We start from the raw sequence: 141,049 nt of genomic DNA, 5'->3' as shown, positions 1-141,049 counted from the left end.
AACTCTGAGGCGCCGTAAAGACAGGGAACAAACTATATGAGAACAAAGTATATGAGAACAAAGTATACGAGCAGCATGTGGAGGCTCTGCTCTGTCTGATCTGTGTGTTGCTGCTGGCAGGAGGAGACGCCGCTGGCAGGAGGAGACGCCGCTGGCTGTCAGCTCCGCAGTGCTGGAAGTTGACTCCTGCTGCTGGATGGCAGCGTGCATATATTATTCCAGTTTTACCTCACAGGAGGGGGAGCAGAGGGACCATGATGTCACTGCAGACATGGAGGTCTGACGTACAGATCTACATGAAGCTGGGGGGGACGCTCCATCCTCTTTAGGTTGAGCAACTTCATGTTTGTGGTGGGGAAGCGGTGAAATGACGCCTCAACATCTAAAGTCACTGACCTTTCTCCAGCCTCACCGTAAGGTCAGATATCGTCTTAAATCAAATAAGAAATCACACGGGAAGAATCCTCTGTAGAGTTTGAAAAAAAAACCCAACAAACTGTACACTTTAACCCAAACTAAAGACAGGATCAGACAAACACCGGTCAGAACTGAGCTTAATCCCTTCATCTATAGGTCTGTCACGTCTACATCATTCAAAGGATTCAGAGCATCCTCAATGGAGTCCCATTAGTCAGACAATCAGAAGGCCTGTTAGCCAGGAAATCAGATGACCCGTTAGCCAGGAGTTCACAGGGCCAATTAGCCAGAAAATCAGAATGCCTGATAGTCAGAAAACCTGTTAGTCAAAAAAAGGTCCATTATTGGGGAAATCAGAATGCCCATCAGTCAGAAAGTTCATTAGTTAGGAAATCATTAGTAAGAAGGTCCATCAGTCAGAAAATAAGAAGGTTAGCCAACCAGATAATCAGAAGGCCCATTGGTCAGACGGCCTACTGCTCAGAAAATCACAGAGCCCAACAGTCAAAAAATCAGGCCTGTTAGTCAGAAAATCAGAAGGCCTGTTAGTCAGGAGGCCTGTCAGTTAAACAGTCGGTGGGCTGTTTTTTTTTTTTAGAAAATCAGAAGGCCCACTAACGGTTAGAAGGCTCATTTGTCAGAAAATCAAAAGGCCTGTTGAACAGAAGGTCCATCAGTCAGAAAATCAGAGGGCCTGATCTTTGGAAATCAGACAGCCTGTTAGTCAGAAAGTCTGTTTGTCAAAAAAATATGAAGGCCCAATATTCAGAATATCAGATGGCCCATTGGTCAAAAGGCTCATTAGTCAGGAAATTAAAAGACCTGTTTGTCAGAAGGCCCATTAGTCAGAAGTAAGAGGGCCCATTAGTCAGAAGTCAGAAGGCCCATCAGTCAAGGCCCATTAGTCAGAAGTCAGAAGGCCCAATAGTCAGAAGGCCCATTAGTCAGAAATCAGAAGGCCCATTAGTCAGAAGGCCCATTAGTCAGAAGGCCCATTAGTCAGAAATCAGAAGGCCCATTAGTCAGAAGTCAGAAGGCCCATTAGTCAGAAGTCAGAAGGCCCATCAGTCAGAAGGCCCATTAGTCAGAAATCAGAAGGCCCATTAGTCAGAAGGCCCATTAGTCAGAAGGCCCATTAGTCAGAAGGCCCATTAGTCAGAAATCAGAAGGCCCATTAGTCAGAAGGCCCATTAATCAGAAGGCCCATTAGTCAGAAGGCCCATTAGTCAGAAGGCCCATCAGTCAGAAGGCTCATTAGTCAGAAGTCAGAAGGCCCATTAGTCAGAATTCAGAAGGCCCATTAGTCAGAAGGCCCATTAGTCAGAAGCCCACTTAGTCAGAAGGCCCATTAGTCAGAAATCAGAAGGCCCATTGGTCAGAAGGCCCATTAGTCAGAAGGCCCATTAGCCAGAAATCAGAAGGCCCATTAGTCAGAAGGCCCATTAGCCAGAAATCAGAAGGCCCATTGGTCAGAAGGCCCATTAGTCAGAAGGCCCATTAGTCAGAAATCAGAAGGCCCATTAGTCAGAAGGCCCATTAGTCAGAAATCAGAAGGCCCATTAGTCAGAAGGCCCATTAGTCAGAAGGCCCATTAGCCAGAAATCAGAAGGCCCATTAGTCAGAAGGCCCATTAGTCAGAAATCAGAGGGCCCATTAGTCAGAAGGCCCATTAATCAGAAGGCCCATTAGTCAGAAATCAGAGGGCCCATTAGTCAGAAGGCCCATTAATCAGAAGGCCCATTAGTCAGAAGGCCCATTAGTCAGAAGGCCCATTAGTCAGAAGGCCCATTAATCAGAAGGCCCATTAGTCAGAAGGCCCATTAGTCAGAAGGCCCATCAGTCAGAAGGCCCATTAGTCAGAAGGCCCATTAGTCAGAAGGCCCATTAGTCAGAAGTCAGAAGGCCCATTAGTCAGAAGGCCCATTAGTCAGAAGGCCCATTGGTCAGAAGGCCCATTAGTCAGAAATCAGAAGGCCCATTAGTCAGAAGGCCCATTAGTCAGAAATCAGAAGGCCCATTAGTCAGAAGGCCCATTAGTCAGAAATCAGAAGGCCAATTAGTCAGAAGGTCCATTAGTCAGAAGGCCCATTAGTCAGAAGGCCCATTAGTCAGAAGGCCCATTAGTCAGAAGGCCCATTAGTCAGAAGGCCCATTAGTCAGAAGGCCCATTAGTCAGAAATCAGAAGGCCCATTAGTCAGAAGGCCCATTAGTCAGAAATCAGAAGGCCCATTAGTCAGAAGGCCCATTAGTCAGAAGGCCCATTAGTCAGAAATCAGAAGGCCCATTAGTCAGAAGTCAGAAGGCCCATTAGTCAGAAGTCAGAAGGCCCATCAGTCAGAAGGCCCATTAGTCAGAAATCAGAAGGCCCATTAGTCAGAAGGCCCATTAGTCAGAAGGCCCATTAGTCAGAAGGCCCATTAGTCAGAAATCAGAAGGCCCATTAGTCAGAAGGCCCATTAATCAGAAGGCCCATTAGTCAGAAGGCCCATTAGTCAGAAGGCCCATCAGTCAGAAGGCTCATTAGTCAGAAGTCAGAAGGCCCATTAGTCAGAAGTCAGAAGGCCCATTAGTCAGAAGGCCCATTAGTCAGAAGCCCACTTAGTCAGAAGGCCCATTAGTCAGAAATCAGAAGGCCCATTGGTCAGAAGGCCCATTAGTCAGAAGGCCCATTAGCCAGAAATCAGAAGGCCCATTAGTCAGAAGGCCCATTAGCCAGAAATCAGAAGGCCCATTGGTCAGAAGGCCCATTAGTCAGAAGGCCCATTAGTCAGAAATCAGAAGGCCCATTAGTCAGAAGGCCCATTAGTCAGAAATCAGAAGGCCCATTAGTCAGAAGGCCCATTAGTCAGAAGGCCCATTAGTCAGAAGTCAGAATGCCCATTAGTCAGAAGGCCCATTAGTCAGAAATCAGAGGGCCCATTAGTCAGAAGGCCCATTAATCAGAAGGCCCATTAGTCAGAAATCAGAGGGCCCATTAGTCAGAAGGCCCATTAATCAGAAGGCCCATTAGTCAGAAGGCCCATTAGTCAGAAGGCCCATTAGTCAGAAGGCCCATTAATCAGAAGGCCCATTAGTCAGAAGGCCCATTAGTCAGAAGGCCCATCAGTCAGAAGGCCCATTAGTCAGAAGGCCCATTAGTCAGAAGGCCCATTAGTCAGAAGTCAGAAGGCCCATTAGTCAGAAGGCCCATTAGTCAGAAGGCCCATTGGTCAGAAGGCCCATTAGTCAGAAATCAGAAGGCCCATTAGTCAGAAGGCCCATTAGTCAGAAATCAGAAGGCCCATTAGTCAGAAGGCCCATTAGTCAGAAATCAGAAGGCCAATTAGTCAGAAGGTCCATTAGTCAGAAGGCCCATTAGTCAGAAGGCCCATTAGTCAGAAGGCCCATTAGTCAGAAGGCCCATTAGTCAGAAGGCCCATTAGTCAGAAGGCCCATTAGTCAGAAGGCCCATTAGTCAGAAATCAGAAGGCCCATTAGTCAGAAGGCCCATTAGTCAGAAATCAGAAGGCCCATTAGTCAGAAGGCCCATTAGTCAGAAGGCCCATTAGTCAGAAATCAGAAGGCCCATTAGTCAGAAGGCCCATTAGTCAGAAGGCCCATTGGTCAGAAATCAGAAGGCCCATTAGTCAGAAGTCAGAAGGCCCATTAGTCAGAAGGCCCATTAGTCAGAAGGCCCATTAGTCAGAAGGCCCATTAGTCAGAAGGCCCATTAGTCAGAAGGCCCATTAGTCAGAAGTCAGAAGGCCCATTAGTCAGAAGTCAGAAGGCCCATTAGTCAGAAGGCCCATTAGTCAGAAGGCCCATTAGTCAGAAGGCCCATTGGTCAGAAATCAGAAGGCCCATTAGTCAGAAGTCAGAAGGCCCATTAGTCAGAAGGCCCATTAGTCAGAAGGCCCATTAGTCAGAAGGCCCATTGGTCAGAAATCAGAAGGCCCATTAGTCAGAAGTCAGAAGGCCCATTAGTCAGAAGGCCCATTAGTCAGAAGTCAGAAGGCCCATTAGTCAGAAGTCAGAAGGCCCATTGGTCAGAAGGCCCATTGGTCAGAAGGCCCATTGGTCAGAAGGCCCATTAGTCAGAAGGCCCATTAGTCAGAAGGCCCATTAGTCAGAAATCAGAAGGCCCATTAGTCAGAAGTCAGCAGGCCCATTAGTCAGAAGGCCCATTAGTCAGAAGTCAGAAGGCCCATTAGTCAGAAGTCAGAAGGCCCATTAGTCAGAAGGCCCATTAGTCAGAAATCAGAAGGCCCATTAGTCAGAAGTCAGAAGGCCCATTAGTCAGAAGGCCCATTAGTCAGAAGTCAGAAGGCCCATTAGTCAGAAGGCCCATTAGTCAGAAATCAGAAGGCCCATTAGTCAGAAGTCAGAAGGCCCATTAGTCAGAAGGCCCATTAGTCAGAAGGCCCATTAGTCAGAAGGCCCATTAGTCAGAAATCAGAAGGCCCATTAGTCAGAAGGCCCATTAGTCAGAAGTCAGAATGCCCATTAGTCAGAAGGCCCATTAGTCAGAAGGCCCATTAGTCAGAAGGCCCATTAGTCAGAAATCAGAGCTCCCATCAGTCAAAAGTCCCATTAGTCAGAAGGTCTACTGCTCAGGAAATCACACAGCCTAATAGTCAAAAAATCATAAGGCCTGATCTTTGAAAACCAGAAGGATTAGGCAGAAGGCTTTTTAGTTGGTAAATTAGAAGGCCTGTTTGTCAGGAGGCCCATCAGTGAAACAGTTGGTGGGCTGTTTTTTTAGAAAATCAGCAGCACGTTAAAAGTTAGAAGGCTTGTTAGTCAGAAAATCACAGAGCCAGTTCTTCAGAGGCTAATTAGACAGAATAATTTTTGATTTCTGAATATCGACTTAATCCAAACGTATTCCTCTGGCTAATGAGCTGTCTGATAACAGGGCAGATCCTCGTCCATGCAGTGGACTTCTAGTGGTCTCAGTTTCACTGTAAATACCATAAATGGGTTTTGACCATGACTGTGGGAACTTTTAGTTCCCTTTAAATCGTTCCTCAGATCTGATGTTTCCTGTGGCCTAACTGAACCCTGAAGTCGTCCAGTTCAGTCTGATATGACTTCACAAGCGCAGCAGCCTCCTGTTCCCCCTCTTTGAATCTCCACCTCCTCTGCTCTTGTGCGCCCTCTGCTGGCTGCCTCTCTCTGAGCTGCTCTGAGGTCTCGTCACCTCGGAGCTGACTCCCGTGTTCTCGGTGTGGTAGCAGAGACGCCGCGGCGTTCGGGGTCTGACGAAGGTAAACACAGAGAGCGAGGGAGAACCTCCCAGCTGGGAACCATTAACCTTACAGCTGTGTTTTCAGGGGGCGTGCGCTGCGGTCATGTGTCCCCTATAAAAGTGTTCCCCCTCAGCCAGATGTTCAGGTTCACGCTGATGGTTTTCACAGCTGGTGGTGAAATATGCATCTCTAATGGAAGACAGGAACCTGAACTCTGCAGTCCTCAGTGGTCTCTGTAAAGACATTTAGTCACACACACACACACACACACACACACACACACACACACACACACACACACACACACACACACACACACACTATTAGATCTTATTTAAATAATCCTTGGTGGTGTGAGTGTATTCTGTGAGTCACGGGTCGTCTCCGCAACTTGAAATAATTTTTAGGAATTTTGTGGTTTCTGATCTCCAGCAACAACAACAAAAAAAATGATTTATTTTTTAATTAATTAATTATTTTTTTTGATGGAAATATGAAGGATTATTTGTTAGATAGACGTCATATCTCTCGCGTTTGAAAAGTTACAGTGAAAAGGAGAGGAAGTTAAAGGGTTGTGTTTCCAGCAATTTTCACAAGATTCACCGAATAAATTTAAGTTTTTAAGGATTTTTTGTAAACTTTAAACCTGTCAAACACAGAACTTTGTAACCCCTTATGACATCATCAGCCGTGTTGTTTCCATGGTGATGGGAAGCATGAAACCCTAACCCAAGGGTCTGCAACTTTTACTACTTTTACTTTCATAGGAGCCATTTTTCCTCAGATCACCTGGATTAAAGTCATTCAGGAGCCACAAAATCTTAAATTAAATAAATTAATTAAATTCGATACAAAGTTAAAATTATCTGAACAAGAAGTTTTTTTTTTATTCATAAAATTGTACATGTGTTGTCTAAGTAAAGAAAAAACTAGAACTTCACAAAAAAATTAAAACTTTTTAAATTGGAAAAATTTTCAAAAATTTCAGTTTTTAAATTTTTCACATTGGCAGAAATCTTTAAAAATTAAATAAATTTGCCAAAAATTCCCAAATACATCAGTTGCAAAAACTTAACATTTAAAAAAGGAAAAAAATTCTAAAAATGTACACATTTAAGATTTTAAATACTTTTAGAGTTTCAAATGTGATCAAAAATCTCAAAAATAAGATTTTTTATTAATTTGGAAAAATCAAACAATTCTGAAATTCAGCACATTTCCCAAAAATGTAAAAAAAAAAAAAAAAAAAGAAGAAATACAAATGATGAAAATTAGCAAAACTTAAGTTTTAGGTCAAACAATTGCAAAAATATACAAAAAGAAGAAATTTCCAAAACTTACAAACATTTTCAAGAAATTTTTAATTTTAAGTTTGCAAAAAAATAAAAAATAATTATTAAATTGAAAAAAAAAGTCAAAATTTCTAAAAGAATACACAAATTTGATAACATTTATTGGCGATATCTGTAACTCTTTTTTTTGTCGTTTGCTAATATCTTGCCACATATCAAGCATGTATAATAAGCTGGCATCATCGTGTCATCATCAGCTGTGTGGCCTTGTGTGGTTTACAATGTGACGGATCATCTCCATTCATTTTAATGGGCCATTCTTTTTTTTTTAATGCTGAATATTTTTAAAAGTACAAGGGTTAGAAATGTGAAAAATGACGACACACTTCTCCTGAAGATGCTCAAAATTTTAGAATTCAAACGGTGAAAATCTTTGATAATTTGTTGGAGAAGTAGCGAGCCAAAAAAATGTACAGACGAGTAAGAGGTTTATGTAAGTCACAGGATTTTTATATGTTGAAATACACATAAAAAACACCCTAGGCCAAATATAAAACAGATATCACATTCTGTCAGAGTGTTTGAAGTCCCACAGGCCCTTCCTATAAAACAGAAGAAAATATGACGGTAAAGTTTGTGGATGCGGCGCTCTTTGATGTAGCTCATTGTTAAAAACTCAGATTTATGGATTCAGATTGATTTTGTAAATGTTTGTGAGAGATATATGTTTCCAGAAGCTTCTCGTTGACCTGTATTTGTCCACCTCGTCTCCATGTGTGTTATCTGTGTAAGTCTCCTGTTTTTCCTCTGACAGACTCGTCTCTGTGCCTTGCTCAAAGGCTGCCCGGCAGGCCCGGCTGATGGCTGATGGAAAGCGCTCTGGATGTTTTCCCTGAGCTCTGTTTTCACACCTTCACAGACTGTTTGACTGGCAGAGCTGGAGGAATTCATCACTTCATAAATCCATGTTTCTGAGATCCTCCAGGCCGGACCCCGAGCCAGTTGGCGCCGCGTGGTGATGTTTGAAAACAGGAAGCAGATTTAAGGCGGAGACACAGCTGGAGTCAAACGCATCGGCTGAGTCACAGCGAGCTGACAGGGAAGTCAACACACCTCATCTACACACACACACACACACACACACACACACACTGTTTCCAGATCAGAAATCAAAGTTTTCACTCCGTTCAGGACTTTCCCAGAATCTGCTCCTAAACTCCTCCTGAGGGTTTGTTCCAGAGCGAGGTCCAACCTCAGGGTCAGGGTCATTAGCTCCATCACAAACATGTTCAGAGGAAAACCTGTTGGACTCTTGTTTCCAGATTAAATCCAGCACAAGAACTGGATCTCTCTTTCAGGTTGTCAGTTTGTGTTTTTTAACAAGCTTCCAGCAGGAAAAGAGTCAATATTTGACTTAGGGTGATTTCCCTTTCCCCTCTTTAGCTTTATATTCACACACAGACGCTCGCTGTGTCGGCTCACTACGGATGTTAGGATCACATCAGATGTTTTAAAGTCAAACCAACCTCCAGCATGTCTTAGGAAATGACCAAAGTGTGTAAAAAAACCAGTAACACAAAGATCCAAAACCAGCTTTTGGTATGCCATTGATCACTGAGTGCCACCTGCCAAGTTCCTATCACTGTGCGACTGGCAGGTGTCACTGTGCATTTGACATGTGTAACAGAGTATTTAGAAGTTGAACAGACTTCGTATCCCTCACACTTGAAAAGTTACGGTGAAAAGGAAAGGAAGTTAAAGGGTTGTGTTTCCAGCAATTTTCACAAGACTCAACAAATAAATTTAAGTTTTTAAGGATTTTTTTGAACCTGTCAAACACAGAACTTTGTAACCCCTTATGACATCATCACCTGTGTGGTTTCCATGGTGATAGGGAGCAGAACTAAACTCTAGTGATGTGCAGTGAAGTTCCATTCACTGTGCAACTGACATGTCGAACCGAATATTTGGCAGGTGCTACTGAGTGGTCTCACTAAGCCACTGGAGGATGTTATTTGTCAAGTACTTAGTGACACCTGCCATATTGCTTTCACTGGGTGATTGGCAGGTGTCACAGAGTACTTGATATGTGTTACTGACAGATTGCCAAGTTAAAGTGAGCAGTTGACGGGTTTTATTAAGTGATTGGCAGGTCTCATTAAGCAATTGGAAGACGTCACTGTGCCAATGGCAGTTGTCGCTAAGCTGTTGGCAGGTGTCACTGCGTAACTGTCAAGCATTTCTGACTGATTGGCAGGTTTTACTGGGCAATGTTGGTCATTGAGTGGTTGGCAGGTGTCACTGAGTGATTGGCAGGTGTCACTGAGTGGTTGGCAGGTGTCACTGAGTGATTGGCAGGTGTCACTGAGTGGTTGGCAGGTGTCACTGAGTGGTTGGTAGTTGTCACTGAGTGATTGGCAGGTCTCATTAAGTGATTGGCAGGTGTCACTGAGTGATTGGCAGGTGTCACTGAGTGGTTGGCAGGTGTCACTGAGTGGTTGGTAGTTGTCACTGAGTGATTGGCAGGTCTCATTAAGTGATTGGCAGGTCTCATTAAGTGATTGGCAGGTGTCACTGAGTGATTGGCAGGTGTCACTGAGTGATTGGCAGGTGTCACTGAGTGATTGGGGGATGTCACTGAGTGGCTGGCAGGACTCATTAAGTGACTGGAAGGTGTCACTTGCCAAGTACCCAGCGACACCTGCCAATAACCCAATGACACCTGCCAATAACCCAATGACACCTGCCATGTCATTTTACTGGGGGACTGGCAGGTGTCACAGTGCAAATGACATGACTTACGGAGCAATTGGCAGGTGTTACTGACAGGTTGCCAAGTTTGATTGAGCAGTTGACAGGTTTATACTTATAAAGCAATTGGAAGATGTCACTTTGAGAATGGCAGTTGTCACTGAGGGATTGGCAGGTGTCACTGCGTAACTGACAGGTGTTGCTGAAAGATTGGCAGGTGTTACTGAGTGACTGGCAGGTCTCATTTAGTGACTGGAAGGTGTCACTTGCCAAGTACCCAGCGACACCTGCCGATCAACTTGTGACACCTGCCATGTTGCTTTCACTGGGGGACTGGCAGGTGTCACAGTGCAAATGACATGACATGAGAGAGTGATTGGCAGGTGTTACTGACAGATTGCCAAGTTGTCAAGAGCAGTTGACAGGTTTTATATACTTATTAAGCGAATGGCAGTTGTCACTAATTGACAAGTGTTTCTAACAGATTGGCAGGTTTTACTGAATGATTGGCAGGAGTCACTCTGTGATTGGCAGGTGTCACTGTGTCAGTGGCCTACCATAAGCTGCTTTCTGACTCCTAAAGACTGGAGTCAAACACGCCATGGATTCAAATGCTGCTGAGTCTCATTGTCCTGGTCGATCGCTGTGTCTCTCCATCGTTTCCCTCTGCTGCTGGGGTTGTGAGCGCTCACCTCCGATGTGTTTTTAAGCCTCAGATCAAAGCCAGACTGAGAAATCCCAGCAGATACAGTTAAAGAGAAAATGTTTTCCTCCTGCGTTTTTGTTGAACTGCTCCTTTAAGCAGACATCCCTGACGTCTCACTGTGTGAAACCAAACCGTGCGTGAAAGTGTTCACGGTGCGAGCGTTGGCGTCAGAACAGTGAAACCCTGAAGTCATCATCTGTTCGGCTGATTTATCACACGCCATATTTCGTGTGAGTGCGACCACTGAATGCGTCCCTGATGTCTGACCTTTGACCTCAGCGTGTGCGGGAGAAGCTGGAGAGAGTTTTCCTGCACACAGGAGGAAGATCCCAGCTCCTGCCTCTGAGCACAAACTGTGCTGACGAGCAGGGATGATGAAGATGCTGCTGCCGATGATGATGAAGATGCTGCTCTTGGAGTGACATCACTGTTTCTGTTTCTCTCCGTGGCGTCCTTACCTTCCAACATTTGTTTTCCTGATCCCTGGCGACTGAACAAACTGCAGTGACAGATGGAGGAGCTGTGGATCTGGAGGAGCTCCCGTTGGCTCGTCCCCGCAGACGCTCCGCTGTGTTTGAAAGGAGCCTCAGATGACGGACCGTGTTTCAGGTCTGGACCTGGGACTGGAACCGCTCAGGAAGCTCAGACTCCCTCTAAGAGGAAACTTTTTATACTTTCTGGAGCCATCTCTCAGGAGTGAGTGTCAGGGGGTTTCTACAACATTTCTTTCCATCTTAAAAATGAATTTAAGAGTTTATTTTGTCAACACGATCACAAGAAGTTTGAAAAAGTAGCTGGTTTCTGTTTTCTGAGTTTGTCCTCTCTGTGGTGAAAGTTTGGTATCACCAAGCAGTAAAAGTTCCCTTCAGCAAGACTTTAAAAAATCTTGAAGACTGCTGTTGGAAAGAAATGATGCTAAAGTCGGATGTTTTTGAGGCTGTTTAAACTAAACCCTTGGTGACACCTGCCTGTCCGTCAGTGACTGATAGGCAAGGTCCCAAATATCCGTCATCACAATCCACCTGTTTCTAAAGCGCTGTTTCCACCAGGTGGTCCGGTTTGGATCAGTCCAGTTTGGTACGGGTTGGATCAGTAAATCCTGATCCTGTTTCTGTTTCCACAGCCAACCGAGCCCTCTTTGGCCGGCGGTGTATAAGCTGGATGCTGATAGCTTCGTCAGCTACATGATAGCATGACGCCATAGCAGCGCAACACATCGTACCCCGCTAATAAATCCAACGAAGAAGAAAAATATGACACAGTAAACAAAGAGCAACGATGGAGACATCTAGAAATTTGTCTTCTGTGTGATTGGCATGTGGCTCTTTGTTACAATCAAGCTTTTGTTCTTTATCACCGCTGTCACACAGGAAGTGACGATTCTTTCCACAAATCAACAGACTGTGTTTCTAGCTCCACCTTCTGGGGTTGGATTGATTTAGTTCAGGGGTGTTCAAGCTGCTGCTCTTTGACTCCTCTGCAGTGGCTCCTTGTAGCTTTAAAAATATTATTAAAATAAAGGGCTTTTAATATTTTAATGATAACAACACAGACACGAAGTAAAATCATTATATAATATTTGGACTAAAAATGCATCACCTAGTGAAACAAAGCTTTAACTTTTTTGTGATTTTTTTTTTTTGTATTTTTTTGGGGGGGGATTTTTTTTATTTCAGTTTTTTTTTACATTTTTGCAAATAAAAAAAAAGAATTCCACATTTTTAAAAAAGATTTTGCAAATTTTTTTTTTAATATAAATCCCTCTTTTTTTGCAATTTTAGAAAGTTTTTACAATTTTTGGAAATCAAGCAAAATTTTGAAATTGCATTATTTATTTTTTTTATTTTTATTTTTTTGCAAATTTGTGGCATTTCATCAATTTCTTTGAAATTTTGCACATTTTTTAAATCAATTTTTTATTTTAGAAAATTTTTGATTTTTTTTTCAGTTTCCAAATTTTGCGAAATTTATAAAATCTATGACACTACAAATTTCTTTTTTTTCTCTTAAATTTGCAAATTTTTTAGTTTTTTTAATATAAATCCCTCTTATTTTGCAATTTTAGAAAGTTTTTACAATTTTTGGAAATCAAGCAAAATTTTAAAATTGCATTATTTTTTTATTTATCAATTTATTTATTTTTTGCAAATTTGTGGCATTTCATTAATTTCTTTGAAATTTTGCACATTTTTTAAATCAATTTTTTATTTTGCAAATTTTTGATTTTTTTTTCAGTTTCCAAATTTTGCAAAATGTATAAAATCTGACACTACAAATTTCTTTTTTTTCTTCTTAAATTTGCAAATTTATTAAAAAATAAATGTTATAAATTAATTAATAAATATGAAAAACTAAGAAATCATATGTACAAATGTATAAACACTACAACTTCTCGTTTAGAAAATTATTCACCTGATTATCCACCCCTTTTTGTCTTTATTGTGAAGATAAAGTAGATTCTGCGGCTCCCGAATGGCTTGGTAATTTGGGGGCTGAACTGAACTGCTTGGTGGAAACGGGGCTAAAGTGATCCACACTAAGTCCTATTTTGATCATGAGCAGGAAAAGGGACCCGACCACTTTGGTGACCACAGGATCTTTGAAACACTGAGAGCCTTAGCTAACAGGAAGGACGTCTTTGACCTGTGGGGCTCCATGATTTACCCACGTCTGCTGGGTGGAGGACGCTAAGAGAGGGGGCAAAGTTCTGAAAGACAAAATCAGGAACACCAGGCATGTGCAAATTGGATTTGTTGGATAGGAGTTTTCCAGAAAATTCCTTAGAAATATGATGTTCTGCATCACTTTCACTGTGCAGTTAATTAATTGGCCAGTTTTTGGCAGTTAAGCATGTGGCTAATGCTATGGCCAAATGTGCCAGGGCACCGTTAGTGTCTGTTTTACTGAATCCAGCCCACAGCTCTTTGGAAAGCCTCATTTTCTTCTTCTCAGGTTTGAGAATAACTGCTAACATAGTTTAGGAAACATTCACAGAAAGCGTGGTGCAGAATGATCTGGGACAGTCTTCCTCAGCTCTAATATTTCACACCTCCTCCTCCTCCTCCTCCTCCTCCTCTTCCTCCTCGCTCTGTGACTGCGTTATTCAGATTCTCCCGCTCCATCCGTCACTGAATACTTTGAATTTCAGACAGAAATCCTTCTCCTCCTCTCTGCTCCCACAAAGACTCATTCTCCTAGAGGAGACCTGCTCCGTGGCGTGACGCGGCGCCTGTTTCAGGCCTGCTGAGCTCTGTTTCTGCTGTAGCGAGAGCTGCTGGACGCCGTTTCAGCTCCAACAACAATCTGCGTTCGCTGACATATGAGTAAGTTCACAGGAATCCCCTGCTCGGCCCACGGGACGTGTTTCCCACAGCCAAAACAAAGGCAGCCCCGCCGCTCAGTGAGAAACACTTAACCTCTGACAGAGCGGGCCAAACCTCTCCCTGACGGACAAACGGCGAGCGGACAGTTAGCTGCTCTGAGCTTTCTGATGGAAACAGAGCTGAACCACAGATTAATAAACGCTCACAGCGTGTTAATGACCTTTAACCTCTCCAAACATGAATTAACCTCTGATCAAACTCTCTCCTGATGTTTCCTGAGCCTCTCAGAGGTCACGCCTTCCACCTCGCCGCGCTCCAGGTTTCTGTCCTTCAGCCTTTTTACGAGACGTGGGGTAGAGAGCCCCATATGGTGGAGGAATGATGGAGAGGTGGAGGAAAAGTAAAAAGGTAGGCTGAAATTTTCAGCCTGTCTCATAAACTGTGGCCTGAGATCCCGTCTCTGTTTTACCTCCACCTCCCTCTGAGGCCGAGCGCGCTGACGGTTCTTGATGTTCTTCCAGTCGCTCCGAGTCTCTGAGATCGATAAACCAGAGTCTGAGGAACGATGAGGAACCAGGCTACAACCAAAACACAGTGACACAGCAACAGACGCACAGTGTGTCATCAGCAAGGGTGTTCAACCTGTGGCTCTGGACCCTCATGCGGCCCTTTGACTCCTCTGCAGTGGCTCCGCTTTAAAAATATTCATGAAATAAAGAATAGTTATTTTTCTTCCAGAGGGTATTGATGATTAAAGACACTGACACTAAATAAAATCCTGTGTTAACATTTAGTTGAACTAAATCTTCATCCCATCTGTCAATAAAGCCTGCCACCGCTCTACTTCACCTCCTACAACATCAACAGCCCACCAACTTTCCATGCACCTGTGGCTAACCTCAAGTTTTACAGCCCTGGGAAGATAACTACATCTACAAAAAGACTCATCTGGAAGAAAATACAGATTTTCATTCTGTGTGGATGGATTCATTTCACTGATAACGTGCTGGATTAATATACATGACTGATATGTGGAGAGAGATTAACAAACAACAAATTATGATGTGTTGAACTTTTTTATTATTTTATTATTATTATGATTTGTAGATTATTATAATTATTATTATTATTATTGTTGTTGTTGTTATCAAATCTAAGTAAACTTAAAAAAAAAATCCGGAATATATTCAGAATTTTGCAAATTTTTTAAATTTCACAATTTATAAAATTTTTGGACCTATCAGCAAAATTTTGAAATGTATTTAATTGCACTTAAAAAATGCACATTTTTGAAATATCAAATGTTTCAAATGTAAAAAAAAAATCTAAATTTTTAAATTCATAATTTTGTGCCATTTTTTTATGAATTAAAAAAATGAAATGTTTGCAAATTTTGGAAATGTCTATTTTTTTGCCTCTTTAAGTTTTGCAAACTGATAAAAACTTTAAAAAAAATTGCAAAACTTTTCCTCTTTAAATTTTTGAAGTTTTTGCAAATTTATGAAATTACAGATGTTTTATTTTTTTCTTTATTTGGGGAAATTCAATTTTTTTTTTTTTTTTACAAAGTTTTTTGAATTTTTTTTTTTTTGATTTTTCAAAAGCTTTCGAATTTCTTACATTTTTTTTTATTTTGAAATTTCAGTTTTTTGAATATTTTTACAAAATTAATGAAAATATAAAAAAAATCAAAACAAAGGGGTAAAATGTACAATTTTATAAATTAAAAGAAAGCCTCTCAATTAGATTTTTTTTTTTTTTTTTTTTTTACCACTCTTTAACTATATATAGAAATTGATACACTGTATTGTCTTTATTGTGAAGGTAAAGTAGATTTTTCCTGATGAGCTGAGGTAAATGGTCCCTCTGAAAGTGACGGTCACAGACCCCTGGTCAGAAATCTGCATGAACATGTTGAGTAGACGAGCCTCATGTCTCCACGCCAGCTCAGCCGGCTGCTGATTGGTGCAGAAAAACCACCTCTCTGTTGGTTTTTATACGGCTCCATCTGTCCTCTGTTTCTGCCTCCATACATCTGGCTGTGGTTGGGCCAAAGCAAAGACGCTGTTTTCACCGGTCACTCATCGCTGGATCTGGATCTGGATCTGGAACCTGTGGTCAGACCGTCTCTCTGTGTGGTCGACATGTGCCGTCACACACCGAGCACGCGTTGGCGTGGGCTGAAGTCACGCACAGGAGAGCGTGTCTTTGTGGAATGAGCGTCCGGTTCGGATTTTACTGCATTTAACCACAATTTAAATCATGATAAATCCCATTTTTATCACAGTCCGTCACATTTTTATTATCCCCCTTTTTATCAGCTTAATCACATTTTAATTACATTTAATTTCAACTTTCACCTTTCGATCGCATTCTACTCACGATTGTTTCAATTACAACATTTTTACTGTCAATCAGTTTGTTACAGAGATTTAGATCAACCTGCCAAACCTTCTCCGCTGTAAGACGCCATCTGTCATCTGTGCCTGTTTACATCCTGGTGGTAGAGCATTACAGCACTGAGTGTGTGTGTGTGTGTGTGTGTGTTTGGACAGATGGTGGAAGTGTTACAGTGCGTGTCCCATAAAGACGACCCAGGATCCTCTCTGTTGTTCTCACGCTGACACCTTAACGATCAGCTGACTCTGACCCGTGTCCCCGAGCGGATTCTTTCCAGGTCCACAGTTCGTCCCCGTTAACACCTGAGAGGGTGAAGACCGGGTCGCCTGTGCTCACGGTGAGACCTCCAGATGTGAGGAGCTTTAAGTTTAGAGGTTTAGACTCTGTGGTGGTTCAGTGTGATTTAAAAGACGCTGAGAGCTCGTGGTGAGAGCTGGATTTGTGTCTTCATGTTTCCAAACTCTGAGGGGGATTTGTGAAAAGCGTCTTGTGTCCTTTAAAGTCTCCGAGCCGGACCCTGATCCTCGGTCTGTGGGGTAGCAGAGCATGAGGTCAGAGACCTGGCAGGTCGAGACCGTGACGCGCTGATCGTCCCTCAGAGCGTCTTTCTGCCGCTCTGGCCTGGACTCAGACCTGGACCTGGGAGCGAGCTGGATCCCCTCGACTCTAATAGATTCTCAGTCTGGACGCTGGCTCGTATTTCACAGCAGACACACACACACACACACACACACACACACACACACACACACACACACTCGTGTAGCTGCGTCAGCTCAGAGTCCCTGCACAGATTCAGAAATCACATGACCCAGGTAAATACTGGATTCTGATTGGTTACAGACCCCAGACTCTAAAGGGATAAATTAAGGTTGTATCATCATCATTAATCAGTCTGAAGCTGGAGTGTCACTTTATGTTAATCTGTGTTTATTTTACATATTAATCATTTTAATCACCAAGTTTTATTCTTGGTTCTCCTCAGGAAAAAAAGTTCTGTGTTTGTCGAGTTTAAATTTTACAGAAAGTCTTTAAAACTTGAAACTATGGGTTGAGTCTTTTGAACATTGACAGAGACAAGACGGCTCTTTGTATCTAAACAGAAAATAGGTTTAAAATAATCATGATTCCGTTGTTTAAGCTTGTGAATCTGTCCATTTACTGACTCAGTTACCTACCAAAGTCAAAAATATTGATTCCTGTGTCTGCGATTAAAATGTGATTAATTGGGAATAATTAATTATAATTAATTGTAATTAATAATCAGGTGATATTATTTGATGAAGTCCCACCCCTATAAACATTAACACAATTTGTCCCAGGCCCCAAAATAATTTCTTGCCCCCCCCCAACCCCCCCCCCCACCATAAATAAATAAATAAATAAAAAAAATAAAATTTAAATGAAAAAATAAATCAATAAATAGACAAGTTTGTTTTCGGGTTTTTTTTTTTTTTTTTTACAATTTTAAAGTTAAGAAAAACTCTTAAAACCATGATTTCATCAGCTGAGCCTTGTGATCATTGGTGGTAATGCTCCTTAAACTAAACTTAAACACTTAAAAAGAGCATAAAACTTAAAATTAATTTGGTTTAATCTACATTTTGAATACCTGATTCAGTCTTCTACCAAAACCCATTTGAAGGGAAAATTTTAATTCTTTTGTTTACGGTTAACTGCAATTAATTAATCACAAAGCCTCTAATTAATCAGTTTTTTACAAAAAAATAATTAAATTTAATTAATTTCATTTCATTTCATTTCATTTAAAATTGTAGTTTAACAATTAAATTTACATCATTTAATTTAATTTAATTTAGTTTAATTTAATTTAATTTAATTTAATTTAATTTAATTTAATTTAATTTAATTTAATTTAATTTAATTTAATTGTTAACATGCGTCACCAATGAAAAAAAAAAAAAAATTATAGCAGTGGATATGATCTCAGTTTATTTTCCAGTTTGACTTTACATAGTTTGCACATTTGCAGTTTTTTTTGTTAAATCTTGATTTTGTCGTTTAATTATGTTTGTTTTTGATTATTCAGATTCTCTACAAACACCCGCTGGTGGTTTTAATTTAAATACAAGGAGAAAATACATTTTTAAATGAGGTTGAGTTTTTATTTGAAATGATTATTTGAATATTTGAAATAGTGCCTCCTCCCTGATCCAGTGTCTGAGCTGTTTTATATTAATAATCAGTCTGATGTTTCCTCTGAGAGCTGGGACAGTTTCAGAGTCAGATTTTAAGGCAGGTGATGAAATCTCTGAACCACTTGGTCTCAGGTTACAGGAAGTTTCTGTGCAGCGTCTGCTCGCCGCTCAGCTGAGGTTTTGTGGTTAAACTCTGTGAATCATCGAACCACAGCTGCTGCTGCTGCTGATGATGATGATGATGATGATGATGATGATGGTGGTGGTGGTGGTTAGTTTCAGGAAGTGAGAAACCAAACTTTACTCTCACTCTGTAAACCACAGATCGACTTTTACTCCAACGCTGGTCAGGAAGGCTGAGAGTGAGGGTTAGACCACCTGCTGATAGTCCTCAGTCTGACCCAGGTAGCTCTGAAACCGTCCGGCCGTGAAACCGTGAAAGGCTAAAACTCAGGCTAAAGGCTAAATCACAGGCTTGAGGCTGAAACAAAGGCTAAAATACAGGCTCAAACACAGGCTTAAACAAAGGCTAAAGGCTAAAAAGACTTAAGACTAAAACACAGGCTAAAGGCTAAAACACAGGCTAAAGGCTAAAACACAGGCTAAAGGCTAAAACACAGGCTAAAGGCTAAAACTCAAGCTACAGGCTAAATCACAGGCTACAGACTAAAACACAGGCTAAAGGCTAAAACTCAGACTAAGGGCTAAATCACAGGCTACAGGCTAAAACACAGGCTAAAACAAAGGCTAAAGGCTAAAAAGACTTAAGACTAAAACACAGGCTAAAGGCTAAAACAAAGGCTAAAGGCTTAGTCACAGACTAAAGCCTAAAACTCGGGCTAAAGGGTAAAATACAGTCTGTAGGCTTTAACTCAGGCTAATGGCTAAAACTAAGTCTAAACTTAGGCTAAAGGCTAAAACACAGGCTAAGGGTGGAGGGGGAGGGGCAAAAAAATCATCTCTCAGAAACCAGCCGCCACTTGACCCTTGTTATGTCATCTTCCTGGACGCTCCAGGCTGCCGTAGTCATAGCGACTGTTCCTCCTCTCCCAAAGCGAACAGATTTTCACCGACTGATGATAAACTGCGTCAGATCAGAGCGACACATTCAGCAAACAGACACCACCACGGTTTACTGCGTCCCATGAGCTGAAGAGAGCTCGTTTCTAATACTCAGTGGTTTGATTTATTAAACTCTGTGTTTACACCGAGCCGTCAGTCAGAGGTCTACAGGAGCCCTCGGTCTGAGTGGAAACAGAGACCTGAGGGTCAGAGAGAGTCTGAAACCTCAGTGGAAAGAAATCACAGATTATCCACTCTGAAGCTGGTTTTCCTGCTCCAACACTAACTCCATCAGAGTTTCTGACAGGACCAAGGAGGAGGACGTGTCCGCTTCAATTATCCTTCTCCGGTTTGACACGATCCACGCTCTCAGGGCTCCGCGGCTCTGTTTCCTCACTCACAGATTCAGATCGGCTTAGATCGGCTTAGATCGGCTCGGCTCGGCTCAGATCAGCCGGCCTCTCATGGAGCAATCAGGCCCGGCTTCATCCTGCATGTGTTCCTGGTTTCTGAGGCCTTCAGGGCTCCATGGAGGCAGTGAAAGTGCTGTTGATGGGTCCAGGGGGGCACACTAAAAACCTCTGAGCCAGGTCGTTAAAGAGGGTAGTTAAGGTGATTACCTGGGACGCTCCGCGCCAGAGGTGAACACAACAAGTCTTTCAGCTGAGAGGACGAAGCTTCAGTTACACTTTAAACAGGGCGTGGATTTACAATCATTTATCTTTTTTTGATTTATGTTTTTTCCAAACATACGGTCGATGGAGTTTAGTCGAGAGAAGAAAGATCTGTGTTTTTCTCCTCCAAAAAAAGATTTCTGTGATTAATTCAGACAGAAAATGGACAGGAGAGCAGGAGAAAGATCATCAGGAGAGAAAAGGAGCTCAGGATAAAGGTTAAAACACAAGTTAAAGACTAAAAACATGAGCTAAAGGCTAATGGCTAACCACTAAAAACATGAGCTAGAAAGCTAAAATACAGAATAAAGGCTAATCGACAAGCTCAGGGCTGAAACACAAGCAAAATGCTAAAAACTAAAATCATGAACTAAAAGCTAAAACATATCCTAAAGTCTAAAACTCAAGCTAAAAGCTAAAACACTTGCCAAATGCTTAAAACATGAGCTAAAGGCTAAAACATAGATTAATGAGTAAAACACAAGCTAAGTGCTTAAAAAAGGGCTTAATAGTAAAAACATGAGCTAAAGGCTAAAACACATTAAAAAACCCTAAAACAAAGGCTAAATGCTAAAAAAATACTCAAATGTTTAAAACATGAGCTAAAACATAGGCTAAATGCTTAAACATTAGCTAAAGCTAAATACATTAGCTAAATGCTAAGTCACAGACCAGAGGCTAACACACAGGCTAAATGCTAAAATAAAGCTGAATGCAAAAAATATGAGCTTAAAGCTAAAACACAGACTGAAGGCTGGAACACAAGCTAAAAGCTAAAATACAAGCCAAATGCTATAAACACGAGCTAAAGGCTAAAACATTGACTAATGGCTTAAAACCAGGCTAAATAGAGCTAAAAGCAAAAAAAAAAAAAAAATTAGCTAAAGGCTTAAACATGGGCTTAATGCTTTAAAATAACTAAATGTTAAAAAAACTGAGCTAAAGGCTAAAATACAAGCTAAATGCTTGTATAAAGCAAGAAGTAGAAACATTAGCAAAAGGCTAAAACACAGGCTAGATGCTTGAAAATAACTTGATGCTAAACTTTAGTTTAAGGCTACATTATGAGCTAAAGGCTAAATCACAGGCTGAATGCTTAAGCATGAGCTAAAGCTTAAAACACAAGCTCAACACTTAAAAATATATGCTAAAGGCTAAAACACAGACTTAAGGCTGGAGCAAATGCTAAAAGCTAAAATACAAGCCAAATGCTAAAAATATGAGCTAAAGGCTAAAACATAAATTAATGGCTAAAACACCGGCTAAATAGAGCTTAAAGCAAAAACATGAGCTAAAGGCTAAAACACAGGCTAGGGGCTAAAACATAGGCTTAATGCTTAAAAATAACTTGATGCTAAAACATGAGCTAAAGGCTAAAACACAGACTTAAGGCTGGAACACAGAGGCTAAAGGCTTAAACAGACTAAATACTTAAAGGTGAGCTAAAGGCTAAACACTTAAATCATGAGCTAAAAGCTAAAACACAAGCTGAACGCTAATACCATGATTAAAAGGCTAAAACACAGATGCAAAGTTAAAACACAGGCTAAATGCTCAAAAAGAGCTGGATATTTGAAACATGAGCTAAAGGCAAAAACAAGCAGAGGGCTGCAACATTAGCCCGAAGCTAAAACACACTTTAAACAAACAAACAAACGAAAAATATGTTGTTTTTTTTGTGTCTAATGCCACACACAGGATGAAAACAGTCAGTTTTACACGCAGTAACTTTCCACCAGAGTTTGTCCCAGTTTAACTTTTTACTAACACATAAAGAGATTATTAAAGATTTTAATCAGGGAGTTAAACTCAGGTATAATCTCTCTTAGTGAGGCTATAAATCCCCTCTGACTGAAGTTTGAAGCGTGGCGTGCCAGCTCTGAGTCACTCGGGGGAGCAGTGAGAGTTTTTCACCCTGAGGGAGGTCTGACAGGCTGTAGGGCCGTCTGTAAACCTGATGGTAAACTGGATCAGTCTACAGCTCCTCACACTGCACAAAACAACAACAACAACAGAAAACCTGGACCTTAGTTTTGGATTCTTAGAGTTGAAGTCAGGTTATTTTTAGCCAGTGAGTGACCGTTAACAGTGAAACTGAGACTCGTGTTAATGTTAATGGTCGTTCTGCTGCTGGTTTGTAGATTTACTGCCTGTATTTCTGCAGATAATAAATCCACCACACACTAAATGAAATATTCAGACGGCTTTATTTATCTCTCTGTTGATCGGTTGCTTGGTGAAAAACATCAAACATGTGTCGGGCTGGACGGGAGCGTGCGTTCAGCGAGGAACCAGTAGCAGAAATTTCTACCGTCTGTCCGTCCTGAGGAGTAAATCTGAGTTTATAGTCGTCTGTCGTTCAAAGGCCGAGTTCAGGAGTCAAGCAGAGACGCTTTGAAGCAGAGTCACGGCCAGACGGAGGATCCAGGCGGTTCACGTGGGGTCATCCAGAGGACCGTGAGGAGCCGGGATGAATTACGGACTCTGGGCGTGAGAGATGAGTTCCTGCTGCAGGTCTGTTTGAGCCCTGTATGGTTCGGCTCAGTGTGAATGGTTTAATCAGGCAGAGGAGGCTGAAAATCCCTCAAACCTTCAAGAAAACACTCAGAGGCTGAGCTTTAGGAGCATCAAACTGTGAGAAAAAGTTTTAACATTTCAGGTTTTATGCAGAAAACAGATCCAGCTGAAGTTAGGGCGCCGTGTCAAACGCTGACGAGGACAGAAACAGTTCAAAGAAAATAAACACTAAACAGATCTGCTCATTTTGATTCCCCCTTAGAAATATTCGAACAGAGGCAACAAATAAAAAATAAGCATAAATACATGCAGTTCCTCAACTGGCCACTTGGGGCTGGCTCCAAACGTTATACAACCCCCATACAGACCCATACAGACCACAAAAGATTCATTTTACATAAAAAAATCAACTTGTTTTGGCCTATTGCTAAAAGTAAGGGTGCCAGGAGTCCAGTTCAAGTCAATTACATAAACTTTATTCGACTCCGGGGCCGATAAAAAAAACACAGAGCAGCAAATTAACAACACGGCAAAAAACAAATGTTTTTTAAGCTAAATATAAAATGTCAATTAATGTACAACTTATAGTTTAAACTTAACTTTAAACTTCCATAAAACAGGAGCTACAGGCTAGTACACAAGCTAAAGGCTAAAACGTGTGGTGTAGGCTAAACCACAAGCTAAAGGCTAGAACACTAGCTAAAGTCTAAAAACATGAGGTAAAGGCTAAAACACAGGCTGAAGGCTAAACCCCAAGCTAAAGGCTAAAGCACAGGCTTGAGGTTAAAACACAAGCTTAACGCTGAAACACTAGCTCAAGGCTAATACACGAGCAAAAGGCTTAAATACATGCTAAAGGCTAAGAAATAAGCTAACGGCTAAAACACAGGCTTAAGGCTTAACCCCAAGCTAAGAGCTTAAACCCCAAGCTAAAGACTAAAACACAAGCCAAAGACTACATCACAAGCTTAAGTCTAAATCACAAGCTAATGGCTAATGCTCATAAGCTAAAGGCTAGAACACAAGCTAAAGTCTAAAACAGGAGCTAGAGGCTAAAACACGAGCTAAAGGCTAAAACGTGTGCTGTAGGCAAAACTGCAAGCTAAAGGCTAGAACACTAGATAAAGTCTAAAAACATGAAGTAAAGGCTAAAACACAGGCTGAAGGCTAAACCCCAAGCTAAATGCTAAGGCACAGGCTTGAGGTTAAAACACAAGCTAAAGGCTAGAGCACAAACTTAAGTCTAAAACATTAGGTAAAAAGGCTAAAACACCAGCTAAAGGCTAAAGCACAAGCTTAAGGCCAACACAATAGCCAAAGGCTAAACCCCAGGTTAATGTGTCTGTGCTAATGTTGTCTCCAACCCACAGTCAGCAGTTATTCTGCAGTGGTCTGTTCAAACTTGAGAGTCTATCAATGAAATGAAGAGCCAGGTTACGTTAGCTCTGCTTGGTGAGGTTGGAGTTGGTAGATGAGCTCTGGTAGGACAGAACCAGGATTCACTAACGTTACACGTTACAGACACGTCTCAGAGCACCGGGCTGTGAGGAGAGAGAAATATAGCAGCTGCTAAACTACGCTACAAACTGACAAAGTTAGCTTGTTGTCACGTTTCAAAATGTAGCTCTAGCTAACTGTTGATTAATACCTTACCTCGTGGAGCTGGATCTGGGAAACAGTTGAAAATTTGTTCCTAAACAAACACACGCCTGGTGAAACGTCATGTCTTTATGACAGTGTGTGTGAAACTCTGGACCAGAAAACTCTGATTGCAATTCTCCACCAGACCAGGACTTCCTCTGTGTGTGAACAGCTGCTGTAACTGACACGTTCAGCTGAAGGTCTCCACTTTACAGGGTCACTCTTTAGACCATAACACCGGGAGCTCAGACTCGCCTTGTTGTGTTTCCTCCCTGTTCCTCCTCTGAGGGAGCAGCGCCTCCTGTTTGTCTGAGCTGGTCTAATAAATAACAGACCCTGTCAGCTACCGTCTCTCATAAAACCCCAACGAGAGGGAACTCTGTCAATGAATCCACCGACAGGCTGCTCGGCAACCGTTTCTTGGCCTCTGCAGCTCCACCCTCACATCTGGACCCGTGAGTGACAAACACAACCATCAGACGAGGAGGAAGAGGAGCGTCATGAAGAGTCCTGCAGAGGACAGAGACCGTCCAAAGACGTTAAAGATCCAGTAAAAAACATCTAAAAATTCAGATGTTTTCCATCGTGGATCCTCCGCCCAGGAGGGACCTGTAAAGCTCACAGAATTACATCAGAGAAGAGGAGGAGGAGGAGGAGGAGGAGGAGGAGGAGGAGGAGGAGGAGGAGGAGAGAAAGAGAGGAGAGGGAGGAAAAATTCTTCAAGTATGAGAAAATTTTACAGCTCTCCTCCCCTCTCCCCTCTCCCCTCTCCTCCTCCTCTCTGTCCATTCAGGCTGCTGGTTAGTCACCGAGACGTTCACGGACTCAGAAGGAGCTGAGGAGCTGCAGAGACAGAGACAGGGAGCGTCCTCCTGCAGCTGCGAGCAGGTAAGATGCTCCTCAGCCTCACCTGGAGGAGTTAGTCTGCAGCTGGGGTTGATATCGCGCATGAATTTAATCTTAATTTGGCTAAAAAATGTGCACAATTTGTTAAATTTTTCTTCCTTATTTTTATTTTTTAAGACAGAAGCAACCTTTGACGTCATTTTTAGACCTCAAGAAGGATGAAAAAACATTTAATTATCTAATCTAAAGGATAAAAAATACTTTTTAGTAGAAAAACAAGATGTTGTTAACAGTAAATATTTGCTTCCTCCTCGTTTCATCCTGTGCGCAGTATTTGAAAACACTCTCAGGACCAAATCGATGAAACATGAACCTGTGCAGGATATTCTGCATCTTGTTTTCGTGACGTTTGATTCTCCAGATGTTTTTGGAGTAACTGACATGACGAGCGGTTCGTTTCAGGATGATTTGAGTTTTTTATGATGGAGAAATGGAAAGAAGCAGATTTCAGGCTGAGCTCTTCTGACTCGGAGGCGTCAGGTGGTCGCTGCATGTGGGAGACCAGAAGTTTTTTTTGTTTTAAAGTGGCGGCTCATGAGACGGAAATGATTTCAGATTTATGTGAAAACCACAAAGTTTGTGAGTTTTTCCTCCTCAGGATGATTCCTGGACGTCCGTGTGGCTCTGCCTGTTAAAAGTCCTGGACTCTGATCTGGACTCTGATGGGTTTCACAGAGGACGGCAGAGACCAGACGGTCCTGACGCTTGATAATGAAACGAGCCGTGCATAAAAAAAATGATTTTCTTTTCTTTAACGTGAGTTATTTATCAGGAGGACGCTGAGAGTGGGAAAAGGAGCAGAGAGATTTATTAACACCAGGTTGAAAAGTTTACCTGAGCAGAAGGAAGAAAAGTGTTGATGGTGTCCCACAGGGGTCCGTACTGGGTCCTGTTCTTTTTGTTTTATCAGTGATTCATGTAAAAGCATCAAAGATGCAAAGTTTCGTCGATATGCAGACGACACTGTTCTTTATCATCTTCCCTTTGTGTGACGTTAATGATCAGCTCGCTGCTTTTAACGCTGTCCAAAGAAATCTTTGTGAACTACGGCGCGTAGAGACTGAGGAGATTGAATGTGTCCTAACTTTTAAATATCTGGGTTTTCCTCTGGATGATTGTTTAAGTCGTCACATTCAAAGTCCATCAAAGAAAACAAAAAAACTGAGGATAAAGTTGGTTTTCTTTCACAGAAACAAAGGAAAAAACTCGCCTCAGAACTATAAATTAACAAATATTGTTAAAGGTAATTGATAAACTTTAAATACCATCTCATGTCAGGGTTTTTTTTAACCTCAGTGAAACGTTTTGATGCTATTAATACAAGTGTTTCTCTTTTTACAGTTTCATTTTTTTTTAAATGTTATTCTCAATAATGAATCATGGGTTATGGTTTTAGGTTTTGCTCCATACAGATACAGATACACCTGTATGAGGATAGAATTAATTAAAACTGAATTTGATATTTCAAAATTTAATTATTTGCTTTGAAACTTTGTTTTGACTCACTTAAAAGTTTAACATTCAAACATTTATAAACATCAAAACTTCAATATTTTAATATTCAGTCTCAGTTCACTGAATTCAGACACTTCTGGTTCTTAAGGACAAATAATCAAATGCAGAACTCACAAACAGGTAAAGAGGAGTACTCGTGGACCGGAAGTGTACGGAAAACTGAATCTGAATTGTGCAAACTAAAATTGATAATTGATTTTTTAACACTATGTTTTTTAAATATTTTTTTATTTTTGGACAAACACATTAACAATAAATAAAATAATAAAAATAATGATAAAATAATAATTAAAAAAACATAATAAATAATAATAATAAAATAAAATGTTACAATGAAAAACAATTAAACATCTTATTAAAAAAAATTCTGAAATGTTGGTAACAAAGTGTTAAATATATATCCTAAATATGTATATATACTGATTGTACTCAGTTCAGTACATCAGTAGCTGCCAGCAGGGAGATTGTGATAGAAGGACATAAAGACTAAACTTACTTAAAAACTGAACCGAACAAAAAATAAATGAATTTTTGAACTGAAGGAATTCACCTAGAAAAACCTTCAAGTAAATGAAAACACAGTTTATAAATAAATATATATTTTTTTAATTATTACACTCTACACGTCTCTATCAATTACATGATCGTACGAGATATTTGTAAAATATTGACCCAAGGAGAGTTTCTGAGCCCTGTGATTTTCTGCTCGGACTGAAAAGACCTGAAATGATGATTTTTGTGGGTTAACTGCAGAGACGGACTCTTTCTTCATACTCCTGATCTCGGCCCAGCAGCAGACCGAGTCGTTACAGGTGTAGGGAGTCGTTAAGCTGTAGGGAGTCGTTAAGGTGTAAGGAGTCGTTCAGCTGTAGGGAGTTGTTACGGTGTAAGGAGTTGTTATGGTGCGCTCCTGTTGTCCTTTGGGACGTCTTACCTGTTCAGCTGGAGCAGCTCTGAGCGACAGGTATTTACAAGCTAATTGTTCCCATTGAGGTCAGAGCGGGGGGGGGGGGGGGGGGGGGGGGGTCGCCATCAGGCCCCGGTCTAGACAAAGACCCATTAAAGTCCAGATGCTGAACTCTGTTTGTGTCGGGTCAACTCAAACCAGCAACACGTGACGGTTAGAGGTCGGTTAGGGGGGGTCAGGTCCAGGTGTGGGTTTGGAGTCTTTCACAGTTTGGACTGTAGACCGTTAGTCCTCTTAGAGGAACTTTCAGAAACTCAACAGGAAGTCAAACAGCTCCCGTTGATCCAGAGTGAATCTTGATTCGTTTCATTTTTCCTGAAATGCATAAAACGCTCCACATGTGTGGCTCCATGTGCGCCGTACCTCTTGTGGACTCCAGGAGCTCTGAGCAGCTGGTTTCTGCATCCAGACCTGGTCCTGGAGGCAGGTTCACAGCAGATCTCGTCAGTTTGAGGCGGCTCTGGTGATAAATCTCTCAGAAGAAACACGGGGGAACGGGGGGTTAGACACTCAGGGTTTGAGTCGTATCTGTAGTTCCTGTAGCTCCTGTGTTTCTCCAGGACAACAGTGTTGAACCTGTGGCTCTGGAGCCTCATGCGGCCCTTTGACTCCTTTGCAGTGTCTCCTTGAAGCTTTAAAAAAATCTGATTGAAATAAAGAATAGTTATTTTTCTTCCAAAGGGTATTGATGATTAAAGACACTGGCACTAAATAAAATCCTGTGTTAACATTTAGTTGAACTAAATCTTCATCCCATCTGTCAATAAAGCCTGCCACCGCTCTACTTCACCTCCTACAACATCAACAGCCCACCAACTTTCCATGCACCTGTAGCTAACCTCAAGTTTTACAGCCCTGGGAAGATAACTACATCTACAAAAAGACTCATCTGGAAGAAAATACTGATTTTAATTCTGTGTGGATGGATTCATTTCACTGACAACGTGCTGGATTAATTTACATGACTGATATGTGGCTAGATATTAGCAAACATCCCAAAAATGGTGATTTGTGCAAAATTGTAAATAGGCCTGCATAGTGTCAGTTAAACTATACATTCAAAAATTTTTGGTAACATCATATTTTTTTTGCGATTTTTGAAATTTCTTAATATTTGGAAAAATTTTGAATTTTCAGATATTTTTGTGGTTTGAACAATTTTGGAAATTTCAAAATCTGTTTTGATTTTTTTTTTATTTAAACAAGGCTTGCACATTTTTTGGAAACTTTCAATGTTTTTTTGTGTTTTTGTCAAATGTTTTTACATTTAAATTTTTTTTAACCTGGGCAAATTTATCTAATTATATTTCTTTTTCACTTTTTTTCAGAATTTTAGACATTTCAAAACTCTTCCAATTTTTTTTAACAAATTCTGATGATTTTCATTTTTTCTTGAAAAAAAAAAATCAAATTTCTTTTAATTTTTTTTTTATTTTTTTAATTTGAGCTTTTTTTGAGATTTCAAAAATTGTTTGAAACTTACAAATTTTACAAATATTCAAAATTGTTGCATTTTTCATTCAAAAGAAATGTTGCAAAACTTTGGAAATTTAAATTTATTTGGAATATATTTAATTTTGTAACTTCTACAATTTTGAATTTTTTGCAGATTTATTTTATATCAAATGCTGGAAAAATCCCTGCAAATTTTGGATGTTTTGAAACTGAAATTTTTGCAATTTTTGAATTTTTGAAAAACTCTTAATCTTTTTTTTTTTTTTTTTAGATAATAATAAATCAATAAAATTTGTTGCATTTTTTTGCATTTTTCTTTGGAAGTTTCCTATTTTTTTTTGAGTATTTTTCGCAAAATTTATGAAAAATAAAAAAGGTATGACATTACATTTACAATTTTATCAATCTACAAAAACCTTCTATTTTCGATAATTATTCACTGGATTTTAACTATGTATTGATTTTTATTCACTCTATTGTTTTTATTGTGAAGATACAGTAGATTTTGTGGCTCCTGGATGACTTTAATCCAGGTGAGCTGAGGTTAAGGTAAAGGTTGCAGACCTGTGCTCTGGTAGGAGACGTTTATGGATCCAGGTGTGATCTTTGTTTCTGTCAGATGTTAAACTGGAAACCATGACGAGAAACCAGTCCTGGCTCCAAACTGCTCAGACGTTTTCCTCAGACTGACTCTGTGACGTGTGTAAATCCAGTCGTTGCCTCCTTTTCTTGTGTTTTCTTTCCTCTGATCAAACTTTATCTTTCGCTCTCACAGAGTCTGAGGCGTTATCGTTCCTGATGTTTTCTCAAACTGATTTCTGAAGCTCTCTCTGTTTCACTGGTCAGAAACTCGAACACATCCTGACGTTACACCAATAAACCAAACGCTCAGGAACCTGCTCACTCTGGGAGTCATGGTTTGGCTTTTCTTTTTACACGTTTGGAGCTCGGTGTGATGAATCAGAGTCCAGTTTTCAGCCAGCAGCAGTGAAGCTGTGATGGTGTCGGGTTTTCAGGACGGACCAAACGGTTTTATTCTTTATTCATTCCCCTGACGGACTGAAGCTGCTTTCCCACCCTCTGAACCAGGCTCTGAATGTAGCTCTAAGGGATAAACTGACCCATGGGAACTGCCCTACCTGGGGAGGCGGGGCTTCCAAGTTGGACGTCTCTGATTGGTTGTTTTAAGCTGGAACACTAAAAAATAAAGCTCCATCAAAACCAGCACAGGCTGAAGATCTGCTATGCTAACAGGCTAACAGGCTGAAAAAAGGCCTTTACTGTTGTCGCACTGCCCTCTACTGGTCTGGAGCTGTTTTGTGAGCAAATGACATTATTCTAGTTTGAGCATATTTCTTTTTTTCCATTGGCAGATTTTTTTAACGTATCATGAACAATTCTACGTCTGTAAACCTTTTTTTTTTAGCAATATAAACTTAAAAAATGTCAAATTAGCAGCCCTTGTTTTTATCTCCTGTTGTTGTTGAGCTTTGAGACGTCACTGGAAACTCTTTGTTTTGCAGATTTGATAAGAAACACACAGAAACCGTCTGATTAGGATTAATATCCATAAAGAAGAACGACTGGAAACCAGGAACACACTCACAGATGTCGACTGCTCTCGAAAACAAACAAACGTCTGTTGGACTCGGTGTTTATCCTCCAGGATAATCTGAACCAATCCGCAGCAGAGCGGCCTGACGGATGTAAATCCTGCGTGCACGCTCTGATGATGAACCCCGCTCAGTCTGACACGTGAGGCGTCCGCGTCAGAAACTGGCGGCGGGGTAAATAATTACTCGCTCTGACCGAGTTGGTTTTTCCGTTGTGTTTTACGGGCTGACACGCTCCACTGACAGGCCCGTAAACAGCTAATGGCCTCGTTTCTGCTAATTGTGACTGAAGTGGAGTCCGCTGAGCTCAGGAGACACGTTAACGTGGCTTTAAACGTGTGTTTCTGACCTTTTTCCAGAGGGAAGTGACTGCAGATCCACAGAGGGAGGAGAGGAGAGGAGAGTCTGAGACGCTGATCGTCAGGTTCAACGAGGAACATCTGCTCCACCAGCTCCGCTGAACGCTGAGCGTCCTTTTCTCCTCCTGATCCACCAGAGGAGCGTTTCTCTCCAGTCCCACCCCGACCATGTCTCCCTCCCTCCTCCTCGTCCTCCTCCTGGCTGCTCCCGCCCTCCTGACCCCGTCCCCCTCCAGAGAGTTAGAGGTCAGAGGTCAGAGGACGCCCAGGGAGGCCGGCCAGGACTCCATGAAGGTGAGACTGGGTCTGGGTCTCTGTGGCTCCGTTTGCAGGAGAAGTGTTCAGTGTTAAACCAGATCCTCCTGTTCCCCTGATCCAGGTGATGATCTCTGGAGGCTGCATCACTCAGGGGGACTCAGCCGACGCCGCCCAGGGAGGTAAAGACCTGCAGGTCATGAGACGACCACACGACGCCTGAGGTGTCTGAGTCTCTGTCTCTGTGTCCTCAGGGAAAGAAATCGACCTGACCGCCGGAGCTCCTCTGGTCCTCACCCATAAGATCAAACTGGTCCCGTCTGGTCAGGGCTCAGGGTCTGGGTCCGGGTCTTGCGGCTGTGAAGCGGACTTTGCTGCCCTCCGGGAGCGTCTGGAGAGGCTGGAGAGGGAGGTGTCCAGCCTGAGGGAGAAATGTGGAGCTGAAGGAGGCTGCTGCTCCTCCAAGGAGAGCAAAGGTACAACATCAGAAATAGGATTCAAAACAGGTTTAAAAAACTCACAATCATTAAGTTTTTTCATCATTCAAAAAAGGTTAAATCCCTTTTTTTTTTTTTTTTTAATAGATTCGTCCCAAAAACGTTACAATTTTTATTGACTTCAGAGCTCTTACAGCGTCATTTACAGGACAAAAGAAGCAGAGCTATAGCAGCTTTACACTACTTTTTATAAGCTAACGTTAGCTTGATACTGTTATCAACTGTAACTTGAGAACATAGAGGAGCATGGAGGTGGTGGAGCCCAAACACAGAGCTAAAAGAGAGTTAACATTGGGCAAAATTCATGTGTTTTGAGGTTATTTTTCATGACAAACAGCAAAGGGTTAAAGTTGGGAGTCAAACTACCAACCACAGTGAAAAGAGCTCAAATTCAAACAGGGTAATTTTAACCCTCTGGCTCAGAGTGGTGACTGCAGTGTTCAACAGTTCAAAGTCATTTTCCCCTAAAGTCGGTGGTTTCTATAAACCTGTAGACCAGTAGATAGCCTGTGTCCAGATTTTCGTCTTTTCATCTTTTATTCATTTATTAATCAATTTATTTATTTCTATGGCATTAAAATATTTTAATATTTGTCATGTTTTAATTGCATAAAAAATATATTTTTTTATTTGTTTTCTTCTTAGGGCATATTAACATTTTTCTTTCTTTTTTTTTTAAATAAAAAAAATATGTTTTGGTCTTTCTCATGGCCTGATTTTTTGTGTCTTCCTAAGGCATGAAAACAATTTTTTTTCTTTTTTTTTTTTTGTATTCTTAGGCCATGAGATTTTTTTTTAAAACTTTTTTTTAATATATATTGGATTTCGTTTAAAAAGTTGTAGACATGCATCAGAGGGTTAAAAAAGCATATCAAAAAATACACATAGTTAAAAAGTGTTAAAATATTTTCAAATCATGAAAATAAATAAATATTCATGGGATGACCCCCCCCAAAAAAAATAATAAATAAATAAATAAAAATAAATAAATAAAAATAAATAAAAAATAATAAATAAATAAATAAATAAATAAATAAATAAATAAATAAATAAAATAAAAATATAAAAAAAGCTTAATTCATGTTGACAAGAAAATCATACTATTTGTAGCTGAATGCTCAGTAGCTTGGAGTCCACTGGAGAGACCATGTCTGTAACTTTGTCCATGTTTCATACAGTTAATGTTTGGTCCTCACTCTGCTGCTTGAAACAGCTTCATCACACTGTCCCAACCATAGACAGTAAAATAATGGATTTCGCTGATGTCTCCTGTCTGTTTCTAAAAAGATGTTTGAAGCAAATCAGCTGGCGCGACCATCCTGGAAAACAGGGAGGGATCTGAGTCTCCTCACAAACACTTGTAGTGAGCTGACTGGACAAACTCACAATCTTAGTATCCTCCAAACAGCAGATTCTAGAATGCTGCCCAGTCTCATCATGTGATGACATCATCATTACATCATTCAAAGCCATTCTGATGAACATTCCGGAATTTCTTTTAGATTTAGAGACTGTAAGGGCAACATTCCGGAACTCCTTTGCTCTATTTAACTCTAAAGCATGGGAGTTAGCATGAGTCAGCGTTTCTGGTACAGTGACTGCTGACCAGAGTTTATAGAGTTTGAACTCAGGTTCAGACTGGTTGATGTTCAGGTCCATGTAGTCTACTGAAAAAGAGACAAAAACAAAGATTTGAATTTGAAAAAAAACCCACCCCAAAAACAAAAACAAAAAATAATTTTTGATGCAACTTGTCAACTGTCCTTATCGCCATGGTTACTGCTTGGACTCTGAACCTTGAGCCTGCTGTATGAGTCCCCTACTCACTGACAGTATTTACTCTCTTTAATCTCTGTTTTTGGTCTCCACCATCTCCTGCTCCCGTATGTTCTGAAGCTGGTTTACACTTTAATTTCTACGGACATCAAAACATTATTTTTGTCCATTTATTCAAACTAAACTCATCCAGATTTCATTTTTCTACACAGACTCAGTCATCGTCAGTGCCAGGCTTCCTATTAGCGTCTTAACGAGCCAAATCTCTGGGAAAAGCACACACAGACGCTCCTTCCTAACATTTGTTAACAGCATTACACCGTCACTGTGGCCTGTGTGTGACAAACCAGAACAAAGTGAAACTCAACAAATATTAAACTTTTTCTCTGATCCAAAAACTCAGATTCAGCCCAAAAGTTGCCCAAACAGGAAATGTGGTTTAAGCTGCGGCCTGCTCCCCTCCTCCTGCTCCATGGCAGCAAACACACACACACTCACACACACTCACACACACACACACACACGCCCAGCTGCTCATATGAATATGATTTATCTGTTATTAAAAACAAACAAAGCAGAGGAACACGCTCTACCTTGTTCTGCTTGAAAAGATTTTCTCTATTTACATTCAGGACGACACACACACTGGGTGTGTGTTTGTCCCAACATGTGGCGTGTAAACACACACTGAGCTGTCCCTAATGAGGACCTCCTCTCTGCCTAAAAGTTTGTCGTCAGCAGAGTGAGTCTGAGGTAAACGGACAACAAAACCCCAGACAAAAAACAAACACTCACATGTCAGGCGGCCATCAGCGATCAGACAGTTATCAGCGATCAGAGGGTTATTAGGAATCAGACGGCCATCAGCGATCTGAGTTATCAGCAATCAGGCAGTTATCAGCAATCAGGCAGTTATCAGCAATCAGGCAGTTATCAGCAATCAGACGGCCATCAGCGATCAGACGTTATCAGTAATCAGGCAGTTATCAGCAATCAGACGGCCATCAGCGATTAGATGGTTATCGGGAATCAGACAGCCATCAGCCATCAGGCGGTTATCAGCGATCAGATAGTTATCAGGGATCAGACGTTATCAGGAATCAGACGGTTATCAGCAATCAGACGGTTATCAGCAATCAGCCAACAGCGATTAGACAGTTATCAGCGGTCAGGCGACCATCAGTGATCAGGCAGTTATCAGGAATCAGACAGTTATCAGGAATCAGATGGCCATCAGCATTCAGACGTTATCAGCAATCAGGCGGTTATCAGGAATCAGACAGTGATCAGTGATCAGGCAATTATCAGCGATCAGGCGGCCAACAGCGATCAGGATGTTATCAGTGATCAGGCGGCCATCAGCGATCAGATGGCCATCAGCGATCAAATGGTTATCATCGATCAGATGGTTATCAGCAATCAGGCAGTTATCAGTGATCAGATGGCCATCAGCTATCAGACTGTTATTAGTAATCAGACGTTTTTTAGTGATCAGACGGTTATCAGCGAGCAGACGGTAATCAGTGTTTAGACGGTTTTCAGCGATCAGATGGCATTTTTCTCACATACACATAGACAGAAAGACCCCGGCCAGGATTCAGACCTGACAACAATCTGGTATTAAAATCAAACGGCAGAAACAATCATCCCATCCTGCTCCTCCTCCAGCCTGGTTTTCCCTCCGGCTCTGACCCTGCAGTCACACCAGGATCAGGAAGTGACTCAGAAAAGTTCGCTCATATTAATAACAACAGTAAGAACAATAAACTGCTCCTCAGTGGCTCCTTTTCTCCATCCAAGCTTGAAACTCACTCACGTATTGATGATCTGCCTGATCACGTGTGTGTGTGTGTGTTTGTTTTAGCCAAGTTTATATTACTTCACTGATCGGCCTGTAGCTCACTGACTCATCCCTCACACACACACACACACACACACACACACACACACACACACACACACACACACACAGAGCTAAGCCCACCAATGACAAAGCCATCAAATATGTTGATTTTTATACAATTATATTTTTATGAAGAGCAGAGTTTCACTCCTCTGCCAGCTCCTTCTCTCCGTCCTCCGTCCTCCCTTTGTTTTCCTGTGGACATAGACAAACACAAACCAGAGCGCTGACAAACAAGAAACAACAACACCAGAGACAAACACACAGAGGACCGGACAGGCCTGGAAAAAATGACCAATCTGCTTTTTTAGATTCATTATTTTGATTCTTGTTGGTCATGAAATATGTAAAGGTGGAGTTTCCTGTTGAAACTGGCCGACGTTAGAGAAAGACCTGGATCCAGAGGGTGTTTTCATAACGAGCAAAACTCAAACCTTCAAACACTCTGAGAGGTTAAAAAGCTTTATTTACACATGTTGGTCATGTTGACCCTAAATAACACAACAGATGTGAGACAGTAGGGGACCATAGACTGTATATAGAGTGGACAGCGTGGCTCCGCCTTTTACGGTTTCCCCGTCACAGGCGCAGCCAATAGCAGCCAGAGTCTGTGCGGTAGAGACGATGAGGGATTCTGGGAGAATCTGAGTGGAGCTGGGAGACAAAAATAATATATTTTTTCTTCTCTCGAGAGTCTAATCACTTCCTGACTCTACCTCTGACATATTTTGCAATCCCTGAAAAAAATACACGAGAACGTCAGCTGTCAATCATCGTTAAACGTTACATACAACCTCGTTTTTAACCTCGTATAACTAATGAAAACAAAACTTTTCAGAAAAAAGAGGACTTGGATACAAGACAACCAAATAATATCTTCAAATCACCACAACAATCAGACGTGAGAAACATTTCTACCAGGTGGATTAATTTTTTAAAGTTTGACCACAGCCCATCTGGAATGACTGGGGAGATGGATTTTTTTAACCTATACTGCAGCCAGCCACCAGGGGGAGCAGTTTTTGTGGAGACCTCACTTCAAGCTGAGCAAGATGACGTCCATTTTTAAAAAATTTTATTTTACAGTTTATGGTTGTTAGGAGCTCCAAGTCTCCAAAAACCAACCAGATATCCCAGCAATGTCCTGTATTTTTATTACTATTATTTATTTATTTATTTATTTTTTATAAATTAATTAATTAATTTATTTATTTCTAATTTATTTATTTATTTAATTTTTTAATTTTTTTTTTATCTTTTTGTCATAATGTTCAGGAGGTGTGAAAATTTGAGAAAATACAGTAGTCAGATTTTCATAAATCAATTTTTTTTTTTGTATACATTTAATTGTTTATGGAGAATCTTAAATATGGTAGCACTTTAAACTTGGACGCTAAATATTGTTATTATTCATTTTTCTGAACACATTAAATGTCACTATCACAGAGTGATGCACACATTATATATGTATAAAAATGGCTGACATCTTTACAGTGGTCTCTTAAAAAGGGCAATGAAAGTTGTGATATGATGAAAATAAAAAGTATAAAAAAAAAAAAAGAAATCGTAGCGTTTCTACGATCCATGAAACGGAAATCACTGCGATAACCGTGATGAACGATTTCTGGCATGAAATTGCGTCCACAAAAAAAATAAAAAATAAAATGCAAACAGTGTGAACGGCTTCTTCTCCTCCACTTAAAAACTGTGGTAGACGTGCGTTTGCGATACACCGCCCCCTGCTGTTGGGGAGCTGATGCACCGTTAGCTCCCATCACTCCTCTCTCTGGTCCTGTTTCCTGCTCCATCCTCTGTCCTGTCCTCTCTGAATAAAAACAGAAAAGCCCCAAAAACATCAACACACTGTCAACACACTTAATATCACTGATAACAGTGTAACTGTCAAACATCCGGTTAGAAAAACACAATAAATCTTCATTAAAGTCAGGGTGATTAAGTAGGCTTCAGTTTGTAAACCTGAGACTTCCTAAAAGTATAAAAACATCAACATGACGGCTGATTCAGGCTCCCAAAAACCGTCTTTGTACTCCTCACGTGAAGCCGTCTCTGCAGGGATTCGTGCCGTGATTTTGTGAAGGGTTTGGAAACCGCTCGAAACCTGTCAGGGATAAAAACATGAAGTCTGTGTGGACACGGTTTGGTCCGGAGTCATCGTCCCCAAAGATAACTCTGCAGCTGCTCCAGCGTTTTTCACCATGTCAGGTCTGAGGCACTCCCCTGGACCAGGACCAGGACTTTGTAAACAGTTTGAGATTTATCATCCTGGAGTTCACCCCCCAATCATAAAATTAGACTTAATCTGAGCTCAGAGCGAGATCTGATTTATGTCTGAACAGGTCACGTTTTTCACTGGCAGAGCTCAACGTGTGAGCTAACCCCGCGCTCTGTCCGTGTGTGTGTGTGTGTGTGTGTGTGTGTGTGTGAGTCCCAAGCTCTCTGCCCAGTGTGATCTCAGACCAGACCTCCTCCCAGTCCTTTGTAGCCCCCCTCCTCCACCCTCAGGATAATTAGCAGACTCATTAGAGAGGATCAGACCTCCGCCCCCAACATCACAACCACACAAACACAAAAACAGGACGCTGGAAGGGAACCAGCAACCTGAAGCTCCTACCTCTGCGTGATGAGGCGGATAACGTAGCAACCTTGAACATTTCTGGGTGAGGAACGTGTACGTCTTCAGGCGCTCTGTCAAACGTCGTGGTCATGGTACCCACATGCTCTCTCTGTTTGTTTCTTTCTAACCTAAAGGAGCGGCGCCACATGCCGCAGAGAAACGTCTAAATCTGTTGGAAATTACCTTTGATCACTAACATGATCTCTTTTATTCCAGTGAGTTAATCTGCGTCTTTTCTCTGCATCTGGTGCCGAACAGATGTGACAGGAAGGAAAACACGAGACGGACACTTTTAGCCAGGGAGGAGTCTGTAAAAACCGACAGACGATGCAAAAAAAAGCTCTCCAGGGGCCAGAGATGTTCAAAACAGCAGGATGCATGAACCCAGATTTGTTTCATCAAAAAGACCACCAGGGGGCGCCTGTTTGGCTCAGTCATTGCATGGTTTGGTCTATGTACCCCCTCCTTCTGGTCCGTTAACCCGGTCTGTGTCCTCCCCTCCAGGTCCAGGATGCTCCATCAAACCAGGGGCCGGCGAGTGTCCCAACGAGTGCAGCGACCAGGGGCGGTGCGTCGACGGCAAGTGTGTCTGCTTCTCCGGTTTCAGCGGGCCAGACTGCAGCGAGTCCGAGTGTCCCGGGAACTGCAACAACAGGGGGCGCTGTGTGAACGGACAGTGTCAGTGTGATCCTGGTTTCACGGGTCCTGAATGCTCAGACAGAGGCTGCCCGGACAACTGCAACAACAGGGGGCGCTGTGTGAACGGGCAGTGTGTCTGTGACGCCGGGTTCACCGGGAAAGACTGCTCTGATGAAGCGTGTCCTGGAAACTGCAACAACAGGGGGCGCTGTGTCAACGGGCGGTGTGTGTGCAACCCTGGATCTGCTGGACCAGATTGCTCTAAGAGGGGCTGTCCAGGCAACTGCAACAACCACGGGAGGTGTGTGAACGGGAGATGTGTGTGTGACAGCGGTTTCTCCGGCCCTGACTGCTCTCAGACCAGCTGTCCTGGGAACTGCAACAACAGGGGGCGCTGTGTGGACGGGGAGTGTGTCTGCGATGAGGGATACGGAGGACCGGATTGCTCAGAAATAGTCTGCCCGAATGACTGCTACGACAGGGGGCGCTGTGTGAACGGAGTGTGTCAGTGTGACGTCGGGTTCACAGGTGAAGACTGCTCTAAGACTGCATGTCCAGGAAACTGCAACAACAGGGGGCGCTGCATCAACGGCAGGTGTGTTTGTTACAGTGAATCCACAGGTGACGACTGCTCTGAGGATGCCTGCCCTGGGAACTGCAACAACAGGGGGCGCTGTGTCAACGGACAATGTGTCTGTGACGCTGGATTCACGGGTGAAGACTGCTCTGAGGACGCCTGCCCTGGAAACTGCAACAACAGGGGGCGCTGCATCAACGGCAGGTGTGTCTGTGACGTTGGATACACAGGAGAGGACTGCTCTGAAGATGCCTGCCCTGGGAACTGCAACAACAGGGGGCGCTGTGTGAACGGGCAGTGCGTCTGTGATGAGGGATTTGCGGGTGAGGACTGCTCTGAGGATGCCTGCCCTGGGAACTGCAACAACAGGGGGCGCTGCGTGAACGGCAGGTGCGTCTGTGATGATGGATTCACCGGTGACGACTGCTCTGAGAAAGCCTGTCCCAATAACTGCAGCAACCGCGGCAAATGTGTGAACGGGAAATGCGTCTGCGACGTGGGCTTCGCTAGTCCGGACTGCGCCGCCAAAGGCTGTCCGAATAACTGCAACAACAAGGGACGGTGTGTGAAAGGACGGTGTGTCTGCCGACGTGGGTTAACTGGACCGGACTGCAGCCAGTGCGAAGAGGGAATGACCGGACCCAACTGTGACACAGGTGAGTCAGACCCAACAAATCCAGCAAATACACCACAGCGGTCACAGTTCATGTCCTGATTAGGGTTTCTGGATCGGTTTAACACCTGGAAATGTTGATGTTGACGTCCCAATTCGGTCTGTTTGGTACCAAGAACACATCGATTTAAAGATTTATCATTCAAAACGGTACCTGAAGTGTTGGTAGTGCAATGACTAATTTTGGTGTTCCACAAGGCTGTAGCCTGGGTCCCCTTGTCTATTCCTGAAATCTGCACCAACAATTGTAAAAAAAAAAAAGGTGGTACGCCATATCGTCGCCATTGAAGCTCTAAAACTTCTCGAGGCTTGCCCCGCAGTCATGCCAGGATTCTGGTTCTGTTTATCGGTTCCTGATTTCAATGTCATCATTTTTTGAGAGGCACTGAAAGCCAAACTTTGCTTCTTGTTTTGCTCATTGCCGTCATTATGGCCAGGCCATTCAGACTTTTCATGTGAACTTTGAGATGTGAAAAACATTTTTCCTTTATTTTTTATTAAGATAGATGAAGGGAAATCACACCAACTGTGTGTTCAGTCCGGCTCGTATCAGGGTCTCCAGACAGCCGGAGTCACAGACCAAGGAGTTCCCAGATCCTCTCCTGGTTCATGTTGGATTGTTAAACCTCAAACCTGTTGATCCTGGTCTGGCTCTGCTCATTATATCTGTTTGTTGTTGAAGTCAAGATAAAACCATCTGGTTTGGACACATTTTGTTGTGAATTGACACGACACACTCTGGCATCCGGTGGTTGAGTATCTGCTGCGACCTGCCGGAGCAGGGATGCAGCCAAACAGCAATAGAGCAGACAATGGACGTGCTTCCTGTCATGTAGTGCTGATATCATTTCAAACAGAGCTTAGCCAGATCCAGAATGCTTGTTAATAATAACAATTATACATTTTATTTCAGGGCGCCTTTCATAGCACTCAAGGTCACCTTACATGAGTCACAACAAAGAGCACATGAAGTATCTATAAAAGTAAATTAAAAGCAGGCGTAAAAAGCAAGAAAAGAGACAAACAATACAAAGACAGTGCAAATTATCAGAAGGAGTATGCAAGTTTGAACAGTTGAGGAGGTCAGGGAGGAGTGATTTCCATGATCGGGGAGCTGAGCAGCCCCCATGGTGCTGAGGCGCACAGAGGGGACAGAGAGGTGGATAGAAGAAGAGGAACGAAGGGTACGGGCAGGTACAGAGATGCCAATAAGGGCTGAAAGGTACAGGGGGGCGAGGTTGTGGATGGCTTTGAATGTGTGAAGCAAGAATTTGTTCTGAACAAGATGTCCTTTACCCGTGAGCAAGCGGATGTTAAGCAAACGCTGGCGTTGCCATGGTTACCTGGAGTGTTAGCCGGGTTAGCAAGCTTGACTAAGACGCTGGAGTCAACAGTCCGGCCGGTGTTCCGAAAAGGCCGTCTAGATGTGGACCAGATGGACTTGATCTGTCCCGTCTTGTCCGAGTGGGACAACGGAAGGAACCCACGTTGGGTGTATCTCCAGGTTGTTGTAGTCTGCCATGATTATTTTCTTTTGACTATCTTTGCTGACATTCGTTAACAACGATATTAAAAAAAAGTTATTTGTGTTTCTACTTTTAAGCTGATGCTAGAGATTGTTAATTTGTCTGTAGCACAAAACACAACATATAACATATAATAAAACATAAAATAATAATACAAGATAATTACATAAAATTTGCAGCCCCAGCTATTCAATTTGCTACCCACGATGCACGCTTCCATAAACCACTTCTTGATCGCCCTCCGACCAGTCCTAAGAGAAACCAGAGCTTGAGAAAGGTTCCCAGTTAGTGTTAACTATGCAAAAACCAGCAGTCGGGGAATGCATACACTTTTTCGTCAGCAGTCTGGATCAAAGCACTATCAGACAAATTAGCGACAGCAGGCTTTGAGGGGTTAACACAACACCTCAGGTCTTGTCAGATCAGAAAAACTTTATGTTTGCCACAGGATCCTCTCTGAAGTTTAATCCCTGAAAAATGTACGTCACTGTCAGGAACCAAGAAGAGGAACCGAGTCTTGTGAATTTGTTCACGCTTCCGAAACAGGACCAGTTCTCGATATCCAACCCTCGTCACTGTGCTCTGTTAACTGTCAGTGTTCAAGAGGGGTGTTGATTTTTAACTTGGGGCCAAACTAGCAAAACATTTTAACTTCATTTAAATATAAAAGACACATGCTGCAGTATTTATATGGAAATCCACGCAAAAACTTTTCAGTAGTCAGGGCAAAAACTCCACCTCTGGATGACCTGGGAAGTATTTATCCGTAAACACAGTCTGTCAATACGTGTCCTTTAATTAAAATCAGCTTCATAATTAGAGTCTGCATGAGAATTATCTTTTGGCACGAAGCTGTAAAAGCGTTTAAATCATCTTCCCATTACCCACAAGCACTCCCCTCTCCTCTGTCACTGCAGCTTTCTTTCCCAGGTCTGGAGAAGCCGCTCTGAGAGGATGTGTTCATCCCAGATGTCTGACTTTAATACATTTTCACGTAATTACCAAATGATCCGACACTCCAGAGCAGACAGTTAGTCACTGGGAGGACGCAGGTGTTAAATGTTTGCAGACTTTGAGAAAGTGAAGCGAGCGTTTCCATCTTCATCATCTCGCTCCTGACAGACGTTTTTATTCACTTCCATGATTTAATGCATCATTACTTCCACAGCGGGCCCCTCTGCGTGCTTCTTCACACTCTGAGCTGTTTGTATGGTTGCCAGGCTACGTTAGCGTGTTAGCTCATGTGTTAAAGCTGTGAAGGAACTGTTTCATTAAAGATCTGCTTCCTGTAAAAAACGCTCAGACTGCTGCGTGCGGCCTGGGGGTGAAGCAGCTCAGACACATGTGGGAGTGTTAAGTGTTTTCCTAATCTGGTCGACCTCTGGTCAAAGGAAGGAGGGACGGATCACTATCTGAGGCTCCGTGTGAGAGGAAGGGAAAGAAAACAGGGGAGAAAGCTCAGAGTCTGGTTTATCTGCGAGTCTCTTTGCTCATTCAGACCTTTTAACGTCTCCTCTTTCTTTCTTTTGTTGAACGTTTTTCTCTTAAACAGTCTGCATTCACAGACATCTCCATCTGTTTTGGACCTGAAACTTTTTTAATTTCCTGAAAGTGGTAGCTACCACTTGCAGAGCTAGCACTGACAGGGTTGGTGCAGGTTTACATCCTTGAAAGAAACTCAAAAGGAGTTAACCTTTTTAGATTTAGATGGTTAAGCTTCAGTGACTCTGTGTTTACCAAGTCCTGACTCCTTTAATCCAGATTTAATCCTGTCTGTGGTGTTCCTCAAGGATCCATCCTCGGCCCTTTGCTTTTTGGTCTGTTAAGAAATGACTTGAATACAACTTTCCAAGTCTAGATTCAGCTTCAAGGCTGAGTCATGTTTTCCACACACACACGAGACAAACAACTACGAGAGGTGAGGAGTCTCTTATTCCCAAACAGCAGAGGGCGGTGTACCGCAAACGATATCTGAGATATAGAATAGAATAGAACTTTATTGTCATTGTAACAAGTAAACGAAATTTGAAGTCACAGCAGCAATCAAGAAAACCAAAGTCAGAAAGTGTATAGAAAGTGTAAAAAGCTTCATAAGAAAACAGATGGTGTTCCGTCTGTTGCTGGGTTAGCACAGCTAGCTCGTCCATCTTATTGGAGATAGATCTTACGTTCCCAATAACGATGGATGGAAGGACAGGTCCATGTCATCACTTCTTAGCTCACACCTGAGAACCAGCACGTCGTCCTCACCTCCTTCTCCTCACCTTGTGGGGAAACATCAGGCCTAGCACCAGTTAGCATTGACATGCTACAGGCTGCTAACAGCTGATTTCACATGTAAACAATGCAGCCATGGTTACATGTAGGATCTCCAGACAAACACAGGGGAAAAAGTAGTAAAAATATCACTGAAGACACAAAAAGTTTGGTGTCCATGACCAACAAATGAGCCATACAAAGTTATGATCTACTCCAAATACAAAGATGACGAAAAAGAGACGAAAAAATTACAAGAAACGGACAAAGAAGAGAGAGCTGCTGCAAAAGGCAGCCATAGCCAACAGGGCGGCGCCAGTATTTATTGTACTTTGGACACTAGGGGCTCCAGTTCATTCACTCATCTCTGCGCAGACGTAAGAAATTTTGGGAATTGTGCTTTTTCTGCTTAAAGGGCGCCAATGTGATGTCATTTGTCCGCACAGAGCCGCGCAGATGTGTCAAGCATAAACCAAGCTTTATGCAGACGATGCCGTCAAATTTGCTCGAGGTGGATCAATTAGATGAGGTCTAACAGAGGCTGTAACACGGTTTTCTGGTTTTGAACCTGCAGATATTAAGTTTGTGACAAGACCCAGTTTAAGATGTTTAATCTTTGAGACTAATTTTCAGCTTCACATGACACGAAACGTGAACAAAGGATAAGTCAGGGGTGGCCAACCTGTGGCTCTTCGCCTTTTGTTGTGCGGCTCTTTGATCCATTCCTAAAAAAATATACACATAGATCTATATATTGTTTTGAGTAGTGGTGTGCCGGACAATCGAAAATATTGATATATTGATGCCTACGTTGGGATCAGTGTTGATCAATACTTGGGTGATGAGATTGATACTTAAGTTTCGGTTTCTCTTCTCTACATGTGTTCCTCTCAGTCTCTCATGTGTTCATATCTCTATCTATCTATCTATCTATCTATCTATCTATCTATCTATCTATCTATCTATCTATCTATCTATCTATCTATCTATCTATCTATCTATCTATCTATCTATCTATCTATCTATCACAATCTCTGACTGGTTGGCCACCCCTGGGTTAAGTTTATTGAAATGAGTAACTTCAGCTCACTGACTGCTCCTTCAAAACTTTCCGATACGTCTTGTGACTACGTCCTGGACGCTTCACCTGGGAAGTCTTCTCGACAGATGTGCACATCCAACCAGGATGTAGCGAGGGATGCGTCGGCGTTTGACATCACTCTCAATCAAGCGGTCGGTTGCTGGTCACACACGGTTCCTCCTGATCCGCTGCTTGAAACTGATCCGGCTCTGACAGACGGCGTGTTTTTGTCATTAAGGGTCCGTCCAGTTTCATGATTGAAGACGAGAAAACTGGAGAAAAATGAGGAATATTTCTTCCATCAGTCAGGTCGAAAAACTGCAGGAGCAGAAAATTAGAAAGTTAATTCCAGCTCTTTCTGATTTCTTCTCGAGGCGTCTTTCCATTTCCTAAAAAGTAGCCTCAGGAAACTGAACTCCAACTTTAAGCTCTCTGCGTCGTCAAACTGGTGAGTAAAGTGTGAAATAATTGCTTGTCCACTTCACGTTTTTGTGTAATCGTTCAGATTTTCCATCTCGCTCCATCTTTACTCCCCGTAATTCACTCCTCTGCACAAAGTGCTGCTAATAAAGGACAAACTGAAACATGTGTCTCTGGCCGCCGCTGCCAGCTCAGCCCCGGCCTGGCGCTCACGCTCAGCTGATGTGCAGCGTCACGGAGGAGCTCATAATGACTCCCTGTTTGGTTTTAGTTCACGAGCTCCTCGTAAACTTTGAAGGATCCACGGCTCAGTGGGTCAGCGAGAGCCTGACGTCGAGTTTTCCCTAAGTTTCACGCATCGACACCGTGAATGTGAGGAGGAAGTCAGAGCGGCTCACACGTGTGGGTGAGAACAACACGTTAACTTTATCCCAGAGAAGGAGCGAGGAAACGACAGGTTTTATAGAAAGATTCTCATGACGCTGCAGCGAGGATAAAACTGGAGCTAAACAAAAACAGTTTGTTGATCTGGTTTCTCTGGTTTCTGTTGAGCTGTGATGAAGAAGACTTTGTTTTGTTGGTTTTATTTGAAAGAAATGAGAGAAACCTGAGAGTGTCAGCTGTTCTCCAGTTATAAATAATTAACAGCACTCATTTAGTCAACTGAACAATGAAGACCACTCCAGAAAAATGTTTTATTTCAAGTTATCTTAAGACAAAAGTGAGGTCTGAATTGCTATAACAAGTAAATTTTTTTTTTCCATTGGCAGATTTTTTAAATTCAGGTGAATGTGGCTCATGTTGAGTCTAAAAAGATGTTTTCTACTGAAAATAAGACAAAAACACTTGATAAGATTTAAGTTTTTGCTGTTGAAGTTTCAAAATCCGTCCCCTTTCCAACATGGCCGCTGTCGACAGTTTGCTTTAAAACTCTGTTCTAGAACCAGATGAGTGACATCACAGAGACTATGTCCAGTTACTACATGGTCTGTGTGTTGAAATCATAGTCTGTATATAGAGTGGGCAGTGTGGCTCCGCCATTTATCATTGTACGGTTTTGAAGCCAAAATTCCTCCATCACAGGAGCAGACATTGTAGCTGTTTGGAGACTGTGAGGGATTGTGGGAGAATCTGAGTGGAGCTGGGTGACAAAAATAATAATAATTTCTTTCTTTTGAGAGTCTGATCACTTCCTGACTCTACCTGCTGACATATTTTACAATCCCCGAAAAAAATACACGAGAACGTCAGCTGTCAATCATCGTTAAACGTGCTGTAAAACCTCGTTTTTAACCTCTTATAACTAATGAAAACAAACTTTTCAGAACAAAGAGGACTTGGATACAAGACAGCCAAATGATATCTTCAAATCACCACAACAATCAGACGTGAGAAACATTTCTACCAGGTGTATTAATTTTTTAAAGTTTGACCACAGCCCATCTGGAATGACTGGGGAGATGGAGTTTTAAACCTATACTGCAGCCAGCCACCAGGGGGAGCAGTTTTTGTGGCGACCTCACTTCAAGCCGAGCAAGCGGATGTCAATTTTTTTTCAACAGTCTATGGTTAAAATTGGCAATTTATTATGAAGGTCAATGAAGGATTTCTTTACAATCGGAGCCAGCCCCAAGTGGACACTTGAGGAACTGCAGCTACTAGTACAGAAACTGCACGAAGCATGGATTTTTATTTATTTTTTATTTTTTAAACAAATTTTACAGGCTGAGATTTGTGCCTCTAGAATCTGAACATGATTATCTTGAGTTTGAAAACACTGATCTGAAATTAAATTCATGCTTTGAAACTCCTTAAATTCAAAATTTATGAAATTCAATTTCAGTTCACAAAATTTAGATTTTTGTCAATTTCAGTTTAGCAGTTTATTACATCATCTATGTCTGTGTGGAGGAGTAAGCAAACCTGATTTTTCAGTCCCGGGTTTTAAGACATCATGGATTGAAACTGAAACTTTTTACATGTGAGTTAAGGAATAAAGAGTCGATTTTCATTTTGGTTAAGTAAAAGTTCAAATTCAACATGATAATGATCTAAATTTAGTTTCTAGATAGACCCTAAAGACATCCAAGGTGACGGCTTTGTTTGAGCTTTAACCCTACAGAGCCCAGCACGGCGCCGGCTCAACAATTTACGTATCAAATTTCGATTGGCAGTAGATTTGAAACCAGATAAGACAGAAAAACCCTTATTTTTGGATGTAAAATTTGAAGATTTATACTTTCATTCTGCGTTTTCAACATTTCCTTGAGCGCTGTTTCCTTCCACCAAAGTGCCTCAGAAATCCAGACCATGGATGTTCACATCCCCTCCCTGGTTGAATACACACGATAATGTTTTTAGCTTTTACATTTTTAAGGGAAACAGCCGTTACATTTCTACATTTAGAAAAATAAGGGTAAAATTAACTTTTCATGGTTTATTGCACTTTTTTAGCAAGTGATTCAGTTAGCCTGGGCATAAGTCGTATAGTGGTTAGTGATCTGTGTTAGTGATCTACACACTTTATTAAAGTTTGGAATCTAAGGTTGTATAAAGCAAAAGTTTTATGCAAGAACAAATAAATAAGTAAAACTAACCCTGGAGTGTGTAAAAATGTGAAAAAATGATCTGACAGACTTGATGCGGTGGGTCTTTAAGGGTTAATTAAGATGATTGGGATGAATGTAAACAGAGTCTCTGTCTCTTCTCCAGTCATGTCAGGAGTTCCTCAGCTCAGGACCCGGGACGTCACGGAAACCTCCGTCACTCTGATCTGGGATCCTCCTCCAGTCCGGTATGAGACCTACTACATCACCTTCACCAGTAAGGTAAGAAAGTGTTCACCTTTTTGTTTTAGAGCCTCATGAACAAACCACCAGAGACAGAAAAACAACAGACTCTCTTTGACTCTTTAGATTCTCAGATCAAAGATCTGAACGTGTGTTTTTATCCCGGTGTGGTGAGAGTTTAATGTAGTTTAATAATTCTGATTTATGCTCCTGTTCACACACCCTGCAGCAAACACACACCGATGAATAATCCAGGTAGCAGATGTTTCTGTTGACAGACTCTGCTCCGTATCACCATGACCTTCAGTTTCCATCAGAGTCCTCCCTACCTGTCCCAGCGTTCAGGAGAGCGGTCACGATCTTCATCCGCCAAGTCGTGTTGAGCCGCTCTGACAGCTGGACTCTGAGACTGAAACCTGTCCCTGAAATTTACTGGAGATCCACAGGGATCCTCTGAAAACAAGTCGATGAGCTCTGCAGATTCAGCGTCACCTCAGACGACCTCAACAATCTGAGGAGAGAACAGAACAACCTGTAGATCCTCGTCTGACGAAGGTTAAAACCTAAACTGACGAGGTTTAACCCTTCATCACCCAAATACCCTCCAGACCACCTGGACATTTTTCGTTCTCTTGCTCTTAAAGGGTCAGAAATCATGGCAGTCACGCTCATCCTCTCTTCTTTCAGGGGCTGATTTTTTTTTCTCTTGCCCAAATAGTTGAAGAGTTACGGTAATGAGAACAGCTTGCATCAATCATTGCCTGTGATTGGAGCGTTGTTGTATGTGTATTTTTACGCAGTACCGTAATACCCCTGAGACCACCAGAAAGCTTGTCTCAGTTTGAATCTTCCTCTCTTACCCAAATATTAGAGAAATTACGGTAATTTAAAAAGGGCTCTTAGAACCAGATCCCCAGCGCCCTGACATGTTTTGCCAATGAAAACAGGACATTTGGATATTTTTCATGAAACCTTTTGAAGGTTTATTATGGCAAAGGATAAAATAAATTCAGACGTTTGATGTCGTCACTTTCATGAAAAACTTTGGATAACGTTTCGTCGGCAGAGATTGTGTAGCTTCAAAAAAAAAAAACCCAGAAAATTTTACAAAGTGCTTAAAAATGTAAAAACATTTATTTCACAGTAAGTGAAGAGACACTGCAGAAGCCTGAGAGCTTCCCTAACAGACAAAATGATTTTAAGTCTTTAAAAGTTATCGAAGCACCAGCGTTCTCGTTTTCCAAGTGCTGGTTAAATTACCGTAACTCTTCAACTATTTGGACAAGCAAGAAAAATCAAACTGTGATATCTGAATTGTTACGGTACTGCATAGAGATCCACCTGCAACGACGCTCCAATCACAGGAAATACTTGATCCAAGCTGTTCTCATTACCGTAACTCTTCAACTATATGTGCAAGAGAAAAAATTCAAAAGGGTCCTGAAAGAAGAGAAGATGAGCTTTCTGGCCATGATCTCTGACTCTTTTTAGTGTCTGTTTTCATTGGGAAGTTGGATTCGGGGTGAATGGGGATAGTTACAGGAAACCAGAGCCAACTCTGGAGTCTCCTCGAGCTGTTGTGTGCCTAACTTTAGCGTTAAAGGAAGTTGTTAGCTTGATAATCTCGCTGATGTACTTGCCCGTAGATGGACATCAGGTCCATCGACGGGTTTTACAGCACATCCATGGAGAATTAATGTTTGATGGATTGGGTAAATGGATGGAAGCACCTGGTGTTTATTTCAAATCATAGAAGCCATTCTACCTCAACTCTTTTAAATTTATAAAATTGAACATGTGATGTCTTAGTTTCTTAATTGTATATAAACCTGCAACAATTTCAAACAATTTAATAATTTCAAAGATTTTCAAAAATGATGGTAATTCAAAAATTAACAAACATTTTGGGTAAAAAAAGACATTTCAGAAATCTGCAAATATTTTTTATAAAGGAAATTTAATTCATGTCCACTAAAAATATTTTTTTTAATAAATTTAGCAGATTTTTTAAATTTCAGATTGTCTTTAAAAATAGAAAAAAAAACAACGAAATTCTTAATATTTCCAAGATTGAAAAAAACGGATTCAAAAATTTGTTGAAGTTTGAAAAAAAATAGAAATTTCGAAAAATTTGAAAAAAAAAATCAAAATTTGCCAAATTTGCAAAAGTTTTTTTTAAAAAGGATATCAAAGCTTTGTAAAAAAAAAAAAAGTGTCAAAAAATGAAATTAAATTATTTGCAAAAATTCAAAAAAATTCTGATGTCTCAAATAATTGCAAAAAAAAAAAAAAAATCTAAAAGAATACTTGAATTTGATAACATATTTTGAAAATATCAATCAGCTACTTTTAGTTTGTTTGTTTTTTGCTAATAACTGTCCACATACCGAGCATATATATTAAGCACGTTTAATGGATCCATCCACACAGAAATTAAAATCTGTATTTTCTTCAGATTAGTCTTTTTGTAGATCTAGTTATCCTCCCAGGGCTGTAAAACTTGAGGTTAGTCAGTCTGGGACTTGTCCTGTAAAATGAGCCTGTTAAACGTCCGTCAATCTGAAAATGACAGTTTTATTCAGGCATGCTAAAGGCCGACTGTTCCCCTGTGTGTTAGTCTTTAAGGACGACACTAACACTTCATCCTCTCTGTCTGAAGATGTGTTGCATTTCCGAGATCTGCTCCTCACACTGGTTTTAATCCCTCTCAGGAGCGGCTGAGCGGTCAGAGAGGGTGTGTCGCTGGAGACAGGGTTAGCAACACAAACAGCTTCAGCTGGTGACTCACAAACATGAAGTGAACATAGCAACAGGCAGAGATTAGCCGCTCACACCGAGTGACTAACAGGCTCACTCCTGTTTGCTGTTATGATGGAAATATTACAGCCCCGAGCGTCTGATGATGATCTGCCACTCTTCATCACTGATGAAGGTCAGCACAGCAGGAGTCTGAGTGTTTCTGTTTCTCAAAACACGCTAACACAACCCCACCTTCTACAAATATCCTTTAAAGAGGGGGTACTGTGCTTTTTTATTTTTATTTTTTTAACTTTATTCTGTCCCTCTGGGGCCCCCATAGTGTCGTTAAATGATTTCCAGCTCAGTAAGATCTTTTTTTTCTCTTCCTGGTGTTTAGTAAAAGCCTTATTTCAGCCATCAAACTCTGCTCTGGCTCCCTGTCTCTTTAAGAACAGGCTGTATACATACATCACCACCACAGTGGCGTAATGATGTTTGGGTATTTGAAGCTAATTTGCTAACACTAGCCAGCCTGAGTACCGTGTTTTGGTGTTTAAAGTTGTGACTCCATCTTTTTTCAGGTTAATCATACTTTAAAGTTTAGTCCCGTCAAAAAACTTCTGACTTCATGTTTTTGTCCTTTTATAAAAGTTTCAGGTAAAAACAGAGCGGCACATGACTCTCTCACTGGACCAAACACATATCAAACAGAGCTAGCTAGTGCTGCAGTTCCATCAATGAGGTTCTAGAATGTTCCACATCAAGCACAGAGAGCTTTCTGTCTTTGTGATGTCACTACATTCTGCCCTGATGATGTCACTACATTCCGGAACTCTCTGAGTGTTTGTAGAGAAAACTAAAAACCCTTAGCTTTTTAATCTGGAGTAAAACTTGGTTTATTTTTCAGAAACATCATTTCTTTAAATCTTATTTATACTCACATTTATGTCAGTAAGTTTTTGTTTGTGTTGTTTTTTTCAATATTTATTCTGTCGTTCTGGTGCCACCTCCTCTACACGATTTACATAAACCGTAAATCCAGCCTCCATCTGACACACTTTGTTTTAGCTGCTGTCCTGTAAAAGAGACAGAGACCGCCCTCTGGAGGCCTGTCAGGGGAGGAGCAATGGGGGTGGAGCAATGGGCAGACTTTGGTACTTAAAGCTCCACCCCTCCAACTCCAACCAGTCAGGAGATCCTCATGTGATGATGTCATCATTTCAGCAAGTCTCGTGCTGATCTCCTGAAGATCTCGTGCTGTTTTTTTTAACAGTGTATTGATCAGTTTACAGATTCAGGAAAATCTGCACCCACGTCTTTTTGTTTCAGTCGCCTGATTCAGTATGGACTGTGGATCTGTTGATGTGTGTGACTCAAACCAGTGAGGGAATGAACAGAGCTCTGGATGTCCAGGCAGGGACATGACGATCATTGGTCCTTCTTCTTGATGACCTGGCTCCGAACATCTCTAACCTCTGCTTCACTTTTCACCATGACGGTCCGTTCTCTAACATGTGATATCAATCTGCAGCGGGAGCCTCAGAAACCTACAAAATGACTAATTGTGTTGGTATTTATGAGAGTCGTTTAAAGAAAGAGAAAGTGGGAATCTGAACAAAGGAAACACTTTCTAGATCAGTCACAATCCACTCTGAACCGTTGCATCACCTCACCGCACATGCCCTGGCGTCCTCTCAGACGTGTTTTCCCACAGACTCACTTATCGTGAACTGTAGTTTCACCGAAACAGACCTGAAGAGGTTCCCACGGTGACATCATCAAGGGATTAGGCCTCTGTAACAACCCTGAATGGTTTGGACCAGGGTAACGGCACCAGGAAGTGTTCGCAAGAGTGGAACTGACCAGAGGATGTCATAAAAACAACAACAAACTTACCGTCACTGCTCTCAAACGTCCTTTACGTTGGCGTTGCTGTTACCCAACACATCCACCAGGGGGGGCAGCCAAGAGTCAAAGTTTATGACAACAACAAACTCAGAAACAAACATGGCGACTGTGGGGAGGTGTTGCTAATGTAGCTCTAACATAAAAGACAAAAACAGAGGCGGTGGTTGGTGAGGCCGTTAAATACGTTGCGAAAGTTCCTCCTTTGTTATTTCTTCTTTGTGTCTCAGTAAAGCTACGTTTGGGGTTGTAACAGCAACACTGCCCCTATGGTTTCCAGTGGTACTGCTTCGTTTGGTCCGTATCTGTAATCTTTATGAAAACGCGCAAAAATATAGATGAAATGAATACAGATCCAGATTCGTATGTAACATTCGGCGTGAATGGGCCTTCAGTAATCCGGTATGGATGCTGATAGCCACATCAGCTACATAATAGCGTGACGGCATAGGGGTGTGATACAGTGTACGCCGCTAATAAATCCAACGAAGAAGAAAAACATGACACAGTAAACAAAGAGCAACGACGGAAGACATCCAGCAATTCGTCTTCTTTGTGATTGGCATGTGTCTCTCTGTAACGAAGAACAACCAAGCTTTGTCACCGCTGTCAAACAGGAAGTGATGATTCTTTCCACCAATCAACAGGCTGCAGTGTTTCTAGCGCCGCCTTCTGGGGTTGGACCGGTTTAGTCTGGCACCCCAAACAGAAGGGGACCAAAAAGTGGGACGGTACAGGTCGGTGATTTGGGGACCTGTCCTGAGGCTTAAGTTGGAGGGGCGGCACCTCAAGAGGGCTGGCCAATCAGAGGGAAGGGGGTTTCCCTTAAAGAGACAGCAACTCAAATTGAGAGTTTCACACAGAGGCTGAAAAAAGGGTTTTCTAAATAAAAGATACTGTAAATGGAGATTCTATATGAAGCTACGGGGGGACCAGAAGGACAAAATAAGACAAACAAAAAACACAACACCCCCTCTTTAACTAGTCCTTGAACCGTCTCTCCGTATGATCAGCCGTCTTCATGTGTTGCTCTATTTATTTCTCCGTCATTCTCCTCTAAAACTTTGGATTAAAGCTAACACAACTCGCCGTGAGGGTCCGTTTAGAAAACATGTTTGAAACCAACGCCTACCTTTGTTTCCTTCTGTTTAGTTTGTCTAACTCGCTGCAGCAGGAGAATTGTGAAATTTCAGCCCCAAATCTCAGAGTCTGTGTCGTCTCCAGGGACTCGGAGCGGTCACAGGTGGACAGGTCTCACACTGTGGTCCAAGTGTCTTTCTGCTGATGACTCCCTCATGTTCCCCTCACATCTGTCAGTCATTCATTGGCCCGCTCTAACTTCACACATCATCTCGGTCAGAGGAGACAAAGAGGACAACAAAGAGTCCTCTGAGCGGGGGAAGAGGGGGATACATGAAAGTTAAAACAGTCAGAGAGCCGAGGATGAAACCAGAGCAGAACAGAGCGCGCTCAGAGCTGCAGAGGAAAAGATGCAGATGTGGGATGCTTGTTGCCACAGAAACGTGTAAACATTGTCAAAAACATGGCCGCTGCCAGATGGATGACATCAGCGGCGGTGCACAGCTGTGACACAGAAAGAGAGAGACAGAGACACACATAGAGACAGAGAGAGATGTTTGTAGACAGACAAACAACAAGACGGTGACAACAACAAGCGGAGCAAGAACAGATCGTCACGGGGGACCGGAGAAAGTCTGAGAGCACATCTGGCTTCAAGAAACAACGCCGGATAATGAGGCACGTTTCTATCAGCCTGATATTTATTATTTCCAGCTGACGTCAGTAATCGGCCCTCCAAGAATAGATTTTACATTTCCCTTTGCAGCACCGAGCGCAGGAAGCTTACACCAGCCCCAGGTGATTAGCATTTCACCGCTCGTTACGTCAAGAATCAATAAAGCTTTCCTTCAAATGTTCACAAACTTTTTCTCACAGCATCTTGTTTGTTTTGTAAAAAGTCTTAAAACACCAAAATATTCAGTTTACGACCAAATAAAGAGGAAGAAACAGCAGAGCCAAAGTGTTCTCACTTCTACACTGAAACTGATGAAGATGAAGGTTCCCACGGAGCGCCGTCTCTGCAGGATCATCTTCATCATCTGTGTTAACGTGTGAGCAGAGTCCAGGGATCTGGTTTAAAGAGGGTCTGGACTTAAAGACTTCCTCTCCAGTGGAGCTGAGGAACAGGTGGAGGAATCTGAAGAGCTTACTCCATCCATGTTCAGACGATCGGTCAGACACCTCCAAACAACAACAACAACAACAACAACAACAACAGCAGCAGCAGTCAACAACAGAACAAGCTGGGATGGTGCAGGAAGTGGAACAGAGCACTCACTCTGATTATTTATCACAAACCAGCGTCAAGAGAAAAACAACAAAGTTTTTAGGATCCACACTTAACACCAACCAATCAACCGATCAACAATCTATCAGGCCGCTTCTATTCCAAATAACAATGAACGCTAGATATGCTTTACAAAAAACACAGAGAGAAAGAGGCTCAGGGAAAAAGGAAAGAGAAAAAGAGAGGGATAGAGTCATAGAGCAAGAAGAGGAGAGAGATGGAGGGAGATGGAGAGATGCTGATGGAGGCTAAATGACAGAAAAAAAGAATAGAGGGAAATCATGATGGATAATGATGATAAAAGTGATGACAATGGTGATGGTAATGATGATGACGACTGTAATGGTGATGAGAGTGATGATAAAGATGATGATGATGATGATGATGATGATGATGATGATGATGATGATAAGACTATATATGGTTGTAACAGCCAGAGTCTGGCAGGTCCTCAGCAGTGGGCTGTCTACAGTACATAACAGTAATGATGATGATGATGATGATGATGATGACGACGATGAGCTAATGATAATGATGGTGACAGTGATCGTGATGGTACGTGATGATGATGATAATGTTGATTTAAATGATGATGATGTTAAAGTTCATGATAATGATAATGATGATGATGATGATGATGATGATGATGATGATGATGATAAGACTGCATATTGTGGTAGCGGCCAAGGTCTTGTAGGTTCACAGCAGCCGTCTGTCCACAGTATATGACAATGATGATGGTGGTGATGATGATAATGATGATAATGTAGATGATGATGATGATGATGATGATGATGATAATGATGGTGATAGTGATAGTGATGGTTAGTGATGATAATTATGATGATGTTGTTGGAAATGATGATGATGGTAAAGTTCGTAATAGTAGTAACAGTAATAATAGTAACAGTGATGCTGATTCTGATGAGGATAAAAATGATGATGAGGATAAAAATGATGATGATGACGATGAGGAAAGTGATGATGATGATAACAATGGTGATAGTGACGATAAGTGATGTTAATAATGATAAGTTTATGATAATGATGATGGTGATCGTGATTATGAAGATGAAAATTATGATGATAATATTGATGATGATGATGATGATGATGAGGATGATGATGATGATACAGCATAACGTTGTAGCAGCTGGAGTCTGGAGGTCAACAGCAGTGGGCTCTCTACAGCACATAACAGTGATGATTGTGTTTATGATGATGATGATGTAAAAGTTTGTGATAGTGATAATGGTGATGATTATGGTGATGATGTGATAATGATGACAATGATGATGATGATAACGAAGGTGATAGTGATGATTAGTGATGACAATGATGGGGATGAGGACATTGGAAATGATGATAATGTCAAAGTTTATAGTGATGATGATGGTGATGATTGTGATGAGGATGAAAATGATGATGATAATGATGATAATAATGTAGATTATCATAGGTATGATAATGATGATGATGACCATAAGACTGTATATGGTTGTAACAGCTGGAGTCTGGCAGGGGCACAGCAGTGGGCTGTCCACAGCACATAACAGTGATGATGATGTTGATGATAATGATGATGAAGGCAATAATGATAATGATAATGATTGTTATGATGATATTGATGACGATGATGGTAATTATAATGATGATTATAATGATGTTAAAGGAAATGATGATGAGGTCTAAGTTCATGATAATGGTGATGGTGGTTATGATGATAGTGATTGTGATGATGATAGTGATGATGATGATGTTGTAGCAGCTGAAGTCTGGCTGGTCCACATTAGCTGACTGTCTACGCAGCATTTATCCAGAGGATCTCACACTGTGCTGCAGATTTTAACATAAAAAAAAACCAAACAGAGAAAATGACGCTGATGAAAACCCTCTTCTTTTGTTTCCCATCATAAACACTCAGACTCGCTCAGACCTCCCTGTGTGCTGAAAGAATCAAACCCCACGGTCCCTGAACGCCTCACGGGCAGGCTCCACAGCCTCCACTTGTTTCAGAGCGAATTGTGAATTTATGAGAGCCTCAGTTTTCATGATGTCACCCTCGTTCATACGGGGATGGATGAAAGCCTGGTGACACACGGACGATAATCCAGGACGACCTCTGGAACGGCCAACATGGCAACCAGCGCGGTACCCAGCTGCGGTCCATTTGCTTTACAACACGGTATCCATTCATTACAGCCGAAAACAAAGTCCCTTCCAGCTGAGTAATCCTCAGAGGCTGAGGCATGAGAACTTTTCCAGCAGATCATCTGAATAATAAGATCTCTGTGCCTGATTTAAACGATCCTGACTGAACAAAGAGAGGAACAGTGAACACAGCAGAGTCTATTTATCATCAGATCTGAACTTTGATAAAGACCAGCGATGACCAAAACGACTTTGTTGTTATTTAGAGACTCCGCTCTGCGTGGGAAGCCTTCTGGTTTCTGTAGTCCGAGCAGTTTTGGCCGATCACGCACCGGTGTCAGCAGAAAACACGGTCCGTATGGAAAGCAAAAGCAGGGGGAGTGCAGTTCTTGTCACGACAGTCCAGCTCCCACTGGAGGGAACCTGATGACAATTTACTTCTCTGTATAAACACAAACCTGCAGCTAACAATCTGCTCAGCATCAAACATTTACACCCAGAACAAACCTGCCTGATGCCGTGTTGTGAAAATCTATCAATGTTGAGATTTCTGACTTCCTGGAACGCATCAGAGATCGTCAATCAGACCTCCGTTTGGCAAACAGTTCATCCCTTCTGCGCCATCATCACACTAAATCACACGAAAGTTGGTTTCTTTTGGAGATTCATATGTCCAAAGTAAGCTAGAGTGAAGCCTCTGAGTAGATGACTATTTACAGTGAAACTAAGACACACCAAATCAAAATAATTGGCTGCTCTTTTCAGGGTCAGGTAAATTGCAAGGAAACTTTTTCTGAGACCATATTGATGAAGTAATCCAAATTTTTTTTATTACTTACAATTTACAGTGAAACTGAGACCTACCAGAAAATAAAATATATAAAAGTTCTACAATAGGAATATTAGAGCCTGTTAAATTCAAGGAAATAACAAGACGGTTTATTTCTAGGGATCATACAGCTAATACTCGCTAGAGTGGAGCCTTGAAATAACTTATAGTTAACAGTGAAACTGAGACTCATAAAATCAGTATGATTGGGTGCTCCTTGAGGGATAAATAAGACCTGTTAAATGGAAGTTAATCAGAGATAACTGTTATTTTTACTTGGGGTCACATTAATGAAGTAACCTGAAATTGAAATTTTATGACTTGTTAAATGGTAAATTGAAATTTTATGACTATTCACAGTGAATCTGAGACCTTCTTGGAACAAAAAGGTTGTTGGTCAACAAAAATTTATGGCATGTAAAATGCAGGTAGATTATGTAAAAACTGGTTTATTTTTTAGTACTGATACAAATAGAATAAGCACGACTGAGACCTATGAGCAACTTGCTATTAACAGTCAAACTGAGACCCACCAGAATGTAAAAAATGGATTACTGCTTCCTCTGTAATTTATAAGGCAAGTTAAATACAGATAATTACAGGAAACATATGTTTATTTCTGGGAGTCTCACAGCTTAAAGGTTAGCCAGAGTGGAGTCTTTGAGTCACAAGTAATTGACGGTGAAACTGAGACCTACTATATACAAAAACGGGTGCTTTAGGATAAGGCATTAAAACAAAGTTTAGCTTTTTAGAAAACTGAAAATTTGGGAGTTATTTACTGAGAAAGTTCGAGTGAAGCCTTTGAGAGTCTTACTATATACTGTGAAACTGGGACCCATCAGAAACAAAGGCATGGATGCTAATTTAGGGAATGTAAGAGGCCTATTTAAAGCAAGTTACTATTTAGATAATTATTTTTAAGGGAAGGTTTCACTTCTGAATGAATGTGGAGGGAAATCTTTTGTCTTTCTCAATTTACTGTGAAACTGAGACCTAGTAGAAACATATATATATATATATATATATATATATATATATATATATATATATATATATATATATATATATATATATCCCGGGGAAAAAAATAAATTTTGGGGGAAATCTTACAACTTAAGTATTCTAGAGGGAAGCTCATGAGTAAGTTATTTTTTTTTTTACTGTGAATCTGAGACCCAGCTGTTGGATGAGTTTTTTCCCCCAAGGCTGTACCACGAAAGCAACCTGGTGTGAAACTTTTTGTTTCCAACAATTAACAGTGAAACTAAAACACACTCCAAATCAAAAGAGTAAATTAGCAGAATTAAAGAATATATGAAGTCTGTGAAATTCATGAAAATCATGGGAAATAAGTCACAGTGAAACCTATGAGCAACTTACACTGTACAGTGAAACTGAGACCCACCAGAAGTGTTTCTTTGGAGATTATAAGAGGCGTGTTTAATGTACGTTAACCACCTGAACAGCAGTTTATCTTCATTAGTTAGTTGATTGATAGGGTGGTGAAAGATGTTTGAACTTTTTTAACTTAGAGCCCAAATATTGTGTAATTGTCCTTTAATGTTGCACAATGTCCCATGAATCATCTTTAATGAAAGTTCATATTTCTGATTGAGAACATATTGGTCCAGACTTTTTAAAAACATGAAATGAGACGGAGCATCTGTTTCTGCCCACACACACACACACAGACACACACACACACACACACACACACACACACACACACACACACACACACACACACACGGGATGATGCCCTGCAGACAGCTTAATGTTTCCACTGCTTCTCTTCACGATGACTACATTTCATTATTATTGTTATTATTTCTGAGAGCGTCTTTGTTCAGTCAGCGTGCAGCTCACTTCACAAACAGTTTGGAGGAAAGTTAATGGAGGTAATCACTCTGTAGTATCAGGATTTTCAAGATTAAATCTGGATCCTTTTCAAGAGCTGATCACATGAGTCAGCGTGTTTGGGTCCAGAAGACAAACTAAATATTGGGCTAAAAATCAGGGACATGTTTAAGTCATATATGTATTTTTGCTTCCTCTCATGCAGAAGGAGATTGACCAGAAGATCAGCGATCAGGTGGACGGCAGCCTGACCACCTTCACCCAGACGGGGCTGGCGGCGGGTCAGGAGTACACGGTCAGCATCATCGGAGAGACCGACGGCAGGAAGGGAGCTGAGAGCACCACCGATTTCATGACCCGTGAGCAGCTTTATCTCCTTTACTTCACACCACAGACACTCACAGGACTCAATTCAAACTCTATCAAAAGTTCAGGTTCAAGTTTACTGGTTAGAAAACAGAGTTTTTGCCCGACATGAGCCAAAAACATCCAAACTGGCAGAGACAGTTTACACGTTTCCCTCCAGCTGCCCTTCCTGCGACAGCTGCAGGAGTGAGAGTGTGAGCAAAGTGGAGAAGAGGAAACGTTAACAGCCAAAGTAAATTTAGGGCTGACTGGATGTTTGTGAATCAACTTCCCTGTGTGGAAGAAGTCCCACAGATACCTGCTACCTGCTTAAAAAGAGACCGGCAGGGAACGCTGACTGATCCCTCTGAATCCTTCTGGTGTTAACGAAGAACTTAATCCTGATCAGTGGATCAATATCAAAGATATGAATCATAAAGATTAAGTGCTTTCACAGGCCAACCTGTCCTTTAGTTAATGGTTTTTATCATTTCTTATCTTTGATCATTGATTTATACAATCTTTCTCATAACCTTGTATCGTACTGAACTGTTACATTAAGTAAGATAATTAGACATGACATAACCTGATGAAACGGAAAATGACATGACGTAATGTGATGTAACTTGACATAACATGACATAAAGTGACTTCACGTGATGTAACGTGTCATGACGAAGCAATGTGTTTGATGTAAAGTGACCTAACATGATGTAAACTCATAACATGCAATTTCTTGTCATGATATTATCATGACATTAAGTATGTCTCAGTGTAACGTGAGCTGGGATGACATGAAGTGGTATGGTGTAAAGTGGTGTGGCGTAAAGTGGCTTGATGTAAAGTGGCTTGATGTAAAGTGGCTTGATGTAAAGTGGCTTGATGTAAAGTGGCCTGGTGTAAAGTGGCTTGGTGTAAAGTGGCTTGATGTAAAGTGGCTTGATGTAAAGTGGCTTGATGTAAAGTGGCTTGGTGTAAAGTGGCTTGATGTAAAGTGGCTTGATGTAAAGTGGCTTGGTGTAAAGTGGCTTGATGTAAAGTGGCTTGGTGTAAAGTGGCTTGATGTAAAGTGGCTTGGTGTAAAGTGGCTTGATGTAAAGTGGCTTGGTGTAAAGTGGCTTGATGTAAAGTGGCTTGATGTAAAGTGGCCTGGTGTAAAGTGGCTTGATGTAAAGTTGCTTGACGTAAAGTGGCTTGATGTAGAGTGGCACGATGTGAAATTGTGTGACTTGATTGAGCAAAAGAAGACATGAAACGGCACAACATAATACAACGTCACACTAAATAACATATTGACATGACAAAATAAACTAACTTTGGGTGACATTTCACAACAATTCATGAGATTTGTGACATATTGTGACATGAAATGGCATTTTGTAAAAAGTGACATTTTGTGACAAATTGTTACATAATGTGACATTTTGTGATGTCACAATGTGAAGTAGACTTATCTGGATGTGATGTGTTGTGAGATGATGAGATTTATCATATCATATCATGACTCTTCCTCTCCATTGTCCCTTCGTCTTCCTCCTCAGTCATTTCCGGTCCGTCCAACCTCAAAGTCGTCAAAACATCCACGACGTCAGCTGTGGTCCAATGGGAGGAGTCTCAGGGTGAGATCGACAGGTACCGTCTGACCGTCACCCCCAGCGACGGTTCAGGAAGGAGCAAAGAAATGACCATCCCAGCTGGCCAAGACTCCGCCCACATCCAGGAGCTGGAGGCGGGGCGTTTGTATGACATCATACTTGTTGCAGAGAAAGGAGAGAGTCAGAGTGGACCGGCGACCACCCAGGTCACTCCAGGTGAGTAGAATCCTCCAGAACCACCAGTGTGTGTTAGCTGGTTTGAAGAGAGGGCTCATGGGAAAGTTTCCGTTAAAGAAGCAGAAATTCCAGCTTCTTGACGCCTCTTCTCTAGTGAATCTGGAAACCTTCTATTAAAGCTCTGAGAACAGATGCAGTCCTTAAAGAGCAGTTTTTCATGAACCGGTCAGATGTCATGGAAAATTACAAACAAATCAACAACAAACGAACGGTGATTATAACGACCTGAGGGCGATGACTCAGAGTTTAAATCAGGTCCATCTCTCTATAAACCCTCGTCTGTCTCACCTGTTTCTACCTCGTCTCTCCAAACAGAGGAGTATAAATGGACTCTGATTCTGAAACTCTGAATCTGGCTCTTCCTTCAGGCTGTAGATCTAACCTGTCTCATATTAGAGAAATAATTATTAAACACAGAGAGAAACAGAGACTAAATACTGTTCTGCTACATTAAACGAAGCTTTCCGAGACCGATTCCCTGTCCTGAAACCATGAAGTCCGTCTGATTAGATTACCCCTCAGTGATTGTGGAGCCAGACTGAACTTTCTGGGGATATCACCCAGAAGAGAAGACGAAACATCAGCCAGGATATCATCACTACGTTTCAGTAGTTGTTGTGTCTAAGTTTGTTTTCAGGTGCTGGAAGTTTGTCCTCGATCAGTAACTCACATTTTCCATCAGGCTCTTGGAGGTGATCTGAAATTTGATGCAAGTCAGGGAAAACTTGTTAGGATCATTTTTATATTCTGAAAACTTAGTCACCACCTGCTAAAGAAGTGTTTTCCAAAATAATAGGGTGGTAGTTTATCACTGAAAGAGTTAGTTCACTGATTTATAAGGAGGTACTGAGGTAGCTCGGCAAAGTTCCACAGAAAGTCATGGACGTTGGATCACCGGTTGTGCTGGTGAGGGGACAGGACTTAAAATTAAAGTCAGGGGCAAGCGCTAAGAGTTTCATACCCAGCCATCAAAGTGTCTCTAGGCGTCCTAAGATTTGTCTCTAAGACACATTTGTTGGGATGTCTAGAGACGTCTTGGTAAGTCTAGACGTTTCTGTGAGACGTGTCTATAGACATGGGTCTTAAGACGCCGTTAGATGGAAGTTCCTGCAACCTCCACCTCACAGGAACACATTGGGAGGTTAAAGTCTTTCTGAAAATTTTGAGCATTCGTTGTGGTTGTCATAAATGGACGTTCAGTAGATGTCCCAAAAAGACGTTGTCCGGAGGAACAGTTCGCACTTTCAGGAGACCACAGTAAGACGTCCAAAAATGACAGTGAAAGGACGTCCTTTGAACATCTCTCTGCGCAGTGGGGATGGTTTCAACGAAACAGTCTACCTTAATTTTGGCTCACTGCTACCGATTGTCCTTCATAGGCACACCTACTCCTGCTTCCTTCAAAATAAAAGCCTCGGGATGACACTTCCACACGGAAGATTTAAATTATAACATCCCTCTCAAGAGACGTAAAACAGCTTACGTACCTTCCCACTTCCATAAAGAAACATCCCAGTAAAATCAACAACCTCAACCAAAATAAGATCAAGAGTCACTCCAACAAACCGTCATACCTGAATGTAGTGACAAATTACACCATGAACCCCCCAATGTGAACAAATTCACATGTTATGTCTTCCACCATCCCAATTTACCAACTCAGAAAAACAGCTGAGTCAACAATAGGACACAAAGTCACTCGAGAGAACTGTCAGACTAAAAGTCCAACCAGAACAGAATACAGTCTGTTGATAGCGCTTCAGAGTGGCTCAAGCTAATTTAGCCCCCTGGGTAAGATTATTATTTGGTGCCCCAGAATTTATTAGGGGTGGGGGATTCATTTATGGGGATTTCTCAAGAGGAAGTAAAACTCTCCATCGTTAGAAAAGGAAGTTTTTCCGTCACTGAGGGTCAAAACCCCATCCCAACATTTCCCCATTGCTTGAACCAAACACTCACACGTCGTACTTTGTTTCAAATCAGTCCAACATACAACGTACTGCTGGACAAGTCCTCAGCAGACCTACACATGGGCTGAAGTGTGTGTTGGTGTGTGTGTGTGTGCTCATTTAAGGTGAGAATGGACCTGCTCCAGCTTAATAAAGGAGAGGGAACATTTATTTGCTCTGACACCTCATCATCCCACAGCACGCTTTATATAAAACACATCACGGTGAAAGTTAATAAAGCCAGCTCCAACCTCCAGGAGCAAAATAATGAAGGAGAAAATAGTTCTTTAACTGCAACGTTTCCCTCTCTGCAGTGAACCAAACACCAACATTAACTGTATTTCAGTTTCCCCTTACAGGTTCCTCCTGGAGACCACGGCTCGGAGTTTGTTTTGCACTGGAAGAATAAAAATAAACTGACTTTTCTCTCCCAACTTCTTTCCTAGGGCTGGCGTCCATTGGGATGAATGAACGACAGTTTAATATGACTGTAACCCTGAATTCAAATGCTCACTTCCTTCATATCTTTAGGACAAACATCACCAAGAGGATCAACAGCAGCTTTGACCCTGCAGGTCCCAACAGAACCCAGACCGGATGCTGCTGGCAGAGCTCCACAGGTTCAGCCGTCCGCTGAGAAGCCAGACAGAGATATCCATGGACCTAAAAGAGACCCCAAAGGGTCTGTGATTGCAAAAACAAAACCTCCCCTCAAAAAAAAGGTGCCAACAGACGGCACCAAGCCCAAACCCATTCAAAAGCCCGCATTGCCTAGGAAGCCGAACGTCCCAGGGCCGTCTCGTTTAAACACAACCAGAGTCGTGCCCGGAGGTAAAAAGGTCAGACAAGGTCCTCCGAGGAAGATCCCAGTTGGAGAGAAAAGGAAGGTACCGGTATTAGCCCCAAAACGCCAACTAGGCGTTCCGACCTCTGGTGACAGGACACCGAGTAAAGTGGCTCCAAGCACAGACGGGACAGACGCCAAAGACCCAGCAATGATATCTGGGATTGATTCAGATACAAGGAGAGAAAGTAGCTCAGAGGGACCGGCTCCTACTGACGACTCCAAAGCGCAAACAGATGTTGGCAGAGAGGGCCGCGGTAACGACACTGCCCCAGTGTCTTCAGAGCCAACTCGGACGACTCCAAGCCAAGAAAAGAAATGTTTCAACAAAGTCAAAGTGACGCACCTCAGATTACCCATTAAAGACCGGGGCAGCGGGTGCAGAGCAGGAGCAGAAGGGCTGGCAGGGAAGACGCCAGACGATGCCCCTGATGTTGATTACTCATCAGATCCTTTATACAAGCTCCTTACAGAGACTTATGAAAGTTTAAACAACACAAAGTTTTCTGTTCACCTGTCCAAAGCATCAGACCTCATTCACGACGCTGAATCTGTCAAGGAACAGATCTTAGATGGACTGAGGCCGCTGTCTTCATTCAGGTCCTCTTCATCCCCCGAGGTAAACCCACAACAATCCCCACAGGCTTTGCTTCCATCACCTTCAGAAGCCTCCTCCTCATCGATAGCTGAGGTATCATCACCCTTATCTTCGCCAGCACCCTTACCTTCATCACCTTCATCACCTTCATCACCTTCATCACCTTCATCTCCTTCATTGCCTTCATCGCCTTCATCGCCTTCATCGCCCTCCAGCTCAGAAAGCTCCGATTCAAGTGAAAGTCACGAAGCAGAAACTGAAAAGAGCAGAGAGTCCGTTAGCATAACATCACCTGATGATCAGAAACCACCAACCCCAGGAAAAACAGGGTCCACTTTTTTCCGCCGCACCTCGACAAAACCAGGATACGGCCGTCGCCCAAACACTGGACAATTTCAGAACAGAACCAATCCGAATCTGAGATTTCCACAGCGCCCTCCTTCCCGTTTGCACCCTGACACAAGAAGAGAGACGGAGATCACACAAACATCCTCAGGTGAGATACGCCCTACAGCAACTCCATCAGTTTCAGAGGAACCAGCTTCAGGTGACGTAAACCCACCTGTGAAACCATCGAGTGCAGATAGAGACGCTGCACCTGCATCCTCTGGAGACGAAGAGAAGAAGGTGTTAACAGAAAGAGGAAAAGTCCCCCTCCGCCGTCTTCCTCCAAAAGGAGGATATCCACGTCAGCAGTTTGCAAACTTTGGGTCCCTTCAGAACCGTACTCGTCCAAATCGTAGACCACTGCCTGCCCCCTCAAGACCTTCAAGTTCAGTTTCAGAAACAAGGGAGGAGCAGTTGTCCTCCTCAGAGACTCCAGCCCCTCCATCCTCTCCTGTCTCCAGAGAGCTCTACCCAGCAGAAACTCCAGTTCCAGTACAAGAGGTCAACAATGATGGAGTCGGGAAAACTAATGAGTTCAATCAAACCCTCAGAGGAAGTGCTGGGCCTGCAAAAGCTGGTCCCTACCGTCGCCCAATGTTTGGTGGACGTTTCCAAAACAGAACCAATCCAAATTTGAGACCATTCAGAGGTCCCATACGCAGACCTCTTCCAAACAGAAATGGTGGCATCAGAATCCCACCTGGAAGTCCAACAAACCAGTTAGAGAGGCATGGTACTGATGAGATCCCAGGAAGGGAATCAGGAGGGCAGGATGCCCCTAAGTCTCCTCAAGGAGTCCCAGACGCTGCAGAGGTGGTTCCAGGTACCCAAGTTCATCGGCAAGACTCAACCGAACCAGAATCCAACGTGCTACAAGCTGAAGATGATGCTCGAATCCAGACTACTGAACAGGAGGTAAAAGAAACCAGCATGCCAGGAAGTGAGTCAGGAGGGCAAGATGCCCCTAAGTCTCCTAAAGGAGTCCGGGAACAAGACGCTGCAGAAGTAGCTCCAGGCACCCAAGTTCATCCGCAAGACTCTACCCAACCAGAATCCAATGTGCTACAAGGAAAAGATGATGCTCAATTCCAGACTTCTGAACAAGAGGTAAAAGAAACTAGTATTCCAGAAAGCAAATCAGGAGGGCAGGATGCCCCCAAGTCTCCTCAAGGAGTCCGAGAACAAGACTCTGCAGAAGTAGCCCCAGGTACCCAAGTTCATCGGCACGACTCAACTGAACCAGAACCCAATGTGCTACAAGGAGAAGGGGATGCTCCAATCCAGACTACTGGACAGGGGGTAAAAGAAACCAGTATCCGGGACTCTGACCCAAACCGGGACGAACAGAATCTCAATGGAGGTCAGAATACTGGATATATAAGTCAGGGTAGACCAACACCCGGAGATCCTGATCCATCAAGACCAGGACGTAGACAACCCCCTGCAAGAAGTCCAACTCAACAACGTCCGAGTCGGATCAGACACTACTTCAGTGAGGGTCAAAGAAAGGAGAATAAAACTGCTGGTTCCAAACCTCCAGTAGGATCAAAGGTCCCCCCTACTGGAGTCACAAGGCAACCCCTGGACAATGTGGGAGTCACAAACCGGACGTCGAATAGGTTTGCGGTTGTATGGGACTCACCTGAAGGGAGGTATAAAAACTTTGTTGTGACAAGAAGCAAAGTTGAAAAGGATAAAGACCCAGAGGAGACAGATCAAGGGGAAAAACAGGGAGATCCTGAGAAGGAGGGTGTGAGGGGTCGGCCAACCAAAGGAGAAGGACCAGAAGATGAAAACAGAGTCCCAGAAACGGTCTCAACTCACCTTCCAGGAGCCCAGACCAGCACCACAGGAAGCGACCAAATCTTTAAAAAGGTCCTTCCTGCCTCAGCTCGCTCCTTCCAGTTTGACAACCTGCCTCCTCAGACCGAATACACCGTGACCTTGCTCGGAAAGGGTCCTGGCATCCTGTCGCGGATGCACAAGCTTGTCATCAGTACAGGTACAAGCAACTGTGAGAGTAGAACATGAGTTCCTGCTTCACATTGCTTCAACATTTCTGTCAATGTTGTGACGTCCTCTCCGGAGAACTTGTCGTACTCTTTGTAGAAACTTCAGCCCACATCGTGTGTCCTGTTTCATCCTGTCTGTCCTCATCAAACAGTCAGTCCTGAACTAATCGTCACTGTCTTAAGAATGACTGTAAGTGTTTGCTCACAGACTAAATGCTTCCTTCATGTTGTTGTTGAAGGTGCCATAATGCTTGCATTTACCGTTTCACTCCATCTACTCGTCCCTTTATGACGTACGTGTTTGTTTCCAGTGACTCTCGATGATTATTGTTCCATTGTTGTCTCATGTTTTGTGTTGATGCTGTATCTGTGCACTTGTCAATAATTCATGACACACAAATCCATGCACTAGCAGTCAACCATGATCATTCACTCTGTCATTTGATGTCAAACCTCAGACTGAAGGAATCAGAGAGTGAGTCAGTGAATGAGCGGGGCACCCACGTTTTTTGGGAGACGCAGGAATTAACGTTGTTCTTTTAAAAGTTAAGAAGGTCAGCAACACGTTTCTAAAAGGCGGCACATGGTCATGTTGTTCAGCTCTAATGGAGCCTTGATGGAGGCCTAAGTTCCCCATGCCATGGACTCTTCTGATCCCCAGACCACTAGAGGCAGCAACCAACTGGGGTTTTGGAGGTGATTTGGAGCCCATGTGGTGACTTCCCCTACAGAGTTGTGTATGTTTTTAACCCCCAGTGCTGCTTGAGGGCCTCAAGATGTGGTCCATTCAGTCTTGGTTTTGGTCCTTGACCCTTTTGATCAGAGTCTCTGAACCCTTTGATTTATATTCTGTTGATGGTAGGGATGCCTTAAAAACGGCCTGGACCAGCTTTAGACGACTTTGTCTCTAGAGCTTTTCTCCTTTCTAGAGTCAACAAATCCATCAAAACCAGCAAAGGCTCAAGACCCTCCATGCTAACAGGCTAACTGCAGTGCTATATGGTGTGTCTGTCTCTGTTATTTGGCTGAAAGGCCTTTGTTGTTGTCTTACTGCCCTCTACTGGTCTGGAGGTGCTTTGCAGTATTTTTTTTTCTTTTTTGTCCAATGGGCCACAGGAACTATCCCAAGGGAATATTTCAACAGGAACTAAAAGTTCCTCGAGCTGTTTCACATTTTTAGACTTTCTTTGTCCCATCTTTTTAAAACGTGTTGCTGACCTTGTTGTAAAAAAGTAAGTCTCACATTGAACTTGTTGTCTTTGCATTATTCTCCAGTAAACAGGTCATTAAGTGATTTTTGAACCGCCTAACGCATCTGTAGCCGTAAGCCTCTGTTGTGTCTCTCTGAGTTGACATCAAATGAGAGTTTAAACCTCGACGTAACAACAAGTTCACTCACTGCTGCTCTGGTCTTCTCTCATTCAGGGTAAGCTAACAGCCAGCTTCACTGACACTCCTTCATCTCTCACCCAAAGCAGGGTAAGACCGCGGCTGGTCTGCGTTGTTGGTCTGTCTTCAGAGAAAGAACTCTGTAAATGTTAAAACCGACCTGTCTTAGACCGGTATTACAGAGAGTCTCCTGTAATACTCGACTGTGAGTAAAGACACATGCATTTCCTGATGCATGTACAGATGTATTGTTGGTTTGTTCGGCCTCTTTGTGTCCATATTTAACAATACGTGGTTCATGTTGGTAAATTGTCCACTTCTTATTTTTGCTCTTCAGACTTTCCACACCTTACATTTCAGGTTTGAGGGACCAGTTAACAATTCGTTCACCTTTCTTTCCTCTGCTGCTGCCCAGGACCCATCACCTGCATTTACCTGTTGTTATTGATCACTGTGTGTCTGTATATGATTGGTATACTGTATATATGTTTGCACTGTACATATATACACAGAAACTCATCACTGCACTAATAGTAAATGTGTGGATGACTCAGATTTAACGTGAACACAATTTTTCGCTCTTTTTCACGTCACTTTGTGTAAAACCTGCTCCTCCTCCTTCATGAATGTTCTGTCATCACCTCCATCGATCCTCCGTCCGGTCTTCAATCCTCTCTCTGGTGGTTTTCCTCAGGCCCGGAGCCTCCCACGGACATAGTCTTCAGTGATCTGACGGATAAGTCTCTGACTGTGTCGTGGACCAAACCAAAGACCGCAGTCAGTGGCTTCAAGGTCACCTACACACACACCGACGAAGGTGAGAAATGAGAGCACCATGAAACAGACAACTACCCACAGTGAGCTCTGACAGGCGACATAATGAATGGATAAAGACAAAGACCCACTCGTAAAACCAGCACAAAGGACTGAAGATCTTACAAAGTGGAACTTTTTTAAAATATATCAACTTGGTTTTTAATTTTTATAAAATATTTAAATATTTGTGTTCTATATTTAACCTCAGAAAAGTGTTTTCTAGCTGTAATGCTGTTGCTATTGTTTCAGCCAAGCAGAATCAACAGCTGCCAAAACCAGAAACTAATACAAAAAAAACTGCAGTTCCTCCAGTGTCCACTTGAGGCTGGTTGAAAGAGCCAACAACTCAAATAACTCTTGATTGTTTTTACATACTTACTGTACAGAAGGTAAATTTTTATTATAACTTAATCATTTTTTCAGGAATGTGGAGGGTTCGTCCTTTAAACCCCTGACGCATATTTATTTATTTATTTATTTATTATCTATCTATTCCACATATAGAAAGATAAACATACAAAAAAAGTAACTTCAAGAAAGACAAATGTGCAGGAGAGGCCAAAATAACCCATAAGGGCTTGTCGAGTGGCCCTCCAAAAAACAAGCACAAGACTGTAATTGAAATATATACATATACACACATATGCATACCAATGTATATATGTATAAATACATATTTAACTACATACATGCATAAATTCCTATGCACGTCTATCCATTAACCCTATTTCAGTAGTGGAACAAATAATATAAAGACAAAGAAGAGGTAGAAGGAAAAAAATAATGATACAGTGTTTAAAGGAATAACCCAGCAGTCCAATTAAGACAAACCCTCCTCACAGCTTGTTTAAACTCTGATCAGCAGTCTCCATATGTGGCAATGGAACTATATACAGGATATATATGGTCGGTGATGGAAGGATGGAAGCTAGGATAGGTCAGCATTACTTATAAGAAATGCTGACTCATGCTAACTTCCATCCTTCAGGGTTAAAGAGAAAAAAAGAGTTCCGGAATGTTTTCCTCAATGTCTCTGAAGATAAATGTTCCGGAATGTTCCTCAGAATAGCTTTGAGTGATGTAATGTGTTGGTGCACATCAACTTCTATAAGGAGTAAATAGAGCTAACTAATAACCTTTAAATCATAATTTTATTAGCAGTAGTTATTATTACGGAAGCGTGTTGCATTCACTTGAAGAAAAAAAAACAACTCGTTTTTTCAGAGTAATTTATTCTTCGGTTTGTTTTTTGTTGTCATTAATTTTGTTTTTCTGATTAATATTTTTCATTGGTTTGTTTTTTGTTATAATTATTTCTGTTTTTATGAGTTTTTTTTTTTGTTTTCAGATTACTTTTTTCCTGTTTTTCAGAGTAATTTTTTCTTGAAGTATCGAGATACTTAGAAATCCCTCGAGAACCTTAACTTGCTGTTTTTCGTGGTAATTTTTTCCTCCTGTTTTTAGGAGTAATTTTTTTTTCCTGAAGTATCAAGCTACTTAGAAATCCCGTGAGAGCCTCCAACCTGCAGACGACTCCCGTGGATGTGTGGTGGCTTCTGTGTCCCGCACGGATCAGAGATCCTGTTCGGCACATATATGCCTTATCCTTAACTTTCTACCGGTCTGTACCGGGTCAATAAAGGTAAGGTATTAGCCACACACAGGGTATGATACCCTTATTATGTTTTCGACTTGGAGGTTCTCATGGGATTTCGAAGTAGCTCGAAACTTCGGGAAAAAAATTCTCCGAAAAACAGGAAAAAAGTAATCTGAAAACAGAAAAAAAAAATTACCCATAAAAACAGAAATAATTATAACAAAAAACAAACCAATAAAAAAATATTAATCACAAAAACAAAATTAATTACCACAAAAAATTACTCATAAAAACAGAGATGATTATAACAAAAAACAAACCAATAAAAAAATATTAATCAGGAAAACAAAATTCATTACCACAAAAAACAAACCGAAGAATAAATTACTCTGAAAAACCTGAGTTGTTTTTTTTCTTCAAGTGAATGCAATACACTTCCGTACATTATTTCCAGCTTTCTAACATAAAATAATGTTGGGGATTTTTGTGTTTTTTTTTTCTTCAGGTGAGCCGGTGTCGGTCTCTGTGGACTCAGGCGACTCCTCTCTGGGCCTGTCCAAGCTCTCACCTGGCTCCACCTACGAGGTCAGCATCATCTCCGTCCTCGGACTGGACGAGAGCGACCCACTAAAAGATTTCGTCACCACTCGTAAGTCCTCCAGGTCCAGAACCAGTCTTTCTCCTCCGTCTTAGACAATCCAAGCTGAAATCATTGACTGAACCCAGATTAGATCATTTAATCTGGTGTTTTATTTTGAAACTGTGTTTTTGTGTTTTTAAACACAGCTAAGATAACTAGTGAGTTAGTTTTTCTCCATCTTCAGCTCTGAAATCTGCAGATTCTGACAGTCTGACTCTGAAACGAGGACGATGTCTGCAGCAGGTGTCTGATCTGGAAACAATCTGTGTTTTATTCAGAGGAGACCCGTCCTGGATCGCTTCAGCGCCCCGTGTTTGATTTCAAAACAGTTTTCTTTGTCAGAAAGTTTCCTTCTCTGTGTGAAATCATCTGTTTCTTTCTCTTTACACATTCCTGAATCACTCGTTTGATCCCTCGAGGTGTGTCACGGCTTTTTATTATCCTCCATGAGGCAGATTAAATAAAAACTCTCTTCATATCTCTGTTTCTCCCTCAGTCCCCGACCCGCCAACGGACCTCAGAGCCGTAAACGTCACCGACACGACGGCGCTGTTGTTGTGGCGTCCAGCTCTGGCGGCTGTGGATAAATACGCCATCGTGTACGGGTCGGGCACAGGTAGGCGCTGACAGACGCCGTGCTCCTCAGGCTGCTGAAGGATTTCCTCCTCTTTAACTTTTTGTGTCCTGGGTCAGATTCAGAGCTGAGGGTCTTGGTGTCTGGAAACGCAGCAGAGCACCCGCTGAGCGGCCTGCAGGGGTCCACCACCTACACCGTCACCATCACCAGCCAGCTGGGCAGCCAGGAGAGCGCCAAGGAGACCACCAGCTTCACCACCACCGGGGGTCAGCGTTCTCACACAGATCACTAAAAATGACTAAATATCGTCACGGTTATTCCTGACAGAGCGCTCTGTGACGACTCAGGCTTCACGACTTATTTTCATCGCTCTCTTTCTAAAGTTTGATCCTTTTAACGTCTGCAGGCTCAGGTGGATCGGGAGAGGGACCTCGGGACCTCCAGGCCACCAACGTGACCCCCCGCACCGCCCTGATATCATGGAAACCTCCTCGTAACCCCGTGGGCAGCTACAGGCTGACCTATCAGACCGAGGGTCAGGAGATGAAGGTGAAGTTTGTCTCTCAGAGTTTAAAAACCATCATTTCTCCAGGTGAACTGTCCGAAACATGAAGTCCACCTGTGATGGAGGAGAAGGATAAAAATGCATTTAGTGTTTATTTAAATCATATTGATTTATTTATATTTCTGCAGCAGATTCCTCATCATTAATGGATCCATAAAGACTAATAACTGAGATCACTTCATGACAACAGTCTAAATCAGTTTAATGAATTATTGAACAGGGGAGTGATAGAGCACGAGCTACAGGCTAAAACATGAGCTAAAGGCTAAAACACTGACTAATAGCTAAAAAAACAGGCTAAGAGCCATAACGCAGGCAAAAACACAAGCTAAAGGCTAAAAATGAGCCAAAGGCTAAAACACTGGCTGATGGCTAAAACACTGGCTGATGGCTAAAACATGGGCTAATGGCTAAAAAAGGTGCTTAAGGCTAAAACACAGGCTACATGCTAAAATACTGACTAAAGGCTACAACACGGGCTAATGGCTAAAACACAAACTAAAGCAATAAACACTGGCTAATGGCTAATATTTGGGCTAAAGGCTAAAACACAAGCTTAAAGAATTAACTCTGGCTAATGGCTAAAATACAAGCTAAAGGCTAAAACTTGAGCTAAAAGCTAAAACATGGACAAAAGCATTTAACACAGGCTACAGACTGAAATTTGGGCTAAAGGCGAAAACACAAGCTTAAAGATTTAACTCTGGCTAATGGGCTAAAATACCAGCTAAAGGCTAAAACAAGAGCCTAATGCTATAACATAGACTTAACCCTAAATACAGGCTAAAGGCTTAAACACACTCTAAAAGCTAAAACACAGGGAAAGGCTATAACACAGGATAAAATACGAGCTAAAAGCCTAAACTAGAGCTAAAGGCTAAAACTCAGGCTAAAGGCTAAAACTAGAGCTGAAGCATTAGACACTGGCTACAGGCTAAGATTTAGGCTAAAAGCTAAAACACACGGAAAGGATACAACACAGGATAAAACACGAGCTAAAGACTTAAAGTAGAGCTAAAGGCTAAAACACTGGCTAATGGCTAATACATGGGCTAATGGCTTTAAAATGTGCAAGGCTTAAAGGCTTAAATACTGTCCAGAAGCTAAAACACAGGCTAGAGGCAAAAATTTGGACTAAAGGCTAAAACACTGGCTAAGGCATAAAACATGGTCTGTGGACTAAAAGGCAAGTTAAAAGCTACAACATGAGCTACATGCTAAAATATGGACTAAAGGCTAAAACATGGGCGAAAGGCTAACAGTTAAAATGCTAAAACATTTCATCTCGACACGTTGAAGTTAGAATGAAATCAAATCCAGCAGATCCACACATTTGGGTAACTTCCTGTTTGTCCCTCAACAGGAAGTGATCGTAGACGCCTCGGTCACCCAGTTCAACCTGAGCAGACTTCACCCCGGCTCCAAGTACACCGTCCAGCTGCAGGCGGAGAACAGAGGACGCTTCTCTGCCGCCATCTCCACAGAGTTCACCACGGGTAACCGCCGCTCTCATCACAAAGAGGAGCCATCTTTAACTGATGAAGGAGGGTAACTTCCTGTCCGTCTCTCCTCCAGGCACGCTGAGGTTCCCCTTCCCCACCGACTGCACCCAGGAGCTGCAGAACGGCATCAGGACGTCAGGCGAGGTGGAGATCTTCCCTCAGGGCAAACCCGGGACGTCCATCATGGTTTACTGCGACATGGAGACGGACGGAGGAGGCTGGATGGTAGGAGGAAAGCTTTCTGCTGTCGTCCTGAGTTATGTCTGAGTCAGAGCAGGTCTGAGTGTCCCTGTCTGCAGGTCTTCCAGAGGAGGAAGGACGGGTCCGTGGATTTCTTCAGGGGCTGGAAGGATTACACCAAAGGGTTTGGAGATCTGAGCGGAGAGTTTTGGCTCGGTGAGACGCTCTGACACGCAGACGCTGCTGGGAATCACATTTACTCCTGGACGTTACACAACACTTCTCGTTCTTCTTCCTCCTTCAGGCCTCGATAACCTTCACAACCTGACCACCATGACCAGGATGGTGCTGCGCGTCGACCTGCGAGACGGAGACGAGGCTGTGTACGCTAAATACTCCACCTTCGAGGTGGCGCGGAGGAACTACAAGCTGTCCGTGGGCGGGTACAGCGGCACTGCCGGTGAGAGGAGCTGGAGTTTGATGAGACCAGAGGCTTAAATGTAAAGAATAAAACCAGTAAGAGATGTCTGTTCCCGTCTTCAGGCGACTCCCTCACGTATCACAACAACCGCCTCTTCTCCACCAAAGACCGCGACCCGATGCCGTTCATCACCCGCTGCGCCATGTCGTACCGAGGAGGCTGGTGGTACAAGAACTGCCACGAAGCCAACCTCAACGGCCTGTACGGCATCGACGTCAAACACCAGGTAACGGCGTCTAAAGTTTAACAGAGCTGAAATATTTCTAATGAAACACGCTCTTATTTTGGCGGGAAAGGTGGGCTCAGGTGTGTTTCCTGTGTGTGTGTGTGTCAGGGAATCATCTGGACCAGCTGGAAGGGGAAGGAGCACTCCATCCCCTTCACCGAGATGAAGATGAGACCGGCATCCTTCAGAGGATGAAGAGGAGGAGGAGGAGGATGAACTGTTGAACACACGCATGGACAGCAGTGTTGTTCATGCACACACACACACACACACACACACACACACACAGATATAAGAAGGGAACGTATTCTTCCATGTGTATAGAGGTCAGTTATCGTATGTTACTGTAGATTGTACAGTTTCTCTCTCGCAGCTGCTCCCACTCGCTCCGTATTTAAAGGGCCAGTTCACCAACATAAGCAACCATACACACTTCCTACACTTCCTACTTTAATCCTGTTTGTCTTCAGGTTTTTGGATCAAAGAAACCACTCAGAGGTCACTTCCTGTTTAGATTCTCCCTGTATTATGCGCAGTGGAAACTCCCTTCAGAATCAGGAAACGTATTCAATCAAACAGACTCAAACTCAGACTTTTAAATGGTCCCAAACCCAGGCTCTAAATTGAACTATGTGTTACATACTTTGGCCACATGGGGGCGCCAGATCACTTGTTTCTGGTTCATGTTGATTTGGCAGGTTTGGGAGCATAACAGTTTATTATTTAAATGAAATATTTTGTGTCATAGTGGATCAGTTCATAGAGAGATATTCTTTATTCTGCAACCAAAACGACTCACCGTACAGGGCAGGGTTAAAAACAAAGACTGCAACAACACGTCTCAGAAAACTTTGACAAATCTTTAGATTCTTGCCCTGTCTTAGTCAGTAAGTCTTAGTCAGAAGATCTGGGGTTTGATCCCTGTCCCAGCTCCCTGAAGAATCCCAAATTATCCAACAATGTTTCCACCCAGCCACTAGGGGGCAGTGTTTCTTCCACTGCAAGTCCCAAGACGTCAAAGCCTGTAACCTCTTTCGTCTGTTTCTGTTACAAAGCCTGTCAATCAGCTGAGCTGAGCCTCTGATTGGACAAACTTGTGTAATGTCGTAATCTCGACAAAATCGCAGAATTTGGAAAAAATTCGCCCTCCGTTTAATGTGTGCTGATAGAGAAATTACCGCTTCGGACTAAAATTATGCTTTGGACCAGGCTGAAAACATGTTTACTCTGCTGTAAAGATCGTCTTTTTGAGTGGCTGTATGTGGTTGCTGTTGCTTCTACAGACAGCCTCTAGTGGACACTCGAAGAACTGCATTGTCTCATACGTTTGGACAGGAGGTTGCAAGATAAATAAGGAGAGTTGTTTCAGGAAGGGCAACAAGAGCCCCATTTCCACCAAGTGGCAGACTGGGACTGAAAAACAGCCCGGACTTTGACTCGGCCCGGCCCACAACAATGGAACACATCGGTAAACTGGCAGCACGCCCCCAGCAGTACTGGCCGTCAGGATTGGCAGCACTGGCCATTCTGGTGTTCTCCAGAACATCAAGATGCCCAGTCCGCCCCTGACCTCATTACTTAAAAAAAAAGAAAAACACTCCAACCACCGGGCGGTTAGGGTCTGGAAAAGACCGGCCGTTCGGGAAAAGTCCCAAATTTCCCGATGGCCAGCTCGCCCCTGCAGATTACACAATCTTCAAATCCTCCAACAACACTGTCTGGCACTGTCCCCCGTTCGAGCAGCGGGATTGCCAGGCGACTCTGCCACAGCCTGATCCGCCCCGCCCCCTCTCTGTCATGTTGTAGCCGTGGCCCACCAGCCCACCAGGGAAATCCTTGGTATCCCCGTACGCCAGTCCGCCCTTGCTCAGTACGTCACACGTTCTGTGGCGTTTCCTTTGACTAAAACCAGGACAGGTCCTCAAATCACCGACCCGTACCGTCCCACTTTTTGGTTCCCTTCTGTTGGGGTGGAGCTAGAAACACTGCAGTCTGTTGATCGGTGGAAAAGATCGTCACTTCCTGTTTGTTTGGAAAATGGTGTCACCAACAGCTGGAAACTGCTGTTGAAACCAAACTGTGTCGCATCTTCGTTGGATTTATTAAGCTATCAGCATCCAGCTTACAACCGCCTACCAAGAAGGACACGGTTGGCTTTGGAAACACAAACAGGATCAGGCTTCACTGATCCAAGCCGTACCATACTGTACTGATCCGTTCTGGACCACTTGGTGGGAACAGGGCTCAAAAGAAGAATTGGGAAACAAGTGATCTGCTTTGGTGAGGAGTTTCTGTAACTTGCCCCCTGCTGGGATTGGCATTTTCATGACTCGATCAAATCTTGGCCTACACCTAGTTTACAGACCTGAAACAGCAGAGCACCCCCTTCTCTTCTCTTCAGACCAGGTCCAGAGAAAGTCTGTCAGATACCGTTAAAAACCATTAAAAGGTGGAAAGCAAAATAAACTCAGAAAACCGGACACACATCAGTCTTTAAAGGTAAAAACCTGACATAAGCTTTTCAGATTTGATCAAAAACAGGTGATGTTGTATTTAATTTCACTATTTGTCTCCTCTGTTGAATGTTTCCCCTCTTTAATGTTCTCTTTGAGTAAAACAGAAAACAGGGCCTGGTTTTGTTTCAGCTCTTTATGTGACTGTGCAGATTCTGTTGGACCCTGTTTTAAAGCTCAGCAGCGCCCCCCGCTGTCTGCTCTAAGCTATATCAGATGCACTGTCCTCAGTTTTCAGTCTGTTTGTGGTGAAACTTGTCTGAACCCAGACGTTTGTTTTGTGATGTTTTGGTCGAACTTCTTTGTGTAAATCTGTTTCTGTTCCTCTCTTCACTGAGCTGCCTTACAGATAATAAAAGGATTGAACAGGAAGTGTGTGTGCTCCCTCTCGTTGTTTGGTAAGAAGGACAGGAGTCACCTTGAGCAGCTCTCAGGTGGGACTCATCCCAGATGTCCCTCTTCATTTTAATTGATCCCACAGGTGCAGCTCCTCCCACCTGTCGGCTCACCAGGCAGCCAATCACATCCCTCCTCACCTGTGCTCTGAGCCAGCTGGGCCTCTTGTTTACAGGTGTGTGTGTGGGTGAGGACGTCACAGGGGACAGGTGCTGATGCTGCTGTCAGTCCTGATTGGTCCGTGGATGAGGTGGAGAGCGATCCCAAAACCACAGGATGGGCGGCGGCAGGGACACCTGGAGGACGGCGAGCACTGAGCTGGGTGACAGGACAGTTTACAGGTGTGAGTTTCTACAGAGCGTGCTCAGTGGAAACAAGTCTGCACAGCACAGGTGAGCTCTCCTTTTCTTTGGTTTACCTGGATGAACAGAGGTAGGAGATTTATATTTTTATTTTTCACTTCTTTTACTAAACGTTGAGTAAAGAATGAGCAACAGGTGTCTGACATGGAGAGAGGAAAGACGATTTGATTCAACAGATGGTTCAGCAAATTCATCTTCCTGTTTGGCGTCTGTTAATTCTCCTGCAATGACTAAAAATAAGGTTTGTCTCCACAGAGACTTCTTCTCTCACATCATCAAAACCTCAAAAATATCATCTGGTCAAAGGTTAATTATTTTAAGAACACTTCATGACGTCTCAACAATCACTTAACATGACTCAGCATTTATATTTAATCATGATATCCAGATTTCTACTGAGCCAATGAAAACATTTGGGGTTTTTTTTGCATTTAAAAAGAAATATGTAAATAAAAAATGTAAATTATAAATAATAACAATAAAAATAATAATTAAACATTTTAATTGAATGGTACCTTTTAAGACACTGAAGAACACCTTAAAATATAGACATACAAAAGTCATTTTTTAAAAAAAGGAAAAAAATTATGAAGGTTTTTGTACATGTAAGAGGGACATGAAATGTATATTTATAAGGGTTGTTATTGTTATATATATATATATATATATATATATATATATATATATATATATATATATATATATATATATATATATATATATATAAATGTGTGTGTGTGTGTGTGTGTGTTTGTGCGTGTGTATAAATATATGCACACACATATAATATAAACATATATATGTATATATACATATATATATATATATATATATATATATATATATATATATATATATATATATATATATATATATATATATATACGAACTGAAAATTGAAATGTAGATAAAAAAAGCCTCATGAATACATATAAAATAAATAAAAATGTAAAAATATACATATATATGTAAAAAATATATTTTGTTAGAAAAGATTAAATAAAAAAAAAATAAACAAAAATAATACATCAATAAAAAGGTTTACAATTTTTTATTACCCATATAATTATCCATATAATAATATAAAACATTTTTTTATTGATGTATTTTTTTATTTATTCTTTTCTTACTAAATATATATTTTTTTCATATATATGTTTATTTTTACATTTTTATTTAATTAAGTGTTGTTTTATTTCAACACTTTAAATTCTCAAAATACTTAATATATTATTTTCAAATCAAAGTTAAAACTCTTAAATGCTGAATTTAGAAAAATAGGATCTTAAAGCTCCTGGGAGGATATTTCAACTGTCGAAACTAAGTAATAAAACGAACTTTGAGTCCTTATTTTGATTTTCTAAAAGCAAAAATGACAAACAGGAAGAGTAATTTTATATTTTAATTGTATCACTTCAAAGTTATTGTGTGTGTTTGTCACAACTGACGCAGAGTAGGTGGCAGACTGCATGTCACTGAAACAGCTTTAAAATGTGATTTCCTCCCCGAAAGTTGCCGAGATATCAGGAAACACGACTCACATATGTAGAGAATGAGGTCAGAAGAAAGAAGTGTAGATTTGTCAAAGGGGGGCGCCAAAACCAGCACAAGCTGAAAGTCACTCAAAGCAGCTTTAAAGCTTTAACCCAGCTCTGAGCTGCAGCTGTTAGAGAGAATAACATGATGTTTCTGAGGTTTACAGTCACCTGTAGAAACATGTCTGTGTGACTTTGTGATTTAACCTTCGGACACAGATACACGCGGCGTTAAGGGAACACGTATGTGTCACATGTAACGTTTGACCTGGTTAATGAGGCTGTTTTTAGTTCTTTGATTAGGGAAGAGCTGACCCTCCTGGTGATTACCTCTCTGCCTCTTCAGGACAATTATGATGTCGCCAGACGAGCCGGCCCTCGAGGAGCTGCTTTATGGTGATGACCTTGGTGATGAGGCGGAGGGGGCGGAGCTTAATTTGGGCCCTGGGGTGTCAGAGGAGAGAGCTGATGGAGACAACGTGAGTGTCACTTTGCTTGACCTAGTTTTCCATCACGGCTCAGGACGATAAAAACAAACATAAACCAGCGTCTGTGTTCGTCTCCTTTCATGCCTGTGCTGGTTTCTCTCAGGCTCCAGCAGCCGTGTCCATCCAGGAGTCCATCACGTGCGCCGGCTGTGGCGAGCAGGTGTGCGACCGTTTCTTCCTGCTGGCGGTGGGCCAGGTGTGGCACGGCGCCTGCCTCCGCTGCAGCCAGTGCCACTGCGAGTTACAGACACACCCCTCGCTTTACTGGAGGGACGGGAACATCTACTGCCAGCAGGACTACGGCAGGTCAGAGAGGCCAGAAAAGGAGATTACACCTATGTTTCCTTTTGGTATCCTCTGATTTCTTATTCCTCCTCCTCATCAGGGCGTTTGGGAGTGGTCAGTGTGCACGCTGCTTCCAGCCAATCCCTGCCTCTGCTTTAGTCATGAGGTCAGGTGAGCTGACCTTTCACCCCCACTGCTTCTCCTGTCAGGTAAAGCTAACCTCCATAATGTGCAGTGTTTCAGCTCCAGCTCTGTGTGATCTGAGCCCTTTTACTTCCTCCCTGTTCTGCAGCAGTGTGACGTTAAACTGATACCAGGGAACCTGTACTGCATGCAGGGCCAGAACCTCTACTGTCAGTCCCATTACCATGACGACAGGAGTGTCGCGCTGTCCCACGATCTCCAACCTGAACAAAACGTGAGCGAAGGTGAGAGCTGGAGTATTCTTTTTTTCTCATATTAAAAACATGAACATGTTGTAGAAATCTCTGAATCTATAAACGGCTCAAAACGCTCCATTCAAAATAAAAATACTGGAGATCTTCACGAGACTGGCTGAAGGACAGGGATCTCTTAACTGGTTCCCGACACAATGTAAGGGCAGGATCAGTACGTCTGGCACCCAAACAGAAGGGTCCCAAAAAGTGGGGCGATACAGGTCAGTGATTTGGGGATCTGTCCCGGGATTAGTCAAAGGAAACTATAGAGTAGTGAGAGTGCCGAATTACAAAAATAAATCTATAAATGAATAAATAAATAAATAAATACATTATATAAGAATCTATAAAAGAATAAATAAATAAATGAATTAATAATTTATATAAGAATCTATGGAATAATAAATAAACAAATAAAAAATATATAAGAATCTATAAAAGAATAAATAAAAAATGAATTAATAAATAAATTATATAAGAATTCACAAAAAAAAGGGTGATAAAAACAGAAATATAAAGAAAAATTAAAAAAAATAAATAGAAAAGTGCTTAATAAATAAATAAGTAAATGGATGGTGTTTATATTTATACTTTCATTAGCCTTTTATTTTAAGAGTTTATTTTTTGTTTTTATTTTTTATTTATTGATTCATTTTATTAATTATTCTTTAATAGATTATTATATACTTTATTAATTCATATTTTATTCTTTTATAGATTCTTATATAATTTATTTATTAATTCAATTTTCCTTCATTTTTTTATTCATTTATAGATTCTTATATATTTATCTATTTATTTATTCTTTTATAGATTCTTATATAATTTATTTATTAATTCATTTATTTATTTTTTCCTTTTATAGATTTATTTTTGTAATTTAGGACTCTCACTACTTCATAGGAAACACCACAGAATGTGCGCAGTACTGAGACAAAGGGACCTGAAACACTTAGAGGAAACGGGGCTAAAGAGTCAGCAGTTAAAACAAAATGTTTCAGACAGAGGCTGAAATAAGTGTTTTTAAAACATGAGGGAGAGGAAAATAAAGATTATACTGAGCTGTAAATCAGGTGAAGATACTACACGGGCACCAGAGGGACAAAGTAAAGACTGAAAATAACAATTATTTTTGTATAGATATTTTTCTAAAAATATTTGTTTACTATTAATATACATAGATCATATACTTGTATCATTAGATAAATGTTGAAGCTTATTTAAAATGTACAGCTCTTCAATTTGCCTGAGAGCTGAAAGAGTTCCGGAATGTAGTGACATCATCAGGGCAGAATCTGTGCTTGATGATGTTGAACATTCTAGAACCTCAGTGACATCACATTCTCTATCATCAATTCTCAGAGTTAGAGTCTTAGGCCCTGCCCACACATAGCCTGGTTTCTGGGAAAACACAGATATTTTATAAGTTTAGTTCTGTCACCCACAACAAACTACACAGTTTTGCAGCAACATTCTGCGATTTATGTCTGTAACAGCTCAGAATCCAGCCTCAGGTGAAGGGGAGGAGTCTGTCAGCAGCCCTGAGCCACGATTGGACGACAGGGGAGCAAGTGGGAGGGCCCGCAGGAGGACTAAGCGAATCAGAACGTGTTTCCGCAGCGAGCAGCTCAGAGCCCTGGAGACGTATTTTGCCCAGAAACACAACCCGGATGGGAAAGACTGGACCTGCCTGGCACACAAAACCGGTCTGCCCAAGAGAGTCCTACAGGTACGACCAATCAGATATCTGTCCCAGGTTTTCGAAAGCCAAAGTCCCTGCACAGAAACCGAGCTAAAAGCAGCTCTTCTTCTTTTATTAAGACCAGATATAGGCCCTGTATTAAAAGTGAACTGTCCCTTTAAGAAGTGTCTACCTGGGCTTGTTCCACTTCCTCTCTTTCAGGTGTGGTTCCAAAACGCTCGGGCCAAATTGAGGCGTTCCCTCACTGCTGAGGACTCTCAGGTGAATCCTCTCTCTGCTTCATCCAGAGGAGTAACCATGACGACAGGCTCCCCCCCTCTCACCTGCTCCCCACCTGACCAATCCCCACCTTTCCCCACCAGCACCATCGACCACCTGCAGCTCTCCCTGCTCACCGCTCCGCTCAGCAACTCGCCAGTGAGTCCAGCAGTGAACCAGCAACACGACCTGCTACAAAACCCCGACTTCTTCCTAGACTACGATTCCCAGAATGCACCAGGGTGCATCTCTCCTCTGGGGGCCTATGAGGACTTTGGAGGAGCAGAGGGGAAAGTTGATCCTGATGGTTCTTTTAGACCACATTACTGCTGATCAAGAGTCCTGACACTGATTTCAATTTGTCGATTATTTCCCCACATAGAATTTCAAAATAAGAGCGTTTCACGTAGAATCACTGACTTAATACTGACTGTGTGGATGTTAGACCTCTGAGGTCCCTTGGTAGACTCTCAATCTGAAGCCACTCTGTTTTTAACTCACTCTAACTAAATGTAATCTGCAGCACGTTTTACTCTGACCCTGATGAAGCCAAACACATTAGTCTGGAATAAATTTTTTCTCTTTACGACACGTGTCGCTGGAGTTTTTCAACTTTTTAAAACTGAATTTATTTGCTTTAACCTAGACAATTCAACTCTTTATTTTCCTTAAATTCCAAAATTTTAAATTCAGTTGACCTATGACTAAGCCACGCCCCCTTAACTCACTGAGCGTTGATCAGGACAAAAATATAACCTCCTTGTCACCATCGTTACCCAGAGTGTGGGGATGGGTACCTTTCACATCTGTAACCTTATGGTACCAATGCTTGGTACCTGGCAATTGCTATCGTTACCAACGGTACCAAAAAGGTCCAAAAGTTCCTAATTCAGTTCCCATACCTACAAGAGTGTGTCTCTGTTAGTTTGAAGCTACTGTATTTACACTGAATCATTTGGCTGTTACAGATAAGCTAATAAAGCTAAGCACCAGGAGCTAACATTAGCTTAACTAGAGCTCTTTGATTAATAGCTAACAATCAGTATGTTCACATGCAGTCAGTAACCCTTTCATATTTGGAATACTAGCAATAACCCGGTTGCGCAAGGGCCATGTGAACACCAATAACCCTTTTTAAAAATCAGACTATGCTCATATTCTGTTTTTTTAAGAAACCCCAAAACACCCCTTGGGTACTCCTTTTCTAACCCCAACATTTCATCTTGTATACGCCTTTCCGGATATCCCCATAAAAAGAAACACTAATTTGTGTACTACGCATGTTTTGTTCACAAGAAACCTTTGTCTTTTCAGTACAGGAAGTCCGCTGCGCCGCTGCTGTTGTTGTTGCTATGGATACAGCAAGATGAAGTGGAGACGATGCGCACTGCGTCATGACATTTTCTGTGCATCCAGATGTTGCCCGTGTGCCGCTGTTTTGATCGGGATACCATGTAAACAGGAAAAACTCTGTTTGCTCACGGGTTATACGGAATGTTCCAGAAACCAGAAAATAGACATCAACCCAAACATTGACTGCATGTTAACGTAGCCAATGATGTATGACCACCAAAAAACAAACACTAGAAGAAAACAGGCCAACGAACTCCCAACAAACAAAGAGATACGATGAACAACGCAGCTAGGAGCTAACGTTATGCTAACTTTAGCTAAGGTTAGAGAAAATCCTACGCTGTCCGTCAGACTAGAGTGGTGGCTCGAGGGTTAAAGATAACTTTATATTTCTTCTGCTGCCTCGTCCTTCTTTGTTTAATTCTCACAGAGTTGATGTTGGGGTCTACCGCACATGTGACCAAGATGTGACTAAGGACACGGTTAAAAATACACCCTGTCGCCCAGACTCTCAGGATACTTTGTGTGGGAGTCACATGTTCCCCATGAACACCACTTGAAAGAAAGAAATGGATATACACAATGTGATTGGCTCATCACATTTGAGGGCGGGACTTAGCCATGGGTCACTTTCAGTACATCATGAATACTCAAGAACAGAGTCACAGAAACCCTCAAACTATCTTCACCTATAGGATGAAACGTAATGTTCAAGTGTCAGGCAAAACTTCGATCGACGTCGGTACGACAGGAAGAAGCATGTGAGCTCTGTCTGGATGAGAGCGCACAGCACAGCTCAGCGCAGCAGAGATGCTAACCGCTAATCTCCACAACCAAACTCAAAACAAGAAAAACCTCCACCGAAAGGAGAACGTGGCGGCTTTCTACTTCATTTCTCTTAAAACGTCTGTGATGATCTCCCGTGTTTATTGTTTTCTACGCACGAATAAACCACCTGGGGTTTACCGTTTCAGAGCTATCCCGCTCGTCGTTGTCGAGGTGGTGGTTGCGAAGATAACCGTCAGACTGAGCCGCAGTCTTTGTCGGATAATTGGCAGTGAATGAAGTTGACGTTTTAATTAGTCCGAGTTCAGACCCGTTGATTGTTCATCAGACAGCTTGAATTAAATTCTTTCAGGTGTGTTTCCGTCTTCCCGGCAAAACGACCTTCATGACGACAAAGACCCGACCGACATCCTTCATCCTCAGCTCACCATCCTCCTCCTCCTCCTCCTCCTCCTCCTCCTCACAAACATCTTGATGAATTGTTGCTTCCTCAATGTGAATTGGCTCCTCAATCAGCCGCCAATAATTGCAGGGGTGTCTGCGTCTCTGCGCTGAAAGAATGAAGGTTACGATGATCTGTGCGTCAGGGGGGGGGGCGTGGACCAGAGGATGACGGGGACCCGCGACCTGAGGTGTGACGGAGGGGCAGAAGTTAAAAAGGTGGACAGACCCGAGACCTGAGACTGGAAGTTAGACCGCCACAGAAGGTAAGAAGCAACTTTTGACTGAGTTTTCACGTTTTCTTGTGAATAATCCTCCAGTTTTTCTTTTTGCAAGATTTCATTTCCTGTTTGATTCTGCAGGAAGCAGCTGATAACTTTCCCGTGGTTCTATCTTTGTTTTGATTCTTACATGAGACTTCCTTATGCACTTCTTTTGATTTCTCTGTCACATTTTGAGTCACATTTTCAGTGCAATGATCCTTTAAGACTGAATATCAAACCTTAAGTTTTTGAAGTTGTTTCAGATTTTTAAAGTTGATGAAGAAAGTGTGCAGATTGGCTTTAAATTATGTTTTTCTGCTGATGTTTTCTGATTTTAGACTTCATCAGATTCATGGCTTTCCAACTCTGAGGCCAGAACAATTTTTTTTGTCACTTTTGTCTCAAAGTTTTGAGTCTAAGATTTGATTTCTAGGATTGTAAAATAAGAATTCGAGTCTGTTTTTCTGAACTTAACGATTTTTTTTAGATTTTTAAATGAGGTTATTTTTTTAGCTTTTATGAACTAAATCGTTTGTGAAGGTTGGTTAAAATCCACAGACAGGGTTCCTACAGCTCAAGGCAAGTTCAATTTAAGACTTTTTAAGACTTTTTAATGGCATTGGAAATCAAATTTAAAAACAAGTCAATAACGAACCACAATTGAAACAAACAAAACTAACGAAAACACCACATGAATTACCTGGGTTAGAGGCAATTTTAACCCTTTGTTTATTTTACATTAAACATCACTTTTTACCTTTTTAACCCCATTTTTACAACTTTATGCCTATTTTGCCCCTTTTCATCTTTTTTGGCCACTGTCACAAACATTTTTGTAATTTTTACATAGTTTTTGAAATTTAATTTCAAATTTATTTCTCAATTTTGCTGCCATAATCAGTTCTCCTAAGCCACTTTTGGATTTTTTTTGCCAACTTTTCCTCATTTTTTTTTCTCTCCAAGCACCCGAGGTAGAACCAAGACATGTGTCTGCTTTAAAAGTTCCTGGTGCAACCACATCACCGTTTTGTTAGTTCCGCTATTGTGATTAAGCGATGTTGCCACGAGAGTAATCAGGAAATTATTTAGAAAAGTAGATAAATGTTACTTAATATTTTTTTACTTCAAACTAACATAAATCTTACCAATGTGTTCAAATTTTTAAGACTTTTGAAATTTGTATTTAAGACTTTTTAATGCCAATTCAGGCCTTATTTTTAGAATTATGAATTCAATGCCTTTTAAGACTTTTCAAGGATCTGCAGGAACCCTGCACAGAGATACCTCTTAAAAACAAATCTCTGAGTATTTAAAAATATTTATGTGATTTCTTTTTGTTTTTTTCTGTGAATGAATTTGCGTTTCTCTCTGCGTTAATGCCGTCCTGAGTCCTTCACACGGACGATGTTTGAGTTATTTTGGAAACTAATCAGAGTGGACTCCTTTCCTTTGGTTTCCAGATGAGACCCTCTTTCCACCTCGGCACCTCCGGGCTCACCTTCCTCTCCCTCACCCTCCTCCTCCCTGTCCCCCACACCGTCACGTCTTACCCTCACCCCCCCAGCGCCCTGCTACCCAGGCGGTCTGGATCCGAGCTGGAGTCCACCCTCCTCAGACTCCAGGCCGCTCTGGATGACCCGAGCGCCGCCTGGCTCATGCAGCGTGACGCCTGGGCTGAGAGGCTCAAAGACTCCCGGCTGAACCTGCTGGAGCCCAGAGAGGGGAGGGAGAAGGAGGAGGTGCTGAGGACCCAGAGAGGAGACCCGTCGGCCCGGCTGCTGTCACCTTTCCCTGGAGGTCACTCTCTGGAAAGCATTAGCTACCAGGACGGAGGAGAGGGGGACGACGGGAAGAGGAACCAAGCGCTGACCTTCATCGCTGGAGGACTTCAGGCTGTGAGCAGAGAGAAAGGAGGATTTGGTTTTCGCTTTGGGAGGAAATAACGGACTGACGGGGGCTGTGGAGGCAGGAGGAGGTGATTGGGGAGGAGGTAGATCAGGCTCCACATCAGGATGGTGGGACATCACGCAGTGTTGTTGGGCATGAAGACGTCTCCCAGCAACTGGGAGACATGAAGGGTGTTAAACACAGCATAGCAACCACATGTGACAGGAAAACACGCAGAGCACCTGCTAATTTCAAACCTGGGCTTTATTTCACATCTCTGAAGCTAAACTCTGAGAAGAAACTTAACACCACTTTTAACGGACATCATGTTAGCTACAAAGGAGAGCAGGGCAGGCATCACACGTTTTGTCCACTTTGACCCCAAAACAGGCCAAGCAGAAAGAAAAGGAGCTCACTGACCTTTGCTCTGTTTGTACACTGACCTATGATTTAATCAAAGTAAGACCCATCTGCAATCAGCTGACAGTAGTGGTGTGGGGCAACACTTCAGTCATTGATTTGGAAAGTGAACCCTGACCCCATCCTCTCAAAATGAGTCTGCTCTAAGCAAAAAGCATATTCAACAATTAGTACGTCAAATATAAGTCACAAATTTAAATTCAAATAATGTTTTTGCTATTTCCCTAAAACAAAAAAAAGTCCCAGGAATCCCTCAAACATTAGTAACATAGTTTAAAAGCGCAGTCCTAACTGTTCTCCATGTTTCCATCCTCTACAGCAGGGAAATACTTTTTTTTGGACAGCATTAAATGTTGAAAATATCTCTTTGAAAGTGAATGTAAATGTTAAATGAAGACATGATTCACATTATGTACATATATAGATATTTGGATGTGAGCCTTTGTGTTTATTCGTTGACTAAGGCATAAGTAATGAATAAAGAGTTGGGAGTTGCAGACTGTAAATAAAACACATTTATTTACGATTTTATTGATTGATTCTTGAAGCTGATTTATTGAATGTCATGTAGGTGTGCAAATGAGTTTTTATGAAGAGAATTTATGAATTACTGGAAATAGCAAAATATTAAAATTTCAGTAAAGGGCTTTTTTTAATTGTTATTTTTTGGAAACTATTAATTATTATCATTATTTTAGTTTCACAAAGGCAATGCAAAATGTTGCATTAATGTCCTTTATATTAATCATTAGTCAAAACGTTGTTTTAAATGTATCTCAAAGGGGCAGTCATTAATTACTGTAAATTAAAAAGGGTTTTCGTTATTAAATAATTTTGCAAAGGACAAGCCACCCTCCATATGTTCGACATAAAGCAGATGAAATGTAGACTACTTTTAAAACATAGCGATAAAACTCATAATCTTCTGTCAAACTGTATTCACGTACTGCTCCAGACGTAGAATTAACACTTGTTATCAAGCATAATCGTATAACGACCGTACTTATTTCACCAAGAGACAGAAATCAGTATTTCCTCTGGCTAATAATGTCTAGTAAGCTAGTAACTGTCTGACAAACATATTGCGTTCTAATCTGCCTAGCAACAGGTATTGATTGGTGGAGCTCGAGCTGTACAGTTTGTACACGCTTCAGCTATGCCGCGAATTTACCTCTTTACATAATACAACTATAAAAAAAAGGTTATGATTGTATTAACTCGTGTTATGAAGTATATATAATAAGATTGCTTCATTTTTAAGTATTTTGTGTTCTTCGGGATATAAATTTGGTAGCTTTTATGCACTTGGTCAACTTTACTGAACACGAACGTACCACAAACAGGATAAGTTATCAGGTTAGACCAGCCGTGTTGCGTTTAATTGCATCTGTAAACTTTTAAACGAGTATCTCAATACATCACATTCTATTTATGTTTTGGCTCATTATTTTTTTTCTTTCAGTTTGTCACATACACACAACCAGTTCTGTTTGCTTTTCAGTTCATGTGGAAAAACACCTAATAGGCTAGATATGTTTTTTTTTTTTTTTAAGTGTTTAATTCAAAACAAATGAAAATGTGTAATATAAATACATTGGAAAGACTAACTCGAATATCGATAAAATAAAAATGAACATGTAAAAATAATTCACCCTTACAGCATGGAATAACGGTGAAATAAAGATCATGACAAATTACTTGACCAAGCGATTGATGGCGTAATGGTAATTATAGATTACGGGGTTTCCTGAACGCATCATCAACCTAACTCTGTGGACAGAAGAAGGAAGTAGCAGTCAGTCACTCCTGAGGCTGGGACGGTAAACAAACGAAGGACACAAGTCGGTGGAAATCCGAGGTTTTGAGCAGTGGAGGGAGTCAGGTTTGGAGTAAAAATGTTTCTCATCACCGTGCTGGTCCTTTTGGGGACTGGTTTGACAGTTAACAGTGGTAAGTTTGATTTTTTTTTGTCACGTTAAAGTTGCTTTGTTAAAATCGAAAGTAAAAACGAAGAAGTTGTGACGTCTTTTAAAATTAGCGTGTTTGTTTGCAAATTTAAGACTTTGCCAAAGAGTGTAGAAGCTTTACCAAGGAAATATTAACGTTTTTATCGAAAATGTGCTTTACAAACGAAAACGAGTCATTGACGTGGGATATGTCGATGTTAAACTTTGGCCCGATCATGAGACAAAATGGCGGAAGGCAAGAATAACAGCAGGTAGTTTCCTTCCGTCTTAACATAAACCTGCTTATGTGAAACTTACTAATTAAGACTAAATGTAAAGCGAAGCTGATCTAACTTTAAATATTTTGATCAATTGTTTTTGTAAAATGGTATTAAAGTAAAACGTAAGAATTTAAAGTCCTAACTTCATTCTGGTTTAACAATAATAAAAAAGAATTCGCTGTCAAATCTGCAACTGACTCGTTAACATGTTTCATTTACATTTTCACCATTTTATAAAGAATCCAATACATATCTGTGGTTGAAATCTTCTGTTTTATCATTATTTTTGGTTATTTTATAAACATAGAGTTGATCAGATTGCTATATCAATTCAGATATGAGTGAATTGTTTAGTAAAGGTTTTAAATATTTAACTTAAAAAAGATGTTAAATTAACTGTTAACACTAACAATGTGATTTATTTTTGACAACAGTGTTAAAGTAGATCTGTTTTAGGAATAATAACACATGTTTTCGAAATATTCAGTAATTAAATTGAAAAATATACTTATTTCATAATATTAGGAAGCCTGATTTTCATAGAATAATGAAGGTATCATTGGTATAAACAGTGTTGCTCAGGCTGAACTAACTGTTTATTACTTACTGAACTTTGGCTCCATGCGGCAAATCACCCAGAACCAGACTGACGACATTGTTGAGATATCTCTGACGTGAAGGGCTCATAAACAAATCAATTACAAAGAAGTGTTTATCTCCTCTCTTGTTTTTTTTGTCCTCTGTGAATTCTGAAAGGCAAGATAAAAAAAAAAAAAAAAAAGAAGAAAAAATTTTTCAAAGCCCAATGTGAAATCTTCATGTTGGAAACCAAAAGTAAAACCTGTCATGTGTGAGAAGCTGAAAGTAGTAAATGTTTGTTGCTGCGTGGGAATGTGTTTATTGTTGTATTGATTATCATGCAGGGGTAGGCTCGATTCAGGAGTTCCTCTGTCCTGTTGTCAAACATCTGTCTTTCTCTCTTCTACCCAGAGAGGCACAGCCTCACGTACATCTACACAGCCTTCTCCAAACCTCTCCAGCTCCCTGGCATCCATGAATTTACTGCCATGGGTCTGCTGGATAACAAGATGATCGACTACTATGACAGCACTTTGAAGAAGAAAGTCCCCAAAGAAGACTGGATGGCTAACAGACTGTCTGCAGACTATTGGGAGAAAGGCACACAGTCCCGGCAGAGCAAGCAGCAGTGGTTCAAAGTCAACATCGACATCCTGATGACCAGGATGAGGCAGAACGACACAGGTAAGAACCATGAGCATTCAGCCAACGATGAAATCAACTGTTACAGAAGAAACCAGAGCTTCATCCTGATCTCACCTCTGCTTTCAGACATCCACACTCTGCAGTGGATGCACGGCTGTGAGGGTGATGAGCATCCAGATGGTAGCATCTCGTTTCACAGCGGCATGGACAGGTACAGCTACGACGGAGAAGACTTCCTGTCCTTCGATGATTCACATGAAGTCTGGGTTGCACCGATTCAGGCAGCAGAACCAACCAAGAGGAAGTGGGACAACGTCCAGGTCCTTAAAGAGTACACCAAAGGCTACCTGGAGAAGGAGTGTATGGAGTGGCTGAGGAAGTTTGTGGAATATGGAAACGGGCAGCTTAAAGCAGCCAGTACGTAAGACGTAAACTTCCTGTTTTCATTCCCAGGTCGTATTTGTAACCTGATCCAAAGAAACTAACTCAACTGTTTCTCTCTTTGCAGAGAAACCAGAGGTTTACGTGTTTGCCAAGAACACCAACGTTAAGAAAAACGTGGTTTTGACGTGCCTGGCCACAGGTTTCCTCCCAAAAAACATCGACATGGTGATTAAAAGGAACTACCGCGTTCTGACACCAGAGGACGGATTGACATCCACAGGCTCTGTACCAAACCACGATGACACCTACCAGAGGAGAGACCGAATCGAGGTTTTGCGTGAAGAAATGGTGACGTACACCTGTGAAGTGTCTCACAAAGCATCAGGTTACGATATCACCAAGACCTGGGGTAAGAAACCGCTGAAACACGTTCAATTCACGCGTCAGATCACATGAACACCCAAAGACGTGTAGCCAGTTCTGTTTGTCAGGGCAGTTCTCGATACTTGGGACCAAGTTACCAACACACCAAATAACCTGACCGCTCAATGTCTTTCCAACCAGTTTGATAAAAAATCACCATATTTGTTTCCTCCTGTAAGAACCTGCATCTACTCACGTCTTTATATCAACTCTACAAGTAATTCACCCACAGGAAAGACTTTGTTAGCGTCTGCTGTGAACACAACATAACACTGACAGTTAAACTTTCAAACATAGAAATGCTGCTGGAAGTGATCTGAGAGTAAAATGAGTGTTTTTCTGTTTTAGATAAGATACTTCCTCCTGAAGAAGACTCTAAAAACCTTGGACTGATCGTTGTTGGAGCAATCGGGGGTGTTGTGGCTACTGTCGTCATTGTGGTGTCGGTGCTGTGCGCCCTGTCGTGGTTTGGCATTATCGGTGAGTGACTCTCTAAAATATCTTCTTTTGGTATTGTTGCGTGTTTTGTTGACGAATTTTCCTCAGAGAACATGTAAACACACATGAAGAGGTGTGAGGATAATACCTGAACCAGGAAAGAACATTTCACCAACATGGATGATTTAAAATCATCCGTATGTAAGAAAAGAAATGATGATTCGTTCTTTTATTGTTTTATACCGGTTATAAAGCCTGAACGTCTCACTCACCAGAATGATCCATCTGTATTAAACTGTTGGATAAGAGGTCCAAAGGTCTGTTGTTATTATTTTATGATGGACTCTTGGATCTGTCCAGAGGTCTCAGTGGATCATCCGATGTTAATCTTTAGCTCGTACTGAGCATTGATCTGAGATCTCCTGATTCTCTTCCTGCTTCTTCATCACAGAGTAACACTAACAAACAGAAACAAAGAAGAGCTCAGTGCAGGTTTAAACCATCACGTTGATCCCATCCATAGGTCCATTGATTGATATCAGTCTGTTTATTCTCTCTGTTACCAACAGGTGGTACGAAGTGCCCAAGAGATGGACAAGAGAGTGAAAACTCTAGTCTCAGATCTTCATCAGACGTTCATCTCAACATGCCTCCCAGTAAGTGTTCTAACTTTTCTTAATACTTCAAGTGAAATGTTTTAAACTGGAACAATGTGAGTGTAGCTATGAACATATATATAATTAACTAATGATATTTATCCAAATCACAGTCTGATGAACTGTTGCTGAAACGTCCACATGAATCAGGAGGTGCCAGGAGCTGTTTTTAATGTTTCCTCTTCCTGTTTGCTTTAGTTTTAGAGGCTGATAACAGCAGGAACTCAAGAGATGAGGGTAAACCTCCCATGAAAGGTGAGTAAATTGGAGACTGAGGTGAAACATGTATTGATCTCTAGCACGCGCTGCTTCTCAATGAGCTGTGCTGAGCCCCTCCCCCATCCAAAACAACACTCAGACAAGCTCCGCCCCATACTGTGACAAAGCACGCCTCAACCCTTAAGTCCAGTTCGTGTGGCCAGCGTGACCTTAAGTGTGCTGTGCTCAGACATGAGTCACTGAAATTTATCGAAATCAAAGTCTGATGAACTGTCACTGAAACATCCACATGAATCAGGAGGTGCCAGGAGCTGGCGTTAATGTTTCCTCTTCCTGTTTGCTTTTGTTTTAGGGGCTGATGAAGGGGCTGATAACAGCAGCAACTCAAGCGCTGAGGTTAAACCTCTCATGAAAGGTGAGTAACTTGTCTAAGGGCGTATTCAAACCAGGAAAGTCCATAGCTCATTTGTTTGGTCCGGACCAAAATACAATATATCTTTTTTGGTTTGGTGCGGTTCCTTTTCACATTGCAATTTTCGCAAGAGTCCCAGGATTTGACAACAAACCCACGTGTGTGCAAAGATCGTTCAATCATTGGACAAAACGGTCTGGGGCGGGGTAACGCGGTGAATTACAGAAGTAAACAATTATGGAGCTCCAGTGAGCTGCACTCGTGCTTGTAATGATTTTTTTATGCATTTTTATGTGTTTATTTTATTGCATACTTTTTATGTTGGCGTCTGCCCACATTGTTCCCCTACTCATGTTTGGCGATGTAATGCTAACCACAGACTGTGATGCTAACCATACAAAATGTCCCATAATTCCTGTGGCTACGGAAGCCTGTTGCGTTCAAAAAGGTGTGTGGTTTCAGAATTGGTTCGAACTACAGTGCGGTCACTGGTGAGGCCTCGGTCCGATTGTTGCACCAGAGTTCACTGGTTTGTTTTCAGACCAGCCCAAAAGGTCCGCACCGCAGACTTTTTTGTTTAGTCCAAACTAAACAGCTCTGGTGTGAAAGCGCCCTAAAAAAAATAAATAAATGAGATTAAAGTCAGCTCCAAGTTAAAGAGGAGGGATTCAAAGCCAGGGAGCAGCTTCAGACGTTCAAGATAAAAACCACCAGACCAGACCAGATCGGCCCGCCCCGGCCAGGCCAGGTCTGTAGGATTAAAATTGAGGGCAGGAGGGCGATTTACAAATGTAGTTAGAAATGAAGTTGATGAGAAATATAGGTAAGATTTTAACATTACTCCAGATAACAGAAAAATGAGGGTTTCCCTCACACTGGGGCATTTTTTTGGCAAAACAGTACATTTTTTTGGTAAAATACTACCTTTGGAAGAAGCAGGAGAAGTCAGGGAACGTTGTAATGTATTTTTTATTTTTCTGCTGTGAAGATTTTGGAAGTTATGACAATTCGTTCAAGAATGCTGCAACCTGTCATCAGGAACCTCTCTCACTCTAGCTGAAGAAGTTCCACACTCTAGGAGCTGAGGTTTCAGGGCAAAAACCAAAAAGTTTATGTTGCTTAAATAGTAAAATCTCAAAAACTGTAATAGATATCAAAAAAGTAAAGTCATACTCATAGAGCTGAAAGATCAGTGAACATTTTAAAGCAAAAATGATGCCTGTAAGTGGAAGTATGCCAAAGTCTTAGCATCTCAAAGGTAGTGGAAATTTTGGGAAGAGAGAGCGAGAGAGTCCGAGGTTCCCCATTCATTCCTTATGAGAGATTTTTCGCCATTTTTCGTGAATAAGTCGGCCAAAATTTGGTGAAATGATGAAAAAAGTCATAGCACACCATTCCCGACCAAGCCGCACATTTTGATGTATAATTTGTGGGGGTTCTCAAAGACCTAGGTGGAGAAGCGAGCCAAAATTTTGGCCATAAGATGATGAAGGAAAAAAAAAAAACTAGGCGAAACGGAAGAGCTCGCTATGGTGGCGAGGGGCTTGTTCGGCGCTGGAGCCCCTAATAAACTTTATTTATATAGCATTTTTCGAAACAAAGTTACAAAGCGATTTATATCATAAAAGCAACTAGTAAAAAGAAATAGAAGAGAAGAAGTGAAAGAGAGGTAAAAGAGAAATGTGAGGAAAAATATTAAAATATATAAAAGACTAAGAACCACAACCAATAAAAGAAAGGAAAACATCTGTAAAAATAAAAACATTAAGGATTAAAACAATTAAAACAACAAAGGATAAAAAATCTAAAAGGATTTAAAATACTGCCCATGATAGTGTCTGTTAAAACTAAATTAAAATAAAATACAATTGGCGTGTAAGATCTGTGACACCTGCTGCAGGCTGAGAACAGGTCAGGATGCTGTGAATCCCACTTACACTTGTCTCTTTGGTCATTTTGGTGGCCCCAACCATACCTACCATAACGTGCAAAGTCATTTTCCTTTTTGTTAGAATTGATGTCATTAAATTGGTTTTGTTCAGGAACAGGTATCAAAGTGGAGGTATCAGTACCTGTATTGAACATTTGAAATTGATTCCATGTTTGGGGTAAAGTCAAAATGTTGTGTTTTTTTTCTTTTAAATAATTCAGTGTCAGAGTTGCAGCCAGCTCAGATTTGTTTGCGTCGGTGTTTCATGAAGGATAATGAAACTTGTTTTTCTGACAGATGGATCTCACCACGGCAGTGACTCTGGCGTTTCCTGTGAGTACCTCTGTTGGCTGATTAATGACGCCTTTTTTATGATGCCAGTTACACATTTATGAGAAGTAGCAGAAGCAGACAGGCTGTTTTGTTATAATATTTTCTGTATATTTCAGCCGGTGAGGAAAGAAATGGAGGAACTCCTGAGTCCCAGAGTCTGATGGGGAGTCAAGAGTGAAATCTGAACTGTTTCCTCTCCTGAAGCAGTTTTACTGATGAAAGATGACTTTGCCACGGTAGAAATTCAAAAGGGAGAATCCATCAATTAATCAAAATGAAATCCCTGTCTGAGCCACTTCGAACAGTCAGAGTACTTTGTCGATACAGGATCAGGAAGTAGTTCCCCTGCTCGTCTGAATCTGATAAAACAACGTGAGCAGGCTTCAAAGATCCTCGCTCTAAATGACCCAAGTTAATCAACCTGTGAGAGAAATCAGACAAAAACATGAATCCAGAGGGCGACACTTAGAAAAAAACTTCCTGTTCCTTAAAAATCTACAACCAGTATCTAAACAACTCCATCTTGAATTTTTGATGTAGTCATCGCAGTGTTGTCCTCAAAACTCTCGCTAGTTGAGTTGCAGAAATGTGGGTAGGTATTAAGACTTTTGAATCAAGTGCTTTTATTTTATCAGATTTTAGCAGCTAAAAATCTTTTAATTAATCTACTGATGGAAAAGTCAGTTTTACAGATTTCTGAGCCGATGACGAAACAGAGGAACGCTCTTTAACCTTATGTTCATGTTCAGCTGTCAGGTCTCTGAATTATCCTCAACAGACACGCTGTAGACGACAATGACCAATAAATTTAGTTGTAATCACTTTTAAAAGTTTGGGACATACGGCTTGAGCAGTAGTCAGCGGGTGGTCGGCCCTGGTTTGGAGCCACGGCCTCCTTCCTGTCACTTATTTCTAAAAGTACAAATAATAAAGGAAGAAACAAGTTGAAGAAAGAGGAGTTGAGGGGTGTAGCTCCCTCTAGCGGCTAATAATCACTGTTAGAAACCATTATTATGGTTATTTATTATTAAACAGTTCTCTTTGATTGAGCTGCAAGATTCAAACACATTTTTAGTGTAAACTCGTTTAAAGCAGCTCAAAATGTTTCAGACAGAAGCAAACAGATGAACACGAGTTCAAAAACTGAAAGATTGAAAAAAAAGAAAAAGAAAATGATGGCAGTTAAAACTAAAACATGAGAGTTAATGAAAACCACTGATACTAGGTTAAAAGAAAAGATTTCAAAGACAAGGTAATTCAGGTTTTTATCTACTAAAGATTAAAAATATAAGTAGTGGTGTGCCGATCAATCTAAACTATATATATATATGGATGCCAACATTGGGATCAGTTGGGATTGATACTTAAGTTTCACTTTCTCTTCTCTGGTACAAATTTAATCACACAAACACAATAAACCTCGCTTTGAAAATTGGAAATGTATTTTTTGAAGCCTGTTCTAGATAATCTGAGTTTAATTCAATTCTACAATCTCCACTTTGTTCTCAGTTTTTTAACACAGAAAATACTTGTAGATAAAAGTATCGTCTGCGTAAAGAAGTAAACATGCTAGCTTTGTCGCTGTAATTAAAGACGAGCGCTTCAAAGTTTTTAACAGCTGTGAGGAACATATTTCACGGACTTTCCATGAATGATTTTTGCGCCTGTTTGATCACACATTCTGTCAAACATCAAAACACACACAGGTCACATCACTGACGGTGTTCAGAGAAAATTTAGTGATTTTTTTCCAACCTTTTGGGTTTTTTTCTTCAAAATTTGATACAACAAAATAAAAATGCGTAGGTTATAAATCTGGAAACCGCACAGCCTGAGCTGTCAAGGCAAAACCACATTTTCTGAATACACTGGAACAGTTTGAGAAATGAATTAACGTCAGGTTTTAATCCTAATTATTAGAGGAAGTGTTTTGATCGATTTAGTGTGACACACTGTGTTAACACCTTTTCCCTCTTTAGCCTCACGCTTTATTTTATGTCTGAGCAGATATGATGTAATGTTAATGTAACTTGCAGTTTTTTAAAGGCTGGTGAAAAACTTGTACCATGTTTGCCTCGTGTGTTGGGAGAAGAAATGTGATGTTTGTTGTTTGACTTTGTTATTAAATACCTCTGCTTCTTAACTTTCAACCTCTGGGTGAATTAAATCTGCCTTAAATTGTCCAATTATCAGCACATGATGGATTTTTTGGTCCCAGTTGTATCTTGTCTTTTGACTAAAAATTTCAAATTAACTTTTCCTTAAGCTCTTGTAACACCATGTGCCAAAGATTAGAGAAATACGCAAAAACAAGTTGTTTTGAGTTTATTGAAGTTTTATTTCTTTATTTTTGTTGTAATTATGCAGGAAATGGCTTAAATAACATTTTAAGACTAAATAAAGTTTTTAAAAAAAAACAAATTGTGCATGTTGGGTTTTTTTCTATTGTATTTTTTTGTAATAACTCATGTTTAATGATGCTATGAGGTGGATCTGTTTAAATGTGACTGCAGTGCCACCTTCTGGCCTGGAGTCTTATGCACACTGTCGGGAAGATGTGACTTTTGACACGGCGTGTGTCGGTTTTGTAAATGATCAGATTGAAACAATTTTTTTTGTTAACAACAACTTTTCCCCAGATCCAGCTCCATGAGGTAAGGTATTTATCAACAGTTAGGTAGAGCTACGCTTTGAAACCTGACAACAAGCTAACTTTGTCAGTTTGTAGCGTAGCTTAGCAGCTGCTATATTTCTCTCTCCTCACAGCCTGGTGCTCTGAGACGTGTCTGTAACGTGTAACGTTAGTGAATCCTGGTTCTGTCCTACCAGAGCTCATCTACCAACTCCAACCTCACCAAGCAGAGCTAACGTAACCTGGCTCTTCATTTTATTGATAGACTCTCAAGTTTGAACAGACCACTGCAGAATAACTGCTGACTGTGGGTTGGAGACAACATCAGCACAGATTAACCTGTGGTTTTAGCCTTTGGCTTTTGATTTAGCCTTTAGCTTGTGTTTTAACCTTAATTTTGTGAGTTAGCCTTTAGCTCCTGTTTAAGCATTTAGCCTGTGTTTTAGCCTTGAGATTGTGATTTAACTTACCCTCGTGCTTTAGCCTTTAGCTAGTGTGTTAGCCTTTAGCTAGTGTGTTAGCCTCTCTCTCCTGTTTATCTTTCTTTTTGATATGTGGTTTTCTCTGCTAAACTTCGTCAGCTAGCGTGGTGCGACGCCGGCTGTGAGTTTTCTTTCCAACAGCTACAGGGCACCAACCAGTCACATGACCTAAGCTGGGTCTCTGATTGGTCAGTCAGAAACTCCCTCCCTACAGTGTGTCCTGATAGTGAAATCATTGTTTCAGACTCAAACTTTTTATGAACCAGGCTTTAAAAATGTTTTTAATGCTGTAAAAGTCTGTTTTCATGACTCCGGGTTCTAGATGAACCGCAACTTTTAGCTCTTCAGCGTAGGCTTCATTTTCACTGACCGGATGTTGCCCTTTGAGAAAAACACAGATCTCTCTTCCCTCCACTTAACTTCATCAGCTGACGTGGTGTTGTCATAGAGACCCAGACGTGCTGTAAATCAGTCCAGTCCTGCCCGACCAGCTCAGGAAGCTAAGAAGTAGCATTTAGGAATAACCTATAGTGGAACTGACAATCTCATTTTAAAGTGTGGGTTAGGATCAGGCAGAAACTTTGTACCAGAACATTATTTAAAATAAATTTCAGTGAGGCTGTAAGTAATGACCTTAAATTAAAGAGTGTTTTTCTCTGTGACTGTTTTCCACGTTCAGGACATAAAGCTGATGAAATGTAGCCTACTCTTAAAACATGATGATAAAACTTATAAACTTAGTTAAACTTTACTGACAAAGTGCTTCAGATGTAGAATAAACACTAGTAATGAAGCATAATTACAGAAAAACAGGAACCAAGCGATAGAAATCAGTATTTCCTCTGCCTCCTGATGACCAGTAACTGTCTGCGCAACCTGTTTTGCTGTAATCTGCCTAGCAACAGGTTCTGATTGGTGGAGCTCGAGCTGTACAGTTTGCACACGGTTCAGCAATGTGGTAAACTTAACTTTATACCATGTATTGGAAAAAGTGTTGTGCTTTTATTGATTATTTCTATGAAATACCTTTTATGTTATAACTCAATCATTTTTTAATATATGTGTCAGTTTTTAGTCTGCCATGAGGTCCAGATATGAAGTTTTTTCAAGTTAGCAGGTGTTAAACTTTTAAAGAGTAGTCAAATATATCAGCATGAGAAATTTATCACACACAGAGAAGAGCACTTTGTCTTGATGATCTTTAGTTGATGATCTTTAGTTAAAAAAAATTAGTGTTGCCCTGAACGCATCATCAACCCAACTCTGTGGACAGAAGAAGGAAGTAGCGGTCACTCCTGAGGCTGGGACGGTAAACAAACGAAGGACACAAGTCGGTGGAAATCCGAGGTTTTGAGCAGTGGAGGGAGTCAGGTTTGGAGTAAAAATGTTTCTCATCACAGTGCTGGTCCTTTTGGGGACTGGTTTGACAGTTAACAGCGGTAAGTTTGATTTTTTTTTTTGTCACGTTAAAGTTGCTTTGTTAAAATCGAAAGTAACGAGTAAGTTGTGACGTCTCTTAAAATCAGCGTGTTTGTTAGCAAATGTAAGATTTTGCCAAAGAGTGTAGAAGCTTTTACCAAGGAAATATTAACATTTTCATCGAAAATAAAGTGCTGGTCCTTTGGGGGACAGGTTTGAGAGTTAACAGTGGTAAGTTGGAGTTTTTTTGAAACGTTCATCTTGGGTTGTTAATGTAGCCTATTGTTATGCTCACGTAGATAAACGGAAGTATGAGAGCAGTGACAGTAACATGGTTTGATAAGGAGACATTCCCATACATAAAGGGAGGAGAAATAAGCCTTAAGGGACAGTTCAGTTTTTTTTGAAGTGGGGTTGTATGAGCTCTATGTGCCCACTAAGGACATTAGATACAGTAGAAAGTTGTCTCCTCTCCCTCAGTAAGACACAAACTTTAATCGATGGTGACGAGGAAATAGACGCTAACAGGGACAGACGGTACCAAATTCAAAGGCTATTTTCTCTGCCTACAAGAACTAAAATCAAAAAGTAATACCACAGTTTAAGAGTACGCTACATAAAATATTTTTTAAGTGCATTAAGTCTTCGGAAATATAAACATTTATCTGGACCTAACTAACTTATGTGTCCTTCCGCGCAGCGCTAGTGCGCTCCGTCCGTCAGCTGTAGGGAATGTGAACAAGCTGTGCTTCGGGCGCCGATTACAGACATAAATGTTTATGTAATGTAATGTAAATGTAATTTCTGGGGGTTTCTGAATAGCCAAGATTGTAGCGTTAGGCCCATATCTTCTATTTTTCAGCCAGCCCATGAAAGAATACCAACTGTTCTTCTCTGTGTATTCATCAATTAGAGTACCTGCATCGAACCCCCAAGGTCTCCACTCTGTTTGTTCAAACAATTGTCTCTTCTTCCTAATTAATTGTTCCGTTGTGGTCCTCTTCCTCAGAAACTTTCTCCTCTGCATCGCTGTACTGATCTGTGTCTTCTTCCTCATTTCCTCCTAAAATGTAATGTAGAGTTTCAGCACCATGAATCTTCTTTTCATTTTTGTATGCTGCAAATTGGAGATGTGTCCTCTGCAAGTCAAATGAGTGAGTTGACCTGACATGGTGTTGTTTTTTTGCAGCATTACTAGACAAATGAGCATTCCCTGAAGCTCACATGATTGGGAGAGGAGGTGGCTCTGAGTGTGTTGGCTGACAGTACACTTATGATTTCTATTTGGCTCTAAAAATTGCTACATGATCTTATTATTAAAACCGGGTCAAAACTGACCCTAACACTACAAAGGATGTAATTTCAACCAGAGCATTTTATAATGTAGTGAAAAAAATGTTTTTGGTGAATTTTGTTGAAACCAAGGTTCCTGACAAAGTCAAAAAGCCCTGATGCAATAAACAAATTTTAAGTGATTCTTGTATGCATTTAAAAACTAAAACGGGTGGCGACCCTAACACAGGAGGAAGGTCAAGCATGATTGCCCCCCCACAGCACCGCCCCCCCCCTGGGGTGGGTATCACACACACGCATGGCCTGCCTATGTCACGGTGAAGCGTCTGTTTGCATGATTTCATCAGTCAGCACAATGCGACACAGGGTGCGTCTCAAAGCGATAAACTGCAGCCTCCTCTCTCCTCTCTCCTCCGTGGCTGTCCCAAAGCAATAATTGTGCTCAGAGGACAGAGAGGATGGAGGAGACTGATCAGAGGAGCTATGGTTGAGGAAACACAAGAGCTGGCTTTGCTTTAGAGTGATTCTGACCATGCATGGTGGTCAGCTGTCACTCACAGCTGCTGGATGGTTCAGTAACCCCTCGATTCTGTTTTGTGTTTGAAAAAGACAAGTGGAAAGCTTTTCTGTCTGTATCTGTCAAACATCTGTCTTTCTCTCTTCTACCCAGAGAGGCATAGCCTCACGTACATCTACACAGCCTTCTCCAAACCTCTCCAGCTCCCTGGCATCCATGAATTTACTGCCATGGGTCTGCTGGATGAGAGGATGATCGACTACTATGACAGCACTCTGAGGAAGAGAGTCCCCAAACAGCCCTGGATGGCTAAAAGACTGTCTGCAGACTATTGGGAGGAAGGCACACAGTCCCGGCAGAGCAAGCAGCAGTGGTTCAAAGTCAACATCGACATCCTGATGACCAGGATGAGGCAGAACGACACAGGTAAGAACCATGAGCGTTCAGCCAACGATGAAATCAACTGTTACAGAAGAAACCTGAGCTTCATCCTGATCTCACCTCTGCTTTCAGACATCCACACACTGCAGTGGATGCACGGCTGTGAGGGTGATGAGCATCCAGATGGTAGCATCACGTTTTACAGCGGCATGGACAGGTACAGATACGACGGAGAAGACTTCCTGTACTTCGATCTTTCAGATGAAGTCTGGGTTGCATCAATTCCAGCAGCAGAACCAATCAAGAGGAAGTGGGACAACGTCCAGGTCCTCAAAGAGTACACCAAAGGCTACCTGGAGAAGGAGTGCATGAACTGGCTGAGGAAGTTTGTGGAATATGGGAACGCGCAGCTTAAAGCAGCCAGTACGTAAGACGTAAACTTCCTGTTTTCATTCCCAGGTCGTATTTGTAACCTGATCAATAGAAACTAACTCTACTGTTTCTCTCTTTGCAGAGGCACCAGAGATTTACGTGTTTGCCAAGAACACCACCGTTAAGACAAACGTGGTTTTGACGTGCCTGGGCACAGGTTTCTACCCCAAACACATCTCCATGGAGTTCAAAAGGAACGGCCGCGTTCTGACACGTGATGATGGATTGACATCCGCAGGCTCTGTACCAAACCACGATAACACCTACCAGAGGAGAGACCGAATCGAGATTTTGCGTGAGGACTTGGTGACGTACACCTGTGAAGTGTCTCACAAAGCATCAGGTTACGATATCATCAAGACCTGGGGTAAGAAACCGCTGAAACTCAATTCACGCGTCAGATCACATGAACACCCAAAGACGTGTAGCCAGTTCTGTTTGTCAGGGCAGTTCTCGATATTTGGGACCAAGTTACCAACACACCAAATAACCTGACCGCTCAATGTCTTTCCAACCAGTTTGATAAAAAATCACCATATTTGTTTCCTCCTGTAAGAACCTGCATCTACTCACGTCTTTATATCAACTCTACAAGTAATTCACCCACAGGAAAGACTTTGTTAGCGTCTGCTGTGAACACAACATAACACTGAAAGTTAAACTTTCAAACATAGAAATCCTGCTGGAAGTGATCTGAGAGTAAAATGAGTGTTTTTCTGTTTTAGATAAGATCCTTCCTCCTGATGAAGACTCTAAAAACCTTGTACTGATCGTTGTTGGAGCAATCGGGGGTGTTGTGGCTACTGTCGTCATTGTGGTGTCGGTGCTGTGCGCCCTGTCGTGGTTTGGCATTATCGGTGAGTGACTCTCTAAAATATCTTCTTTTGGTATTGTTGCATGTTTTGTTGACGAATTTTCCTCAGAGAACATGTAAACACACATGAAGAGGTGTGAGGATAAAACCTGAACAAGGAAAGAACATTTCACCAACATGGATGGTTTAAAATCATCCGTATGTAAGAAAAGAAATGATGATTCGTTCTTTTATTGTTTTATACCGGTTATAAAGCCTGAACGTCTCACTTACCAGAATGATCCATCTGTATTAAACTGTTGGATAAGAGGTCCAATGGTCTGTTGTTATTATTTTATGATGGACTCTTGGATCTGTCCAGAGGTCTCAGCGGATCATCAGATGTTAATCTTTAGCTCACTAACACTAACAAACAGAAACAAAGAAGAGCTCAGAGCAGGTTTAAACCATCATGTTGATCCCATCCATTGGTCCATTGATTGCTATCAGTCTGTTAATTAGGGCCCGAGCCCCCGAGAATCAGGGGGTGAAAGCCTTATTGAAACCCTTGCGATTATTCTCTATTCTTTATTCTTATTATTTGTTTCCGCCACTTTAACCCCAAATTGCGGGCCTTTCGCTTGGCAAAAACGTGAACGCACGTGTACCCAAAATTCGCATGCCCTGGAAAATTTATGAATCTGCAACTTGCACAAAAATTAACGCGCCATAGCGCCCCCTAGTGGCATAAAACTGCAGTCCCTTGGGCTACTTTGAGCAAGAGCCCTGAAATTTGGTGTGCATAGCAAGGATGCCCAGCCCTACAAAAAAGTCTCTTATGGCTATCGTGATTTTCGAATACGAACTTCACTATTTGGACCTACACTTCGTAATGTAGCGGTTTTGGGCTATGTTTTTGAACGAACTAGTCCTAGGTTTTTTGACTTATCAACTCCAAACTTGGCCTTGGTATACAATCTGCAATGAAGATCAATAATCATGATTGAATTTTTTTATTTTTTTTCGGTGTGGCTACGACATCGGCTCAAAGTTCGGAATTTTTTAACTTTGTCCGATCTGCATGAAAACGGAGACACATGTTCAGTGTTACGCCCTGGATGCAGCCATGCCATTTTTGTCACCTGAAAGTACAGCGCCCCCCAGTGGCAATGGCTAGAAAGTGGCAAAAATTGTGTTCATAGGGTACATATTTGAACTAACTAGTCTTAGGTTTGTTCTCAGATCAACTCCAAACGTGGCATGTGAATACTAGAGACATCGAAGATTGTTAATCATAATACAATTGGTATAATCTTTTTGGGCGTGGCCACAAATGGCCGCCAAAGTTGACCATTTTGCTGCTTTTTGAAAATCATTATAGCTCTTTTGTACAATGTTGGATCAGGACCAAAATTCACACACAAGTTCACTGTCGCAGCCTGATTCCATTCCTATCACTAGTTGCGTTAACATCAATGCTCGTTAGCGCCACCAAGGGGCTCAAAATTTTGGCTACTTTGAGCTACAGGCCTGAAATTTAGAGGGCATAACAAGCATGCCATGACCTACAAAAAAGTCTATTATGATCATCGTCAATTCCGAACAGGAAGTTCGCTATTTGGACGTAAATGTCGGATTTTGACAATTTTTAGCCTCAGATTAAATGGAACAATTCTTGGCCCATGGCCACAAATAACGATCCACCATTTTAACTGTTTTATGAAAACCTTAATGGCTCTCTAGTACAGTGTCGGATCAGGGCCAAAATGAACACGGAGGTTCAGTGTCACGGCCTGAGTGCAATTCTTTCACTGGTTGCACTAACATTAATGCTCCATAGCGCCACCCAGGGGCTCCAATCTGCAGCCCGTCCAGCTATTTTGAGCTACGGACATCAAAAGTTTTGGGCTTCACCCTCATGCCTAGACGTATGGCTTTTGGCTGAGCCACATTTTGCTGCTTATGCGGCAGCTGGGACGTGCTCCAATTGGCAAGCCTTGGGCGAGCACATGTGACGGCTAGGATACACTCCGACTGGCGCACACAGGGCGAGGGCCCGTTCATCGCTGCTTGAATTCAGCTTTAATTCTCTCTGTTATCAACAGGAGGTCCAAGGTGGCCAAGTGATGGAGCTAGTGAGAACTCTAGTGTCAGATCTTCATCAGACGTTCATCTCAACATGCCTCCCTGTAAGTATTCAAACTTTTCTTAATATTTCAAGTGAAATGTTTTAAACTGGAATAATGTGAGTGTAGCTATGAACATATATATAATTAACTAATGAAATTTATCCAAATCAAAGTCTGATGAACTGTCACTGAAACATCAACATCAGCATTAATGTTTTCTCTTCCTGTTTGCTTTTGTTTTAGGGGCTGATAACAGCAGCAACTCAAGCGCTGAGGTTAAACCTCTCATGAAAGGTGAGTAATTTGTCTTAAAAAGAGAAATAAATGGGATTAAAGTCAGCTCCAAGTTAAAGAGGAGAGAATTAAAGTCAGGGAGCAGCTTCAGGCCACATTTACACAGAGACACCCGCAAAAATTCTTCCTTTGCGTTTCCAAAAGCCACCCACGTTTACATGAGGATGGCGAGAAAAGGACGACTCCAAGAGGAAGAGTCACAACAATGTAGTGGCCATGCCAGGCCAGTAGTTGGCGATGTGGATATATGTGTGTATATATGCTACTCGGAAATCAGCCGTCATTGTTGTGGTTGTTCTTTCTTTTTCTGCCTTTTTATTGTGTGAGACGGTTGGCAATCCAACGTTGAGGTGCATTACTTAATTCCAAAGCTGCAATTCAAACCAAATTTCTCCCAGACATTGGTATTAATTCAAATAATCCACACATGACAAGAAATCACAACGTTCAGGTCCATAAATAATGATTATGTGGAATTAAGTACGATAACACAGGAAAAAAGTATTGAACACACCATGGAAAGGCTGAATACTTTGGACAGGAAATGCACCATACCACCTGAAATCTGTCAGTAATTATTACTTGAACTTCCAATTAGTGCAAACCAACATCAGCTGGGCTAGAGCAAATTGATGGTCCTATAAAAAAGGTGTTTTTTTCACCAAGCAGTTAAATAGCACACACCTCATGATGGGTAAAGGCAAAGAGCTCTCTGAAGACATTCACAACCTGATTGTTGCTCAGCATCAGAATGGAACTGGTTACAGACTTATATCAAAACACCTGAATATTCCAGTCAGCACCGTTGGGGCCATTATTCACAAGTGGAAGAAGCACCACCTTACCATCAACAGGCCACGCACAGGAGCTCCTTGAAGATTTCTGACCAGGGAGTCAGAAAGATAGTCAGAAGAGTACTCAACCAGCCAAGGACCACCCTGAAAGTGCTCCAGAAAGACTTGGAGGCAGCAGGTACAATTGTTACAGAGAAAACAACAGGCAATGCACTCCACCACCATGGCCTCTATGGACGCTCAGCCCACAAGACTCCATTCCTGAAGAAAAGGCATGTTGAAGCTGGTTTAAAGTTTGCTAAACAGCATCTTGACAAGCCTGTAGAATACTGGGAGAATGTTGTCTGGTCAGATGAGACCAAAACTGAACTTTTGGGCTGTCATACTACAGACCATGTTTGGAGGAGAAATGGCTCTGCACATCAGCCAAAAAACACTACACCAACAGTGAAGTTTGGAGGTGGAAGCATCATGGCATGGGGTTGTTTCTCATCTCATGGTGTTGGCAAACTTCATATAACTGACGGAGCAATGAATGGAGCCATGTATGGGGAAATTCTTGATCTGAATCTGCTGCCATCCACCAGGATGATGAAGATGAGACGTGGCTGGACCTTCCAGCAGGACAACCATCCAAAGCACACGGCAAAGTTGACTCTCAAATGGTTTCAGAAAAAGAAAATCAATCTGTTAGAACGGCCTAGTCAATCACCTGACTTCAATCCAACTGAACATTTGTGGAAAGAAGTAAAGAAAAGGGTTCACCAGAGGGCACCAAAGAATATTCCAGATTTAAAGACAATCTGTGCAGAGGAATGGGCCAAAATCACACCTGAGCAGTGTGGGCCATTAGTTCAAACACACAAGAAGCTTCTGGAAGCTGTCATTGCAAACAAAGGCTTCTCCACTAAGTATTAGATGAGTCTCAGTTAGTGTGTTCAACTTACTTAATTACTTAATTAACCATAATCATTATTTATGGACCTGAACGTTGTGATTTCTTTTCATGTGTGGATTATTGGAGTTAATACCAATGTCTGGGAGAAATTTTGTTTGAATTGCAGCTTTGGAAATCAATGTGATGAGAAAAAAGTTGACGGGTTTAGTACTTATTTTCCCCACTGTACACTCATGTCTTTGATCATTTTTGGCGGCCCCAACCCCAGATAAAGGAGGGTTATTCTGACATTAAAAAAATAAAATTCATGGTTAATAATGAGGTGTGTTTTTCTGACAGATGGATCTCACCGCGGCAGTGACTCTGGCGTTTCCTGTGAGTACCTTAGTTGGCTGATTGATGACGCCTTTTTTTCTGGTGCCAGTTACACATTTATGAGAAGTTAGTGTAAAGGAGCAGACGGTCTGTTTTATTAAAATATTTTTGTTTATTTCAGCCAATGGGGGAAGAGATGGAGGAACTCCTGAACCCCAGAGTCTGATGGGGAGTCAAGAGTGAAATCTGAACTGATTCGTCTCCTGAAGCAGTTTTACTGATGAAAGATGACTTTGCTACAGTAGAAATCCAAAAGGGAAAATCCATCAATTAATCAAAATGAAATCCCTGTCTGAGCCACTTCAAACAGTCAGAGCACTTTGTTGATACAGGATCTGGTCTTCCACTGCCCATTTTACCTGTGGTGTACCTCAAGGTTCGGTTTAGGTCCCTTTTGTTTTTTTACATGTATGCTTCCACTTGGAGAAATCATTCAGTGTTACAACCTTTAATTTCACTGCTATGCTGATGACACACAGATATACCCACTGAGACCTGCTGACCAGGGAAGCCTAGCTGCTGTTTTTAACTGACCCAGAGATATCAAACGTTGGATGGCCCAAAGCTTTTTACCGCTCAGTGACTCCAAATCAGAAATCAGTCTCCAAACTTATCACATCACACCGACTGCAAGAAACCTCAGAGTCATTATGGACTCAGACCTGGCCTCCCACCATCACAGTAAGAAAACCATCCAGTCCAGTTTCATCCAGTGAAGATCTGTCTCCAAAATCAAATCCTTTCTGTCTCAAGCCGACCTGAAAAAAGTCATCTGAGCTTTCTTCCTCTGCTGTCTCCATTACTGTAACTCCTTCCTCTCCATTTCCCATTAATCTCTCTCCTGCCTCCAACTGGTCCTGAACGCAGCAGCCAGGCTTCTGACTGGTTTTAACAGACAATATCTCATTATTTAATGTGACCTTATATCCATTCAATGTCTTATTTTTGAATTGTTTTGCTTTTTTGTGTATATTTATTTTTTAGGAAACCGTCCAGTCCAGTTCGTTTCAGTTAGTATTTTTGCTCTCATGGTTTTTTGGCACTCTAACTGATTTGAATAAATAATGTATTTGAGCTAGCCACACTCATACTCCTGTGTTGTGAGAAGAAACGTGATGTTTATTGTTTGACTTTGCAATGAACTACCTCTGCTTCTTCACCTTTAACCTCCAGGTGAAGGAAATCTGCCTTAAATCGTCCAACTATCAGCACATGTGATGTCACATTTTTATTTTCTGGATTAAATAGGAAAGGGTGAATGTCAGATATTTGTCTTTTGACCAAAAAGTCCATGAAAGAGCCATGTGTTACTTTTTGTTTACTCGTCTTTATTTTGTACCTGGCCACTAGAGGTCAGAGCAGCATCATCATGTATATAATGTCTAAGGCTTATTGGAAGCAGGCAAGAAATTGAAGTTTTTTTATTTGACTTTACGTACGGCTTTTGGTCTGTTTATTTTACTAAACTCGACACACGACAAACTTTTCATGCACTTTCAGAGCGTAGAGGAAACAAAGGACTTTAGCCACTACAGTCTACATTAGCTTTTTCAGAAGTGGTTGTGGCACCATGTGCTAAAGACTGAAGAATTATGAAAAAGTGAGTTTATGTTTTGAATTTATTTCAGTTTTATTTCTTTATTTAGTTTTAATTCTGCATGATTTTAGACGTTTCGTTTTTAATGTAAGAAAAAGCTTTAACATCAATTTCAGATGAAGTAAAGTTATTAAAAAAAAAAAAACAGTGTGTATGTTTTTCCAGTTTCTGGAAATGCTTGTTTTTCTATTTTATTTTGTACTAATTCATGTTTAAAGATGCTGTGAGGAGGATCTGTTTTAATTGGACTGCAGCGCCCCCTTTTGACCCGGAGTCTCACGCTCACTGTTCGAAGACGTAACTTTTAGCAAGGTGTTTGTTTTGGAATTAAATGAAGATTGGATTGAAACAAATTTCGCCGTAGTTTCCCCAATGTCACCTGTCTGATTCTGAAATTGATTTTTAAAGGGGACATATCCTGCTTGTTTCTCCTTTTCACTCTGCCAGACTAGGATGCCTGTAAAGCATTTCTGCCCTCAGTACAAGTCATTTAGTTCCTTCATTGCCCCACAATAGCGTTCTCAATATCCTCAGTTTAGGCCATTCTGAAGATCTGGTTGAAACGCTCCGTTTAGAGAATGACCTCTAGTAACCTCGCAACGTCACAGCCCTTTGTGCTCTGATTGGTCAGTTCTATCAGAGGGGCAGGGGGGGGTAGAGCCAGGGGGCGGTTTTTGCAGCATGGCAGTATTTACAAAATCGCCGCATTGAATGGAGCAGACCGAGCGAGTTTGCTGTTTGCTAAAACTTCACCGTAAGGCATTGATAGCACTAATAAAATAGCAGAGTGTAGGATACGTCCTTTTGTATTGGACCCCAAGTCAGACCCGGACGGTTCTGCAGCTCAGGAGGAAGAAAATCCACCTGGACACAGATCATCTCAGGACGCTTCAGTGTGGTGAGTCAAAGCGGTACTGGAACATGTATAGTTTATACGTGGAAATATAGGCAGACTTCACCAATAAACTATTTCTATAACAGGGCTCCATCCTGCTCCTTCACTTTTCTCTGTCTGTTTTATCCATCATGCTGAAAGTGTCGTCTAAAGATCGCCTCTACCGTCAGTTCCTCATTATGTTATTACCGCAGCATTATTGTGGTCCAGGTTCACAGTGCATGTCAGAACAAGCATGCAAATATCACAGTCTCACAAGTACTACAACGTCTGCTAATACTACAGTGTTTTAACTGCTAATTCACCATGTAAAGCCGAGCTGCTCAGCAGAGCAGAGTCCCTGCATCCAGCACTCAGTCAGTCGGCTCTTGGTGGGTGTATCCCTCGGTGGCGGTTGTGTGACTAACTGACATCACCGAGGAGGAGCTGCTCTATCAGATTACTCCAATAAAAAGAAAGGATCCTCGTGTCGTCACGACGGTTGAAATCTCGCGGCCAAATGTCAATGACCTATTTTCAGAGGCATCAAATCTCGTTCTAGGATATCAGAAAAAATACAATATCTCATTTTTTGAAAATTCAGGGGATGAAAGGTCTTGTTTTCAACTTTATTATTTTATATGTTAGTATTAAATCAGGGATCAGCATGATATGTCCCCTTTAAAGCAAATCGTCTGGCACGGCCATATTGGAAGTAACGCGGGCTTTGAGTCTCCACACTAATGGTACGTTCCATTTGTACTCAGACGTTGGGACTTAGGAGTTCTGGGAAATTTCAAATGGACGCCCCCTGAGGTTGGAATTTCCTACAGGGGAGTCTGCTGTTAGCGATGTTTAGGTCATAAACGAGCCGGCTGATCTTCAAAATTAACGACAGGATCCGGCTCCTGATTGGGAGCTAGTTCGCTTTTTCTTATCAGCTCCCGGATTTTTTTTTTTTTTTTAAGCTGCAAGTGATTGGAGCCAATTCATTTTTTATTCAGAAAGAATGAAAGAATAAGATAAACAATTAGCTAGAGTAATAAAAGAAATAAAGACCTTAAAGGGATAGTTCCGTTTTTTTGAAGTGGGGTTGTATGAGCTCTATGTGACCACTAAGGACATTAGACACAGTAGAAAGTTGTCTCCTCTCCCTCAGTAAGACACAAACTTTAATCCATGGTGACGAGGAAATAGACGCTAACAGGGACAGACGGTACCAAATTCAAAGGCTATTTTCTCTGCCTACAAGAACTAAAATCAAAAAGTAATACCACAGTTTAAGAGTGCGCTACATAAAATATTTTTTAAGTGCATTAAGTCTTCAGAAATATAAACATTTATCTGGACCTAACTAACTGGTCATGTGTCCTTCCGCGCAGCGCTAGTGCACTCCGTCCCCCCTCCTCCTTTCAGCTGTAGGGAATGTAAACAAGCTATGCTTCGAGCGCTGGTTTTAGCCTCGTGTAAGTTTGATCAAGTATCGTAATTCTTTTGTTTGTACTCTAAGGATTGTGAGGCAGCGTAGGAAATTCAAAATGAGTGACTATGACAGCGACGATGAAGTTTCATTCACTTTGGAACCAAAAGGATACCTGTATGAACCGGAGCACACAGAAGAAGAGCTGCTACAGATGGAGACAGAAAGGAATACAGAGGAGACATCCACGGACACTGGACATCAAGATGCTGAGTGTTACTGCTGCCACGACTGTCGTTGTTGTTGTTGTTGTTGTTGTTGTTGTTGTTACAGGACACTCCAGAATTCAGAAGAGCAGGGAAATCTGTGTGATGAGTTATACAGACTGCCTGAGAGCCAGCAGTGTCCTCAGACAAATCCTGAAGAGTGTCTGTAACCAAGTTCCACTCGTGGCAGCAGTAACACTCAGCATCCGTGGGCATTGAGTCACAGCTCAGACATTTACACCACTGAGTATTTCCAACTCTGTCTTGATGTCCAGTGTCCGTGGATGTCTCCTCTGTATTCCTTTCAGTCTCCATCTGTAGCAGCTCCTCTTCTGTGTGCTCCGGTTCATACAGGTATCCTTTTGGTTCCAAAATGAATGAAACTTCATCGTCGCTGTCATAGTCACTCATTTTGAATTTCCTACACTGCCTCACAATCCTTAGAGTACAAACAAAAGAATTACGATACTTGATCAAACATACTCAAGGCTCGAAGCATAGCTTGTTTACATTCCCTACAGCTGAAAGGAGGAGGGGGACGGAGCGCACTAGCGTAAGGACACATGACCAGTTAGTTAGGTCCAGATAAATGTTTATATTTCCGAAGACTTAATGCGCTTAAAAAACATTTTATGTAGCGCACTCTTAAACTGTGGTGTCACTTTTTGATTTTAGTTCTTGTAGGCAGAGAAAATAGCCTTTGAATTTGGTACCGTCTGTCCCTGTTAGCGTCTATTTCCTCGTCACCATGGATTAAAGTTTGTGTCTTACTGAGGGAGAGGAGACAACTTTCTACTGTATCTAATGTCCTTAGTGGTCACATAGAGCTCATACAACCCCACTTCAAAAAAACTGAACTATCCCTTTAATAGACAGTAAATAATTTTACATTGTTTGTGGTAAAACAGGTAATAAGGTTACTTGGGAGCCAAAAGAGACAGAATTCCCATCTCTAGCTGCTATTACAGTGGCAGCTCACGCAGGCCGTTACCCTATCACAGCCCGTATCTCGTATTTTTACCCTCATCCTGTCTGTGGCCGTTTCTATGGCAACTCTGCCCCCCTCTGACTCCTACACCTCGCCCCTCCGTTTCCAGTGAACAGTTACTCTCACTTCTCTAAACATTGTGGTTTCCTGTGCATCTGCTAAGTACTTTCCACCCTTGGGGCCTGCTTGTCTCACAGGCCTGATTTCTGCTTCACCTCTGACAACCCAACCCTGTGGGTCCAGCAGAATCTGGGCCCACTTGGCAGCACAAACCAGTTTGGTCGTTTACAGTGTCTGGCTCCTCGGTTGATGGCACAGCCAAAGTTTGTGGACAGAAGAAGGAAGCAGCAGTGAAAATTTGGAGTGAAAATGTTTCTCATCACTGTGCTGGTCCTTTTGGGGACAGCTCTGACAGTCAACAGTGGTAAGTTTGAGTTTTTTGACACGTTTAAGTTGCTTTTTTAAAATCTAAAGTAAAAACTAAGAAGTCTTTAGGACAAGTGTTTTTTTCTTGCAGAGTGTATGTTCTGATGCCGGTGATGGGTCTGTGCTAACCACTGTTGTCAGGTCATCAAACTTTGAGAACAAACAAAGTTTAACGTCTCTACAGTTCAAATCTAAATAATCAAACAAGTCCCTTTCAGGTCCCTACAGAGCAGAAAATTTCTTTCTCAAGACCCGAAACAGAAATTTGGTGTCTTCCTTTGTATCTGACCATTCATAACCCTCCAATCACTGCTGTTGTTCTCCGTGGATAAACTTTAACAGCTGTGATCAGAGGATGAACATATGGAGGCAAGGTTAAAAAGCTGGAGACACTGACAAAGGTGAAAACTAAAGACATTTTCCCTGAAAGGACAAATTGCAGGCACATTTTTTTTAATTAACACTCAATATAGTCTGATAATGGCATTTAGAGGAAGGAGTGGCTGTTTTTGGTGTAGCTGTTTAAAACGCTCTTTTTTCAGCATTGCGTCGTAACAAAAGGGACTCATGTTCCTTTACTCCACTTAAGCCAATGTGAATAACAGGTTGTCATGACTGAGATGGGGCATTTCAGGTCTTGTTTTTTGTATTTTTTCCAAAGTATTATTTAATTTGACCGTTCATTAAGATGACTCAGATGTGTTTGGATGGATGGATGCTGAAATATTCGCTTAACAGGACATTGAGTCCACTTTTTCGGACTCGGTGAGTTAGCGTTCCTGCTCAAATTTGTTTCGTGCAGCTAACAAGACGGGACTTTATTTCAGCCCAAATGGGTGGTGCCCATTTTTCCACAGGAAGATTGATATGATGGAGTCTATTTTATAAAGTCTATGGATGGAGTTCAGGATGGGGAACAGGAGCCGGGTTCAGGCTACACTGGCATGGCTTCTGTCCCCTCAGACAACTCAGCAGCCTCCAGCCTGAGACGGCCAGTCCATTGTAGTTGGTGCTGCATTATTGAGGTGGTGATGCTGGGTATTTTGGCTTCCTCCAGAACGCTGATGTTTGTGTGCCTGTCCTCCCATTTGATCCTGAGTGCGTTTCTCTGGTGGTATTGTTCTGGAGCTCCCAGGTGCCTGCTGTATGTTGTCCAGGATTCTGCCCCGTACGGCAAGGTGGGGAGGACCACAGCCTTGTAGACCAGGAACCTGGTGTCAACTCAAAGGTATCGGTCTTTAAAGACTCTTTTCCGGAGTCTGGCGTATGATTCACCAGCACAGCTCAGGCAATGGTTGACCTCAGAGTCAATGTCTTCTTTGAAGGAGAGAAGGCTCCCAAGGTAGGGTGAGCGGAGTAGATCCTAAAGCGGGACGCTCAGTCGTGAATGTGGCTACCGAAGGGCTTTTTCTGCCTCAGTCCAAGAGTCCAATGATCATCCAACATCCACCACTTGATGTGCCAGCTTCCGGATTTCACGATCTGGCTTCGGTCACCACTTACTGGTAACCACAGGACTTTTGGCCCGGGATGTTGAGGTGGGTCCCCTGAACAAGACACCTGTGCGTGACTTTGTTTAGCGTGGGGAGCCTGGTGCACTGACAGCTACCACACGGTCCTTGACAGATCGGGGTCAGGGTCCAGTGGCATGGTGACCAAGACGACTGGTGACCCTATCTGCTGCAGCCTTCATCCGCCTCCCCAGCTGTCGTGATCCCCCCTGTTAGGTCAGCCATCATCCTCTGCCTGGTCCACTGTTGAGGTCTTCTCTATTAACCCATAGCTGGGGCTGTTTACCCACAACCGGGTCCGTAGGGCGTGTCCACACACAGGTGGGCCTACCTGCCACATCTCTGGGGCCCACTACTGCTCCAAGATCCTGCACAACTTAGCCTGGAACTACAAAGAACCAGTTTCCATGTGTAGCCAGGCTCACTTGGGATTAAATTCGCATATGGCTTGAGTCTGAGTGTTGACAGCCCTGCCCAATCCCTCGATGAGGTGCAGCTTGTTGATTGACAAGAGTATTGTCTGCGATAAATCAGGACACCGCCAACCCCAAACAGCAGAAAGCCTGTTATCATAAACCCAAAGACATCTTCGACATCCTCAACGGAAAGGATCAACAGGCATACGGTCCTAAACCTAAAGGTCGGTCCTAAAGTCGATCGTACATCCGTCAAACCTGGCTCCCCTTTGCCCAGTTTCCTTGTTGAGAAAATCTGATCAATCGAGAGACCGGCCGATCAAATCCATGCTGATGATTTTAGGTTTTGGATAGGATAAAAAGAGAGGCTCTGGTGGTTCAGACAGAGACAGACCAACAGCAAGCAGGGCCGATATGGAGGAAGGAGCTAGAAGACAAGCGTCTGCCTTGGTTGAAAGCAGAAAGAGTAAATCCATCCATCTATTTCCCGAACCACTTATCCTGTTCAGGGTCGCAGGTGGCTGGATTGCTACTTTTTCAATTAAATGCGCCAATTCATTATCAAAATTGTTGCTGATTCATGTATTATGAGTGGAAATGTGTTTGTTGTCGTATTGATTATCATGCAGGGGTAGGCTCGATCCAGGTGTTCCTCTGTCCTGTTGTCAAACATCTGTCTTTCTCTCTTCTACCCAGAGAGGCACAGCCTCACGTACATCTACACAGCCTTCTCCAAACCTCTCCAGCTCCCTGGCATCCATGAATTTACTGCCATGGGTCTGCTGAATGACAAGATGATCGACTACTATGACAGCACTCTGAAGAAGAAAGTCCCCAAACAGCCCTGGATGGCTGAGAGACTGTCTGCAGACTACTGGGAGAAAGGCACACAGTCCCGGCAGAGCAAGCAGCAGTGGTTCAAAGTCAACATCGACATCCTGATGACCAGGATGAGGCAGAACGACACAGGTAAGAACCATGAGCGTTCAGCCAACGATGAAATCAACTGTTACAGAAGAAACCTGAGCTTCATCCTGATCTCACCTCTGCTTTCAGACATCCACACTCTGCAGTGGATGCACGGCTGTGAGGGTGATGAGCAGCCAGATGGTAGCATCACGTTTCACAGCGGCATGGACAGGTACAGCTACGACGGAGAAGACTTCCTGTCCTTCGATGTTTCACATGAAATCTGGGTTGCACCGGTTCAGGCAGCAGAACCAACCAAGAGGAAGTGGGACAACGTCCAGGTCCTCAAAGAGTACACCAAAGGCTACCTGGAGAAGGAGTGCATGGAGTGGCTGAGGAAGTTTGTGGAATATGGAAACAGGGATCTCAAAACAGCCAGTACGTAAGATGTAAACTTCCTGTTTTCATTCCCAGGTCGTATTTGCATCATACTGGGTGGATCATCTCAGATATCATTTACGCCACGTCTTGTTTTGTTTTTGGAGCTGTAGATCAACACAAACTCACTCTACTGTTTCTCTCTTTGCAGAGAAACCAGAGGTTCATATGTTTGCCAAGAACACCAACGTTACAACAAACGTGGTTTTGACGTGCCTGGCCACAGGTTTCTACCCCAAAAACACCCACATGGTGATCAAAAGGAACGACCACGTTCTGGCACCAGAGGATGGACTGACATCCACAGGCTCTGTACCAAACCACGATGACACCTACCAGAGGAGAGACCGAATCGAGATTTTGCGTGAAGACTTGGTGACGTACACCTGTGAAGTGTCTCACGAAGCATCAAACTACAGTATCACCAAGACTAGCAGTATCACCAATGCTAGTAGCATCACCAATGCTAGCAGTACCACCACGACCTGGGGTAAGAAACCGCAGACTGTGTGTTTAATCCTTTAATGAGAGCCAATAACTCGCTTCATGAACACCCAAAGACGTGTAGCCAGTTCTGTTTGTCAGGGCAGTTCTCGATACTTGGGATCAAGTTACAAACACACCAAACAACCTGACCGCTCAATGACTTTCCTTTCCAACTCTACAAGTAATTCATTCACAAGAAAGACTTTGAAGATAGAAATGCTGCTGGAGGTGATCTGAGAGTAAAATGAGTGTTTTTCTGTTTTAGATAAGATACTTCCTCCTGAAGAAGACTCTGGAAACCTTGGACTGATCGTTGGCCGAGTGGCAGGGGTTTTGACCCTGATGATTGTTGGCATTGTGCTGTTTGTCCTGTGGAAGAAAGGCATTATTTGTAGGTGACTTTGTCCTAAAATATCCTTTTGACAAACCAGTGAGGAGGATTCCTTTTAGTATTTTACATATTATTGTATGTTTCATTCAGGAATATGCCTCTGAGAAAATTGAAATAGATATAACCTGAACCAGGAAAAAACATTTCACTCATGTGAGCATCAAATCATCTATACAAATGATGATTCGTTGTTCGTTTATTGATCTGAACTGGACGTGAAACCCCTGTAACTTGTGAGAGGGACAGTTTTGGGCAGGACATTATCCTTCTCTCTGTACCCCTTTTTTAATTCGCTGTAGCTCGCACATTTTTGACATCACAGATCGTGTTTCACCAACAATAATGAGATGTGTTTCTCTGACAGGTGGGTCCCTCAGTGGCAGTAACTCCCGTGCTTCCTGTAAGTATCTCTGTTGGCTGAAATCCACACAGAGCAGGTTTAGGACACTTTTTTGTCCGATGCCAGTTACACATTTATGAGAAGTTCATGTAAAGTAGCAGACGGGCTGTTTATAACAATATTTTTGTTTATTTCAGCAAACGAGGAAAGAGATGGAGAAACTCCTGAGTCCCAGCGTCTGGCAGAGTTATAGGAGAGAAATCTGGACTGATTCGTCTCCTGAAGCAGTTTTACTGATGAAATATGACTTTGCTGTGGTAGAAATCTAAAAGTGAAAATCAATCAGTTAATCAAAATGAAATCCCTGCCTGAGCCACTTCGAACAGTTGGAGCACTTTGTTGATGTAGGATCAGGAAGTAGTTCCCCTGCTCGACTGAATTTGATAAAACAATGTGAGAAGGGTTAGAAGGAAGTCTTTTGAGCCATTTTGTGTGACAAACTTTGCTAACATCTTTTTTTTACTCTTAAGCCTCGTGTATTTTAGTTTATGATATATTCACTGTCTGTGTGGGAAGATATAATGTAATGTTGATGTAACTTACAAGTTTTTTTTAAAGGTTTGTAAAGTTCTCTTTCAAATGGTCATTGCATTTTTGCCTCATGGGTGTTGTTCCTTTGAATCAAATCTGTTTGCACTGTTATTGTTTTTGCTAATTGATTTATAGGTCCTTGTACTGATTAAAATGAAGTAATGTATTGTATATTGTTGATAGTTTGACTTTGTATTGAAATACCTCTGCTTCTTAACTTTCAACTTCTGGGTGAAAAAAATCTGCATTAAATGATCTAATTATCAGCATATGTGTGAATTCAGAATTTCTTGTCTGGATTTTAAAGGAAAGAGTGAATGTTGTGACAGCATGCACTAAAGATTGAAAACTTTCATGAAAACTGAGTTCATGGTTTGAATTTATTTGTTTGTTTTTTTTATTTTAATTTTTGTTGTATTTCTACAAGATTTTGACATATGAAGATAAAATAAAGTTGTTTGTTTTTTTAAATGAATTTTTCAAACTTTATTTCTGTACGAACTTGTGTTTAACTTTGTGTAGAAATTCTCAAAATTGACCATTTTTAGGAAGAGGATTATTTAAACAAAGTTTAATTGAATTTCGACCGTTATGTGTATAGTGCATGGACTGTATATATATATATATATATATATATATATATATATATATATATATATATATATATATATATATATATATATATATATATATATATATATACACACACACACACACACACACAAGATAATAAACAATTATTAATAAAAATAAATAGAAAATAAAAAATATAAAAATATATTATGTTTTATCTTTATAATATAGATGTATTTTTTGCAGTCTATGGTATAGTTTATTTTTTATTTTTTTTTGTCAATATTAATGTCAAACAATATCATTGAAAGTATACATTTACAGAATTCAATAATATAACATTTCACAAGACAAAGGAAAAACATACGGAACATATGCCAGAGGAAAATGGATCAAATAAGAAAGAAATATAATACAAAGTCTTTTTTTTTTTCATTTAAAACAATGAAATAAATTTAAGCAATCAAGAGTCTTTATCGCTTTGGGGTTCAAAGAAGTCTGAATAGACTCAGCGTATTGTTGTAATTCTAAAAGAAACAGTTCAAAGAATGGCTTTTTAAAAGTGAATTTGCATTTATGAATATGAAATTCAGCGAAGATGATAAGTAAATTAATAATGTAAAATTCATTCTTTTTGGAACCACATACATTGTAGAAACCAAATAATATATATTAGTGTATATAAGAGCAAAGCCATTCAGGATATGTGATTGTGTACAATGTATAAAATTTTTCCAAAATGTCACTGAACAGGGGCATTTCCAAAAAAGATGAACAGTTGTTTCATTGTCCTGATGACAAAAAGAGCAGCTACAGTCAACGTCTTTATGAAGTGATTGTTTTGCAGGGTAGCAGCCGTGGAGAAGTTTGAAGCAGACGTCCCGAAGCTTGTTTGGTATGAGGTATTTAGAGGATAAAGTCCATACAGCAGTCCAGTTAATAACAGGCACAAATTGTCTCCAATAGTGAGTTACATAAGGCACGGTGGCAATGTCTTTCTGGAACAGAGATCTAATTTTTTGTTTCCTGAAGCAGGGCTAGACATAAAACACATTTTCCCTATATCAGTCTCTACTAAAGGAAGGGAGGAGGTAACAATCCTATCTTCCAAAGACTGAAGACTGCTTTTAGACAGCATCAAAACTCCTAGAGGAATTGCATCCATAACAATGGCATATTCTCTATGCCATCTAAGCTGATAAGAGGATACAAATTCTGAGTATGACATTAGATATCTCTCAGGAGTGAGCAGCTGTTTTACATTTATAATGTTATTTTCGTACCAGTTGGGAAAGAAAATACTTTTGTTTTTATAGAGAATGCTGCAATTGTTCCAAATTTGGAATGTATGTGGAGAAAATGAATGTTTACAAACAAGACACCATGCCAGGAGCGTCTGCTTGTGAAAGTTAGCTAATTTTATGAGCAGTTTATCAATAGATCTTCCTGTTTTGGTTTGCAATCGCTCCGTGCGTCATGACGTCATGAGGTGTTCGAACGTTTGCGTCCTCGCAGCTGCAGCAGGAGCAGGGTGACGGAGGCTTCTCTGTATCAGTTCATCAAGTGTGTGTGTTTGGGTGTGTTTAAGTTCCAGCTTCGCTCTCACACACGGAGCAGACGGTTGGTTCTGTCAGGAAAACAACGAGCAGGGTCTCCAGCGTGTTTCTCCCGCCGTACTCCGCTGTTTCTCTCCAACCGTCGCTGATATTTAACTGCTTGACTTAGCGGCTAGCAGTTAGCAGCGGCGTTACCATGGTGACGCTCCGCGGTAAAGGCAGAGGGGACGCGGACCGGAGCAGCGGGCCGTCACAGAGGCTGCACACACCGGCCAGGAGCTCTGAGACACCGCCGGGGAGTCCTCCAGAGACCCGGGGCAGGAGATCCGGGATCTGCAATGTGAGTCTTTGAAGTTTGGTTTCAAACTGAAGAACAAGGCTTCATGGAGATTTAAAGTTGTTTTTATAACAGTTAAAAAAACACAACAAATTTACCGCTTATAAAAGTTACCCGGATGTAGCTAGTTTTTATCGCTAATGTGCGGAGGAAATGCGTTTAATAATCAAAAAAACTGATCATACTCTTTATAATTAGCAGGAAGAAGCGCTTATCCACAGTTATTTTGTTATTATTACCCCAAATCTTAATTACAAATTATTAAGATAAAGATATAGTAACTGGAAACTGTTTTTACATTAATTTAACTCTTGTATGATCAAACAAATTTACCTACAGGTTCAAACTAAGTAACTGGTGATTCAATCATAATCTAAATATCCTTCTTGTGTAGCGTTGATGTGTTTACAAACTCAGCAAATATAAAATAATATAAAATAATAATAAAATTATTTAGTCAAGCAGTAGAGTTTTTCAGGATTAGGGTAGTAACATAATACGACTATTAAAAACTGCCTATAATCATATGAAAACAGTAAACAATTTTAGTTTATAGACAGGAAGAAAATACTGTAGGAATACAACTGGGGAGAAAATACCATTAGAAAAATATCACTAAATAAATACTATATATTTTTCATATAGAGAGATAAGATATGATGTGTTTGGAAACTGTGTCCACTTAAAGTGACAGTTTTTTTCATACCATACATGAATATTTTAAGATAAACTGTCTGAGCCATTGGACGTGTTTTTCAGGGATTAACCAGCGAAGATGAGGAGCAAAGCCACGCTGATTCAGAAACACATGATGAGGAGAAAGAGGAGGAGGAGGAGCAGAAATCACAGCGAGGCACCGTGAGGTCATAAATAAACTCATTTACAACCTCTTAACCTAATTTAAATCATGTTTATTAATTTATACAGACAGCTCCTCTCACTCAGTCTTTTTCTGGGGTCACAGGAAATCCAGGAGGAGTTTGGACATCTCAGGTGAGCACTGCTTATCTTAAAGAGTTTTTCAGCCTTACAGAGCAAAAGTTTGGATCCTAATGCACAAATTTCTGCAGCAAATTTCTGCAGCATTTTTTTAACAGCACATCATCTCAGGGTGGCATCATGTTTCACTGTGTGTGTTTTTGTGTGTGTTTAGACGGCAGGAGGAGCGGGCTGAGGAGAAGCACCCGTACGTCCAAACCCACCAGCAGATACCAGGCGTCCAACATGTTCGACGGCATCAGCAACAAGTGAGCAGCTGGACGACATGTTTCAGTCTCAGTTTCTCTCTCTCACCTCACAGCTTTGTTTTCTTTCTGTTTCAACAAACTCAACTCAACTTTAACAACAAGCACAGCTGAATAAAATTGACTCTTAAAGCTGTTTTTAAAGGCTGCTGTGTGACTTTCAGCTCCGCTTTGTTGGAGCACAGTTTCAGAATCACTGACAGAGAAAATCTCAGCTAAACGGATAAAAACGAGTTAATAATGATTTTAAACCTGGTTTTAAACAGATGAAAGAGGTCAGAGTGGCTTTTTGGTCCATTACATGTACAAGTTAATTGTCTCCGATGCTTTTATAGACACTTTTTTAATCAGCTTTGAAATACACTCTGCTATGATTAATGTTTGCTCGTCAGTATTTTTCAATCTTATTTCTTTCTGATGAATCTGATTGTTTTTCATTTCCTTCCCTCGAAACTGAATAATGATTTTGTTCTCTCTGCAGCCCGACCCGCTCCGTCATGAGCACGATGGACAACATGAGAAAGAAGCGACGGCTGAGCAACAACAAGGAAGGAGTGAGACATCTTTAAACTCATCTTTTCATAAGTTTCATCATCATTTTGGAAAGATTTGTGTTATTGCTCCGAGTTTTTAGAGTGTAAAGGTAACAAAAGTTGGGAAACAAAGTAATTTGAAGGTTGGCAGCATCTTAAAACATCACTGAATCAAACAGAACAGGCACGCGGTGAAGCTCCCCGTCACCGGAGCAGAAATCCTGGATGTAAACAGTATTTCTCAAACCGCAGCTCAGACCTTGTTTACACTTGACGTGCCTCTCAGCGAGGGGGCGGGGCTGACTCTCTTATCAGGCCGTGGTGAGGGCGGTGCACGCTGCTGCACCCTGCCTGGGTAAAATACCTCTATCAGCTGGCACCACATTGGAAAGCAGCCGGACCACGCAGAGCACCAGCCCCTGTTTTTATGTAAACAGACAAATCAGCTGATTTCTGTCAACATTACCAAAGAAAGCTGCAGTCAGTCTGAAGCACATCAAAACATCTCTTCATAGCTTAAAGAGGCAAACAGTATCATCAGCAAGCAGAGCAGCTACTTGTAGTTACCATTTAAAACATTAAAGAGGGGGTAGGCGATTTTTTTTATGTCTTTATTTTGTCCCTCTGGTGCCCCTGTAGTATCTGTACATGATTTACAGCTCATTAAAATTATCATTTTTTCCCTTTAGTGTTGAAGGAAACCTTCATTCCAGCCTCTGAAACACTTTAATCAGCTGCTGTCTCTTTAAGAGAACCCCCTGTCCCTCTGATTGGCCAACCCTCTGGATGCCTAAAACAGACAGATTTAGAGATTTCAACAACACATGAAGATATTTTTACAACGTGGGAAAGCAGAATACCCCCTCTTTAAACACATTTTCTTTAGCAGAGTTTTTCTGTTTGATAAATTACAGAAAATCTACTCCAAAGCCCAGAAGAGGAGAACCCCAGAACCGCCAGAGAGAGACCTCAGCGACAGCGAGGAGGATCAGGGTTCGTTCACACGTTCAGGAGGATTTAACCGTCAGAGGAAACAGACATTTAAGATTTCTTCTTCTTCTCTTTGGTATTTCCAGGTCCCGTCCCCGAGGAGGAGAGCAGACAGGAAGTGGCAGCAGGGGACGACAGCAACTGCAGCGTGGACGCAAACTTCGACGCCAAGCTGAGCCGAGCCTCGTCGCTGTATCAGGGACCGAGCAGCGGTCAGAGCCGAACCTCAGACACAGAAACATGAAGCGTTTCCTCGCAGAGACGTCGTCAGTTTGACAACAGATTGATTCAGAAGCTGTTTAAAGACTTTAATCTGGTTCAGGATGATCCAGTTTTGATCCTGTAATCCTATTTTGACTATCCAGGCCCAGGTAGTCCAGTCCACTTGAGTCCTGTTTTAATTAAAGTGAGTCAGGTGAGGTCAACCTGGTCCAGATTAAAGCTGTTACCCAATATGAAGTGCTCTATGTAATACAGTCTTTGTCCAGAGGGGGCAGCAAAATCCACACAAAATGAGTTCCTCATGACAGCTTTTGATTAAATACTTTGTTTTAGAATAGAATAGAATAGAATAGAACTTTATTGTAATTGTAAAAACTACAACGAAATTGAAGTTACAGCAGCGATCAAGAAAACCAAAGTAAGAAAGAGTACAGAAAGTGTAAAAAGCTCCATAATAAAATAGATGCTGACAGCTTGTCCATCATTGTCCAGTCAGCCAGCCTGCACCTCCACAGGGTCCAGGACTGAGCTTCTTCAGCAGTCTGTTCAGTCTCTGTCTCCTGGATCCTGTCTGCTCACAGCAGGTGAAGCTCTTCACATGTGGCCTTGGTGTCTGGTGTTAGCTCTGTTAGCCATGTCTGTGAATAGCATGATGCTACTCTGCCCTCTGGTATTCCCTCTGTTGCTGGGTTAGCACAGCTAGCTCGTCCATCTTATTGGAGATAGATCTTACGTTCCCAATAACGATGGATGGAAGGACAGGTCCATGTCGTCACTTCTTAGCTCACACCTGAGAACCAGCACATCGTCCTCACCTCCTTCTCCTCGCCTTGTGGGAAACATCTGGCCTAGCACCAGTTAGCGTTGACATTCTACAGGCTGCTAATAGCTGATTTCACATGTAAACAATACAGCCATGGTTACATGTAGGATCTCCAGACAAACACATGCGAAAAATAGTAAAAATTTCACTGAAGACACAAAAAGTTTGGTGTCCATGACCAACAAATGAGCCGTACAAAGTGATGATCCACTCCAGATACAGAGATGACGAAAAAGAGACAAAAAAATTACAAGAAACAGACAAAGATTAGAGAGCTGCTGCAAAAGGCAGCTATTTATTTGTATTTATAAAAAATATTAAATATTTATGATAATTTTATACATTATTATAAATATATGATATTATATTATATTTTAATTTGTTTTATTTTATTAATATATTCATGAAAATATTTAGATTGTTTTATTTCAAAATTTCTTTTTATATCCTTCAAATCTTTATTTCTATTTTGTTTCCTTTGAAACCAGAGCTAGTTAGCATTTTATGGTCACAATATGTGTTCAAACGTCTTAAAGTGGACAGTATCCTCCTGATATGATTTAAAAGTTTCCAACAATTAAAATTTAAGGTTTTGGGTTCCTTGATTTTGTTTTTAAGATTTGACCCAAACCTGAAGCTTAGATTTGATGACTTTATTATTATTATTATTTTGATAACTTTTGATCGGCTGATCCTCGCTGTGTTTCAGTCTGAGTTTGTCGATTTTAAGCTGTTTTTTTTTTTTTGTCTCTTTGTTTTCAGAGTTTCCAAAAGGGACGTTCAGGATCAGCGCCTCGGGACCAAACACAACGCGCAGAGGAGCGTTCAGGTCAGACACGCCATTTTTTATTTCTGCCTTTACTGTGAATACAGGTTTAACAGATGTTTTTACACCCTGTTCATAGTTTTCTCTCCCTGACGTTCTGAGAAACGTTTGGTTCAAACAAACGACAAAAGTGTTGTGCAAAGAGCAGCTGATGGATGATAAAAGCTAAATGCAGCTTTATTTTTAATTATTCAAAATGTTTTAATTTTATCCTGGTTGTTGTTTTTTTGTCTCAGAAGGAGAGTAACTATCTTGTCTTTTGGAAAGATTTATTAATTTTTGATCTCTTCTTTTTTTATCTTCGTCACCAGAGCCACAAAGAGCGTCTGGTCCAATCAGTCTGATGACGATAACGACTCAGACGAAGACGTTCAAAACACGGAGAAAGTTCCTGAAAGGTCAGTTTGAGGAGGAGGAGGAGGAGGAGGACAGAAGTGAAACAATCATTATTAAGTTTTAAACACAAAAAAATAGCTTCTAAACGACAGCAGAAGGTGGCGCCCCCTGTGGACAGATGGAGAACCTACTCTGACCACCACATTGAAACATCTTGCTGCTGACGGCCTGATTCACCAAACTAGATCCTTTTAATGTGTGTCAGTGAGTTTTCAGACTCAGAAAGAGTAGGGATGATGATCTGAACAGTTCATCTCGATAATCAAAAGAAAAAGTAATGAAATGACTCAGAGGCGTCTCAGTGTCGGAGCTGATCTCTTCACGTGTTTCATTTTGCTCCCTCCTCCAGCTGCCGCCCGCTCGGGACTCGCAGAGATAAGATGAGTTCAGGAGCTCGCCTGGCTGACATCGACCCCATGACCATCGACCAATCAGTGAGTTCCAGCTCATCCGTCAGCATCCAGCATGCTCATGTCTGTGATTGAAAGGGAATAACTAACAGCCGAATCCTACTTCCTGCTTCCTGTTTCCTCAGGTGGGCTTTGAGAGCATCGGCGGTCTGTCGGGTCACATCTCAGCCCTGAAGGAAATGGTCGTCTTCCCTCTCCTCTACCCCGAAGTCTTCGACAACTTCAAAATCCAGCCTCCGAGGTGACGAAAGCACAGATCGTTCTCGTTTCTACAGAGGTTACACACTCTGGAGGAAAACAGTCGACTAAAAACACAGCTGTCAGAAGTTATGAAACATTAAAACCACAATTAGACATTAATTTATAAACTGTGTATCTAGAAAACACCAAGATCCATTTTAGTCTAATCATCTCTGAAGCATAAAATACCTTTGTTTTAGAGAAAAAAACTTAACTTTACAAGGAGCCATTCAGCCTCAGCTCACTGGGATAAAAAGTAATTCAGAAGCTATTAATATCTACTTAATCTTCACAATAAAGACAATACAGTGAATAAAAATCTATACATTTTTTTTAAATCTAAATGGTTATCTATACAAGAGGCTTTTAGAATTTATAAAATTGAACATGTGATGTCTTTGTTTTTTTTATTTTTGAAATATCTGCAACAATTTTTAAAAGTTGAGTTATTTAAAAAAATTTAAAAAAAAAAACAAATAACAGAAAAATGTGGAAATTGCAAAATCAGTAATGCTTTTGAAAAAAAAAAATTTTTCAAAGATCTCAAAATATTTGAAAAAATAATTCAAATAAATAAATCTGCAAATATTTAAATAATTTCGCAATGTCAGAAAATTGTGAAATCAAATTACAAAAATTTGTAGAAATTTCAAAATTAGACAAACTTGAAATTTTTTTAGAAATTTCAAAAATATAAAAAAGTTATTAAAAAAAATCAAAATTTGCAAATTAACATGAAATATAAAAAATCACAATTTTTTAATTCCGAATATTTGAAATTTTTTCGAAGATTATGAAATTAAAATAATTGGCACAAATTTTTGACAATTTTGAAATTTTAAAAATGAAAAAAAAAAAAAAAAAATGTGTTGAAATTTCAAAATTAGAAAAGTCCCAAAGATATTGCAAAATATGAAAAATATGGAATATTTTTGAAATTTGCAAATTAAGAAAATGGAAAATTTCAAGTTTGCAAAAGTTACTTTTTGATTCCATAAATTTGCAAATATTTTGGAAATAAAGAAAACAAAATAATTTGCAAAAATGTTAAGTTTTTTGAAAGAATTCTTGAATTTGATCATATATTTTGATAATATTGCGCAACTTGTGCCACATATCAACATGTTTATTAATCTGGTACGTTGTCAGTTAAATGAATCCATCCACACAGAGTTTAAATCTGTATTTTCTTCCAGATTAGTCTGTTTGTAGATGTAGTTATCTTCCCAGGGCTGTAAAACTTGAGGTTGGCGTTGAATTAAATGTTCCATGTTTTAGTGACAGACACTTTTTAATCCAGGAAAATCGTAAACTGTAGTTTTTCTGTCTCCCTCCAGGGGTTGTCTCTTTTACGGACCTCCAGGCACGGGGAAAACGCTGGTGGCTCGGGCGCTGGCCAACGAGTGCAGCCACGGGAACAGGAAGGTGTCGTTCTTCATGAGGAAGGGCGCCGACTGCCTCAGTAAGTGGGTTGGCGAGTCCGAGCGGCAGCTGCGTCTTCTGTTCGAGCAGGTAGAGTAACGCACACACACCTGAACGCTCCGCTTTCTGAACGGATCAGAGCGTTTAGAGTCAGCGTCCGTGTCGTCCTCAGGCCTATCAGATGCGTCCCTCCATCATCTTCTTCGATGAGATCGACGGCCTGGCCCCGGTCCGCTCCAGCAGACAGGATCAGATCCACAGGTCAGACAGGAAGTGATGATCAGAGATGAAATCTTTAACGGACGAGTCGCTCACTTTGTTTCCTCGCCCTCAGCTCCATCGTGTCCACGCTGCTCGCTCTCATGGACGGCCTCGACAGTCGCGGGGAGGTCGTGGTGATCGGGGCCACGAACCGTCTGGACTCCATCGACCCGGCGCTGAGACGCCCCGGACGCTTCGACAGAGAGTTCCTCTTCGGACTGCCCGACAGAGAGGTGGCGTTGGTTTTATCCGATGACCTTAATTCAGTCAGGGTCGTTTCTGTGTTTACGATCACATGATTATCCTGAAGTTTAGAGCAGAAACAGGAAGTTGTTGAGTTTTAAATCCTGACTTCCTGTGAGTGAAACGAGCTGTTCCTGTGTCAGTCTCGCAGAGAGATCCTGAAGATCCACACGCTGCGCTGGAGACCTCCCCCGTCTGACGACTTCCTGGATGAGCTGGCAGAGAAATGTGTCGGTAAGAGAGGCTTCGTTTCCAAAAATGCTCCACGCAGAAATATTTCTGCTGTCACTGACTCTCCTTACCTGTCCGTCAGGTTACTGCGGTGCCGACATCAGAGCGGTGTGCACCGAGGCGGCGCTCTGTGCCCTGCGGCGCCGCTACCCTCAGATCTACAGCACCTCCCAGAAGCTCCTCCTGGACGTCTCCTCCATCGCCGTCAGCAGCTGCGACTTCGTGGCAGCGATGAGAAAGATGACGCCGGCCTCTCACCGCCTCGCCACCACGCCAGCCAAACCGCTGTCGGCCGTGGTTCAGCCGCTGCTGGGCGGCGCCCTGCGGGACGTCCTGGAGGCTCTGCAGAGGCTGTTCCCTCACGCCGAGCAGGGGATGAAGAGGAAGAGGGAGCCAGGTGAGGCAGAGGTGAGCGCTCGCACACGTCGACTGACTGAAACGTTTAATCGTCTGTTTCCTTTCTTCACGTCAGATCTGACAGCCGGCGTCCTCGATGACGGGCTGATGTGTGGAAAAGACGCAGACCTCTGCTCGACCAGCATCTCCGTTCCCTCCACCTCCAAGAGCCCAAAGTTCCTGCACTTTGCCAGGTGAGTCCGATCAGTCTGCACCTGTCAGGAGGAGGACACCCTGATCCTCCTCCTCCTCCTCCTTAACAACCAGGGGGAGGAGCTGAAACAGGAAGTAGTTCACCCGCCTCGCTGCTCTCCTTCTCTCTATAGGAGCGCCGTCAGACACCCGACGTCCCACCGCCCTCGGCTGCTCCTGGCAGGTCGTCCAGGTGCAGGTCAGACCTCTCACCTGGCCCCGGCGGTCCTGCACGCCTTGGAGCGTTTCACCGTCCACAGCCTGGACTCGGCCGTGCTGTTTGGAGTCAGCAGCACGTCCCCGGAGGAGGCCTGCGCTCAGGTGGGTCCTCATGAACCTCTGAGTCCCTGGTTACCATGGTGATGGGAGCTACACTCAAGCACCAGTCCTGTTTATAACCTCTGTAGGGAACCCTAATGCGGCCACACCAAACGCGAATTGGCGGCGCGATTACATACAAAGTCAATGCAAAGACGCGTTTAGCCGCCGATTTGCCTCGGGCGGCGCGATTCGCGCGTTTGGAGCGTTCACGCGTTTGGGCGGTAGACGCGAATTCGCTCGAGTTCAAAATATTCCCCCACGACGTCATTGTTTTGACGACGTTGGGGGGCAACTGCCGCCTGCTCCGGCTCCAACTCCGCCGGAGGATGGAGGAGAAAACAATCTGTGCGGTGTGTCATCATCCAGAGTTATACGATACGACGTGTGTACTCTACAGAGACCGGAAAAACAGGAGCAGGCTTGGTTGAAAGTCTCTGAGGAGACAGGTTTTGAATGTAAGTTCTGTAAACATTCGTTCCCAGCTGGATTTGCTGCACGGGTCATCACTGAGTCCGACTGTGTTTTCCTCAGCAGAGTTTTGAGCCTGATAGAGAGGAGGGAGGAGCGGGACAGGGGCAGAGCCAGGGAAAAGATGGAAGTTCTCTGTGCTCCTCTCTTTCCTCCACCCCTTCATTATCCCCAGGGAGACCTCCGGGAACATGGGTCGGGGGTTTGGGTGGTCGGGGGTTCGGGTGGTCGGGGATGAGATCGCTGGGAACAGCCAAGCAGGGCTGGTGGATTACCAGGGAGAGGCAGCAGGCATTGATTGTGATCTCCAAAGCTTTCACACACTCTCCTGTCATGCTTTGGAAACCACAGCTCATTGTTTTTCAGATGCTCTTTTGGACTTTCGGTCTTTAAATGAACGAGCTCTCTACTCCGCATGCGCAGTACCGCGCGTTCGCGTGTTCGCGCCTCAGCTTGTCAAAAAGGTCCAGCGGCGAGACTCGGGCGTTCACGCGGCGCGTGACAGGCCATTCGCGCGAGTAAATTCGCGTGTTCGCGTTTGGTGTGGCCGCGGCCTAACCCTCATGACATCATCGTGGTGATGGATCATTTCCATTCATTTCAATGGGCCTAAAAATGTGGAAAATGCTGAATATTTAAAACAGTACAAAGGTTAAAAGTTTGAATCATGCACAAACGATTATCCTGAACACTCTCAACATTTTTAGATGTAATCAGTGAAAATCTGGGAAAATTTGTAAGAGGAGTAGCGAGCCAAAAAATGTACAGGAGAAAAAGTGGAAACATAATAAAGTCAGATTCCTATATGTTGATCTTAATCTTCCTCCATCTGGTGCCTCTTTGAGTTTTTGTGTGTTACGCAGATGTTGTGTTGGATCCAAAGTTGCTTTTGAAAACATCTGAGACACGCATTTATATAAACCAACCACTGGGGGCAGCGCACCAGCACCTCCTGCACGCGTGGTAGAAAAACTGCTCCAGCTCCAGCAGCTGTTTGTAATCAAAACTTACATTTATTTTTTCATTTTAACCTAAAATATGCAAAAAAAAATCCCTGATAATTAAGCTTTAAGCACAAACTGTGACTTTTCATCATGTTTAACACGCGTCAAGTTGAATTAAAGAAAAAACAAATGATGAAATGTAGAGATGAAGATGAGAAAGTGGAAACAATCTGAGCTCCAGGTTCTCTGGTGACATCTAGTGGTAACATACGGTTATTACATCAATGTTAAAACCACTCTGGGAGACTTTAAACAGAATTTCTAAAGACAGAAAAGAAAGAAACGTCTACAATAAAGTTAATTTTGTCCATCTTTATGACACCGTCTGTGCTCAGAGGACAGATTTTTTTTTTAAGTTACTTCCTGTGTGCCGTGCCTCCTTTGCTGCGTCCTCTGAGGGGAGTTTCTGTGTGAGCTAAAGGTGTTTCCTCCTCAGGTGTTCATCGAGGCCAAGCGGACGTCTCCCAGCATCCTCTACCTGCCCCACGCCCAGCAGTGGTGGGACACGGCAGGCCCCGCGCTGAGAGCCTCCTTCCTCAGCCTCCTGGACAGCATCCCCTCCTTCTCCCCCATCCTGCTCCTCGCCACCTGCAGCGTCAGCCGCCAGCAGCTGGACCCGGAGGTGAGACGCCCCGCCCCCTCTGTGTTAGAGACAGACAGGAAGCACAGACGTGTAATCTGACTCCTCCTCCCCTCAGGTCCAGTCTCTGTTCCAGGAGGAGCATGGGGAGGTCTACACCGTCAGCGCTCCCACCCGGCAGGAGAGGACCGACTTCTTCCAGGACCTTATCCTGAACCAGGCGGCTGAGGCTCCGCCAAAGACCGCAGGTGAGTGACCTGCACAGGCCGGATCCTTCCTGTCAAGAAGCCAAACCATGTGTCTGACTCTCCTGACCTCCTTCTCCTCCCCTCAGTGACCCAGGCCGTGGAGATTCTCCCCGTCGCTCCCATGCCTCAGCCTCGCCGGCTGCCAGACGATGAGCAGCGCCGTCTGGAGGAGCAGGAGGAGGACGTGCTGCGGGAGCTCCGCCTCTTCCTGCGCAACGTCACCGAGCGTCTGTCTCTGGACCGACGCTTCAAGGCCTTCAGCAAACCGGTGGACATCGAGGAGGTCGAGGACGTTCACGTATGACCTCATCAGGTTTCTGTTTGTGACACGAGTCCTGAGGAGTGACCCGCTCTGTGTCTGCGCCTCCTGCAGGTTCCTGACTACCTGCTGGTCATCAGGAGGCCCATGGACCTGTCCACGCTGCTCACCAACATCGACGAGCACAAATACCTCACCGTGGGAGAGTTCGTGGCCGACGCAGACCTCATCTGGCAGAACGCGCTGGAGTACAACCCCGACAGTGACCCCATGGGTGAGACGACGACGTCACCATCAGGAAAACAGAGAAAAGGAAAGTCACGGAGGTTTGTGTAACCATGAGTGTGTGTGTGTCTGTGTGTGTGTGTGTGTGTGTGTGGGGCAGACCGTCACATCCGGCACCGTGCCTGTGCTCTGAAGGACACGATTCGCGCCATCATCAGAGACGAGCTGGACGAAGACTTTGAGAGGGAGTGTGAGGAGATCAGAGAGTCCAGGATCAGGAGGGGTGAGACCACACTGACAGGTCCTCATGTCTGTGAGTCTGAGTCTGTCTGTGAGTCTGTGTTTATCTGTAAGTATGAGTCTGTGAGTCTGAGTCTGTCTGTGAGTCAGAGTCTGAGTCTGTCTGTGAGTCTGTGTTTATCTGTAAGTATGAGTCTGTGAGTCTGAGTCTGTCTGTGAGTCAGAGTCTGAGTCTGTCTGTGAATCTGTGTTTATCTGTAAGTATGAGTCTGTGAGTCTGAGTCTGTCTGAATTTCTGTCTGTGAATCTGTCTGTTTTTCTGTCTGTCTGTGAATCTGTCTGTGTTTCTGTCTGTGTTTCTGTCTGTCTGTGTTTCTGTCTGTTAATCTGTGTTTATCTGTAAGTATGAGTCTGTGAGTCTGAGTCTGTCTGTATTTCTGTCTGTCTGTGTTTCTGTCAGTCTGTGTTTCTGTCTGTGAGTCAGTCTGTGTTTCTGTCTGTCTTTGAGTCTGTCTGTGTTTCTGTCTGTTAATCTGTTTGTAGTTGTCTGTGTTTCTGTCTGTCTGTGTATCTGTCTGTATTTCTGTCTGTCTGTGTTTCTGTCTGTCTGTAAGATTGTCTGTTAATCTGTCTGTGTTTCTTTCTGTGTCTCCGAATCTGTCTGTGTTTCTGTCTGTCTGTGTTTCTGTCTTTCTGTCAGTCTGTGTTTCTGTCTGTGTTTCTGTCTGTCTGCGTTTCTGTCTGTGTTTCTGTCTGTCTGTGAGTTTGTCTGTGTTTCTGTCTGTCTGTTAATCTGTTTGTTTCTGTCTGTGTTTCTGTCTGTGTTTCTGTCTGTGTTTCTGTCTGTGTTTCTGTCTGTGTTTTTGTCTGTCTGTGTTTCTGTCTGTCTGTGTTTCTGTCTGTGTTTTTGTCTGTGAGTCTGTCTGTGAATCTGTCTGTGTTTCTGTCTGTCTGTGAATCTGTCTGTCTGTCTGTCTGTGTTTCTGTCTGTCTGTGAATCTGTCTGTCTGTGTTTCTGTCTGTGTTTCTGTCTGTCTGTGTTTCTGTCTGTCTGTATTTCTGTCTGTGTTTCTGTCTGTCTGTGTTTCTGTCTGTGAATCTGTCTGTGAGCCTGGCACACAGATAAATTTTGATAAAAACTTGTTCCTGTTTCAGCGTCTTCATGTGGAGCAGACTCAGACACTGACGGCTCAGCTCTGTGTCCAAACGGCTCAGGAGGTGAGTTCACTCTGACAGGATCAGGAAGTCATCTCTGGCTTTTATTGTGAAAGTCTGGAGGCTCAGAAAGAAAAACAAACAATGTCTTCATAGTGTTTAAAATGTTAACACACAGAGAAGATGGTGCGTGAGTCTCATGTGCTGAGGATGTAACTTTTTTAATCCAAGTCAAACTTTTCTTTCTTATCAATGTGTTTCGTGTCAAACGTCTTACTTCATAAGGAACTCTTTTAGAAAATAACAATGTTTAAGATGTTTTTTTTGGATTTGGTTTTTGCGGCTGAGATAAAAAGTCTAAGTCCTGCCACAGAAAGAGCGAACAGCGCTGAGGTTTCACGGACAGGAAGCTGCAGTCAGAGCGAAGAGCAGAGAGAGGAGAGGAAGAGAAAGAGCAGTGATGAAATCAGAAAGTCAAGAGAGGAGGAGGAGGAGGAGTTCAAGTAGAGAGATGAAGAGGTTTGAGAGCTCTCAGCATCCTTCAGCTCTGACTTCCTGCTCCTTAACCCTCCCTCCCCCGTTTCTCCGCAGCGCGTAAGAAGAAGCGTTACAAACGACCCAGGAGGTCCAAGTGGAGCCGGGGTATCATCCAAAAACCAAAGAAGAAGCCAGCAGTCCCTGTCTCCTCCTCCTCCTCCTCCTCGTACCTCTCCACCTCCTCCTCCTCCTCCTCCCTCTCCTCCTTGTCCAGTTTGAGCAGCAGCGTGTCTGACCTCTCAGAGAGCAGCTCTGACGAGCAGAGCGGCGCCCCGGCCTCCAACGGGCATCAGAGCGCGTCTAACGGCGTCCTCGTGAACGGACTCCACCGACCCAGGCCCGGCAGCATCCTCAGGACTCAAAGCCAGACCTCTAAGACCCCGCTGACCCAGAAGAGGGCGGTGAACAGGGTTTGTCTGAGGATAACAGGTCTGTATGTGTGGCAGGAAGTGGCGTGCTCGTGGCTCTGCTGCTGCCGCTGCTTCAGACGCAAAGTGACGAACTGAAAGTCAAACTGAGAGACGCTTCTGCTTCTGAACCAGCTTCAACTCACAGGACCAGAGCTGAGCCAGACGCTCTGGTTTTAACATCACAGTAATCTACTTCACAGGGAGAGGTTTGCAGCGTGTTTAAAGAGGGGGTATCCAGCTTTTTTTAATCCTTTAAATATTTCCCTCAGCTCAGAGTAACTCCTCCTCTCTCTCTCTGGTGTTTTATTAACCTTTATTTCAGCTTCTGTCAGGAACTCTTTGTTTGAGCTGCTGTCTCTTTAAAAGAACCCCCTTTCCTCTGATTGGTCGGCTTATTGGAGGCAGATCTCTGATTGGTTGACAGATTCAGGGATTTCTTCGTGGTATTTTCTGCTTCCAGCGTCTCTAACATCAGCTCAGCTGCTCTCCATCTTTCTGAATCTTCACTTCTCACAGAAACATCTTCCTCCTCCTCTTCCTCAGAGAAGCGTCAGGAAGCCGACAGCAGAGCCAGCCGCGCCGCCTTCGAGCAGATGCAGATGTTAGGGAAAGGCAGATCTGAGGAGACGCTCGAAGTGGGAACGCCGCCGCTGGTCGTCGATCACAGCAAGCTGAAGGTGAATTTAATCCTAATCAGTTGATCATCGTCTGACGATGACGTGAGCCAGATTATAATCCGTAAACAGAGAACAGTGTGTGTCACTGACGCAGAGACAGAGAAAAGAGACAGTTAGCATCAGAGCCTTTCAGCGGCTCACATCAGACGTGTCGTCACGGTGAATCTGTGCCACAGACGTGGAATGACGGCAGCTCTGAAGCTCTGATTAACGTCTGTAAGCTGTGTGTGTGTGTGTGTGTGTGTGTGTGTGTTTCAGGAGCTCCTCAGCAGAGCCGTGTCTCAAACAGACGGCGTGGAGGTGGAGCCTCTGGAGAAGCTGTACGCTCTGCTGGCTCAGAGCATCTACAGACACAGACACAGCTACAACAAGAGCGAGCTCCTGCAGGTACACACAGACTCTCTGGACTTCATCACACGCTGTTTACACCTCGCTCAGTCATAACCTCCCTCCTCTTCCTCGTTTCTGTTCCCAGGAGATGAGGAGAGAAATCGACAGCTTCTCGTGATCTCCTGCTGACGACCTGCTGAATAAAACCTCAGAGCATTAAACGCCTCATTTTAAAGACACTCCGTTTGATTTTATTTATTGCAGAGTTTATATTTGATCATTTTTATCTATTTATACATGTGAGATTATTAGAGAGCAATCCTATAACCATGCAGTATTACCGATTTTAAACTAAACATGATTAAAGTTGCTGCTGACGCTTCATGTATCACTGTGTGTGTGTGTTTGTTTTCTGTTCAACAACTCCTCAAACCTCCGTCACCTTGAAGACGTTTGGAACAACGTGTTCAAAAAGTCACGCGAGGTTTCAGTGAGATCAACTCCAGGTTTGTTCAAATTATGACATCACAAGTTGGTGGACTTCCTTAAAAGGGCAAATTTGACTTTGTACTCTTTTCTGTTCTAGAATGCTGGGTGGCTTCTGGAATGCTTTGAGTCTTCTTAAAGAGACAGTTCACTGCAAAACTGGAATCTTATCAAGTGTTTTTGTCTTATTTTCAGTAGAAAATGTCTTTTTGGATTTAATCTGAGCCATATTCACCTGAGCAGTCCATAAAAATGTCTCGTTAAAAACAATCTACCAATGAAACAAGACAAAAGTTAGTTGTTTTAAGACATTATTCTAGTTTAAAGCAAAGTTTTCTTGTTCATTGAAAAAATGAGCATTTGATAGACCTGATGGCCACCTTGAATTTTTATGTGTCTAAAGACTATTTTCTGAAGAGTGGCCCCAAGAGAGAGTCTGTGCCTGATTTCATGCTGCATCACCATGTGCAGGCTCCTCTGGGCATGCGCAGTTATCTGCTGCTCTGTCAGTTAAAGCAGAATATTAAAGTTTTTACGAATTCTAAAGAGACTTGAAAACACTTTGAACTCCTCAGCTCTGTGTTCCTGGAGGAGCAGTGAAGGAGCGAGTACACGGCCTTCTTCACTCTGAGAGGGAACACAGTTAGAACACGCTCCTGTGGGCTGTCTATGACGTCAAGACGTAACGACGTAGATCCCAAAATAAATCTGTCAAACTCTCATCAGTACACCAGAGGCCGTTTCCGCTTTGATGTAACACTTTCAAAATAAATGCATGTTTTAGTGTACAGTGCAAGACAGATTTTTCAAGAAAACTTAAAAGAAATAACCAAATAAATTCAAATGAATTAAATTTAAATTTAAATACAATAACAACACAAATACCACATTTTATTATTATTTTATTTTTGCAACATGTGGTACAGCCTATTTTAAGTTTAGCTCAATGATTATTGGTCAATACAAATGCAAATTCAAAATAACCTTCATAGGCATGATTATTTTTCCCCCAATAAGTAGCCAACACTACTGCTGTGTTATTTCTTGATAGCAGACCAATGCTATGGATATATGACGAATATGTCACAGACTACTGTCTCATTACTCCTCACTTTTTTTAAAACCCCTTATCACTTCAGTTTCAATTAATCACTTTTCCAAATAAAAATCCGAATCTGATTTTGGTTTTTATTTGGAAAAAACTAAAATATCAGAATCAGAATCTGTTTTTTTTTTTTTTTTTCCAAATATTTGATCAGAAATCGCTGAATCATGAGTTGGTGTCATTAATGTTCTAATGTACAAATTATTTTTATTTGTAAAAATGTTTTTCCAAATAAAAATAATTAGTTCATCTGAACAACAAAGACACCAACTCATGATTCAGCGATTTCTGATCAAATATTTTTTTGGATATTTTATATGTCGAACAAAACTTTCATTTCGTGTTTATTTTTCTGTTATCGGTGTTTGTATGGTTTTTCAAACGACGCGAGTGCTTTTATTTTGAAAGGCTGAAACAGGATGTGGACGGCAGCCGTTGCTCGCTTGAAGCGGCGGGTTGAAAAATGTCCATGTTCAGACTCGGTGAACTCTCAGAGCCTTTTTATTGAACTCTCCTTTTCTTAACAAAGAAACCGAGTCCAGCATGGAAGCTCCCTGCGGGGCTCTCTAAACCCGGAGCGGACAGGCCGCAGTGAGCCGATTCCCTGCCGTCGGAGGGGCTCTGTGTCCGGGCTGAGCAGCAGATGGATCCTCGGTGTGTTCGGGTGAAAGGCGGAAGACTGCAGATCAACACAGGGATGCTACGAAGCTACAGCCGCTAACCAGCCAACAGTTTGAGCAGAGATGAGGCTGAACAGCAGCTGATTCACCAGGTAAGCACACACCTGGATGACAGCAGAGTGATTTCTGAGCCCGGCCTTTGTCACACGGCTTCCTGTCCACGGACACTCGTGGAGAATTAACCGTTAAACATGACGTGTGGAAGCTAACGAAGCTGTGAGCTAGCTGAGGAGATCCAGGGCAGAGGCTGTCCAAACCTCTCTATGATGACAGCAGTTAGAATAAAAAATAAATCAGAATTTAACATAAAGTAAATGATTTTCTCTTACTTTTAATATGGACTGGTTTTAAACGGAGTCTCCCCACTGTCACGAGTTAGGCTTTATAAAAAACACGTTAATTTTACACTAATATGTAATTTTAAATCAACTCAAGCAGTTTTTTATTCAACTCAATTTTCCTTAAATGAGTGTTTCCATGTTTTAGAGAAGGTTTACATAATGTATTTACTACTCTGTGATATTATCTGGTCTTCAGAGAAAATAACAGCAAAAAATACCAGACTGAAACAAAACAGAGAGCAGTAATATAAAAAACTAAAATGTTAAAAATGTTACTCAGGCCTAAAAAGTCTGTATAATCCAAACCAAGCTTATAACGGTAAAAATATTCTGTCACTTACTTTTAAAGACGTCCTGAGAGCTCCGCGTGTTGACGTCCAGGAGCAGAGAGTTCTGGAATTCTGGGACACGTGAGGAACACGTCAAGTAGAAACGTTCTAGAACCTTAGTGATGTATGGAGGAATTTTCCCGCCTTATAAACAAACTAAACAACTTAAACAACTCAAATAACAGCAGCGCTTTGGAAGAGCTGCAGTTTTAATATTTTATTACCCCTCAGGCAAACCAGCAAAAAGCAGGTTACACTGATCCACACAGCTGGTGTGAAAAGCAGCATTTCAGCAGATTTCAGTGATAGTAGCCCACGTAGACTGGTCGCAACATTAATGCGTACATGCCTTTAAAGCGATGCTCTGGGATAGAACAAGTTGGGTCCTATCACAAGGTTTAGGACAGAAATGACCCCTACAGCAGTGTTTTTGTGCAGCAGAAGCCCAGAGCGCTCACACCAAACACCCCCTCCCTGCTCCTCTGCTGGT

At 42.0% G+C, this 141,049-nt stretch overlaps 8 protein-coding genes and 1 long non-coding RNA gene across 12 annotated transcripts in view; all 9 read left to right on the top strand.

Annotated features, from left to right (window-relative positions):
* The window catches only part of LOC141803502 (uncharacterized), a 3,894-nt gene extending 3,413 nt beyond the window's left edge, over positions 1 to 481 (top strand). The window contains exon 4 of the long non-coding RNA XR_012599568.1: positions 121 to 481. This is a non-coding gene — a long non-coding RNA (uncharacterized LOC141803502). The remainder of the gene's footprint in view (positions 1 to 120) is intronic.
* A 24,505-nt stretch (positions 482 to 24,986) lies between these two features.
* Positions 24,987 to 76,585, top strand: LOC141802528 (tenascin-R-like). Its single transcript, XM_074686060.1, has 19 exons — positions 24,987 to 25,059; positions 30,987 to 31,280; positions 31,366 to 31,423; positions 31,496 to 31,717; positions 38,557 to 39,924; positions 47,937 to 48,052; positions 60,071 to 60,224; positions 61,752 to 62,021; positions 69,916 to 70,038; positions 72,140 to 72,283; positions 72,771 to 72,890; positions 72,968 to 73,117; positions 73,258 to 73,400; positions 74,780 to 74,912; positions 74,992 to 75,143; positions 75,218 to 75,314; positions 75,403 to 75,558; positions 75,642 to 75,805; positions 75,914 to 76,585. Exons 2-19 carry the CDS (start codon positions 31,155 to 31,157, stop codon positions 75,998 to 76,000), a joined length of 3,783 nt encoding a protein of 1,260 aa, XP_074542161.1. The 5' UTR covers positions 24,987 to 25,059; positions 30,987 to 31,154; the 3' UTR covers positions 76,001 to 76,585.
* A 4,325-nt stretch (positions 76,586 to 80,910) lies between these two features.
* On the top strand, positions 80,911 to 84,321 carry LOC141803467 (LIM/homeobox protein Awh-like). Its single transcript, XM_074687527.1, has 6 exons — positions 80,911 to 81,090; positions 81,203 to 81,405; positions 81,485 to 81,593; positions 81,677 to 81,812; positions 83,318 to 83,550; positions 83,725 to 84,321. The coding sequence occupies exons 1-6, from the start codon at positions 80,965 to 80,967 to the stop codon at positions 84,112 to 84,114; spliced, it is 1,197 nt and encodes a 398-aa protein (XP_074543628.1). The 5' UTR covers positions 80,911 to 80,964; the 3' UTR covers positions 84,115 to 84,321.
* Positions 84,322 to 86,580: 2,259 nt separating this feature from the next.
* Positions 86,581 to 89,417, top strand: qrfp (pyroglutamylated RFamide peptide). The gene is made up of 2 exons (XM_074686457.1): positions 86,581 to 86,627; positions 88,085 to 89,417. Exon 2 carries the CDS (start codon positions 88,085 to 88,087, stop codon positions 88,565 to 88,567), a length of 483 nt encoding a protein of 160 aa, XP_074542558.1. The 5' UTR covers positions 86,581 to 86,627; the 3' UTR covers positions 88,568 to 89,417.
* Positions 89,418 to 90,709: 1,292 nt separating this feature from the next.
* On the top strand, positions 90,710 to 99,555 carry LOC141802746 (H-2 class I histocompatibility antigen, L-D alpha chain-like). Of its 2 annotated transcripts, XM_074686455.1 has the most exons (10): positions 90,710 to 90,881; positions 92,149 to 92,421; positions 92,509 to 92,799; positions 92,891 to 93,175; positions 93,538 to 93,669; positions 94,197 to 94,283; positions 94,482 to 94,538; positions 94,855 to 94,917; positions 97,142 to 97,177; positions 97,294 to 99,555. In XM_074686455.1, the coding sequence occupies exons 1-10, from the start codon at positions 90,827 to 90,829 to the stop codon at positions 97,353 to 97,355; spliced, it is 1,341 nt and encodes a 446-aa protein (XP_074542556.1). In that variant the 5' UTR covers positions 90,710 to 90,826; the 3' UTR covers positions 97,356 to 99,555. The 2 variants fall into 2 exon arrangements, with proteins under 2 accessions (XP_074542556.1, XP_074542557.1); XM_074686456.1 differs by lacking the exon at positions 94,855 to 94,917.
* Positions 99,556 to 101,554: 1,999 nt separating this feature from the next.
* LOC141802726 (class I histocompatibility antigen, F10 alpha chain-like) lies at positions 101,555 to 110,540 on the top strand. The gene is made up of 9 exons (XM_074686406.1): positions 101,555 to 101,730; positions 103,674 to 103,946; positions 104,034 to 104,324; positions 104,416 to 104,700; positions 105,059 to 105,190; positions 107,232 to 107,315; positions 107,499 to 107,549; positions 109,581 to 109,616; positions 109,738 to 110,540. Exons 1-9 carry the CDS (start codon positions 101,676 to 101,678, stop codon positions 109,797 to 109,799), a joined length of 1,269 nt encoding a protein of 422 aa, XP_074542507.1. The 5' UTR covers positions 101,555 to 101,675; the 3' UTR covers positions 109,800 to 110,540.
* A 4,233-nt stretch (positions 110,541 to 114,773) lies between these two features.
* On the top strand, positions 114,774 to 120,481 carry LOC141802727 (major histocompatibility complex class I-related protein 1-like). Its single transcript, XM_074686407.1, has 7 exons — positions 114,774 to 115,185; positions 117,811 to 118,083; positions 118,171 to 118,461; positions 118,613 to 118,951; positions 119,213 to 119,338; positions 119,703 to 119,775; positions 119,876 to 120,481. Exons 1-7 carry the CDS (start codon positions 115,131 to 115,133, stop codon positions 119,904 to 119,906), a joined length of 1,188 nt encoding a protein of 395 aa, XP_074542508.1. The 5' UTR covers positions 114,774 to 115,130; the 3' UTR covers positions 119,907 to 120,481.
* A 1,884-nt stretch (positions 120,482 to 122,365) lies between these two features.
* On the top strand, positions 122,366 to 137,980 carry LOC141802608 (ATPase family AAA domain-containing protein 2-like). 3 transcript variants are annotated; one of them, XM_074686165.1, is made up of 28 exons: positions 122,366 to 122,738; positions 123,495 to 123,598; positions 123,700 to 123,728; positions 123,889 to 123,982; positions 124,461 to 124,533; positions 125,427 to 125,505; positions 125,589 to 125,714; positions 127,310 to 127,376; positions 127,685 to 127,771; positions 128,119 to 128,203; positions 128,305 to 128,420; positions 129,757 to 129,931; positions 130,014 to 130,102; positions 130,176 to 130,335; positions 130,489 to 130,579; positions 130,659 to 130,973; positions 131,049 to 131,166; positions 131,299 to 131,485; positions 133,394 to 133,579; positions 133,656 to 133,785; positions 133,872 to 134,068; positions 134,159 to 134,318; positions 134,430 to 134,552; positions 135,665 to 135,727; positions 136,256 to 136,630; positions 137,155 to 137,288; positions 137,547 to 137,675; positions 137,764 to 137,979. In XM_074686165.1, exons 1-28 carry the CDS (start codon positions 122,595 to 122,597, stop codon positions 137,794 to 137,796), a joined length of 3,669 nt encoding a protein of 1,222 aa, XP_074542266.1. In that variant the 5' UTR covers positions 122,366 to 122,594; the 3' UTR covers positions 137,797 to 137,979. The 3 variants fall into 3 exon arrangements, with proteins under 3 accessions (XP_074542266.1, XP_074542265.1, XP_074542267.1); XM_074686164.1 differs by having other exon boundaries at positions 130,659 to 131,166; positions 137,764 to 137,980; XM_074686166.1 differs by lacking the exon at positions 136,256 to 136,630 and having other exon boundaries at positions 130,659 to 131,166; positions 137,764 to 137,980.
* Positions 137,981 to 139,638: 1,658 nt separating this feature from the next.
* The window catches only part of LOC141802611 (zinc fingers and homeoboxes protein 1-like), a 12,556-nt gene continuing 11,145 nt past the window's right edge, over positions 139,639 to 141,049 (top strand). The window contains exon 1 of the mRNA XM_074686167.1: positions 139,639 to 139,981. The gene's annotated coding sequence lies outside the window, so the exon portion shown is untranslated. The remainder of the gene's footprint in view (positions 139,982 to 141,049) is intronic.

The sequence above is a fragment of the Halichoeres trimaculatus genome, unplaced genomic scaffold (genome assembly GCF_033239565.1).
Source record: "Halichoeres trimaculatus isolate MK-OKI-2021-1 unplaced genomic scaffold, fHalTri1.1 fHalTri1_scaffold_14, whole genome shotgun sequence".
NCBI classification, from domain to species: domain Eukaryota; kingdom Metazoa; phylum Chordata; class Actinopteri; order Labriformes; family Labridae; genus Halichoeres; species Halichoeres trimaculatus.
Note: the sequence above shows the minus strand (reverse complement) of the source record. Positions and strands in the feature narration are given on the sequence as shown.

What these genes read in the sequence shown, in the direction of transcription:
- LOC141802726 (XM_074686406.1), top strand. Translation starts at nt 101,676, where the DNA reads ATGTTTCTCATCACAGTGCTGGTCCTTTTGGGGACTGGTTTGACAGTT. An exon ending in TGGTTTGACAGTTAACAGCG is followed by an intron (nt 101,731 to 103,673) that starts GTAAGTTTGATT and finishes TCTTCTACCCAG; the next exon opens with AGAGGCATAGCCTCACGTAC. An exon ending in CGATATCATCAAGACCTGGG is followed by an intron (nt 104,701 to 105,058) that starts GTAAGAAACCGC and finishes TTTCTGTTTTAG; the next exon opens with ATAAGATCCTTCCTCCTGAT.
- LOC141803467 (XM_074687527.1), top strand. Translation starts at nt 80,965, where the DNA reads ATGATGTCGCCAGACGAGCCGGCCCTCGAGGAGCTGCTTTATGGTGAT. An exon ending in TGCCAGCAGGACTACGGCAG is followed by an intron (nt 81,406 to 81,484) that starts GTCAGAGAGGCC and finishes CCTCCTCATCAG; the next exon opens with GGCGTTTGGGAGTGGTCAGT. An exon ending in TGCCCAAGAGAGTCCTACAG is followed by an intron (nt 83,551 to 83,724) that starts GTACGACCAATC and finishes CCTCTCTTTCAG; the next exon opens with GTGTGGTTCCAAAACGCTCG.
- LOC141802746 (XM_074686455.1), top strand. Translation starts at nt 90,827, where the DNA reads ATGTTTCTCATCACCGTGCTGGTCCTTTTGGGGACTGGTTTGACAGTT. An exon ending in CGATATCACCAAGACCTGGG is followed by an intron (nt 93,176 to 93,537) that starts GTAAGAAACCGC and finishes TTTCTGTTTTAG; the next exon opens with ATAAGATACTTCCTCCTGAA. An exon ending in TCATCTCAACATGCCTCCCA is followed by an intron (nt 94,284 to 94,481) that starts GTAAGTGTTCTA and finishes TGTTTGCTTTAG; the next exon opens with TTTTAGAGGCTGATAACAGC.
- LOC141802528 (XM_074686060.1), top strand. Translation starts at nt 31,155, where the DNA reads ATGTCTCCCTCCCTCCTCCTCGTCCTCCTCCTGGCTGCTCCCGCCCTC. An exon ending in CTCCTCCAAGGAGAGCAAAG is followed by an intron (nt 31,718 to 38,556) that starts GTACAACATCAG and finishes CCTCCCCTCCAG; the next exon opens with GTCCAGGATGCTCCATCAAA. An exon ending in CGGACGGAGGAGGCTGGATG is followed by an intron (nt 75,144 to 75,217) that starts GTAGGAGGAAAG and finishes CCCTGTCTGCAG; the next exon opens with GTCTTCCAGAGGAGGAAGGA.
- qrfp (XM_074686457.1), top strand. Translation starts at nt 88,085, where the DNA reads ATGAGACCCTCTTTCCACCTCGGCACCTCCGGGCTCACCTTCCTCTCC.
- LOC141802727 (XM_074686407.1), top strand. Translation starts at nt 115,131, where the DNA reads ATGTTTCTCATCACTGTGCTGGTCCTTTTGGGGACAGCTCTGACAGTC. An exon ending in CAGGGATCTCAAAACAGCCA is followed by an intron (nt 118,462 to 118,612) that starts GTACGTAAGATG and finishes CTCTCTTTGCAG; the next exon opens with AGAAACCAGAGGTTCATATG. An exon ending in GTGGAAGAAAGGCATTATTT is followed by an intron (nt 119,339 to 119,702) that starts GTAGGTGACTTT and finishes TTTCTCTGACAG; the next exon opens with GTGGGTCCCTCAGTGGCAGT.
- LOC141802608 (XM_074686164.1), top strand. Translation starts at nt 122,595, where the DNA reads ATGGTGACGCTCCGCGGTAAAGGCAGAGGGGACGCGGACCGGAGCAGC. An exon ending in GTATCAGGGACCGAGCAGCG is followed by an intron (nt 125,715 to 127,309) that starts GTCAGAGCCGAA and finishes CTTTGTTTTCAG; the next exon opens with AGTTTCCAAAAGGGACGTTC. An exon ending in TCGGACTGCCCGACAGAGAG is followed by an intron (nt 130,336 to 130,488) that starts GTGGCGTTGGTT and finishes TTCCTGTGTCAG; the next exon opens with TCTCGCAGAGAGATCCTGAA.